This window comes from Anopheles stephensi, chromosome 3, assembly GCF_013141755.1.
Source record: "Anopheles stephensi strain Indian chromosome 3, UCI_ANSTEP_V1.0, whole genome shotgun sequence".
NCBI lineage: Eukaryota > Metazoa > Arthropoda > Insecta > Diptera > Culicidae > Anopheles > Anopheles stephensi.
Genome location: NC_050203.1, coordinates 36,787,361 through 36,931,539, shown reverse-complemented (window position 1 = coordinate 36,931,539; position 144,179 = coordinate 36,787,361). Strand labels below are relative to the sequence as shown.

General features: G+C 44.9%; 1 protein-coding gene across 1 annotated transcript; it reads left to right on the top strand.

The window, feature by feature from the left end:
* The first annotated feature begins 34,730 nt into the window (after positions 1–34,730).
* LOC118509682 (homeobox protein araucan) lies at positions 34,731–96,150 on the top strand. Its single transcript, XM_036050725.1, has 5 exons — positions 34,731–35,759; positions 71,884–72,288; positions 80,066–80,172; positions 92,380–92,687; positions 92,821–96,150. Exons 1-5 carry the CDS (start codon positions 35,655–35,657, stop codon positions 93,624–93,626), a joined length of 1,731 nt encoding a protein of 576 aa, XP_035906618.1. The 5' UTR covers positions 34,731–35,654; the 3' UTR covers positions 93,627–96,150.
* The last annotated feature ends 48,029 nt before the right edge of the window (positions 96,151–144,179 follow it).

The following is a 144,179-nucleotide window of genomic DNA, read 5'->3' as shown; positions in this document are numbered from 1 at the left end:
TTAAACGTCTCTTGGATTGACAACAAGTTCACCATCAAAACGATATCGAAATATTTCAAAGTGCAGTCAGATACAATATCTGCATGATTTTTATATAGAAAGTTTTGTCTTAAAAAATGTACAACTCGTTTAAATGAACCAAGTCCCAATGTCTAGAATATTTTGAAATATTTGGACTTCGATGTTCCGACTCCTAATGCCCAAAAGTTTCTAAGCCTACCAGTAATCAAAGCTTCGAGTCACTTCATCAATTTGTGGCTATAATCAGTCTTGTTTGATGGCTTAAATAAATTCCCTGTAAGACATTGTTGCCTTTCTTCAGGTGTCAAAAAGAGGTTATTATAGTCAATGTGGTTATATCTACATCCGCCGACATTTGCCTCAATATATCCAACTTCTTCTTCGAATCTCGAACGACGAACAATAGAATGTAGAACGTCAATTAATGTTCCGCAAATGTTTTGGCAATAGCTGCTTCATCTCTTTCAAGTAGGATTACTGAAATATTTAGTCCAACATCTGATTACGGTATCTGTATCTGAAAATGTATTTCAGATGTATTTTCTGTATGAAAAAAAGGCCAAGACTGATATAGGCTAGTCAAGGACCATAGAACCCACTCAACCCAGAAACCACTCCAAACTGAATTGACTTAAAGTAACACTTCCGTTCGGTTCAAAGCCGTTCCAAACATCAAAAGAAACAAAACGACCGCCAACATTAATGTCAAACTTACAGTAACTTCTCACAATAGGAAAGGTTTAACGCACAATAAAAACATCCTGTTGACAAGAGATGCTCCACCAAGCGGTCGCCTTCGTTCTCGTGATCGTTTTAATTATTTATTTATCAAACCAACCACCACCAATCGCCATCCCCTCAACAAACCGAATCTTTTGATAATTGGCTCTCTAATTAGTTCTGCCGCTTCGGTTATGTGTGTTAAGCATGTTAGAATAGCGATTAGGTATGCACGCCGAACCGCGCGGTGCAAGATCAGTCCGGCCCGGTCCAGCCGTCCGGAGTCTTCGCCAGCCGTCTTAGGCCGGCGATCGCTTTATTCGGTGGTATTAAAAGTTTCCAGTAGCTCGGTCCGATTCGTTCCCATTATTAACAGAACTATTTTCTACCTGACCCGGTCAAACAGGTGATTATCCTTATCCCTCCCAGTGCCCGGGCCCAGCGCTTCTGTTCGTCCTTCGACCGCGGTGTGATGAACGGTATGACGGGCGGCTTATGATCGACCGGTCGACCGGTTCGATAGAGACGAATAATGAACAGAACGAATTAAGAAGACGAAAAAAAACCGATCGAACGAACGAACACGTAACCTAACAACGACATGGACCTTAAGATTACTTAAAGATCGAACAAGGAAATAAAGTGAAAAAAAAACCTCACAACAAGCCTCCAAAACGGACCTATTTACACAGGTTGACAGACGCGAACGGACTGTGATCGAAGAAGAAAAAAAAAGGCAAGAAAGCTTTAGGAACAAGATTCGTTCGGATCAACTCACCAAACCACGAAAAACGAGAAGAACAGAATGCCGAGAGAAGGGAAAGAAAAATACAAACTACGCGCTTCGATGGATTCGTTCCAGCAATTCGTCACTCTTGTTATGTGGGATTTATAGTTGTCAAAGTTCGTATTAAAAAACCGAAACACAATTTATCTCTTGAGTCGCCACTAATCTCCCTCGGAGCTTACTCCTTTACTTCCACTTCCCACGCCGCATCCGCCGGCCACGTCCACACTCCCTACTCACTCGGACCGGCGTGATCCTGCGATCCGTGGAAGCTTCTTCCTGAGAGCCTCCCCGAGGGCGTCCTACAACCTTGCCCAAAACTGTACAGCTCATCGACACGGTCGTTCGGCTTTCTTTGTAATAAGATAAATGGAATCAATTAATGATTTATATTCGCAGCCCCGATTCTCGATGTGCTCGTTCCGGACTCCACCGGGCACAGGGAAATGGACTTGGCTGGGCTACCTTGCTTCTCGTTCGTCCTTCGGTCCCGGTGCACGGTAGGCAACGGCGACAGGGCTGGAGGATAACTGCTAATGGAAAAACATTTCGGTAGTTTTATATTTATCTCTCAACCGCATCATCACATCATCGCATCATCGCATCAACGATTTCGAATCTTGATCAGGGATCGGGGAGCGCGCGGAAGTGGTAGAATCAAAGACAACGGCCAGTCCAACCAGATCAAGACACCGACCGGTACGAAAGATACGGACCTGGAAGCCTTTCATTCCCGTCTTTAGTTTTGATCCTTCCCTCGCTTCCCACCCCACACACACACCATCCGGGTCGATCGGTGCAAAGGTCTGACACTAAAATGTCAACACGGATTGTTCGCAGGAGCTACATGCTGACGAGACGTTACAAATGATCCACTAGACCGGGAGGTATTACGATAACGGCCTTACCCAGTGTGGTGCGCTGTATGCTGTTTGTGTATCTCTCTCTCTGTCTCTATAATGTACTCGTCTTCCGGTGGCGAGAAACGACATGGTACCGACACACCATAGATATGATCTTATTGCCCACTGACTTCCGCCTAGATCCAAAGCGCGACCAAAGCGAGCTCGATCGATTAACCTGCGAATAATTGATGGGAAAGTTAATGTACGTTTAGATAAATAGCCACTAGGTCTTTGTGTAATGTACGATGGACTTTGCCGTCCCTTGCAAAGTATTCATTTCTTTGAACTTATGACTATACAGTTATACACAGAACATTTTGTTACGAATTTATTGTCTCTCATAGCATCCAAGACTATTAAATTAGATCTACCAAAAGGTCACATGATCATTATTTGTTCTTACAAATTTTATGTTTAAGACACGATTAACTAAAATTAACTTTATCAGTTATATCGCCAACCAAACTGCTTCAACTTTTTCAACTAGTGGCCTAAGCAATTCCTAATACACGATGCCGGACTTATCCCACAAAAATTAATAAAACCAACCAAAAATCCTGAAGACTTTATTCTTTTGGTATAATTGACATTAATACACTTTCTAGCGCTGGTCACAAATCTTGAACGACATCATACAATTATCACATCATTTCTTAAAGCATCAAAGTGTCTTACCTAACAATTGCTTTCTTGTGTTGTAACGCACAATTCTTTTCGGCACAATTATGACACATTTTTTCAAAGATCATCATTTATTAAAATAACTAATGTCCAAGTGTTTGAGTGCTTAAATTTTCTTCATTTTGCCTTATTAAATAAAAAGAGGAAAATAATAACGATAGTCGTGAAGAACTTTAAGTTGTAATAACAATTTAGGAGTGAAGTTTTTACATTAAAATGTACATTAGAGAAAAGATTTTGAATAACAATGAAATCATTAGATAGCTAAAATAGGATATCGACAAACGCATTACCAGTTGATCTCAAGCATTTTTAAGAGCAATTATATGAGATTAAAGGCATTAATGTCTTAAAAATAAATATTAAAATTTTAATTCGCCTTCTATGGGCCTAAGCTATTAGATGATGCTCTATTTTGCATTTAAAATTATGCAATAAGAGCTTTCCTACTGAGGTCGGTCAGTATTGTTTAAGATCGTCAAAAATATGTCTTTTACAAGCGCTGTTAGTTGTTCATTTCGAGCGATTGTTAAGTGGAAAGATTTGTCACTGACAAGGATGATTTACACCTTGTCCATAACACCACCTTGTCACTGTCTAGACGCCTGACAGAAAAAAGCCTGCCAACGGGAAGATCACACAATTACTTTTAAGTTTCCCAACTTCGCAGAGTCACACAACAAAGAATTACTACCAAAATCTGTTCCTTATTAGATCTTTTTGCCTTTTTTCAGATATTTTAATGCATTATGAAATCGCTTCATTACTTTCACCTTCTTTGCTGACGGATAAAAATCATAAGACATCCATATCTTCAATATGCACCAAGTCCTAAACATTTTTTTCATAACAATAACGAATAAAGTAATTGATACTATGAGTTAGTTGTTTTAAATAATACATTGTAGATGCCTTCCAAGCCATCCAATTCATCCACAGCGATCACATTTGCAACATTGTATGCCTGCACTCATTCCTCTTCGTTTCCATGGTCCATAAATTTGATCCTGATCAATGCCGCTCACATCTTCCACCGAACCGGCTCGAAATGTGTATCAATCTTGTGAGAGCAAATGCAATTCCCTCAGCATGAAACACATTCATTCTGCAAAACGCGACAAGGTGCAACGTTATAAAGCGCACCGAACAACAAACCCATAGCACGTGTACTGACCCTGACATAAATCATACGAAACAGTGGATCGAACATCTAGCTTTACCGTTGTCAGGGTGTATGTGTGCATTATCCACTATGAATAATTCAATTGCAAAAAGAGGTTTAAGAATATTATAATTTTTATGAAAAAAAATTATTTACGTAACTTTTCTAAATTAGTTTTAAACACATTCTTCCGGGCCGGTAGTGGCCTCGCATGACTGTTCTGAATAACCGGCACGAATCGAACATGCCGTGATGATCTGCATGGTGCAGCCAAGAAGTGTATGGCCACAGTCACCAACCATACTTAAGGAAAAGTGCATCATGTGCATCTCTGCGTCCCATTCACCGAGCACCCATTCGGCACAGGTGTTTCCATGGAAACTGAGCCCATCTTCACGTGTTGCCGCGAGTACACTCGTGCAGTGGAAGCAGCCAAAGAGAGAGCGAGAGATAAGCGCCGGCGTGCAAAGCAGAAAAAAACTACACCGAAGCAAGCACTACAACATTAAAATTAAACAAATGCACTCGGCGCTCGGCACGCATGACCCGGAACCTGGCAGTGCAACAAGCTGCAGCAAATGTAAATAGGAATTACTTTATAACATTACAAACAAACAGAACCACACAAGCGAACCCCATACAGAACCCGATGGCGTACGATTGTGATCAGTGTTTGCGTGATATGCAGTTCTGCGAACTAAATTCATAACTTTGACTAATGGACGCACTTTAAATTTATTGCACAAGGTTGCGCTGGCTAATGTTGCCCGGACGCTCCACTATCTCCTGGCGCAGCGTACGATGCATCTCTCTCTCCTTTGCTTGGTCGAAGCGGTTTCTTTCTTGCCGACTGGTCGGTGGATTCCCTTGGCAGAAACACGCAGGAACGCATGTACGTTATCCCGGTTTAATAGGATGACCGTACGCAACCGAACGCATCTCACCTTTTTCGCATCGTGCCTTTCACCAACGACGCCTTGCTGGTGGTGCATCGAAACTCGATCATGTTACCATCTGTTGCCCTTTTGAACCGAAAGCCAGAGTCAACCAGCCAGCCAGCACGTTTTGAGGGCGACCTGCCCTGCTCGGCAGTTGCATTCCGTAGCGTGGAAAGTATGAGCCGTTTATTTTGCTTCCTCTGTTTTTTTTGGGGGAAGGTTGCCCCCACAGCTAATCCTGCCAGCCAGCGCCACGTGTACCCCGATAGCTAACGGGATAGTCGTTGCCCGATAGCATGCCATCCGATTGCCACTTTTTCGCCACAATCGAGCGGAACGCAAGTTGGAAAATGCCACAGTAGCGACAGGCAAGGCGTAGGCAGCAGCAACACACTTGGACACGGTTTGTAGCCGGTTAACATGATCTATGTGCAACTGCATTGGGTGATATTTTATTTGGATATTTATTGCCCCGGGGGTGTGCAACGGTTCGATTGGGGAGCTTGCCGAAGCTAGTGGGCATCGTTTGAAGGCTTGGATAGGAGTGAATATTGCTTCAAAAATATTGTTTAACTTATAAGTAAAGATTAGGAAACTACCACAGATTATGGGATCGTACCTCTATTGAGATCTGAAGATAATAACTTAACTGAAAATACTTAAAATTATTTTTGATACATTTTTTATACACGCCATGCCATCCGAATCACGACAGCTGTCAAATCCGAGTTCCTCGTTTTCAATCTTCAGGACCTGCCCGCCAAACAGTCCTTGTTGATGGACTGACAACTTAGATCTGAACATACGTACGTCCACAGCAATATCCTGTCCACTAAACCAGTGAAAGCTCGCTGGAAAGCTCACACTCTCTCGCTCTCTCACTCTCTGTTCGTGAGGCTTCATCGGAGCTTTCGAATCCTTCCTGTGGCCCACGCTGTTCAGAACTTCGTGCCCGTTTTCCATCACCCAACCGGACGACTCGTATAGCTGCTCCAACAACCTGTGGGCTTTTCGGAGCTTCGGCTTTTCTTGGTCGGGGAAGCAACCGCTTGTCACTGGAAGGATTTCCCCTTCGTGGTGTTGAACCCGTTTTTATTTTTTCGCTCCTTCCAGCGGTATTTCTGTTTGACTCTATTTCGCGTATCCTTATAGGAATACCTTGCAGCTGTATTGGAGTAGGAATTTTTATTTCACACCACACAAAGCGGTCCATGCGCAGCATTTAAAAATTCGCTCTGTATGGGTGGCGTCCTGCTTCACGCCGATTAATTTATTTTCGGTCTCCATTTTCGCGCTCGTCATCTCTCTCTCTCTCTTGTCTGCGGTGCGGTTTTGCAGCTCCAGCTGCAGATGGTATGTACGAAATGAGATGCACTTTGGTTTGGATCGTTTTTCTCCTGCATTTCTCCTTAGCTGCACGAGCGCCATTGGAGACCCCGTGGCAGCGTCTGCAACTAGTCATTTTTCTTCAGCCTCCAATGGAGTACGATGGGAGTGCTTGTGTAGGGGTGCACGTTTTGCGTAGAAATTAGATCGTTTTTATGGAGTTCATACGGGAAAGTGCTTTATTTCTAATAAAATATCAATTATTAATTTATTATACCTCTATCATTACCACTTCGCCATGTTTCTTGTGTGCCGTCGGACTTGCTAATTCATTAACCCAATTCCACGATTACTCCATCTTAACCTTTAAAACAAATCTAAAACACGAATAGGATAAAACCAAAAACGCACAGCACTTGAAAGCTTGTAAGCTTACCTGACATAAGTACGCGCCTTACGTGCCGCGAGCAACGTGCCCTTACTTACAACGGTTTTCGTACATTGCTACAAGCAGTTAAGCACTTGGCACGCGAAAGAATTAACGAACTTGTCTAATTATAGGCACTAATCATCGTGAGATTGTGCGCCGGGGTTTGTCAGTGTTGTTTGGGCAGTCACACAACGATTATGGCTCGTGTGCCAGAGCTTAGTGTAGCTCTCCCAACCTCCGAAGAAACGATCTTTTACACGATAAGAAAGCGTTTATATTAAGAAGAAAAAATGACTTACATAATTATTGTCTTGTTTTTATTACGTTTGAAGTGTAAAAATATTATTTTGTACGCTAAATTCCATTTTGTATTTTTTTTTAAATCCCTGAAGCATCCGTACCGAACCGCCGATTCATTGCAATGCTTCTCACTAAACTGAATTAATTAGGCAAATTGCGTACAACAACGATGCACATGCCACATCAAACCCTACTCGCTTTTCTCCCTTTATGTACCATCCTCAGCTTGATGCATGGTTGGTGCACATTTTTACACAAAGTATACAAACTTATACAAACTTGTGCTCATGCATCCATCCGCCGCGCTCGTTCGATTCTAAGTAACAAAAAACGCTTTAGGCAAATGAAAGCAAAATTTCCAAAATAAAAATAAAAACCCTCCCCCTCCCGGCACACGTTCAAGTGGAACAACGCTGTGCAAACACAGCGAAGCATAACGAGGGAAAGGATGCCTTCCTAGTGTGTGTGTGTTTGTGAGGGCGAAAGCGAGATGCATCGAAAACCCCAGCGAGGGAGCCCGACGATTGCGCTTCCGCGTTCAATCACGTCATCAAACGTGATGTAGTTTAGTTTGATACCATGTTCGAGTATGTCGCATTCATGTTCGATACCGTGCAAAACGATGTCCCTCTTTCCACCTTTCACCACCCCAGGACATTTTCCACTCTAAAACGCGTGCTCTTTCGTTCTCTTTCCTTTGGCTTGTTGCGAATTCGGTACAATGTTTGTTCCCTGTTTTTTTTTTATCGGATGGGGTTTTTTTTATTTTAACCGTGGATGCTCGCACTCACAAGGGTGCTCACACAATGCTTACATTGCACTAGAAAACTCGGAAATGGATACAACAAAACGCTCCACCCGGTTGCATGGAACGACGATGGCGGCGGCGCTTAGAATGGCAGGCAGGAATTGGGGTCGGATTTTTGGGTGATGAATAAAAAAGGAACAAAAATCGCCCGAACCCGAACATAACGAAGCTACAGTAACAAATCACCCCGACGCCATTCGGCCCACCGGAAAGGAAAATCCCCCAACCCCGCCTACGCATGGAAAAGTCGATGAACCGAACGGCTGGAAGCGAACTTACCCAACTCCCATTCACGCGCCTGCTTTCCGTGCACATACACAATCACACATCCTTTATCCAACGTTGGACGTGGAAAAATAAAAATAAAATTCAAACCACACACACGCAACTTTTTTTCCATCGCCGAGATGGTACGAGAACTCTACACGAACCGAAGGTTGAGGTTGAGAAAGATGTTGCAAAAATATTGAACTGCTTGTGCGTAAAAACAACAACACACAGCCACGCACATTTCCCATTGGGTGACGAGTGAGCGCGCAAATTTTAACACAACGGCAACAAAACAGCATGCGACAAGCGGCAGAAAACAGAAAAAAGCGGGAAAATAACACCCCTGTTCACTGTTGTAGTAGGCTCCCATCGTGTTGGGGCAGGAAAAACTAGACCTGGCACAAAAAAAAGTGGCTTCCCAGTGGCTGGCCCACACGCTCGGTCGAATATTGATTTTTCCTTTCACTTTCCCGCCAACTGAACAATGATGGAGCGTTGATCAACCGATGTGGGGGGGCGAGTTTTCCCCAGGAGTGTATTTAGCGGTAGTTCTATAGCCCACTTTTCTTTATGATTGGAACACTTTCCTTCGGCGGTAGCTAAGCGAGCCTACATGAAGAAGATTTGGGGTTTGATGAGATTTTTCTGCATGTAAAACCCGTGGCGTGGGACACAGTTATTGTTGCTCTGTCTTTATTGGTTTTACTTTAAAAATTGATCATCTGCGAGAAATTCATCACAAAACTAATTATTTTATCTCTGAAGAAGGAAAGTCCGGTTTTGAGGTATATTTAAATTAGAATAACAATTTATTTATAGAACGTTTCGCAACGCATTATTAGTAATACTCTTAGAGTGACTTGTCTCATTCGAACCAGTTGGAATAGTTGAACTATTAGATGACCGTCGAGGTGACGTATATAAATACCTAAACATCCAGAGCAAATGTTGAAGATGTCAGAGCAGCAGTACACTCTTACCAACTCTACATTGATTTTAAATCCACATCCGTATGATACCTCATTCAAGGTTGATGGAAGAATATCAAGACCAACGTCAAAGGACTTTGTACCAGTAGGATAGACTTGCCTGTCTTCTCTTCAACTGGAGCTAGAAAATGCGATCCGAGACTCTGACATAGTAGCTGCATAGACTGATATTTAGATGTGGCTTCTTCAAAACAACCACTCCTAGAGGCAGTGCAGGGTTTAACGGTACGCCGACTAATCGGCGGCTTAGAGCACGCTAAGGACTCCGAATGCACTATCACTATTAGGATGTAAAATGGGCAGAAAGCTAAACAAAGTTTCAATTAAGCGGTAACACTCTCAGGGTTACAGATTAACTTGGACGAATTCATAGCCAAAATACTTTGCAAGGCCGACATTCCCAACGACCCACTCAAACAAACACTGATTTACGCAGGGATCTAGTCACTTTTACTCACATACGCCTCAGAGACATGGACTGTGTCAGACACTGATGAAAGTCTCTTATCAGTGTTCGAGATTCGTTGGTCGAGGCGCTAGCGGCGCTGGTCTTCACACGGCAGGACAGAGCGTCAAGTCCCATCCAGGCCACCACCATCCGTACTTAGGGCTGACTTCTTTAATACGGGTACAATTAAGTCTCAGAGAGCCAGAAATGACAGGCCGAGACTTTTGGAGGTTGTAGTGCCTAGGAAGAAAAAGGATTTTCGTCTCCTTATAATAGGAAGTACAATGAAATACTTGCTAGGCTCTACTGCTCTAGGTTGATCATGTCATGAGAATGACACCAGACAATGTATTTTAAGTCCTTTGTCTGTATCACAAAAACACCGTTTTAATCTCAAACTGAGGTTGAGACGGATTTTCTGATAATTTTGTTACACCTTGTGCGTTGTTGAAACAGATAAAAACCACGCAGCGATTGTAGCTGTAAATTAGGTAAGTAAGCAGTAACATCTTCTCCAATTTATACAATTGAATATTTGCATTCATTTTCCTTTTCGAGAAAAATATATTTTCACCATCGAGAACACTCTGCCTGCATTTACAAATTCTAACACAGTAACGGTGTTGCCCATCGCAAATATTTCTACCATTGCAACTTCCAACCGTAGTCACGTCGCTAGAGAATAGCCATTACATTCCAACCTTTTGGCTTACAAAAAAAAAAAAACATCCTCCCACCAAACCCCGATTTTGGGCAGAACACAAGATGATAATTATTATATTTAAGGCTACCTTTTTCTGCACGGTTAGCGCTCGTGCCACAGCCACGAGACAACTTCATCACAATAAAATTAATTAAAACTCTTCTCCCTCAGCAAATACGAGGGTGGGGTGAGCGAAGAGAAGCAAATTTGAAACCAAAACAAAAAAACACAGACCAAACAAGCCGATGGTTTAGGGAGCCGCTCTTAGAAATGTGAAAATTATGATAACCAAATAAATGGAATAAAAAGAAGCGAACGAAACACACCAAATCTAGCAGTGGGTACATAAGGTGCAAACGAAAAGATGATGCCACGGAGACGATACTAAAAGACACAACGATAAAGTAGCAAAATGTGAGCAACAAATAATACAGTAGCGACCGCATTTGGAAAACCGTTTGCCCAACCACAATCGGTGTGTGTGTACTTGAAGCTCTTGGCGGCTGCAGCACAAGGGAATGAACTTTTGGACGTCAAAACCCGGACACACACACACACACACGACCAATCATATAGCGCAACTTCCGTGAGTGAGAAAAACTTTACCACCCCAGCTCACATCCCGGAGCCACACAGCTGTCATCCAGTTTTCCCTCAACGCCCCAACTCTGATGACAGGGAGCACACACACCGTGCAAGGTGATGGCATCGGGATATTTATGTACGGATGTAGAGGTTTTTAATTTGAATAAAAATTGCCTGCAAAAACAATTGGACTTTGCATTAACATACAGTTATGTTGGCGGTACATGTCTTGGGGGGGGAGGGGGGACGTTTAAATGGAGTTCCTCCCTCTCCCACACATCATGTCGACCTCATCGATAAGAACCACATGAAGCCAGGCGGCCCGGCGGCTCACGTGAAGGGCGAAACGTCTCTGATAGCTTCTAAGCGATAGACAGTTGAATGCATAGTGCCGACCCGACCTGAAGTGCCCTGCTTCTTCCCCGGCATCGCCCGGTTCGCCTATGAGTTATGGCCTGTCCTATAAGATTCGTGCAACCAGAGATTTGACTGTTTGCGAGAAACGAAAAACACTTTATGAACGGTGCAATGGAAAAGAAAACGGCACAGGGCAGACTTCCGCTGCAACTTCAGAACCTTCACCTTCCCGCCGGGGAAGGGCAATAAAAGGAAGCCAGCGAACGAGGTGCGCGACGTGGCATCAATTTTAATTAATTAATAAATGAAAATCATTTCCAACAACATGACATGATGGAGGGCGAAAGAAAAAAAAGAAGGGCCAGAAAAGCCCGGCAGTCGTCTTTACCGTTTCGGTGAGCACTGCAACAATTTTGTACGCTAAACCTGGCCTCCCCGGGGGGGAAGAGAACTCTTGTGCGAAAAGTTGGAAAGATGGCAACAAGCGATGAAAACGGCATCAAGTTGTTGATGTGTGAATGCGTGTACGGACTGACTGACTGCTACAACTGTTGGAGCTTCTGGCGCAAGCCAGTGGGAACCACAAGGAACGACCACGACCGTATCGCTACTGCCAATTTGTGCTGCAACCGTTTTCCACGCCTTCGGTTCCGTTTCGGTGGTGGAAATGCTGATTGAAAGTGAAACACACTTTTCACCTTAGCGAAACAATGGCTCCGTGTGTGCGTGTGTCCATTTGTTGCGTGGTAAATCATCTTCAACGAGACGAGCCAACGTTACGCCATATCTCTGATGAAGTTTGCAAGGAACTCCTCCACTACTTGAAACCTCCGCGCTTGATAGCTCGGATTGCGCCAAACACACGTTCCGCTGGCAAATGATTGTGTGAAACAAGGCATAATCTTAAAGACTTCATTATAAAGCAATTGACGGCGGCTTCGCTCACTAACAACCCGCCACAGTGTCTTCGGCAGAATCTTCCGCAAGGATAATCGGACCCTTTCAAGCCAGACGAAGGCGAACACTGTCTAATGGCTAAGCTGCCGACGCTCACGTACAGCAATGCTTCCTGCTCCATAGTACGAAGCGGGCTGGAATTGGGTGGCAAAAAGGGTACACCATCTAAGGAATTGCCTTACCACGATTCCTTGCTCTAGATTCCGAACCGATGTCACTACACACATACACACACACACATACACACCCTAGTTCGCTCGGATATAATACACGTACATTAGTTCCTTTGTTTCAATTTGTATTGGAGCATTAGGGGGCTCAGCTCGTATCGAGCAGCGGCAAAAACCCACCCACCCGCCATAAACTATTTCACATGTTTTCAGCAGCATCTACTACTTGGCCGGGTTGGGCGCACCCGAAGGAAACGTGTCCTTGGGAGTGAATGTTTTAACATGTCTCGCCCACCAGCACAGCTCCATCTCGGCCGCCGGGCCTTTTGCACCCAGCGGTTCAGTTTGCCTAAAATAACACGTTCCATGAACTGGTAAAGCGTTTATCGCACACACCTAGCTCCTTGCTCCGCCTCGGAGTGCACGTGTGCGGTGAGGTGTTGGATAAATTGGTGATTTACACCATAAAACAAGGAAACAACACGAAAACTTGCCAGTGTCAACACAGGTGGATATTGTTTTACATTTTTTTTGTCAGATCGGGTCAGTGTTTTTATTGTTGAGAATTTTGTAAATTGCAAAGGAGCTTCTTCTCTTCTTCTTTCTTGACCTAGCGAGCTCTGAGGTGATGCCTGCCATTTTTGGTTTACTAGACTTATTGTTACCGCCTAGTTGAATAGGCAGTCCTCACCACCCCTTTCGTGTGAAGGCAAGCCCACGGAACTTCTTAAGGATCTTTTTAAGTTGATGGATAACTAATATCAATTTAAAAAAGTGTTCAAAATTACTCAAATTATTGAACTATAATCATTAAAAAAATCATAAAATTTATCTTAAAAAATACATTTATAATCTCGCTATCGCTTCAGTATCCAGTTTTTTTATTTCATTTTCGATTCATTATTTCATTAACGTTATTTGTCATTTTTTCTTTATTTCATATAAGATCCACAAAATTCAGATAGAAAAATAACGATGCAAACACAGGGTGTTGGACTGGCCCATAATTTGAAGCACATAACACATCCGTTGGTATATGGTACAGGATTAGGAAAATTGGTACGCATTTTATGCAATGTGTTGAAGGGCGATCCGGTGGCCGAGGCGACGGCGGCGTTGGTCTTCACATGGCATGACAGGAGTTCAATTCCTGTCCGGACCGCCTCCCCGTACGCAGGGCTGACTGCCTAGCTATGGGTAAAAACAAGTCACAGAAAGCCAGAAATGGCCGGCCGAGATCTTTCGAGGTTGTAATGCTCCCACAGAAGAAATAAGAAGTTCAAAATGCAAAATGTAAAAATTTTAAAAATGAAACTGTATCTTATATTTTTGTTCTAGCACTGATTAGTGAATTTTAGAGCAGCTTTTTCGTAACCAATTGCGTAAAAAACGATATTCACTCACATCCGCTTAGAAAACAATGCGCTCTCTGTTGTTCAAAACTGTTGAAAAATTGCTACATGGTGTTTAAATTTCACTTTAAAGAAATCAAATTTTTAGCCACATCAAGGAATGCTGATGAAAATTTAATATGTGCTATAGAATCAAAAAAGCTGCTATAGAATGCTAAAAATGCAAAAAAGTGGGTTAAAATGCAAAAAGAGGGTAGTTTGAAAAACTTAGTACATAATCAAAAACAAGGCCCTTATAGGATTCAATACAGTGAAAGGTAAATTTTGTTAATATAATCAGCACGTTTTTTATATACAAATAAAAATTCAATTGTTTATTTATATATAAATTTGTAGGCAAACCTGACAACCAAATTCATTGTTTCTTTGCACTGTACCCAAACAACAAAACGTATAGCGCTACAAAACGGATTGAAGGGGTACAATATTCAACAATCCCATTACCAAAATCTTGTAAACTGATGTATCGCCAAACCTCTTCGCAAACAACAAACCTGAACACACACACACACAAGCACACAATGAAATACTCGCTCTACACCCATGTGTGCAATTTGTACCAAGATGTTCCAATTTTACGGCTGCTCGGCAAACAGCTACTCGGCTTGCCCGTACTAATTCACAATCCCCATCGTTTCACACCTCCCCGAAACAACTGAGCAAACCACAGCAAAATAGATCGCTGTAAGCAACAGCCCCAACGAGAGCCCTGGCTCATCCTAGGCCCGGCCTCACCGCATGGCCAACTCTCGACAACATTTTAGCTACCCATGAGATTCATCCGTCCGAAAGCGTCTGGAAGATATTTTCATCACCCAGCCGCTCGGTACGGAAATTTGGCAACCAGTCACAGTCCAACTCCCCGACCGACATGGTCCCGTGCCACTCGTCCGACCCTTGTGCCACGGTTGTCAGATTTCTAAGTTTTCGTGTAACATGTTCCCCCCTAAATACCTTCTCGAAAAAATTAGTTTTTACCACTACGTCGACTTACAACCTCACGCCAAAGCTCCGTAGCTTCCGGAAACGAGATAATAGCAGATGTGTGGCAGTACCTAGCGGCAACTCCACTAGGACGCTATGCATCACTGGGATTTATGGGATTTTGTCGTGGTTTTTGTCTTCATGTGGGGGTCTCCGGGTCGAAAATCTCGGACCCATCCGTACAGTACATTTTCGTGTTTTGGACCAATTTAAATGGGTGTCCACCAAATGGGTGTCCAAAAAAACCCGCATACCGTGGCCGTAAGCTTTCTGCTGCTTGCCACATTCTCCGTACCCACCCGCCAGTTGCGGTAAGGGCGCACGGGTGACAGATATTTACTGATAGTTGTCCTTAGCCCTAGCTCCATGTTACGCCCGTCAGGCGACGGCTGCATTTGGGTGAGCTGAGTGGTAGTGTCATCTCTCACATCTTGTGGACAAGGAAAGTTTCTCCAGGGCGTGTGTGTGTGTGTGTAGTTTTCTCCTCACCAGTGCTCTTCCTGTTAGCCACCAAGAAACATACGGCGCACCAACGACGACAACGACGACGAGGACATAACGCAACATGACAAATTTCGGTGTTATAAATTTATTCCATCTGGTGTTCATTTGGGGCAAAAGGGTTCACGAACGAGAGCATCGGAATGGACTCGGTGGACTACTAGTCCGTAGCGTGTAGTACAATTTGATGGATTACATCACGCCGGTGATTTTTGAACCGTTCCTAGACACGTTCTTCGAGGAGATTTTCGAACGCATGTACCCAGCATCTAGCGTTTGGGTTTGATCGTCGAATTGTGTTCCTCCCGTTGCAGCGTGCTACAGATGTTCGAATGCAATGTTAATGGAAGTTCTCGGTATGTGGGATGGATGGTAATTTTGGAGCTGCAGCATTTAAGCAACATGAAAACGCGTAGGATATTTCTGTTACTTTTTATCTATAAATAAAATTAAGAAAGGTTATAACTACTAGGAAAGCTCATTACTTTCGTACTCAGTACGGGATACTTTCAATTGAATTTATTATTTAAAAATATATATGATCTTACAAGATGCTCACAGTGATATTCAATTAAGAATTGTTCCCGAATGTTTCGTTTCACATAAAATTTAAATATTATATTTATTCTCTTGAATCCAATCGCTGTTATTGAAACCGTTCTGCTTTCGACGTGTTACCTTGCGCGATATACGGACTAAGTATTTTTCACATATGACTCTTGTACTTGATCTGCCCTGCTTAACCTGCATTGGACTGATCTTTTACTTTGATCGCACTTTGTATCTCTCTCTCTCTCTCTCTCTCTCTCTCTCTCTTTCACTTTCGGCCTGTAATCAAAGTTTACAGATGCTCTTTTAATATAAAATATTTTCTACTGGTTAAATGTTCTCTCGAATCCTTGTTTTCCTATTCCTTCACCTGTTTTATCGCATAAGAATTGCGCTCGTGAGGTTGAAATGTCATGTTTAATTAGTTTTTTAAAATTTAACAAACCAAATATCAAACAAAGTAGTAGAGCATAATAAGAAGAACAAGTAAGATTCAAATAAAACGTTAACAAATCGTAAACATTCGGAAAGTGAACTGAATATATGAAAAAAGCAAAGCCATATTACGAACAGAATGAGCGGAAATAATTAAATAATATCAGTTTTTATTAGGTTTTTTCCGAAAAAAAATGTTATTAAATTTATAGATCAGTACCGCAGTTAATTAAGTATAGATATTCTACACCTATGTAACTTTTTTCAACGCGTTGTAATATTTTTCTAATTGACTTATTGCCAGGTCATGTCGGTTTCCTAGTTTTATTCAATTAGCCAATCCTTACTACGGGGAAATGGTCCGGATTGGATAAGAAGTTCGGTCTTGCCGTCTGGAGAACCGAGCTGCTTCTGAATCCACCATCGGGCCGTTATTTACTTCTTGTTATGTGTGGGTTCATGTTTTCGCTAAATATAATTGTATGAGGCTACTGATCTTTGGTTTCTAATCAAACACCAGACAAGTAATTGACACGTAAGGACACACTATTTAACTCCATCTGAACCGATGTAGTCAACGAAGTCAATAGAGGGTAGGCAAAACACTATAACTCGTAAAAGACGGTTGAAATATAACTTGGCAATAATGAAATTCATACTTAAGGCAAAGATAATTCCTCGAATGTTGAAGCAATCCTTTACAGATATAAAAATTTCTAATGATATTTTAAAATGAGCATAAAATTTTCAAAAAAAAAACACAATTTTATCAATTTTATCAGTAATTTTTATTCTTTTAAACTTTACATAAACTTTAAACAAATTCAAAATTATACACAAAGATTTATGATTATAGCAAATATGTGCCTAATGCAGAGGCGGATCAACATAGGAGCGGAAGGAGTGGCCGTTTGGATGTGCCTCACAATTGATTTTCATCTCAAATATGTCCAACATTTATGAAGTAACTACTACTACAATAGTTTTCTACTCCCATTACACCAACTCTAGCTAAATTAACTATGAATTACATTACATTTGCCGACAGCTAGCAGTAAAACCACTGTAAGGGCAAACATTGACCTCCGTATTACGCCTGACATGTGACACCGTTCCCCAGCGGATTGACAAAAGAAACAAATCACCAGCACCAGCATAAGGCAATGGACACAAACACAAAAAAAACCACAGCGAAAATAAAACCACCTCAACTACAATTCGCCCACGTCACGTCAATGCTGAGGGTGAAGCAGATCGTCTTCTGCCCGCCTTCGGTAGCCCTGTGGCCCTAACCTGATGGCGAAGAAGATTGCTTAAACTCTACAGCACTGACTGTAGACAACTTTGTCTCTGTTTTATTTGTCTGAATGATGTTTGTGTTTGTGTGTGTAAGCGCGTATATATGTCCTTTTTGTCCTGACTTTTATTCGCAAGAAACCACAGCCAGCATATGAACTTCGGTGATAGTACATTGTCTAGCAGGGCAAGGAAAGTAATACAATGTGGTACAAAAGGCTAAATAACTCGTGTCCTTTCCGTCTTCTTTTTTATGTTTTTGGTCCAACTAGATCGAGCCACCGAGCAATGGTTGTATAAGTGTGTGTGTGTGTATAAAGAAGCTCGGGCTATTGCTATCCGCCTATTGAAAGTTCTCTTTGTAATATGCCTTTTTAGGTTAGTTTTATCACTGTTAATGTTATTGTATTTTGTATCTCGCGTGTTTTGCTTTTCCATTTCCCTCCTTTATTCAAACAATCCTCTCGGTCTGATAGCAAGTGTACTTTAACCTTTTTCTCGATACCACTCCACCGTTCCCTCTTCACCGATACTCACCCTAGACGGCTCGTGTGCGGCTTATCCTGGCGCACCCTTGCCGCGGACACAACTTACTTGTGTGTTGGCATTATATGCTGCCAAGGATTCTATCTCGTTCTCGACAATTTCCCCACCCGTCCCAAGGCCCCTTTCCCGTCCATACCCTCTCAAGAATCGCTCGACTTCCGATACGCCAGTTAAAGCAAACTTTACATATGTACAACCGCGAAACTCTCCGCGAACGATTCACGTCCTCGGCGTTCCTTCTTCGCGCCGGCCCTCCGGGGAAGTTCCCCTTCCCAGAGCGGCTTAGTGGCTTTCCCGATCGCAAACAATCGCTTTTGCGGTACGATGCGGTCGTCGTCCGCGTCATCCTCGTCCGCACCGTTCGAGACTTCAGGGAACAAGGTTGATGTGTGTAGCTCTCCTAGCTTCCTGGGCTTGGGCGGTGGACGCGGAACTGTGGTGGATGCGCAACGGTACCGTTGTACGAACTAAAAAGATATTATGTTCCTGTTTTGTTCGGTTTTTATCGCTTCCACGGGGGGTGTTCTTCTTCGGATACATAAAGCCTGGCTCACGCAACGACGAAGATGTGTAGTATCAGCAGTGTTGCTGCGAGGACAACGAGGCCACAGCGAAAAACACACACACCCAAACCCGGGGATGGGCAGAAAAAAGGACTGCGACCCAGGGAAAATGTGTCCAAGTGGATGGGAAAAAGAAGAAGAAGAAAAGGAAATCAACAAAGAAGCTCGCAGGACTTTTGGGGCGCAGGGAAGCCATTTTCGCTGATTACAAATTTTGATTAAGAAAACTCATCCTTTCGTGCCAAAGTGTTTTCGTTCCACTTTATCTTTGTCTCATTCACTCTCTCTCTCTTAATCTCTCGCTCTCTTTTGCCTTCTTTGTGTTATCTCTTTCATAATGTCAGTGTTGTTCCGAAAATCCTGTATCGTATCAGAGCGCTACAACAAATGGCTTTAGCAGTTGTTTCACCTCGACCGCAACATCGTAAACGATCCAACAGCTCAGGATCAACCGAGGCGCAAGATGGAGCCCCGAATGGCGAAAGAAGCAGAACGATTCTTTTTTATTATTTGTTTCTGGCTCAAACCCATGTCCGAACAAGCAGAAGCAGTTAAGAATATCAGACCAGCAGTGGTGGTTTTTTCTTCCACAGAGCAAGAAGACTCTAATATCTTCAAAATGTCCCTCGATAGAGCGCGGAAGACCGTGGTGTGTGGTTCGGGCCTGTTTCTTCTACCATTATTTTACTGATAAAGCGCAAAAGCTTTGACGATACCACCACCAACACCCCGAAGACCCCTGAAGCACCAACCAGCACTGTTATTATAAATCGTTGTAAAACAAGCGTAGGACAGCGATGAAAACCGTCAAGCAAAGTGTACGACGAGCCAATACGAAAAAGGGCTTCGCTACTGCCTTCTGCCGTCCGGTGTTTTTAGCCCGTGGGAATCGTGCATGAGAAATGAGCGGACAACCACTACTACCACTAGTACTTTTACAATCACAAGCCGTGTGCTAATATACACGGTGAGCCTCGGAGCTGAAAAGGTAAATAAAAAAGCCGTCTTTATTCACCACAAAAAGCACAAAAAGAATTGCGTTTCGAGGGTGTAATTCTCCAGCGAACAAGTAAGCTTCCCTCAATGTTTTATTTTCCCTTCTTCCATCGTACATTGCGAGTGAGAGAGAGAGAGAGAGCGAGAAAAATTAGGCTTCTTTTCCTTCGCCGCTTTCTTTGTGTGCGTTCAATAGCGCCGCGTAGGTTCACCAGTCTGGCGAAACAGCATCATTCATCATCTTCGGAAAGCTCGCGATTTCGCGTGTGTGTGTGTGTGTGCGTGTTTCAAAGTAGAAGAAGAGTGAAAAGAAAAGAAAAACAAACATGACAACGAATAAAACAAAACAAAACACCTCCCCGCGTATCCCGAAAGGCGTGTCTCGTTCGATCTCGCTCTTACCGCGTCTTCTCAGTCACGCGCCACGGGAGTTCACGCACACACTCGCACGCTCGCTCGCGTTTGAACGAATAAGATGGCACACACCGTTTTTCACCACGGAACGCGTTCCGCGCTTGTTGGCTTTTTTTTCTCCTGTTTGCCCTCTATTCACCACGAGAAAAGCGTTGGGTGGAGAAAAGAAAAGCGACGACGACTTTTTTTTTGGACGACTTACGACGATGCTGTGGTAGTAGTGAAACACGGTCCGTTGAGTCTAGTTCCCTCTTCTATCGTTCTCTCTCTCTCTCTCGCTCTTGCGTTTGAGATGTAAAAAAGGGGAAAAGACATTTTTCCATAGCCAACTAAGCGGTGAGGGAGTACGAAATCGGGTTGTGTCCTTTTGCCTGTCTTGACACCCAAAACACCCAGAGATCGAGAGTACAGTCGTCGTACACGACCGCAGGAAGCGCGAACGCAAACGATGAACTTTGTGTCCCACCAACTCACCTCCCATTTCTCCTAACCCCGCATCAACCCCCTCCGAAACGGTCACATTTGTAAATAACGAGCTTTGGCCAGTTGTTTCCGCTTTGTACCCTCTGCTAGGGTCAGATCGGGAACGGAACCGGCAGGGTGAAACTGACCGTCATGCTGGTAGCTGTGGTGGACTGCTACGGACAACAGGCTTCGGAACAGAAGTTAAGTACATCTGTATTTGTTCACTACAAATGTTCATATTAATAGAGTTCAGGGCAAAGACTTGTGGGGTTTTGGTGTGTTTGAGTCGTTGCCTTTTTTGTTTGGTTAGAATAATCTGACGGACACGGACTGCGCCATGGGAGGTTTTTTCCCCTGCTTCATCCTGCGTTTCCTGTTCTATTAGTTCTTCCTTTTTCACGATCTATTATTACTTCCAGTTTTACTCCTCTTCCAGGAAGCTTTCATCTCTTTTAGTCCTTTTCTTTATGTAAAGAGATTCTTGGAAAGTAAGCTTTTACAGGGGGTTTCGGTTCTACACCATTCCCACAAAACGATGATGTTCAGTGACATCGAACTGGGGAGATAGGAGATTAGAAGACAAGAATATGGGAGGGCATCCCGGGAGCTCTGAAGTTAGAAGTAGATTTGTTTGTTTGTGTAGTCCCAAGGACATTGAGGAGTATAAAAAGCACATCTCTTCCTTGCTAGTCGGGATGTCCATGGAGGATGACTTGAGGTTTCAAGATGGCACCGAGCAAACGAGATGATGTGATTGCGAATGTTGTTGTAACTCATGTTGGAGAAAGAAATAATAATCAGAAAAGTGAGTCTCATTACTATCTGAAATGTCGTTGAGGAAATTTGTCCAACTAGCGTATAATGCGATGTCGCATTGCTTCTTGAAGCCACCAGGACAATAAGAAAAATAACCTTAAACAACATTCCAACAATGTAATATGTTTCTTCACCACCTTTGTGCAAATTTGCATTCAACAAATCTTTCAATTAACCTTATTCATTATTCCACCCTTTTCTCCTTGCAGAGGCCGCGTAATTGAGCTCGTTTAATCGCTTTACGATTTTCTTCCGCAAATTATGCGGTTTGCTCGTAAAAAAAAGCTACTAGCAACACCAACACCACCAGACTCTCTCTCTCGGCCATTCGGCTCCATTACACACCTAGAGGGTTCTGTTCCCCGTCCGTCCTGGTGCTCTTTTTACATCTTCATCTACCTACCCGGCAGGCCTCAACTCAACGCTCTACCTCTACCTCTCGGTCGATTATTCGTTCGATTAGCGCACACGCAAATAGAATCGCGACCGAACGAGTGCCGGTACTGGTACGTACGGACCCTTCGCGAGCGAGCCTTCGAAATTGACCTGATTTAACGGCCGCAGGGATTAGCGCGACACTGTGTACATTTGTACCACGGGCATTAGATAGAAGCGAAGCGAAAAAGAAACGAAACTGAATACATTAATTCCACGTCCCTTTTTTTTGTTGGGGCCGTGTCCTTTCGCTTTCGAGCCATTACTGCGAGGTACGTTTGCGTTAAGAAAGTAAGGCTTAGCATTAATTAAAACCTCACCAGCCCAACCAAGTAAAGGGCAAGGACCCATTACTGGTTCTGTACCGCGAGCACGGGGCGTTAGGACATCTTCGGTTTTGTAACGTTCATCTTACCACTTCTTTTTATGACTCCCCGTTCCACCCGTTCCCCCCGAACCACTTTCCTCTCCCCCATCAATCCGCGCTAATTATGAAGGGCGGAAAATGCGTCAACTAGCGAGAATCGATATTTATGGGGGCGTTTTTCTCCATTTCCCTCGGCTGACAAATACATTAAAGCCGCAGGAGAAAGCCATCACAGCAAAACAGGCTGTGAAGGTGGCGCACTTTTTCAAGCCCTTTTCATGAAGAAAAATTAAGGCTCATCAACTGCTGAGCTCTGATCCGATACGATTAGTTCAGAAGCGAGACGGCCGGTGGTTGGCCGTCAACACGTTAACGAGTCAAATTAAGGTAAAATTTATCAATTGTGCCGCCGCGACTAATGGAAACGCGAGCTTTGTCCGGAGTAGCAAAAAAAAAGAAGAAGTTTCGTTCAAATTAATCAAATCTCGTTAGTTGATTTTTGTTTTGCATTCAATCTGCTTATCCCTATCTGCGCGCCTAAATGCGTACCAGATCCATTTTATCTTGTTCCGAGTGCTGTTTGCGTTTTGCTCCACTTTTCTTCACGGTTTCCGAAGCATCTCATGCGGTTTTGCATAGTTTTGTTTCGATTAGGCAATAAAAGGCAAAAAAAAAAGAACCCCCTTTGGGTGGACACTACACCACTTAGTCGTTGGCAGCTGGGCTTTGCTCATGAAAGCAGAAAATCATTCGACAATATCTTCGGTTGACGGCTTCTGACCTACTGAAGCTACTGAGCTTCTACTACGCAATCAACACATTACCGCTATCGAAACAAAATGGAGTATCGAAGGGTGCGCGAACCCCGCCGTAAAACAAATTAGAAATACATCATAATCTTCCTGGAAGCTTTCATTAGCGCATGACTGACTGTCTCGTGCCGTTTAACTGCCGATACGACTGGCCAGTCAACGTGACCGGTCGGTTGTGGAGTCAAATTTTGGGCTACACTTCATCGTAAGCGACTCAATCGTCTCGTAATAGTTTCACACTTGAGTCAGCTAGAGCAGACCAAGCTGTTTGGCCGGTAATTCTCTCATTTGGTGCTCATTTTCATGGCGATACGCAGTTCAAACCACCCTTCAAAAAAACACTCCTAATGAGTCATAGACCACCCTTTCTTTACCCGCGTAAATGCCTGCTGATAAGAGATGCATAGATTTAATTTGCATTGATAGAGACCTCACGGCGAGCGTACCTTATCGTGGACGGCTTCGTACCAGTTTGTGGGAATGATTAAGGAGATCACTTTGCTCTGGAGATAGACGAAATATCGGATGCATCTGAATGGAAAGATTCAATTAACGAGTTTTAATTGTGGAGCTTCTACCCTATGCATAATTTGTAGCATTATACGATACTTTCTATAAATGCTAAGTTTATTTAAACATCTACATCATACACAGGGGAAAAGTATAGATCCAACCAAATCTGCATAGCTAAAATAGCCACATCAGTAGAATTGGATCGAAAAAAAAACATTTTCTAGTATAACATCTAAAAAACTACAATAGTCTTGGACAACAATCCTACCAACAAATCATCGCACATCTAAAATCAAGTATATCCAGGATTAGTTAAAGAATAAAGCTTAATTTCCTTATTAGTGCTGCCAACATCACTTGCGATATTGATTATGCAGCGTCCAGATGTTATAATTATAAGGCATTATAAGGTTATGCTTAAAGTCAAATTGTGGAAGCTTCGGTAGTTTTCTGCGCAGGATAAAAAATATTTGTCAAATGTTTTGTAGTTATCCAGGAGTACACAAGCGAAGGAAAATTAATTGAAAAAATATGATATATTCAAAAAAATTCTCAGTGTAACTCACGACCTGCTGACCGACCTGAGTATTGCTTAGAATAAAGTTACCGATATAAAATAAATCACATTGGTTTTGCCAATTTTCCTTCCCCAAACCGTTAAAAGTCATCTTATCTCGGGTTAGCTCGGGCTATCTGTTGATTATTATACCATCATCCAAATTCGTAGTCTTGTAGCTAGCGAGCGTCTTTATCCTGATTTTATTAAAATAAAATCTGCAAATAAAATCATTGATGGAATAAGCCTATTTGTTGGCTGGACGGCGAGGTTGACGAAGGTGTTATCTGTTTTTCATTCAAACACTTAAAAAAATCTACGCCTTTCCGTTACTATAAATAATGAAAAATTGGATACCTTTAGCAAATTTATATTAATTTGTAGGATAAAAACTTTTTTTTTAACTTCTCTCCCGATAAGGACTGGCCACCAACTTTTACACAATTGATTGGAAGGATTAACAATATGAATTAATGATATCATCCATTGGCAGGGGCTAAGGGCACTTTTTGGAAAAAAAATTCTGTTCTGTGAAAAATGACAAGCATCATGAAAGTGCAAGAGGAACTACGATCCACAAAAAAATAGCATGATCAATATTTTTCATACCCCACGAAGGGATAACCAATGCACCTCTTTGTCTGTCTGTATCAAGTTTATCCATGAACAATATTTAAGAAATTAAATAAATCTCGCCATATTCCTAGCCGACGAGAGTCCATCAAATTAGTATCAACACACTAATCTGCCTGCGAAGAGATGTGTCGCTTCGGACGGATACACTTGCCAAACCAAATGACATCCAGCGAGTGACCCAAGCTTATCCGCTGTTTTAAACATGTTAGCTTGGCGCAGAAAAAGATCCCTCTTCTGTGACCAAACGACCAACAACAGAAAAAACCAAACCTCCCGATAATGGCCGCGGCTGGTTGAAAAACGGAAATTATAAAACAAATTAATCGTCTCGTGACAATAAACGAAGCGAGCGAGCGGAATTAAACTCGAAACCCGATGTCTCCATATTCCGGCGACTCGCAAGGCCTGCTAATCCCATTAGATATACCTAGATCAATTTGTCACTCTTCGTCATCGTCTCTCGGTTGGGCGGGAGCGAGTGAGAGATGCCCCAGACTCTCAACAGCGCCGCCTTTGAACGCTAATGAACTGAAAACTGTTCACTTTTGTGCGTCAAGAGTTCTTCGGCGAGACCTTCGAGCAGACTGAACGCACACACACACATCCAATCTTCCGCGAGATACGCGATTATTACTGATCAGATAATACGGGCTTGGGCGATAGAATTGGAGCTCCAGCGGCAACAGGCAACAGCATCAAGCGATGCGGGCCGAAATTGATAAAAGAAAGACAAGCAGTAATATGGCGGCTACTTGGCAAAAGTGCGGCTTTATGATGTTGCCTCCGTCTAGTCGATCAATTAATTAAAGCAATACGTCGCTGTCGTTTCGTGTCAAAATGGGAGGGTATGACCCGCTCATACTGCTCATAAAGCAAAGCGACAAACGCTGCACGCAACGTAAAAGTTTAACCACCCAAAAACCACCACCAATACCGTCATCAAACAAAAGGCCTACCCCCCTCGAAAGCCGTCTCTCTTAAATTGCATCCTTAAAACAATGGGCTGGAACAGAATAAAAATGGATGATGACGGTTTGCGGTAGGGTCGCATCAAAAATTAAAACCGACGAACGCCATAACTGTTTTGGCACCGGCAAATTCTTACCTTCGCCCCAATCAAATCATCTTCCTCCTGGCATCGAACGTAACGCTGGGCGCGCTCGCTTTAAATTAGCAACTGAATTGATGGTATTATTTCAGAATTAAACCCTTTTGTAATAAAATAAAAATCTCATCAACCACCACCCGCGCGTGTGCTGCGGTGCCCCGGAGTCGTTTGGAGTTGCCTCTCGACGACAGCCACAACAGCAACCCTACCGAGAAAGCCTTTGGTCGAACATTAAGAGGAGTTTCAAATAACATGACCCATTCCTGTAACGACTACTTGGGAAGCATACCATGACGAGCGATTAGGAACGGGCTCCAGCCTACGGTATGCTGCGGATCGGGTGGTCAGAAGTAAAAAGGATGCCGCCTTGAGGGGGGGAAAAAAAAAGGAAAACTCGCCGCCGTATGTACACATTAAATAGAAGCGGGTGAAGCAAGGGAAGAGAAGAATACTGCCCTAATCAAATGCGATGAAGTGAGTGTGTGTGTGCGGCTTCGACTAGCCGAGCGAAGAAAGACAAAAGTAGCCGACGAAAGTCGCGGGCGCGAGGTTTCGAGATTAATGAAATGGTTTTTGGGGTTGGATGTTTTTTTTTCTTTGAATGTTCTAGCTCCAGGGCTCGAAAGGGTTTTTTTTTCTCTCTTACATACCGAGAGCTAACACTTTGTTTTCCGGGTAATGTTCTTAAGGCCCTTTACCCATCCACATCGAGCCAACATTAAAGGGTAATTTAATGAAAAGAAATCGCGTTACGTGCCTCTTTAAATTAAATAATGAAACATTGAAGACAAGCCATCGCATCGCTGTTTTATGCTTTAGAATCTTTGCCTTTTTGCGGAATAAATTAGAGGGACAACATTTGATTTGGAATCCAAATTCTTTTATCGCTTGTACACAATCGTCCTTATTATTATTGCTCGAGTGTTTGACAAAATTTCTCTAAATTGAGAAATCCGTTTGAAGGTGCGGAGAGCTTGAAACTTACTTAAGTGAGCTTTTAATCTAACGTTCGCATCTAACGCTTGCCAAACGGAGACTCCATTTTGACTAAATTTCTTCCATCAGCTCAAAGCTAAGGAAAAGATGTCTTATAGTTTTCTCAAGAATTTTAGAGCATATTAGCAGAAATCCTATGATGTATTGAAGAGATCATCTACGAACTTTTTAACAATTTTATTAATTTTTTAATTGATTTGTTTATTTTTGAATGGAAATGTATGCAATATGTACAACTTTTCCTCCACACCATTGAACCTTCTTCATCCTCGCCGTTAGTTTATTTGAGTAGGTATTTGAAAAGGCATCTTCGAACAGGCATCTGAATAGATATTCAGGCTTGTGAATTTGGATTTTTTTATTTGAATTTGTGAATCACAGTTGTGTCGACATCCTATCAAACTAACAGGATGAAGAGTAAAAAGAAACTGTTGAATAATTCTCCACGAGTTACACCTGCAGAAACTGCCATTGCTCTTGTTTTCCACTTACGAACCGAAATCATCGCTTTGACAGCTAGCGTGTGACTTCTCTCGAACTCGAAGCCATAATACCGATCCACTCGATTAGTGATTCGACCAGGTTTGTTTGAGAGTGGCTCGGTACGAGAACCGTAATCAGAACTAATATTTTTGCTCATCCTGTAAAACGGGCCGGCAGAACTCAGTTCACTAATTTCCCATTCCCAGCTCCATGTCTGACAGTTCGCTACACATGTGCAGCAAGTGTTTTTTTGGCGTGGCTCAGTGTGTGAGGCGTAATAAAGACGAATAAAATCATCGTTAAAAAGTAAATTGATAATAGACTTTGGGGCTTGTTTTTAATTCGACCGAGCTAAACGAATTTCATGCTCGCATGTTCCATCGAGCTCAGCATCCTTCAGCAGCCACCCCGGTTTAATGAGTAAAACACGTCCGAGGACGCCACCGCTACTCCGCTCGTGTCGTGTTCTGGATGGCGTACGGACCTTTGTCTCACCGATCCGAGACAACCGAATTAAACTCCAAAATCCTCCCCCCGCCTCGTTACAGCCTGTCCCCGACCCCGACCGACAGGCAAACAAAGACGACAGAGCCTGGCAGGACGTGCCGGAGCGCCCTTCGGCATTGGTCGGCGGGACACAAGGTCCAAACATTTTCACCACACCACACCGACGCGCTCTTTAATGCTGATGATGATGATACAACTTAAAGCTTTTAGCATTTTATGCCAATTTGACTGCTCTCTGTCGCTTGGTGGCTGCTTCGCACCGAGAAAAAGGTTAAAAACGAAAAGGGCTTCCACGAAAGCACCTAAAGATCCATCCAGCGAGTGTCACTCTGACTCGTCGGTGCGCCATGTTACGACGGGGTATTTCTTTGGTCACAAAGGCATGAAATTAAGGATTTCCGTGCCCTAGTTCTGGTTTGGCGTGCAAAATCACTCACACACACTCACACGCACTAGAGGATTCGTTTGCCAAGGCGCGACCGACCACGCGTTTGCTTTAAGTGATAGTTTGTGTGTTCGAGCAGCAACTATTCACTTCGGCTGGAACGTGCTGAACTTTGAGCCAGCCGACAACCGGCCGACGACCAAAAAGTTAACCTTATGGTTGAACTTTTGGTCGCGTCCAGTCAAATCGACCGTGTGTGTGTGGTGAAAAACAGAGGGGGGATATCGTTTTGTCCGTTGTAAAATGGCTCGAAATGACAACCAACTAACAACTAACTTGCCAACTCCCCTTTCCCAGCGTTTCACCCGACTGTGTTGCCGGATGGGAATCTAATAGCTAGACAGTGTTAGATTAAAACAACCGAGCCGAATGGGAAAAACGGACAACCTTCAGCTGACTCGGGCCGGCCAAAACAAGCAGTTAAGAATCAGTTCAGCAGACACGTAGCTGGAACACGGCTGGGACTATTTACGAAAAAGATGGCGATAGACATAACAGTTGAATTTCTCGTCGTTCAAAATGTAATCCGTTTTAGTATACTTGTGAGACGAGTTGGGTCTTTGAGTTGATTCTACTCGTGACGACTCACTTTGAGGAGGTCTCTTGTTCGATTATAAAATGTTGTTTAGTTGAATCATATATAGTTAAAGGGTTTTGAAGCTGCTGATACTAGAATTCACAATCGAAACAATAAAATGGATGAGATCCCTTACTGCTCTCAACCAGGAACGCACACGTAATGTAAGGGTTTGCGTCAGTGCAATCGGGCCGTGGTAGCTGGGCTTTTTGAGTCAAGTAGCATAACAAATTGATTCCACAGCCTTCCACAACCCACCCTTCAAGAGACATCCCTTGCTTTAGCCTCTCATATTCATTCGACTACTTTACGGTAGACTCCTGCCTTAGACGCGCAAATGTTGTTTGCATCAGCCACACGACCGACCAACGCCAGCCGACCGTCCGACCGACCAAGGAAAGCCATTTTATCGTATCTTTTCACCACCGCGTCTACTCCACCAGCCGGTAGGATAAGTAGTTTAGCCTACCGACTGACGCCTCACGTTCCAGAGGCACGGGAAGGCTCGGAGGGTTTGGCGGATCATGTTTGTAGTGCTGGTCTGCTACGACAGTCCCGCTACCGAGTATAGGCGAGGTGTTACACACGTATTAGAATAAAATGTTTATGTTGTACCACGTAACAAATGGTGCCGCCGTACGTTGCGCCCCTGGGGTGGACAGGTGGAAGCCGTCTATAACCCCCTTGTCTGTGCCTGTGACTTGGCGTACACAAGAGAGACAGGGAGAGGTGCGGTAGGCGAGGTGCAGTATGTGAGCGGGACACAAGTTTACAAATGAATAGGAATTAGAATTTAAAATTTGTTTCTTGCCGTTGTTTTGCCTAGACGCGCCTGCACTTGGCGCACGTAGCACAAAAGCGGGAATCCAACGTGAACCATGGCGTTCGGCATCCGTGATACTGCTCGCTCGTACTTGTTCACTTAATGTGTCGCGGAATCGTGTCCATGTTCACACCGCGGTCCTGACTCGCAATTATTGTGGCGTTTGGCATGGGTATGCCAAAGGGGTTCGATTATTTAAAAAGTGCAACCCGTCGCCCGTGGTGAAGGTCGATCTTATGCAAATCGCTCATACACCGATCGGACGGTTCTCCAATCAATTCATTGCCCTCCACCGGTGACCGGTCAGATGTAGCGTCGTCGGACGGACGGACGAGTGTCTGTCGTGTACGGTGTTGGGTTTTTTTTCACGTTTGGTTATACAACGCCAAGTGAAGGAAACACAAAAAACAGCGGTCGTTGTATCGGGCGCAACTACGTGATCATACGATTTTCGATCGATCGATCGCCGATGTACACATTTACGCCGAGCCAGTCGTATGGTGCAAATGCGTGATCCGTGAACAAAAGGATGGCGAAAGCTCTTTCTTGGAACAGGTTAGCGTATGGAAAATTGATTTCGCTCTATGTTAGAGGGCTAATTGGTTGAACAATGATTCTAGCAAATATGCTATGGAGTATGTGCTTGCTTAAAACAGACATGTCAAACATGTGGTTGAGAACTCTTCAATAAAATTCCAAGCAAGGTGTACGAGTTTTTTTTATTGTTCAGTAGTAGGAAAAGGAATGTTGAGATGATCAACTATTTTGTGTTCGACGGACTTTCAGGGTATTTATCTGAAGAATGGGTTGGTTTGTTTTATTACATAGACTTTAAGTTACTACGTCCTACAATATTTTGCAATATTTATCAAATCGTTTAATATTTCTCTGATTTCCTGGTCGTAAGACTTGATTGCCGGGAGTTTGAGTGTGAGGAGTGAATATGGAACAATATGGCGAAATAAATTCGAAGAAATCAGTGTGGTCAAGATCTACAAGAATACTGTGGAGAAGAATTATCATCCTGGCGATTTTGCGCCAGGCATAAGGGATTGGTCTCTTGTGAGCTTCAGTCTAGTTGATTCTGAGTGGAGGCTATGGTTCATTCAGTTAGCTGAATGAGCGTTGGAGAATTGATAACTAAATTCTCGGATATTTCACGCTGAGAACATGTCAAGTCAAGGTCGATTAATTTAGTGAAGCGAAGCTGAAGATCGGATCATCTCCTCGTGCATAGAACTAAGTATTTAGATACATGCAATTTAAGCCAAGTCAAAAATGTTAGGTCTCGACGATTTAAAACTAGCACCAGAGATTTTTTGTTGCAGAGTCATGATTAATCAAAGGTTGAATAATCGCAGGACTTTCGGATATTTTTTGTGCGGGAAAATAAAGCGATTCCAGTAGCAAATCTTTGTCTAAGAATACAAGACTGAAGAGGTTTATTCTAATTTGATTCTCATTTTAATATATCTTTGAACCATTCTCGGATAACTCTGTAATTAATCATAACTCACTCAGTGAATCTGAAAGAACATTTTCGTTAAAATCCGTGCGTCAACCTTTTCGAATTAGCAGCAAATCTTCGATGTCCTCAATGCTTATTTCAATCTTCGAAAGTTTATGAATACTTCATAGTAGATCGGCACAACTCAGAGCCAAGATTAAAAATTTGTTTCACAACAATTTTCTTTGTTGTATAGTGCATTAAGATGGGATTTCAAACAATTCCCAAACAATTTAATAATGCAATACTTTACTAAATAAATAAAGAATATAAATAAATTAAATAAAATAAATATCTATTGTCTCATTTTTTTCCGTTTCGCAATTCAAAGAGAGTTTGACATCACTGGCTCATAACATCAATTGGAACAAGAACATTTATTTACACTTTACATACATTTTTAATTTATAATTAATAGTGACATGGGAAAGACTGTTACAGAGTGTATAAAACGCTTTGATACATTAGATTGTAGAGTTTGACAAGTATTTTAGATCATATTACTTGATATATTTGCATTTATTTAAAGAGTACACTGTAAATTCCTTTCTTTTACAGTAACTCCTGCTCTTCAAATAGCTAGAAAAGGTCTCCTATTTTTCCTACTCTCATCCCTCTACACCCCGGCTGACGGGTGTCAGAAAGTTTTAATAATAATAAATCAGCAATTAATGCTGTCCCTCAGCTTCGCGTTTCACCGTCGGTATTTGTTTGTTGCAAACCGGGAGCCACCAGTTGTTTGCGTGCGCGTTCGAGGACGTTTTCCTCCAACACACCGTAATACCCGCCAAACGTATAGTGAGAGAAGTAGAAAAAATATAAGTATTATATTTAACCAATGCATACACAACAACAACACCCAGTTGTGGCACTGTATTAGTTGGTATTATTTTGATAGGAGCGATTTAGCTTGCAAAGGGGAATCGGTGGGTGATTGTTTCGCGGAACCAGAGAACACGATCAAAAGTTGTTCTGTACATAATCTCCCATCGTTAAAACCATCGTTTCGTCAGGGATTGGTCTCCATTAAAGCAACCAAAAAACAAAAGTAGAAAAACCTCTCCACAAACCGAACGTAAACATTGCCGGGCATTAATAACGAAGACACAAAAACCAACGAAGCGAATTTTTCTCGCTTCCGCCCTGTACGTGCTGCGGCTGCTTCGCCGTTGATGAGCTGTATTAGTTTCGGCGTGGTTGGTTCGTCCTTGCTTGCCATCTCTAGTTAGCCAACCCTGGGTGGGAGGGAAAATAACCGATGAAGATCGTACGTAGTCAGCGCTGCATTCAACAAAACTGCAACCGAGAATTATTATTTGAAGACCGACCGAGAATCGATTCGGGCGAGTTGGCAACGAGTGTCGAGTGGTAGATTTTAACGCATAATGAGAAAGGAATAACAGGAGACCGAAAATCCCGAAAGAAAAAAAAAACGAAAAATTAAGGAACATTGGTGTGAGTGAGGGAAGCACTCCAGAATGAAAAAAAAAAAATCCCCAGGACTCGTTTGCGCGAATCGAAAAACAAAGCAAAAACTTCACCCAAAACCAACCCATCACAAAATAAAACAAATTAACGAGCTTGAGTAGCAGACATCACGCTCAGCTTGTGTGTGTGTGTGTGTGAGTTGAGGAGACTATTTTTTTTAGGCAGCTCCATAACATAAAGCGAGAGAAAAGGAGCGCAAGAGCATTCGAGCAGACGACAACGACTACGGCGACTCGTGAGATCATGGTAAGTCGGGTGTAATTTTTATATTACATATATTTTCATTAATCTCTTCTTCCTTTTTCTCTGCTGGCCATGGTGTGGTTCTATGTTTTCCCCTCCAACAAGGAAATGATTAGCCGCTTCGTGTTTTTGGGAGTTGCCGTTCAGGCAGGTCCCTTCGGTCAGTCCGCGGGTCCACGGCATTACATGGGTTCCATTTTACACGCTACAAGCTGATGTTGGGTTTTTTTATTCGGTTTTTACTGTTGCCCAACCCAGCGAATGGCAGAAAAATGGCAGTTAATATAAATAATAACACTAGCCCACACACTGTCCCCACCGAGTCCCGAGTCGAGAATTTGTATTTTACCGAGGAGCGGCACCAGTACAAGCGCCAACGTAAGATTAGTTTTATGAAGCTATCGTACAAGGCCGAACATGATAAGGTCGCGTACCGGGCAAAACGTGGTAGGAAAGCCAACGACTTTTTTCGTGGTTGATGTTGCTAGAACACATGCTCCAACTCCACACACGCTCGAAGTAAGGGGTCCTTCAGAGTGTTCTGGTGTGGTGAGAGGACGGTTACACAACGTCTTACACAAATCGGAAGGAAGTGCTCGAATGCAGACAACTGCTGAGAACTCTGACGAAACCGACGGTACATGGGAACTCTCGGGCAGGAAGGTTCAAGAAATAAATGTCCCGATGTATAAGCAGGCCATGAAGATAGTGAGCACAAGGTTACTGCTGTGCTTCGAGGAGTTTCTTCGCTCGTCACGGTTGGAGCTGCTGACCGTGGTGAAAAGGATAAAGCAAGTGAACAAAAAAAAAACACACTCATACACACACACACCACATCATCGTACTATCACTTGCTGTTCATCTCGTTTTACACATTAGCACGCGGACTATACAGCGGGTTTATCGTGCGATTCGGTACCGAATCGGCAAGCGACCCGTGTTTTGGTGTGCGAAATCGAACGAACACCACCTTCTGCATCTCGCAACTCACCGTCGACGGTGACTACGCGGCTCTGAACACCGCCAGCGTTGCGTGGTGCGCGTGCGAGAGTTTTCGTCGTTTTCTTTTTGATTTTCCCGGTTCGCTGGTGGGTTTTTTTTCTATTTCCCAATATGTGTGTGCCGGTTTTGCTGTAGGGGAAAACGAGTTTTTTTTTCTTGGTGGATGCATTGCAAAACACACACACACACTTACAAATACGCTTACAAGGGGAAATGGAAAACTCACGCGCCGCGCACTTCGCGGATTGATACAAAAGGGGTTGATACGATTTTTTGTTCCTTTTTCTATTCGATTGTTTACTTTTTATATTCAACCCCTGCAAGAGCGAGAGCGCTGTCATCTCGCTCTCAACCTCCGCAACCACGCGCGAGTAGAAGCGAGACCGCTCTAGCTACACCCTTCGCACGAAAGAAACGCGCTAGTGTGTGTGTGCGTTTGTGAGCAGTTTTTCCGCGACGCGACTTTCTACCTTTGTGTGAGCGCGCGCGCGTGTGTGTGTGTGAGTTGTGTGGTGTAATCGAAAAAAAGCGCCCGCTGCTCTCACTCTCGCACGTTCGGTGCAGAGGAAAAAATAAGGAGGAGGTGTCGACATGCGCCGGCTCGCTCACACACCCACCGCACCCGGACCGGAGCGAGAGAGCCGATACCGCTCCGGTACCTATGGGAGGCAAACGGCCCAGCTAGGTGCGTTAGTTGTATTTCTCGTATCTCGGATCGAAGTCGTCGTGTGCGAATGGTGCGCTGTCGCTGTCGGCTGAAGAAACTTGCGTCTTGCGTGAATTTCTCGCACGGCGGAATCGAAGTTTGAGCGGAGCGCAGAGATTGCGAACGTCGTTCCGTGATTGATTGTAAACCTTCCCGGACCGAGTGCGCGTCGTGGAGCGCTTATTAGCGCAAAGGTACAAAACACTTGTTCCGCGAGATTGTACAATGTGCCGTGTGTGTAAATGCGCCGAGGAAGCGAGTGAAGTTTGACCAAGGTTTGACCCAGTGTCCGTAAGTTATCGCAAAACAATCCGATCGCTTCATCACTGTGCGGTTTGTGCCCGATCGAAATAGCGGCGGCCCGATCGACCGACGATTGATGTTTATCGGTGACAACCGGGAGAAATGATGCTTAAATCTGTGCGGCATCGATCAAGAAAGCTCCAAACATCTAATCAGTAGTGCCCTTAGCAGGGGTTTGATAAAAATGTCCGAAAGCAAGTGTGAGTCGCCGATCTTCCACTCGGCAGTGTAAAGCGCGCACTAGTGGTGAGAAACAAAAGTTGATCGAGGTGATCTCTTCTCTTATCGGTGGATTGTCCAATAGCCGGTTGCGTGAAGAAACGATACTGCTGCCGTTTGCGTAAAGACCAGCCGTGAAGAGGTGCGAAATGTGCGTGGCAATTCAACTGGTGAGATGTGTGCAGTGTGTTTAAAGTGTGTGCTAAAAATCTAATTCCAAGCAGTTAAACCCGATTGTGCTACAGTTGGCTTTTTGTGCTGAAGAAAAGGAAGCTAGAAGAGAAAAGAAGAAAAGAAAAACAAAACACCGACGAGAAAGGAAAGCCAACACCAGCATTAAATAGTAATACTACATTTACTACATTGGGAACGCGAGTCAACAAAAGTGCGGTGAATGATTGAGACAGTGATTGGAGAACGGCGTTCCAGCGGCTTTGCAGTAGCAGGAGAAGAGAAAACCATGTCACATTTTCCCTTCCGAGGCTCACCATCCGCCCAGGTAAGTTAGCTGGGTTATTGTTGATAAGTTTTAGTGAGTTACAACAGTTCGCCCAAAGTCCCCCGTCAAACACACGTTAAATCTTGTTCAAAATCCGACTCACTTAAAACTGCAGCCTAATCCCGATAGCCCTCTGTTTAAATCTGTTCAAAATCTGCCAAAACGACTCACTAGCGCCCTCTGGGGAGCAGTTAGGAAGGATATCCAGGACAGCAAACTCCTCTCCAGTTGCGTGGGGAGCACAATAAAAAATCCAAGCAAAAACTCCGCTAAAAAACGCTTTTTTAAACCTCTGTCGAGAAGCTCCAGTTTAAACCGAGCCAGCGTTGGCGTTGTATTGGTTGCTTTTCAGCGTATTTGTGTATGTACGAGGGAATCGAGCAAGATCATCCTGCGGGGGAGGCATCGGTATGCTGAGGTGTGCAAAAATACAAGCGTATTCACAAGCGGTTCCCCGTCCATGTTCACACTCCGGTTTTCTGGGGTGCGTCTGAAGAAAAGCTTTCAGCCGCGGCGCAGCATCGATTCCGGGAGGGTGCTCTCTCTCTGTGTGTGTGTGTCTGTGTTTCCATTTTATCAAAATGGCAGAAAATTGACGCGACGACAAAAAGCCACCCCGGGAGTTGAAAAGTATTGATTTTTCCCGGTCCGATCCACCGCGCGAGGGCTTTCCGTTTGTTTTTTTTTCTCTTGCTGAGATTTTTCTTCACGGTTCTATGCTCATCCTATGTGGCTCGTGCGTGGAGCTATGTGCATATATACATACAAGCAAGCATGGTGAAGGGGAGAGGTGGTATCTGCACGGGGGGGCACAATTTTACCCATGAGAATTGAGTTTTTGAGCCACTGGATCTGAACGAGTACGAGTTTTTTTGCTGCTCAGTGAGCCGAAAACCTGCTGCGAAGGCTTAAAGCTACCATTTGAGTTCGCGAACCTAGAAAAAGGTAGACTTTATTTAAAAAAGAATCTCGCTCTGATGGTGCGACACAAAAGTCGAATTCTTGCTCTTTGTACAGCGCCACCATCGCACCCGATTAAAGTGACTTCAGCCTTCGGTCTATTCATACGCGATTCAGGAGAGATCGATATCGAGAATCTAGGGGTTTTCGTGTGCCACACGGCGGGACGTCGGAAAGCAAGGTTCTATGTCACCATTTTAACTTCCGATACGTGACCGGAATAAAGTTGAAATGATTTCAACGCGCTGGTGTGAATTTTCAGGAAAATTCCTTCCGAGTGATGAAGATGGGGTGTGAATTATTTCATGAATTAAATTGTCAGTGAATGGAAGAATGTTGACAATATCGGCAGCAATAATAAATCAGCAAATTCAATAAATCCCCGAAATATTTCTTGAGTCGTGATAAGTTAAATCGCTTCCCAAGCTGAAGCTGGTTCAATCTGTGCAGCATTATGACAACTGTAGCGAGCTTTGCAACAAATTTAGCAATTAATTTAAAGCTACAGAAATGAAAGTGTGTCTGTTGCGTGGCTGGTGTCTGCAGCTGTTACAGTGACAGCTACACCGACACCGAATAAGGCTCTGTTAGCTCATCTGAAACAACCAATTTTGTCAGATTTTGCAGGTCGCTAATTATTATGTACACCGTTTCTATCGCATTCGCAGATCGCTCTCTAATGCGAAGTTGTTCATTAAATCGGTGATCTTGCCTTAATCGACACTCTTTTGCAACACGATTGTTTTCTTCTTCGAATTTTGATTGAGTAACTGAAAATTTAGCAAACCTTCTTAATCTTGAAGCTAACGTGAAGAGGATAGACTGGGTAAAAATAGTTACATTTTAAAGCAGTAGCTCGTCCTTTTGCTTTTCTCACCCAGCACCAGTACACTTTAACAGTAATAATTCTTCACCGTACCCAGAGAGGGATTCCAGCAAGCTTACCAACAACATAACTCTTACTCAGAAAGAATGTCAAATAACTTCAACATGACACCGTGGGCACCGAGTTTTTAATTTGTAATGCCCACCTCAGCGGCAAAGTAAAGTCTTTGCCCAAGTTATCCTTCCCATCCAGGGCAGCGTATTAATCAACTGCCGGCTCACAAATAAGTCGTTTTGCTAGCGCGAGTATCGTGGGGCAAAGTTCAACGGCAAATGTTAAAACCCCCCCGGGAAAACCTTATTCTGGCCAGCGTAGGCCACGAAGTCTTAGGGTCTGGGCTAAACTTTTCCCATTTTACAAGTGATACACTTGTTTTGTGTAGAAGCTGTAGTTGTGCGCTAAGATTCATTCCACCCGGGTCGAAGCATTTTGCAGCTCAGGGAACATCAGTGGAATTAGAGTTGGCAAGGCCTGGCTCCGATTCCGCATGTCAAACATGCTGTGGGCGTATCGTTTTTTGTTGGAGTGTGGAGTCATTCGTTTCTTGGGCCTGGGGATCTTTTCTGCACGCTTGTCTTCGTGCTCTTTCCACTCGAGGTTTAATGAGAGTAATGTTAAACATTTTGCATAATTATCAGCGTTTGTTAGTGAGCGAGTGAAAAATGGTTGCTACATGGGGCTACGGTGCTCGAGGGAAAAATCGGCGAAGTCTCTGGCGGAGCTGTTACGGGAGACACACTCACACTTCCAACCGAAGGCAGAAGCTGACTCTTTACTTATACTTTTCGAGATATTTTTTTACAGATAAAACAGGGCTTCATTTATGAAGACATTAGACACAAGGAAAATAATTTGGAAGTGACTCTTTCTTCAAGCGTTGCTATCCCGTCGGCATTTACTTCAGAATAGCGTCGTGAGTCATAACTCTGTTTGCGAGTGAAAGAATTGTACAATAACAAGTGTAACGGTGATAAACCATCTCCCAACGGACGGTGACATCGGGAGTGTCGTGCAAATTAATTACAGTTTAATCATTCACTCGCCCGTTCGGCTACAATGACAGTGACCCCGGTGGGCGAGTCTGTGGGCGTTGAGCAGGCGTGTCATTGTTTTATAGCGACGATTGATGCTTTGATGGGGGCTTAGTTTTCCCCAGTTGATCTCACATTTGGGACTCTCCAACAGAGACGAAAACCCCTCATTAAATGGTACCAATCGCCGAACTTCCACAGTTCCGTCTCCAAGTACGAATCCATCTCTGTTTGGACGCAATAAAACGCAGTCAATAAGCTACGGTTGAGCCATCACTGGATGATGTGTTTCTCACCCGACCGAAAGGATTCGTTTGTATGCTTTGCTCCATCCGCACAACAAGCTAGTCCAAACACAACTCCCCAAAAAAAACCCAAAACTACCTCAACCACTTCACGCGGTCGCAATGATCATAGCCTTCTTCAGATCACTTCAAATGGGCTTTCGTTTAAACTTAACTTGACGTATATTATGATAACTAAATTTACGAGCTATGGATCTCCCTTCTGCTCGAATTGCCCGTGTATTCGTTTCCAGCCGGAGTTGGTCCACAGCAAACGAGAAAATGATACGTCTTCTTCGTCAATGCGCCGGGAGTGAGTGAGTGAGACGCTTTTCGTCACCCACGGTACGGTCCCTTGCTGTTGAGTGTGGATGGCTGAAGGGTGGATGGCGCTACGTTGCCCGTTACTGTTCCAGCCGAAGATGTGCCATGCCCATCACGGTGCGTAATACATTATCGTTGATGAGTTTGTAAATGGTCCAGAAAATAGAGCTGTACAGTTTCCAGCTGGGGCGACTTGCGTTCGAAGCTATTCCCAGCTCGCAGATGAATTACAGTTTTTTTTTTTCGGGGGAGAGTTGACTTAATGCGGTGCTAAGGGGCCGACGCAAATACATTGGAACTCCAAAGAAGCGCTTCTTCAATAGAACATTAATAATAGGGCCAGGACGCAACAAAGCCACACCAAACCTGCGAGCAATTCAATGACAGTTTGGCGTTTAGCTGGAATCAGCTTTCGAAAGCGGCACCCCGGTAAATCCACCCATCACCGAACGGAGCCGATGGGAAAACATTGCTCTTTTTTTTGAGTTACTTTCTCAAGAGTCGTACCTCCGTGCGTCCTGCCCTGGAATGTAATGCCCCGATGGTCCTGGTCACTTGGAGAGTCCAACTCATCGAAAACTCATCTCTATTTAATGGACAAAGGTAGCAAAACCCATTTGAAGATGGTAACTTTAGAGTGTGAAGATTCCAGGACTTCTTCTCGTCAATCTCTCACCAGAGTTACATTACATTTGAATAGACACAGTGCTTCTCAGCATCGTAACAAAACAAAGCGAGCTCGGTGGAGTCCCCAGTAAAGCTTGAGCAAACTACAAGAGCTTGTCCGGTTCACCCTCGTATCTTCCCAGCTTCAAATCCAAGAAGCGCAAGAGCTACATCTTTATTACCGGCAGCATTTACCCCACTCGAAGCTGTATTTAATTACCCTTACGGGGTGTAGTGCGGCCAGATTTGTTATTGGCACCATACTTGCTGCGTGCCGGGTGTGTGTGTGTGTGTGTCTGTGGAAATGGAGTGTTGAAAGATTCGGACAGTAATAGTAGTAGTGGTAGCCAGGAGGAGGGAACCCGGGCCGGGGAGGAAGATTGTAATTCATATTGAAATTTTATGTTAATGGTTACACTTCACCACCAACACACTTCAGGCAGGCACCGGGGTTTGGAGCACCATCCACCATGACCACTGTGAAACGCCGTGCCAGCCTTAGGAGCGATCTCTTCATCGATCGAACACGAGATCGATCGTGGACACGATCGAGTAACGGGGCGCACCACACACTTGTTACCGAATGGTAGCTAATGGACGAGCACATTCTCGACGAGCGAGCGTGTTGAGGCATCGAAGTGGCTACGCATCCACTTCGGCCAGCAGCTTGAGTTGCAAAACTCAACTGAGTAAATCTCGTGAAAAACAACCTTTTACTGAGCTTTGCCGGGGAGACGAGATTTTTTTTTGTTTGCTCTTGCTTCATACGTGTAAATCACCTACTGGATGTGTTTACTAGGTGCAATTGAAATGTTTTATAAATATCGATCGTCCTAAAAAAACAACCAAAAACTAGGTTTTGTACTCTGAAGAATTTACGAAGCTGGTTTACTTTGCAAAACTTAAATATTTAAATAAAAACAAAACTCGCAAAAATACTACGACTTGTCTATCGTTAATTTATGCTCTGAATTGGAACAATATCTGCTTCACTTTCGGGCAAGCAAAACCATGTTCAACCTCAACTTCAAACAGCCCCGTGCGCCCTTTACCCATCACGGTCAATGAGACGCTTAGGTGGGCATATGATTATGGGCAATGTATGTCGTACCTCCCAGCTAAACCTACTTTAAAATAAAAACACACAAAAGCAGCACCCAGTTGATCGAACCTGCTGGAAAGGAGTGTTGGTAGGTTTTAGTTGCCTTATTTTATTTTTGCGCACACTCTACAAGCGCGATCGAATTCAATCGATCGGTTTTGATTTCCATTCGGTGTTGAGTATCCTGCGTTTCCTTTGCCTGTACACCAAGCAGACATGTTGTTGAGAACAAACGTAAGAAAAAAAAAACAACCGAAGTTGCTTATTTACAACCATTCCAACCGGATATGGACAATTACAACCTCGCTAATAAAGCATATAAAAAAGGCAGGCAGGTGGACTCTACGTGAGGCTACCGGCTGGAATGGTTAAAATCAGAACGTCAGCACAGTTTGTTGAATGTTGGGCATTGAGAAATCGGAAAAGCTCGCCCGTACAAACCCAATAATAGTAAAACAAAACCAAAAAAAAAAAAACCCCCAGGCACACACACACGATCGCGGAAATCTACCGAAAAATGTTCGCTGTAAGCGATAAAAATCGACCAGCAAAAACTCTTCGATTCGATTGCTGGAAACTCAATACGGCTCCCGAGTGTGGCGGGGCGCAACAAAAATAAAAAAAAGCCTCATCAATTTTGGGCAGGATGTACAATAAAATGAAATACTACTAATAAAACCAAAGCAATCACAACTAAAAAGAAAAGCCAAAAACAAACTAAAAATGAAAACCGTTTAGCAGACATAAAAAGAAACCGACACACAAACGCACACAGCACTCCCACAGCAAAAAACAAAAAACAAAAAAAAAAAACAAAATCCGCGTGTGTGTATTCTTTTTATTTGGATCGTCACCTCTTTCCTTAAAGAGAGAGAGAGAGGGAAAAAAGCATAAAAGATAGCAAAAACATGTCAAGACAAAAAGAGGAAATAAAATAAAAAATTGAAAAAGGAAACAAACAAGCTAAAGAAAACAAACGCAAAAGAAGCGTGATGATGCATAGCGAACACAGAAACAAGTAAAGATAATAAAAAACGAATACAGTGAAACCCCGAATAATCCACCGACCGGGAGAGAGAGAGAGAACGGTGCAGGAGAGAAATAAAATTGATTACTCATAAATTACGATAAATTGCCAAATAATTTCCGGTGTGTGTACTTCAATTGTTCGAGCTGTTGTATTGTGAATGGAAATGAATCGCACCCCGGTCGACTTGGCTGGGCTGGAGCCAGGGGAAAATCCCCAGCACACCGACCGGCTGGCTTCGTGCACCGGGTCGATATCGTGGGTGAAACAGAAGCCGGCCGGCATCGGCTGTCGGTCCCGGTAAAGGAGAGCGCAGTGCAGGAGAGAAAGTGCACGCGGCAGCCAATGAATGAATAGAAGTAATAAAATGCATCACCCACAATGCATCACTTTGGAATGGTGGAGTAACAAAGCAAAAACGAAAAACAAAAATTGATTAATTTATAAAAACACATTCCCGCGTGCTGGACGGGAAAAGTCGATTCTGCATCGAGGAAAATGCTCCCAGCAGTGTTTGAACTGAAAAACTCGAGCGCATTTGAAGCTCGCAATTGATAAATGAATCCACGGAACGGAAATTGGAAAATAGAATGATCAATGTTACAGTAAAATATTTGTGACATTCTCTACCAAATCACATTGAATTGCAGGGTTTCTCGACATGTTCCCAGATGCTTTTGATAATGTTCCACAGTTGTTCCACAGTCCACTCGATAGGATAAGCTATGGCGGTAGGGATTTATTACATGATTTTAACCTTAAGTTAAATCTAGCTGAATTCTATTTTTTTTATTCTTCCTGTCTGGCTGTACAGCCTCGAGAGGTTTTGGCATGCCTGTATCAAAAACATATGGGAACGCATCAAAAAACGTTAGCATACCCTGTATTAACAGAAAATCCCACCAAGATTATTCTCAAAAAAACTCACCAAAATCAATTAAATTTGCTTATTAATTTATTTTTCTAGAAAATTCTCCGAAACCCTTCAACTTTATGACAAAAAGTGTACTGATTTCATGCAAAAGGAACAAACAAAAGCGCCATTCGTTCCACTGGCAGCTTACACGTATGTGTCACACACATTCAACTCATTCATTCACAACATCGTTGATTAAATAAACGCTTCCCTAGACCAAACAAACCGACGACACCCCGGTACCGATCGGAATCGGATAGTGCTAGGAAGTGGCTGTAGGCTAATGCAATCTCGCTGACAGCTCACTTACATTAAAAAAGGTGGTGCAAAAAATCGAACCAATATCCGCAACGGAAACGTAGCGGAACTGGTGCGTAAGCAGCAAAGGAAAAAAAACCCCTACAGCGAAGGAGTGAAAAAGTCTCCAACTAAAGGTTGAAACGTGTTCAAAATAAAACTACACCCGATCGTGTGGTAGGACATCGATCGATCGATTTAGTCAAAACACGACCTGATATTGATTCGTTCCGTTTTTGTTGCGCTTGGTTTTGAGGGTTACCCTTTTTTTTGGAGTTGCAATTGAAGTGTGTCTCGATGACGATTTTGTGCTTTCGGGACCTGCAAGCGCAGGCAGCGCAATTATTGCTTTACTTAGTAAAAATATTCTGAACTTGCAGTTCCTGTGGTTTGGAATGAAGTTCTCAAAAAAGAAAAAAATATTCTGAAGTTAAAGAGAGATTAATGGAGCACGATGAAGGCATCATCCCAAATTATAAACAATATGCATGATTTACTGTCAATTTATAGGACTTTGATGGGACTATCTTCCGCTCGAAAGAGGAGCTCACGTTCCATCAACCATCATGATACGTATGAATCATTTATTTGGCCCCAAAAATTGTATTGAACTCTTCGCGTGAATGGTGAAACAATGGACACTTTTAAGACGCCACACGCTGCTTGTACATTCCCGGTGCGTACCACAATCGTGATGAGCTTTCGAGCGGGTGACACACATCGTACACATTATCAGCATAATTCGTGCTCGTTGTTCGGCGCGTTACTGGTGAGCGTTGTCCGGACAAGATTTATGAAGCTTACAGCGTTGGTATTAATTCGCAGTCAAAGTCCATGCTCAGTGTAGTCCAGTTGGGGAGTTTTTTTTTCGATTTTGTTGGTTGTGCCTGAATTATACATAAGCAGATACGTCACATCAGCTTCAGCGGCAGCATTCCCACGCCAAGATTTATCGAATCCGGTGCAGTATCGCACATTAGCGTCCATTAGAATTGACTTAACAAATGTTTCGCTTTTGTCAGATGGTTGTTTTCTTCTGCCCAGCCAAAAGCTTCGCAATGTGCGTTGGGATGTCCCACCGGCCAGGTGATCTTTTGCGTCGCATAATCATCATTCCGCATTCACCGGGTCGATCTATAATCATGGTGTGTTTCGGGGCTGGTCGTGCCTACAGGCGGACCGCCGTTGAATGTTAACTAAACAACACGCGAGAGCAACATCTGACCCGGACGAAACACTACGTTTACCGAACCAAAAAAAAAAAAAAAATCCGAAACATAGAGACCCCGTTTAGAAATGTATCAAATATCGCTGATTACCTTGCGCGGGTTGTTTTTGTTTCGATTTTCTTCCCCGTTTTTCTCCTCGGCTTTACATTTTCCTTCGTGGAAGATCGCGGTTGTCCGTGCCGCGTGTTGAAAGCCGATCCAGATTCTTCAAATTGATTGCTTATGGGGTTCATAATTCTTCACGCGTCGTACGATCGTCGTTTTAAAGGAGGGGGGAGACAACGAGCCGAGAAGGGCGGCCTATTCGCGCCTTTTAAAACAAAAGGAATTCTTCTGGTGCTTCGGCGGCGGCCGAAAGGAAAAACTAACGAAAATGGTGAAACGTGGAACCAAGAAAACCAGAACCAGGAGTATGTTTGAATGAAACGAATGAAAAGGGAAGGCAAAAACAACGCTAAGACAAGCTTGGGTGGGGAGAGACAGATGGTTGATTTCAATTTACACCTTTGTCATCGGGGGACTCCGAAAATGCAAAAGGCGCAACACGGCCACGAAACGGCCCGAACCGAAAGCGTGGTAATTTGGTCACCTATTTGGCAGCTGAACGAGGCCTCCCCATGCGTGCGTGTGTGTGTGTTTGGCGGCTCAAGACCGGCCGCCGGAGTAGAGTGTCTTTTTTGTCTCCTTCGCCTTTTTTCTTACCACCACCTCTTCTAGCCGGTCACCTTCCGCCGCGTTTCATGTCTAGTTGTCGTGTCCTTCGATCGTTGTGGCCTGTGTGTTCCAGTGCGAGAGATAACTTGGAGATTGATGAGTTTTTCCGTTTGACGTTTTGTGTTGTTTGTTTGAACATCCCAGCTTAAGCAGGGCGGACCGGCATGTCTGTGGTGTGTATGGGCGGCGTGCGTGCGGGATCCATCTGCGGCTGCCATGATCGCATCACCTCGCATCGGTTACTTTTTTGTCAAGGGCAATTAGCACCGAAATTTATAGCTTTTCCATCCCACTATGAGCACACACACACACACACACACATGAACGATCGCAGACCTGGCGGTTGGTTCTTGAGGCACGAATTTTGCAAACTGGAAGGGATATTCCTTGATAGGATGGTTGGTTTGTTTGACTATAGAGACTTGAGAAGTCATTTGACTGCATAAGTCTCTTGGATATTAACAAATATGAGGAAATGTAGCTTGTACTTCTAGAATCTCGAATAGAAATACGAAGGAGAGTTCTGGGATGAATGGGAGATAGTAGCAGATCAGTGGGTCTTGGAGGCTCTTGAGTGAAATGGAATATTGAGGCTAAAATATCTTATGAAGATTTATTTTTCGTATGCAATAGTGCTCTAGAAATAGTTGCATTAGGCCTCCTCATTGAGTTTGGGCTTCTAAGATTATAAATCCTCGAGGCTTCCTGGCGCACTCTCGCAAGAAAACTCTGCGTCTGCTTAGTTTGTCTATACTATGATCCACCTTTCATGCCTTTGTTACAGATGTAACAAGCTCCCCTTTTTTAACACTCCGGACATTCCACAACACTACCACCACTGGAGATATGTCTCTGAATAAGCCATCAACTATCCTTAAGCCTCAATTGTTCCGAAACGCAACCCCAGTGCAAGGACCACAAAAAAGACAACCAACAATCGTGCTAGCAAAACGGTTCGCTGGCGATAGTACAAGTGCATGACTATAAAATGTTGAAATTTATATCTCATTAGCATTATTTTAAGTTGTGTAGCTGCTTGTGTGATGATGTCGTTTCCGCCCTACTGTCGGTATCGAAAGGCAACCGGGCGCTTTGTACAATTGAGTGAATAATTTTTCGCATTCGCACATGGGCAAAAGCTCTATCGAAACAACTCGCGATACAAAACTCCGCTGAATTCTCTAGGTTTGTTTGTTTCGCTTCTCCTTAGGGTTGCATCTTCTTCACATCCGTTTTAGCCCTCCCGTGCGATGCATAATGCGTACCCTGAGGCAGTTGCAATGGGGTGTTGGTTTCTGCTGCCAGCATTAACGCTCGATCACTCTCCCTGCATGCATGCATTTGCAGATTGTAACAGTTTTTTTTCCTTTAATTTCATGTGTCTTTGTGTAAGTTACTTCTAGCACACAAACACGGTGTTTGTGTGTGAGTGAACCACCATGAACCATCACCTAAGCCCTAAGTCTTTAAGCTGCGCCGCTTATGCGCTGGTACACACAGTTTCTAGACCGATCGTGATCGTGCGATGGGTTTAATTAACACTTTTATTGTATATAATTAATATTAGAACGCAGCGAACGCACCGAACAATGTAAAGTAATAAATTTCAACAAGTAATGGCATGGCGTGATTGTTTGCGATGCTTGAAATGCTCATTCACCTCACCGATGCCCGAGTCCCTCGTGTGGTAGGCGTTCTCGGAAAAAGGGTAGACATACCTCATGTACCAGCCTTTTTACGAGCGCATTGTAAGCGCAAGGTGGTGGTGTTATTTTCGGGGGTGACTTGTTTGCATGCTTGTCCAGCGAGCGAGGCCTCTCCCGGAATGGATCACTTACCTTGGCCCAAAGATGGTTGGGAAGTCACTGGCATTTGCGAGTGCGGCCATCGATTACGATCGACGGTGTGTTTACGATTGAGTTTGCCTGTCCGACGTGCCTGTAATCGTTTCCGGGCAGCTACCGGACCGGGTCGCGATCGACACACACACAACGGCAGTCCTTAAAAGGTTTGACCACCGAATACCACCGCTGGACACACAACACTTCCGTCAAACGGTTTTTACCGTCCGACAAATCGATGCAGGCGAGGATAGGAGCGGGCAATTGAAGGTATTAAGCAAACCGGTGACAACGAGCCGACACAAAGTCACTTGCCCTGTTGCGGAATTGAATTGTAATTAGTGTCAATAAAAATGTTTCCTCCGTTTGTGTTGCGCTGTAAGGGCTGGTTGGCTGTTTTCCTTACCCGCGTCCGCAAGCGGTCGATCGGGAGTAAAACGGTGTGGATTGTTTTATGGACGTAAGTACGTCATTCCGGGACAGTGGCGAACCGGGGAATCTGAAGGGAAGATATGATGGCTTTATTACTTGCAAACCAGTGTTGTTTCAAGTAGCTGTTTTCAATGAGAAGAGGGTGACTGAGAGTGCAGAGATCGAAGATTGCTCAAAGTAACTTTGTGAAGACCGGAGATGTTATTATTACGTGGCGAGTGGAGCTAGAGTGGGGACAGAGTTCCATTATGCATGCGGAGCCTTATAATAAACGAGCAACTATCTTTGCAATGTAAAAGAGCATGATCAGAGTCCTTAGCTCATTGAGCCTCAGCATAGCTCTCGAGCCTTGGAGTCCTCAGCATAGCTCTCGAGCTCATTATTCATCACTACTTTCAATATTCTACCTCAAGCAATTAATTGTAACAGAAGAAACCACCGATGGACATACCATTCGTGTTTAAAAATTCGGAAGCTCCGAACGCTTCAAAGCTCCAAAGCGCCAATGTCATCCGCTCATGTACCGCCGAGCACCACTTTTGACGCCTTCCGTTGCGCGTGTCTTGCACAAATCACAGCCAACCGCAACCAGCCAACTTGAAGTTCCCGGCTTGTAATGGGTTGCTTTCACGCACACGCACCTTTAAGCCGTAGGCTACCGACTGGTTCCCTTCCACGGTGGAGACCCGACCTAATGCAGTCACCGTGCGTCACTTCCGCCCGGGTCGAGGGAAGAAAAATCAGCTACACGATATGGGAAAACATTTTTTCGCTCCCAATCGTTATTCGTACGATAAGCAAAAAGGCACCCGACAAATCAAGAGGTACCGGCAAAAAACATGGGACAAGCCAAAAACATAGTAAGCGAGCGAGACGACGACGATCGGTTGGCGGGTTCAGGCTCATTCGCTTGTTCCGTGCGTTGAATGATGGTGTTTTATGTGCTACATTGTGGTGATCAATCATTTCACGGTTGCACACGCCAGCAGCAGCAGCCGAAGAGGTGGCAACCCGGAGTTGCAAGGAATCTTGGGCCACAACTGCAACCTCGGTTGACTCGCTGTCTTTGGCGAAAGGAAAAATAAAGAACTACTTTCCCTCCGTACGTACGGGATGAAATTGACACAACCTTTTTTTTTGCCGTCGAAAGGCCGCCTGACACATTGTTATCGTGTGGGCCGCCCATTTTATACCACTTCTATTGCGGTTACTCAACCGTGGCTCGGTCGGCTTCCTTCTTTCTAGCTCTTCTGCTGCCTGTTGGCTGTAGCTCGCACTCGTGTCTCGCGCGCACTCTTCCTAAGGTTCACGTGAATGTGTCAAAAGCATATCTTAATGCAATACGTTATGCTGATGATGCCCACGGAACCAGCAACGGAGCTACCGCTCCCGGATTCTACCCTCGGTGAGGTGTTTTCCTCCGGGGCTGTTTCTTTTTTCTTCAAACCCACCGGTCCGGAAGATTCCATCTCGAGCGCTGGAGATACATTTCTTTGCTGCAAAAAAGCCATTTTCCCACACACGTACAACGAACCAACGGGCTGCACAAATCGATTCACTACGCCACTTCGGGAGCGTTTTCGTTCCCTTTGGCATGCTGTGGGCTGTGGCCGGGCCACACACAACAGATTCGCGACGCGGACCTCTATCTGCCGCACATACTTTGCACCGTTTTACTCGCGAGCAGGTTACAGAAACTCGAGGGCCGAGCCCGGTAAGCGAAGGTAGTTGTAGTATATTATACGCCGCGCTTTACACTCGTCGTTATTGGACCCCGCAACTAATCTATTAGCTGTTATTTGAGTCGTTTTTTGTGTGCTTCGTTTTTCTCGTTCCAACTTCTTCCCCGAGGCTCTCCGGTTTTTTTAATGGAGCACGGGGGAATGGCGATTCTTAATGCCGTTGGCGAGCGTGCGTGCGCTTGCACTAATTTTATAATTACATTGGGGATGGATGGTTGGATGAATGAATGGGTTGGGGGAGTGAGATGCCAAGAAATTTGCTTCCACTTTACTTCGGAACGAGTTAATTGACTTTCAAGTGAACTATTTGAAATTCATGCTGCTCCAAAGCTGCATAACAACATACTTCTTGGCTCGCTCTCTTACTCTCTTCCTCTCTCTCTTTCTTCCAAACGGTTATTTATAAACTCCCATCCCTTTTTCCCATGTTGACTGACAACGGCTGTGACGCTCACCGCTGCAGCTTAAAAGGTTTCCCGAATTAGCTTATCTTATCGCAAACTGTGAACGCAAATGCAACTCTAATGCTGGGGCGAGCTTAGAAAACTGTGAGGTGGTGGCTGTGACACCCTTCTGCTCCATTAAAATAGTTTTCCACTTGTGTGTGTGTGTGGCACTGTGTTTGTCCAGCGAGTAGTTCCTGCCCTATCGTTCATTACGACTACGGGCGAATGGGTAGGAGCGTGAAATGCAAACGGTTGTAATTGCATTACCTCATCATCGTTGCGATTAGCAGCACCAGCAGCACAACATTATTATTAGTATTATTATCCGCTCGCGCACCCATCCGAGCGATCAAAGTCGGCCAGCAGCAAGTGATCGTGCTAATCTGTGAATGTACAGTACGAGACGAAACAATAAGATCATCTTAATATATTTTTTTAAACTTGCTTACGATAATTCAAAAACATTTGCAAAATAGGGAACATTTTTTCCCCAAGATCTGGACTTTCTACTGCAATTTTGTGTTATGGCGAATTGATATAATATTTTTATATCATCCGATGGACCAAACGGCCTCCTTAAACCAGTGCTAAATTAGGTATTAATTATTAATTATAAGTTGTGCTTAGATCATAAGCGGACTCATGGCCGTTGGCAGGTTAGCCACTGGAGTTATAGCGCAAAATGCAGAGACGGTTGGTGTGTTGTTTGATGCAATAATGCTCCAATTTTCATTAAAACGTAATGTATTGTTTTTAGTGAGAACAGAGCTAGATTTTATGAAAATCTACCCAATAACCTCAATTGTATGAAAAATAATAAGGTGGTCTTATTGTAACGCCCATCACTGTATATGCCGCTCATCCTTGCCTTCCATCCATTTGCTTTGCCTTTACTCCTATCAGCTTGTAACGAGCTTACCGGAGCCTTAGGAGCTTTTATTTGGATCTTTCGTAACAATTCCACCACATTTAAATAAGTTCAGCTCGTTTGTGTTCCTTTTCATTACGAAAAATAGATTCACTGCACCTACATACTTAACCCACTTTCGAGCACTTACAAAATGACTAATTTGTTTACAACGACGCTTGAAAAAGTGTGGTAAAATAATATTTTTAAGCTTTTCGCTTACATTGACGCCCACGGCGTAAGTGGCCCAAGACTTAATGGCATGAGAAACCACAAAACCTGCAGCCTGCGAGTATGGTAAGTTTGGTGTCGACTTGTGCAATCGTTAAACCATTTCGCAGTCGGCCGGCCAACCGGCATGCTTTCAGTGACTCCCCGGGCTTATTTATGCTCGCAATCAGTGATTTTATTGCGATCACCGATGAAACCGGTTGCATATTCCGGGCGGCCCAGCCGGCCTAATTGTTCCCGTTCCACCACCCGTCGCCGTTCAGGTTAATTTGTAAAACATTCTTGTCACCGATTCCGATCTTTTTTTCCTGCCCGTGCAACTTCCGATCGGTTGCAATCTTTCACGCAGTTGTTCTGCGTTTTTTTTTCTCTCGCCACTCAAATTGGTAACCGTTTCCTTGGAGGAAGAAAAGCACCATGAGTGATGTTTATTTAGACTACCCCTCGGTCGTTGAATTGGCTTAAAAAAACGGCTGCACAAGAAAGTCCAAGCTTCTCGAGGTGCAGCATTGGACCGGGAATTTAGATCGATTGAAATGAAACCACAATATTGCATCGCGTAAGCCAACAAAAAAGACGGTTGTGGTCTGTCCCCATCCTGAGCTTAAGCGCCAATGTTCAGCCATCAAGTTTTGTAATTTCCCTCGTTTTTATTACACTACTTTTCACCGTGGACTAATTTATTGGGCCGTCGTCGTTTTTTTCTTTATTTTATTCGGACAGTTTACTTGTTTTCATACTTAAGCGTCTTCGGCTGTTCTGTTAGCTTTTTTTTTAATGTCCCAATATCTCTTACCGAACGCCGAAAAGTTGACGATGGGGCGCAGTGCAGTTGCTGCTATGAAAAACTGCAGCCGGACCCATTTTGATGTGACATTTATTTGAAAGTTTAAGTGGACTGACCACCACCCCAGTCATCGGCACCACCAGTCCAGCGCTGACATTGTGACCTTTTTGCGTTCGCGCATTCGAATTTGGCGGGTGCAGTTTGTGTCGACACGGTCGCGGTCGGAGTCATTCGTTTGGTTGTTTTATTTGACTGGTTTGTATATTTCATTTGTCCAGCGGAGGCGCGCGGTAACTTAAGAAGGGCCACCGTTTGATTTACGAACAAACGATCGCACGAGGGACGACCCAAACCGAAGGCGAACCCGGACACATTAACGCCGGCCGACTGCTGGCGTTTGCGTGCAGTGCCGCCTTGTTTTGTTGCTCGCTTCGGTACAATTTTTATGTTTTCTTGTTGCTAGTTGTCATTTTTATTATGTCTGCAGCGGACGCGTCGGCTGTCATTTCCACCGCTGTTGCTCTTTTTTTTTGTTGTTGCTTCCACTTCCTTCGGTTAGCTCCTTTACCCCGGATATGCATTCGTTGCACCTTTTTTGCAATTCCGATAACTAACCACACAAGCCGTGTTTGCTCGCATGTGCTTTTGCTGCGTCGTCGTCGTACGGTGACACGTAGTTCCGATTTCGATTCCACCAGCACGCGCAAACACGGGCGCCCGGCGTGGTGGTAATCGATTTACCATCGGACCCCTTGCGACCCGTTCTGATCGATCGCCTGAATCGATGGATCGTGTAGTTCCGCACACCGGAAGTATTAATATTTATAGCAACAGCAAAGCGAGCCTGACAAAGAGCCGCGCAACAAGAATTGTGTTTGGTAGGCACTGGCAAAGCTAACCCGAAGCCGAAAGCTAACTAGCTACGGGTAATGTGGTGATGTCGAACATGGACCCTACAATGCTCGGTTTGCCCGTGGTGCTTCCGTGGAGGGTTGAGGGTGTTAGGTTGAGGGAAGAAAGCCTGAACTATACCACCATAAATAAAAAAATGTTGTGACAGTTTGCTATGGGAATGAATTATAATCACATTAAAGTCCATCAGAACGTGCACCAACTTTTATTCGTATTGTGTAGCCATTCCTGATGTCCTGATGTACCCGACGAACGGGATCACGGATCACGGGATTGGCCGTTTGGCAGGCCGAGGTCAGAGGACAAACCTAGAAAAAAGGTAAAATCAACAGAAAGCGTAAAAACCACAAAACTATCTATCTTTTGTCAGGCCTGCCGAACCTGGAAGTGCCATAGCCTCGGGGACGTATCCCTTTTTGCGGTTTTTTTCTTCTCTCCAGCCTGCACCAAAGTGTTATAAATACAAGTGAGAAGAAAAACACAGTAGAAGGCACAGGCAAACGAGTGCATGTTAGCGCAGGATAATAGCCCGAAGGAAATAACACACATCATTGCCTAAGTAAACAACAGTCACTGCCGTGTGTCTGTGTGCCTGTGTGCGTGTTCAAATCCTTTTTGAGGAGTCCTTCGACGAGGAGTCGGCCGGCCGCCTGCGGTTGACTGCGGGACCGGAACTGGGCGAGGGTCCGGAGGCCGCATGGGAGTTGGTAGGAGAGGATGTTTATCCTATTTGCGGTAAACAGGGCCGGGAAAATCAGTTTCTTAATAAATATTGATGAACGGCACCCGAGAGCGCTTGTGTCAGAGCCGCCTCACAGCACCTTTAATGCACATACATCCTTTCGCACGGATCTCTCGCTCTGGTCGGGGTCACGCCATCCGTAGTAGTGGGCTTTAAGAGAGAATTTTAATAAATGATCCGTACACCGGATCGGGTTTCGGTTGATCCTTTTTGTCGAAGCCGTCGATAAATACAGCTTGCTGCTTTGATGTTCCCTCGCGGCTGTCAGAAAGAGAGCGAGCTCGTGTATTCAAGGGAAATCCCACAGCTAACGCACTCACAAATAGCTGGAAAGGAATGTCAATTTTCCTACGAGAATACTACAGGCTGAAGTCCTCTTCCAAAACTACTCGGGATGCTCGGGAATATGCTACGATACCTTGCAGACGAGTAAAAAGTATCGAAACTAATGTCACACTTGATCGAAACTGAAGTTCTGGAGCACCTTCCTTACCAGGAGTTCGCAAGGAGACGTCCTGTGGGGATAGTGGCGCCCTCTCGGAGGTGTGGTGCGAATTCCCTTTTAAGACACCATCATTTATTATCCTGCCGACGAAGTATCATTTATATGTTCCCGTATCCTGACACGCAGGAGTAACCCCGAATGAGCCCGTTCCAATATTGTATCCTTCAGCGAACTCTTTGTTTTATTTGCTTTGCCATCCACGGACAACCAAGAGGATATTCGCACCGAACTCAACCCAGCTTATCGGGTGCCAAACATCGACGACATCAATCGTCGATGGGCGAAAGGTGTGGATAAAAGCGGGCCTCATCATTTCGCCCCCAGATGGGCACCGTTCGCCAGTGGCGGCCAGTCCCGCATTTCCAATGTAAATATTAATATTAATAAAATATTACATTTTATGGTTCGACGAAATTTATGTCCATTTTTTGCGCCCGTTTGCCGGAGGTTTCGGTTCGTTTGCTTTCCGCCTTGGTGAGCGAGCGAGCGAGGTGTTGCTGTTGTCGCTTGTTCACTTTCCGGTTTTATAGATGATTGTGCGAACCATTGTGCGCAAGGGCAACAACGAAAAAACAAACAACCGCGAAATGAAACGGAGTCAGTAAAGCAGGCTGAAGATTAAGCCTGCTCCAACCCGTCTCGCCAAGGAAACCATTCGTAGGTGTGTAAGTCCGTTTTGATATAACTTTTATACGACTGTGGAATAAAAATGAAACGGTTTTTATTGCCTGGCACGGGAAAATCCACCCAGCGTGGTTCGTGTTTCTACGATTGGTCATCTGTCGGTTGGATGAGCACATTTTTCACCCGGCTAGTCCCTAACGGAGCGACTTCATCTATCATCCGGAGCTGTAGCGGTTGGGCGGTATCAAAATCATATTTGACCTTTCGCCTTCTGATCCGAGACGTTGCAGTCGGGAGTTGTCATCACCCGGGAAGAACTTTATCATCATTCTATCCCTGTGATCCTGCTCATCTTCATCATCATCATCATCGCTTTTATGATTACCTTCCATATCTTTCACCCCATTGGACAGTGAACCTTGTGTGTCGTAAGACTGTCGAGGAAAACTCGGCTTCGACTCTTCTCACGCCAAATCACATCCCATCTCCTCGGGATCGGATCTTGGGGAACTGGGCGATGGCCTGCCCAGCTGTTGCCGAGTGGCGTCATCACCAATCATCGGCATGTGTTTAGCCGTTTTTCGCTACGTTTTTATTGTTTATTTATGGAAAATCTGTTTTCCTTGCGTTACGGTTTAATGTGTTTATTAGCACCCATCACTCGAGGCGTTTAATGTGATTAAGGGCAGCAAAGCTATACACACCGTCGGTAAAAGGGTCTCCAACAGTCTGAGGAACGGCATCGGAAATCAGCGTTGCGATCTTTTCTTTATTTGCCAAACCGAATGACCGAGTGGCACCCCTAGTGTTTTCGAGAACGACCGAGCTAGTGAAGGTGACAGTCGGTAGAAATGACTCTCGAGGGACGTTGCAAGCTTTCCAGTCGTACGTGAGAACGGTCGGCGATGGGTTGGGTGCCGTTTCGGGGTGGTCCTCGGTTTGGGGTTTCGCCCCTAATGTTAGGATTGTCGCCTCGTTTGTGAACGAGAATGAAGAAGATCCTCACACTTCCCCAGGCCAGGCTGACTGTCGTATGTGTATAGTTAAGAGCTATTCTTGAAGAGATTTTTCACTCTTCTCTCTTTGGTATACAGAATTGAAAGCGGATGGCATAGAATTTAAGACAAGCTGTCTTGATTTTTATTTCTTCAACACCATTATCACCACAACTAACAGGAAACAACTCTGCAGTAAGAAATCCCCCCATAATCTCTCTATTTCTTTCCATGAATTTCGTAACATTGTGTGCTCAAACAACCAATCGGTCAGATTAATAATCGGTCCGATTTAAACTGCGACCTGCGGATGGTTCGGCTGGACAACACGAAAAACCAAGTCAGATTAAGTAGTTAAATACGGCTTATGGCCAAATATCGAGACCGTATCACGTTCGTGCCCACCGAATGGTACGCATTGTGCGCGGCCTGTCGTTATCTGTTGTTTTACGATGCTTGTGTTTAGAAAATGAGCAGCAATTTCGATATGATCACTTCCAAATCGGGTGACTCTTTCACCAGGGTTTTACTACACATGCAAATTGGGAAAATCGACCGATCGCCCGCAAAGCCTACCACCGATCAGCGGATTATTATCGTTTGCCAACAGTCCGGGTAGGAAAGACCGGTTTCATTTGGTTTCTTGAAGTCTTGGACGAGGCGTCCCAATGCGTCTACAACAGCTTTGAAGTCTGAGACATAAATTTTCCAATCTCCAATCCATTGGCCCGTTTGTTGTTATTCAAATAAGCATCTCGACAGCATCTTCCAATTTTCCATGTTGTACTACACATGGATCACATCTCCGACCCATCTCCGCTCCAGGTAGGTGAGCTGAGGTATTAGATTTTCATCAAAAACCCTCGTGCCCGCTCGGTGAGGTCCAGGCGGAAGATTAATACCGCTAATGGTCATATTTTATGGCTCGACGGGTCCACAGGACAAGATCCAACCAAACAAATGCGACAGACATCCACATTTGTTGTGATGCCGCCGTGCCGTTGTTTTCCTTTCAGTTTTATCACCCGATCGATCCGATCCGATCGCATCCGACAAGCAACGAAAAAGATCGCCCGCTTTCCGTGGGCCGACCATCGATCGGACCAGCGTCACGGTCGTCACGCAAGGGCTTTGCGGGTGCGGGCGTGTAATGGCTTACTTCACCTGAACCGCTTGAACCACACCCGGCAACGGAAGGCCAAGGCATCGATTTGATTATGGTGATGATGATGATGATCAGCATGGCGATGAAGATCGGCCTAGGGGTGATGATGAGCAACTTCTCCCCGGGTTAACTAGCCACGAGACCATAACGTTTACCGTTTATCGACCGGTGGCGAATGTTAAACCCGATGTTGGTATTAATTTTATCGATCGTTTCGTTGCCTCATTCGGGATGCGTGTGTTCGCTGCCTGCTTTATACAGGATTTGTTAAATCGCACACGGGCGTGTTGCTTTGTTGTTGCTTCTCAATGAACAGCGCCTTTTGCTTGCGCCACGCTCGTTACGGCGAGCGCTAGAGTGTCTATAAAACGGCGGTAGCCTTATTTGCTGTTAATTTATGATCGTGTAATACATAAATCAAGTTTTTTTTTTGCTGCCCTCAACTAACTGCGCTCACCGAGAATGCTGGCCGTTTGGGTTGGGGACTGGATAATGGGAATCTATTTCTACCACGCCCGGTTACCTCGGAAGGCTTGCTGTTGCTTGTTGGGCTGAAGATGAGTTGCATAGAAATTGAGTGATTTCTTAGTATCGGTAGGGGGGGGGGGGGGGGGGGGGGCGCAGTCTAAATTATTAGAAATCCGATACAAGGTGTTGCCCGATGTACGGAAACCAGCACTGAGACTACTTGCATCCCTTCCACAAGCATCAAACACGAGAGGATCATTTGTTCGGTACAGCCGTGCTTTGTTACGTGCGTCTTGTTTTTGCGTTTTTGTGTCCACCGGGCTTACATTACTTGTTTTGCGTCATACTCGTCAACTGGTAAACGAGCAGTTAATGCGCACGAGACATGACACTGAATGTTAAAACTTTAATTAATTAATAGGCTTTTATTTCGCCTACCAGCTTGCACCGCAGCTCGTGATGATGATGGGCCCGGGCTACGCAATCCCACACACCGACATCATGTTTCAGATATCATGAAGCTGTCTGTTACCCTTTTTTCGTGTGTGTGTGTGTGTGTTGCTCGCTCGCTCGCCATTTTTCTGCTGCTGCTTTCGTTCCTTCACCACGAATTGAAGTCATGTCATGTTGTAAGCCGCTGGCTGGCGTTCAGTTTCTCCCCGGGCCCGTCCCGGCACAAACATCACCACTGGCGTATTGTTTTACAATTGCAAACTAATCCGCAAGCCACCACACACACACACACCTAGGGCCACTGTTTTGGTGCATGATCATGACGATGTGTAATAAATACACCATGGTGCACCGGAGCCGACCAGCCGAGATCTGAGCGCACGTGAGCGCATTGGAACTGCTACCAAGTTGATGCCTAGCTTGTACTAGGTTGTTTGTTTCCTCACTTAGTCAGAGCAAATCGATGTAATTGAAGTCTGCACGAATGCTCCCCACGAGCAGTCGTTTTTTTTTCCTGCACCGAGAACCGTTAGCGGTTGCCATTGATGGACGTGGAGCGGGATGGAAGCGAGGGGATCTGAAGACCAACCGGGTGAGGTTGGGGTGGCTTACGTACAACCCCGGAGCTGGGGATGGACGAATGTCTACGACCTCGAAAGTAAGTCTTCTGTGAAATTCAATACCCACTAACCAAACGCTGACTACAAAACGCTTCTAAGCCCTTTCGGAGCTGCAGCAAAGGATTGAAGGCACCGACACGACAAGCACAAAACTCTGTCATTGTTTATTAGCAGTACAGAAAAACATGGTTTCATTTTTAATATGATCCATCCAGGCTGGTTTTCGTCTGCATTGCAAAAAATGCTTTATTTCCTTTGTTCAATAGTTTAATTGCTTCAGCCAGGGGGTTCTCCGAGTGACAGTGAATAGAAAAATCGACAGCTGCCGGATTACGCACCGTAGTCACACATCGCTTACGGCACCACGGACCCGGTTGTAACGCCATGAGGTTGGATCCCGCCCGCGTGAACTATTGATTAGACCAGAGCGCAATAAATGCACAGTTTTCGGTGTGTAGCAGAATTAGTGTGGAATCTATTGTCCGGTTAGTGCGCTTGACAACAGTACCTCGGTTAGCACAAATAAAACGAAAAAACTGCGTGAAAATCCCGGAACTCACTGTGTGCGCAAGATGGCCGAACCGATATTCGTTTTGTTGCGCTGTTGCCAGTCGGTAGATAGGAAGAGGTCGTAAACTGGCACAATATAATGCGGCTGTGGAAAGCTGTTGTTTGCCACCCCAGGTCCACGGATTTTGGAATGTGCGCTCCCTTGGATAAACGGCTGTAAAGAGTGTATTTAACGATTTATTAACGAACGAACGAGTGGAAGCAGAAAAAAAAAGCAAAACCCTGCCCGATGGGGTACTACCGTGAACAACATGGCCAACAAGCGTGTTCAGTCCGCAGAACACACCTTTTTCAACCGGTGCTAGGGTGCCTCGATTTCCTGAGGTCCCTAAGAATCCTCTCCAAACATTCGTAGGGTTCGGTAGGGAAATCGTGGATAGCCCGGTAAAGGGAGGGGATTGAAAATGGCCATCTTTCTATTTTCCCAACCTAGAATCGAGGGGAACTAACCGGAACATGTCGGTTGTGTGCGATAGAACAAATATGGCCTTGTTTTAAAAAGTTTGGGAAACAAAAACGGATATTGCTGAGGTACCACCGGATCGCACACAGAGTCCAAGTCCAAGTCTCTGGACACGGCCGGAACTCCGAATGGCATTGTCGGCATTGTTCGGTCGGCTGGTGAAAATAAAAACGTCAAACACTACCGTCAAGATAATTAATTTTATTCAAAGCAAGAACTCCTCGCGCGTCCCTTAAGGTGTGGCAACCGGGCGAACTCCATGACTCGCGCAGTGTCTTGGGGAAAAATGTGTTCCCTTGCCAAACTCGCACGCTAATAATCCATCGAAAAACATAACAGAACCAGGGAGGACGGGAAAAAACACAACCCGAAGCACCTTTACGCGAGTAGGTAATTATGGCGTTGATGTGATGTTCCACGGATAGCGGAGTGTGGACCCTTTACGCGGCTGGGGAACGTGTGAAGGGAACCGGACCGGAGCACGCAAAACACGCAAACAACTCCCTGGAAGCCGGTGGAAAAGCGAACTGGGATGAAAACCAGCAGCGAAACAAAGCAACACCCAGAAAGATATGACAAAAGACCATTACAGACCTTTCTAACAGCACACGCGCGTACGGGCGAAAAAGAGCAAGCACCGACACATGACGCGGTCGCGGCCGCGTCAGTCAGCCCATCAGTTCCGCCATTTTTAAACACAGATCTGATAAGCATTAAAACATGAAAATAACATTAAATCTATACAGTTTTTGCTGTCGTTGTTTTGCCTCCCTCGGGTCCAAGATTCTATGGTGCTGGTGCCCGGGTTTGGGATCGGTTGTTCCACTCATGTTTAGCTTCTCTGGGGTCCGGGTGTGTAGTTATGGTAACAGAACCGAAAAACTTTTGGTCTGTTTCTTGACACCGGATGACGACGAGCTTTTGACTAGTGTTTGAAGGTGTTTGGCAGCGAAAATCTACTCCACTGTTTGGTAGTTTTCACGCCGATAGGTTCACTGGTTGGCTGGTGAAATGATAGTGACGCTTGATGGAGATGTATTATGCAAAAGTGAACTCACTTCAATGCTTTTGATGATTGAATAAGAGCACCGGCGGACGGACGAGGAGGAAAACACCAAATCCGTTTGTCGTACAAATGAGTCCAGCCGTACACCGTGGACACAGGCTATGTCGAATTATGTGGGACCCGTTGCTGTACTGTTGCCACCGACACTGATGATGAGCATCCGCGTGCCGTACATTACCTGCGCCCAACACGTGCTCGAACGTGTAAAATCAACCATAGCAAAGGCGAGTGCAAAACAAGCAAAAACCCGAACTGAAATCTCATTACGCGAAATAACATTATAATTCAATAAAAACTCATACATAACACATGTACCAACCGTGTCATTTCCCCCCTAGCGGTGGCATGGTGAAGTACCGCCCGGAACTAGCCCATTGGAGTAGAAGCGAACGAGGAGGGTTTGCAGGTGGGACAGGTGACGGGGCGAAGGTGTATGGAAGCCTGGAAAAAGCCTGTCAGTCGGTTTGTAATAACATTGTCCTCCAAGCGACGAGGCTTCGGGAATCAGCATGAGGTTACGAACTCTTTTTTGCTGTTGTTACTGTTGTTGTTGTTGCTCCCATTTACTGGACGTGCATCCTTCATCAGACACACATGCATGGATATGCATGCAAACGCAGTCAGTCAGCTGTCATGTAGCGAAAAGAGCCCGCCGTTCCCGTTGTGCGGGGAAACAGGGCCGAACTATTCTTTTGCACTGATTTTGTTGTTCCCTGCATTCCCTGGACGGTTGGACGGTCGGGTCGGGCGGGGAAGTGTGTGCCGTCTGCCTTAATAAGCTGTCAGTCAGCATTAACATCAGAATTGCAGTGCACAAAATGCACTGTACCTCGTAATGCCGATCGTTCGATTAATGGAAACATCGAATTTTTACTTCCCTTGGCTGCAGGTCGGCCGGAGTAATGCATTGCGCGTTTCTTCCTAAACTACAACAACAACTTATCTAAGGAATGGAATAACTTTGAGTTTATTGATTTATAATCGAAGCCTTCGTACAAGCATTAGTCCTCAAAATTATGACAATATCTTTCTTGGTGACCCTTCGGAAATAAGTCAGCTTTTTTAGCTTGGGTATGAGTTGTTATTCTGATTGGATTACAAACTACTTGGTTAAGCACCTCTAACAGAAGCATATTCTATTGGTTGCTGTTGAGGACTTTGAGGAGTTTATTCCACCAATGCTCAGCTTTATGAAAGCATTATTTTAGTATTTATGAAAAGTTGGTTGGCTGTCTACTAATTAATATCTTCAGGTCTTTCAACAGAAATGAGTCTATAAAATTCTATTATTCACTGTTGACGTCTAGCAGGGTTCTATTCGCTAGATGATGCGCCACCATTGTGAAGACATTTTTTACCGGTGTGGTCAGTGGGGAATTCTAAGAGAATGTCTCAGATATATACCGTGACTTTTGTACAATAACGTTCAACTTGACCCGGGTATTCTTCATCGTTTAGACGAAAGCTCTAACTCCTGGATCAAAGATTCACAGCGACAAAGGCAACAGGCTCTAAATCCTCGGGTTTGCTCTACATTTTCCACAGCTTTCAAATGGTCTTACACCGTTGACCAATGTACAATGTTGGACGACGGAAATCTTTCTCCTAGTAGATATTTTTATGTTTGTCGAGATTGAAGAAGATTTTGTTAAACTTGAGGCGTATACATCCACTGAACTGAATGAGTCCAACATAGTTCAATTACTTCCCTCGGATGTAAAACTCTTGGAACCAATTCCAATTCCAATCAAGTGATATCAATGTAGTATTTTGTCAATACCGAAAAACATGATACAAAAGACAGTAGACAGCTAGACGAATCGCTAGGACACAGAGTAACCGAATAAAAAATCCATCCAATTTTATTTCATGATATGACGGTATATTGATGTGCCAGCCAAAACAGTGTGTTCACATGCAAACCGCTCGATTGAATCGTTCGTTTGTCAAATTTCGACTGCTCCCTCCTGTGGCAAATACTTCTTTTCCCCACCACTTTTTTCACTTTACCGATCATTTATTTGAGCCGCAATAGGATTCATGTTTCCTCCTCGAACACTGTTTTGTTTTTGGCTGCTAACCTGATTTTGAAACGCTGCCGGTTGGCCGGTTGGGCATGTGCGAAGGGAAAATCATTTTCAAATTTGCCCCAAACGCCTTGACAGGGGACCGCAACGAGCACGGCGAAACCCGACACAGCACAACGGTAAAAGCTCGCGTTTCGCGCGAAAAGAAAGCAACTCTAACAATCAAACAAAGCAAAGCAAACAAACAAACGAAACAAACGTACACCGTTGTCGAACAACGTTTCGGCTGTTTGTTCGAATCTTGTTCGAATCGTTGTTCGGTTCTCACTTTCACGTTCAGGCTGGCAGTTTGCTGGGTTTGTGTTTGGCACCGGGTGGATGAACGCTTTTTTTCTTCCCAACGTGTTTTTCTTTCAGTAGTTTTTTTTTTTATTCGACCGGATCAACTTTTCTACATATCCACTTTTCCACACGCGCGCACGCCCAATTGTAAGGGGCCCGATTGGTCGCACATTTTCCAACTACCAGCCATGCCGACCAACGGTTCGTTTTTCACCTCCAAATACATGACCAAATCGACTTCCCGTTCGATGTTCGTGCCTGTTGTTGGTGGTGTTGTTGGGTGTAGTTTTCACCACCCGTCTCTTCGTTTCCCTCGTACCTCCCCGCTAGCCAACCAACATATCGGGGCCGGTATCCGGCGGAACAACAACAACAACAACACGGGTCGGTTGATTTTGAAAGGTATATCTAAAAATTAATTTAGCGCGCAATAAGCTGTCGGTTCAGCGTGTTCGGTGTGATAATTGGTTTGTTTGGCGTGCCTGAAATTGGTCGCCAGCTCGGTGGTTCTGGTGGAGGAAGTTTCGTTTGCCTTTTGTGATATGCTTTCACACACCCGAAAGCCCTGTTCCGAGCCCGATCACCCGCTTCAAAAGGGTCCTTCAGTGAGGTCCTTGAAGGTTCGCACATTTGTAGTGTGTGTCCCAGTTACGGTCAATTTGTTTGCTGCACGTTACGGGTTGACTTTTCCCTGCGTGAACGATGAATACGTTTGTCACCTTGCCAGTGGGCCAAAGAATGGCATCGACAGCTACTACAACAACAGGCAGCAGCAGCTTTTCTGCGAGGATTAGCAAACGGATCAGACCCGACGTTGACTTGGAGTAAATCCGTAGGATTTGATTTTTGTTCCAACCGAAATCTGCACAAAGCAGAGACCGGAAAAACGCCACGTGAAGAGAGACATAGAATTGTGACCGCTTGCACAAACATTTCAATTAGTCCGGAGATCGACAAAGGTGCTTCAGTTTGCAACAAATTTTTGCCGACGGCATTAGAAACACATCGTACCATATGGCCACTCCGCACATTCTCCGGACAGCGGGGATGAGAAGCGTTTGACAGTTTTGAGCAGTGTTTTTATTGCCCTCACTCAAGAACGGTCTCTTCGGGCCAGCTGTCAGCCTGATTCTGATGTTCTGACCGTTCCGATCCTGCGATATTGAGGATCTTGTACAAATTTCGGCCTGGAAGTGACAGTTACACAAGAACACTTATTTACATGAAATCGCTTACAAAGTAATAGAAACCTCACCAACAAGCACGCATTAGCTGCATGATTGAATCAGGCCCTGCAATTGAGTCATTACAATCGTCGTTGCAGCAGAACGGCAGGATCGCGCGATCCGCTCGTCTTCCCGCAATGCCGCACTCGATTGGCATCTTGATCGAGAACTCGATCACTTAATCGCTGAGCTTGTAGCGGACGCACTCGCAACTGATATTTAATACCATCATCACCATCGTCATCGCCCGAACTGCGGCCATCTTGCGATCTTGCTTCCACCCGCCCAACAGCGGCCGATCGAGCCATAGCCGAGGGCTGGGCGCGCGTTCGCCCTGCTACGATGTCAAATTACTTCAGCTTCACTGCACAGACGAGCTCCAGACATCAGTTATGCATGACTGGGTTCCGGATTCTGTTTTTAACTGGAGGGAGGGCAAATTAATAAATGGCCGACCCGTTTGGTGAGAACCGTTGGCGAGCGTTTTGCTCGGCCCTTGCGTTCATCTCCCAGTGGTCGAAGCCAGCTAACGCAGCGAACCGAGGAGAGAGGGAAATAAATCGATCATTACAATTAATGACTGCCCTTTTGGGCTAGTTTTCGTACCGTTTGCTCTCTCGCTCTCTGTCTTGTTCCTTCTCAAATAGCGCTCACCCTGGTTGCGATCGCAAACGCAAGAAGCCTGACGCCTGACTATACATGGCTGGTACCCCTATATACGTTACACACGTTCGCTGTGAGGGCTAACACACGAAACGAGAAGGCTGCCCATTATGCTGCCGAATGGGAAGAAAGAGATAAATCCATACATAAAGCGAAACGATTATTTGCTAAGCACGGTGTTGTGCCGAGCCATCGCGTTTCGTCGTTGGCCGCTTCTTCGACGGTGACGCGACCAAGCGTGAACGTCTAGTTTCGTGTAGTTACACATGTATCAAAAATTGTGCTTAAGCTCATCTATGCTCACCCCTATGGCTATGTATCTCGTTCGCTCCCCTCCCCGAAAAACCTGGCAAACCTGGCTGTGATCATGGTCGTTACGCGAAGATCACTACCGTTCGGAGTGCGTTAAATGTGTGGCAGCTAGATACAGTTTTCAATGGTGCAAGCACACAAGACCTCCGACTCCCATCTTTATGAACGTGTTTGCTCCTAAATGAATACATTCGTTCTTCGCGCATTAGGTGCCTTTGTTTATTCACAGTGGACTTTAGACATAATTGTTCCACGACCCCATGGCTGGGCGTGGTCTTAAACGGTCGTTTTTGTTTGGTGCTTTTGGTGCTAGCTGGTATTGGAAACCGAGTTTTCTCACCTTTTTTTTTTTGTTCCATTCGCCCTAACCATTATGCTGCACACCGTTTCCAGGCCGATTCACATCCTGCCCGGCTTGCTCGAAAGTCGGGCGCGAGCAGGCTAAGCGCTGAAATATGTGCAATTAGGCACGATTTCTCACTCGCAGCTCAACATGGAGGCTGGTGGATGGTTGGCTCTCTCTCTCTCTCTCTATATCCCGCCCGACTTCTTTTTTTTCCCTAAATGATGCGTTCTACCGATTACAAAAGTCACACACACGCTGAGACAAACGCAAATCGCCAAACAAAAGGCCCGGGAAAGGTTTTTCGAGTGAAGCAGCCAGGGCAGTGAACGGGTTTCGGTGTGTTGTTTGCTCCGGTTTTTCTTCCGGACCTGGAAAGCCGGGTTGACCAGAGAGAGAGAGAGAGCGAGGGTAGGGAGCGCCCACGAGGGGGAAAGCAAAAACTAGTAGTAAACATAAAATGTAAAGCGTAATCCGATTAAAATATTATTTCACGGTTCCGACAAAATTTTCAACAACACACACACACACACATGAGCAAATGCGCAGAACGGGAACACATGGGCACGGGTGAACATTAAAACCTTCCCCCCCGATGACACGAAAGTGCGAACGTCATGAAAACGTTGGGAAAAATCGTGCGTCGGTTTTTAAAACCTTGGACCGGCACAGCCGTACAGACCAGCGGAGACGGTGCACGCCCAAGCGCACAACGGTTCCGAAAGGCTTAAAAAGCCGATTGCCTTTTTAAGGCCCATTCTTCGCTCTAAGCTTCGATGTAGCTGTAGCCGGGGCTAGGGAGGCCTAGAGAGACCCCGACTGCCAGCACTGCCGCTGGCGGAAAGAAGCCACCTAAATGGCAGCGCCATTAAAGCTGACACACAATATACACAAGGACACGGATCACAAATCCGAGGGTGCATCCGTGTTTGTGTTCAGTGTCGTTCTGGTGTTTTTGTTTTTCTTTTTCTTCTAATTATCTGCGGATTTTCGTCGATCAATCGGCTACCAGAAGCGAGCCACATTGCAGAATGATTCATTGCCGATGAACTTCCTTACGCCCGAAACACCTTCCATATTAAGCGAAAACAAATAAAACTATACGGCTGGGTGTTTGTTAGCAACGCGTAAACTTGAACACCACACCTCGTTTGCGATCACAACAACAACCTCCTAGACTCCAAACCGAGGCACAATAAAACTCTATTTCATGCTCCGATCCTCGACAACTTCTTGTAGTACACGGCGGCATTAGGCGCGTTGGCGTGCAACGGTGGCATTAGGCTGAGGCGTGAAAATGCGTTTTCCTCCCGTTGGGGGAAAACGTTACATCGTATCACCTTGTCCTTTTACGACACCTTGGGCACGGTTACTCGTGCTCCAGAATATTTTGACAGACCTCATAGACGAGCTGCGCCAAGGTAAAGCTTCTAAACGATCGTTTGCTTGTCGCATTGGTTTACAAGTGTGGAGTTTACATGAACATACATTCACTTGTGCACACACACACACACACGACCGCGCATTATGGTGTTTCAATTCCGCACGAACCTCGACACGAGGGTCGACAAACAGTGCACAGCGGGGACGAATCGGTGGACGCTTCACCGCGAAAGCCGATACGGTTGAAAATCTGGCCTGAAAATGTTGTGCAAATAAAAATATTTACCCAGATGGTTGTGGGGTCCCATGGTTCCAAATCATCGTCATCATCATCGAGTTTACGCGCAAACGGCACGTTGTGGCAGCAGTGACGGGACGTTCCTGCATTCGGAATCGGTCGTAAAAATCACACATATTCGATTATGGCAATGGTCGGCGTCCTCGCCGTACTCAACGCACGCCCTCGGTTTCTGCTTCTTCCTTGTCACCGGTCCCTGGGCCACAGCAAACCCAACAATTCTAAATGCTGCGCGATGAATAATGCCGCACGGCACCACACGGAATGGCAGTAAAATGGAAATAAGTGGCGCCATCTGGCGAATAGCATAAGCGCTGAGCTGATCCTGCCTGTCCTGGATGCCTGAGGCGATTGGTTCGGGATGGGGATGGCGCCTTGTTTAATCAATAGAACTATTTAAAAGCACTTTAGCGTGTCCTCAGGCGAAGCACGAAGGTGAACCGACACCGAAAAACAAACAAATTTTATGCTACGGTTGTTGTCTTGTGACCAGGGACATTATGGCGCACTGACAGGAACTTTGGACTTTATGTGAAGATCAGAATGATTTGTTTCAAGATTTTCAAGAGTTGTTGTCGAAAAGCGAAGAGAGTTAAGCCATGATACATTAGTTTAAATTTTCGATCAAATATTAACTATTTTACCGAGTAGAGAGACGTCAAAGTCATCCTATTCTTCAAGAAATATTCTTCTATTTATTCCAAATGTTTGTTGAAGACTGCAGTTACTGTCCGCTTCATTTTCACCTTAAACGATCCTATTGTGTTATGCTCTGCTGTGTGATTCCCTTGAGAACATGTCGACACCGTCCATTGCCACCGCTGGAACTCGTTCGCCGACGCGCTCAGATCGCTTTTGATACGTTCTACACGATCGTCGGGTTTCTGTCCGCGTGTTTTTCCCTGTTTCCACTCCCAGTCTTCACTTCCACCATTCCAGGACGTATCAAGATTTCAAGATTGCTTAGGATGCTGTCCAGCCACCGAGCTCCTGCTCCGGCCAAGGGGATGCCGTCCCAGCAGCACCATCATCATCACGCCCCGAGCAGCCTGTCGTCATCGTTGTCGTTATTTTAGTGTCAATTTTCATCCCAACAACTCCACCGGCCACCGAGTGCCGAGCGCCGGCAAAAAGGTTTTTGATCTCCACGGCTTGTTGTCTGCCTGCTTCTGCTCTTGCTCCTTCTCCTCTTCCTGCTTCGAACAAGCCGTGATGTTACCGATCACTTGTCCATGCCATCACCTTAGTGTCACGGGACGAGAGAAGGCGGGCGAGGACCGAAGAGCATTTCGTTTTGAATAAATAAGCGCTGAGAAACAAGAATTTTATTGAAAATGGCCATTTGTCGATTCCGTTCCGTTCGTGCGTCCTTGCCCGCCAGTTGACCTTGCCGCGTTGAGTAACCGAAAACCGAAAACCCTTGCGCTGTACAGTGCACGGCCACGTGAAGGAGATGCGGACAAATGACAAAATAAAATATTAATAAAACACAACCACGAGTAGGCCGCGGAGGTTCACTAGAAGCGCTGGAACCTTTCGATCCGGCCACTATAAACGTTGCCCGGTCTATTTTCCCGGGACGCGGGACGAAAATCACTGTTCAACTGTGGCGGCGATTCCTTTTGTGAAACACTAGACGCCACAATTCCTGCTCCCACGTTCTTGCCTCGTCCGGGACGAATTCCAGCGCTTTAAGCTGTCATCGTTTCCAAAAGTGGACGACAAAAGTTGAGGTTAGTTTCTTGGCGAAGGTGTAGCTGAGCTTTCGCTCGACCGGCTGGCGAGTGGTGAGTGCCACCGCTCCGTGCCGTTTACAGTTTTGAAAGGAATTGGATTAATTTCGATGCTCGTTTGTAATTGGATTTTATGTTCAATTTATTAGTTCTAGTTCTCCAATGCGGGCGCTGTAAATTTCAATTAAACTTTCTCGTGGAATGTGCGTGGCTGTGAGTTTAAAATGTGTAGTCAATGTACCGGGGGTAGGGCGATATCAACAGATGTGTACAACGATGTGTGAATGTTTTTAAAACTTGCGACGAAGAAGACACCATGTTTGATCAGTGTCCTATCGCACACCGTCGCCGAATGCCCTCTCCGGACACGCTCTCGGACACGGAGGAAATTCAATCAATTTTCTGCTTATCAATCAGTCAACTCATTGCCCGGACAAGGCCTGACATCGGACAACGACACGACAAAACACGACGTACTTTGTCCGAAACACAAGTCGCACACGCTCTCGCACGGAAAACACCGTACACGAACAAGCTACTTCCTTTGGGCCAGTTCCCTTCTCCCGCCAGTACTCAGCACCCGGGTTTTGAAGCGTGAGGACCGCCGCCGACGGTCCAAGTGACCAAATATGTGTGTAACGATATTTGATTGCGGAGTATCGGCTGGAAACGGTTAGTAGCTTTCCTGAAGGTGCCTAGATAAGTGTCAAATAGGTGAAAACGAGCTTGTTCATTGGAATGGGCCCCGAATGATAGATCGCCGGTTCGATAAGGAACGCTTGAGGACGAACCAGGCGACGCGTCCATTGCGGTAGTTTAGTTTTTGATGTTTAGACGCTTGTACACTTGAAGAGCTTCCGGAACGGGGCCCGGGTCGGAGTCGGTTTGAATTGCTCGACAATGAGACAACACCTCGGCACAAGTCGTGAGCGGGCTCCATTTTCAAGGCTTGTCAACTTTGGGTTTAACGGCTTGCTTTGTACCACACTTCACTGTTTTCTGTTTTTGAGCTGTCGCTGAGATCAAATAGATAGGAGCTATCGTCCAACAAATGATACTTCACATAGAATTCCAATGCTACGAATCGAAAGCTTTCAAAGCTAGTGTATCTTCATACCGAGTTAAATAAGTTCCATCCAAAATGCATCGATTCCCGTCCAAAGACTCTAGTTCTGGACGTCCTGTATTTATATTTTAAACCACGAACTGTACTCCAAACAGCGACGCTCGGTGGTGCATTTTTGTTGCAACACGACGATGGTTAGGCAAATATTTATCTCCCTTGCCCGATGCCGGAAAGCAGCAAAACGCCATTCTGGACGCGCATAGCCGCACACATCGCGAACACAGTGCAAATATCGCTCGGCGGCATGTACCATCCTCAACAACACCCGCGTGCGACCATTTGCACACGTACCTGAGCGCATATCAGATTTGTAAGTGCTTTTACCCCAGCTTTACCCAGCAACACTGCATCTCTGATATGCTTCTCACCACTCCACTCCAGCATTCTCAGACAGCCAGCCAGTAATCACGAGCCTAATTTGAGGACATCGGTCCACTCGCCACGGTGGAACTGTTGCGCTTGTTGGGCTTGTGACACGTTGTTTGGGAGAGCGTTTGCGAGGTTATTACATGCATCGATGTGTGTGTTTTTTTTTTTCACCAAACAAAACCACAACCAGACCAGGCAACATAATCAACCGGGGCCATCATCCAAGGGACACACATGCACGCACATTACGCGTGATGACAAACCCCATTTTGCCACAAGCATGGAAGCCTCGGACTTTGTTGTAATAACAAAAGTCGGTACTCGGGGGGGAAAAAGCAGGAGCCAGGAAGGCGATGATAGTAAAATTTTAATTATGTTTTGAATGCTAACAATAGCAATCATATTTCGCCCTCAACAACAAAGCTCTCGTATGAAGGCGCCAATTGAATGGTCAAACAATCAAAACAGTTATGGTCATTTAGCGCTCATGCAGAAAGGTCTCACGCTCATGTGTAGTTTGGTTGGTGCTTTGGATAAATTGGTTGGATAAATTATAGTTTAAAAACGAATATATCCACAAACTCTCCCCCGGGAAGTCCAGGTCTCATGGTGAAGTAAATGGGGTCGAATTTCGCAAAACTGCGCTCCGATCCCCTAGCTTGCAGGTCAATGCAAGCACGACCGCGCTAGACACACATGCGCTTGGGTTGAGTTTGTAGTGACCGTCGCATGTTGTCGTACATCCAGCGCGACGAGCTCGCCGGGTTTGTCATGGACCCCTTGCTCGAGTGCTGTTATCAATGACTGCGCAACAGACAGAACGTTGTTCAATTTAACCGGTGGAAAGAAAGGTTCGCTCCTGCCCTCGGGCTCATCAGCGTCAGTGGTAGCGTGCGCGTTCCGGTGTTCAAGTCTCCCTGATAAGAAGTCCAGCCCGGGTCGCTTGTTCGAGGCGATCACATCAGCAGGCAAGTTATTGAGCCTGTGTTTGCACATACTCAAACCAATCGTTCCACACACCAACACACACACGCTCCCTCCATCTGCTTGGGTGGACCTGGTGGACCTGGTTATCGATCGTGAGGACGCGGTATTTGTAATTACATTAAATTGGTTCACTTTATATGCGTACGTGATTTATAGAGTCAATATTGATAGGGAGCTTTATGGGGAGCTGTATTTGTCCAGCGCTCGTTGCACCGCTCGTTCCGCAATCATTGCTACCCCGGGCAGCGCGTTAGAAACGGTTGCCAAGAGTGTGAGCCCCGAGTCTTTTGTGGACTACTCCGCCAGGGGAACCGGTAGTTCGTTTTTTATCCTTCCCCGGGCTCGACACACCGAGCGGTACTGATAATACGCACAATCCCCGCGCTATCCCCCACCGCCAACTCCTGCACCTACTCCAAGAGTGCGAGTGATTATGTCCGTCACGATTGATTTTGACATTTGACATGCGGTTGACAGTTGCCAATATCAGCCCGGCCGGCACCGATCGCTTGCGGCTTAATCATGTTATTATTGCGTTCCTTCAGGTGCGTGTTCTTGTCGCTGCATGTAAGTGGGCATTCGGTGTGCACGTCGGTGCTCTCGGACTCCCCTTTTTACTGCTTGACTAGCATCTCACACATAAAAACACCGTAACAAGTGACTCACCTGCAATCATCACGTTCCTTACGGAAGCGCTACAATTCCCTTGTTTGTACCCGGCCTGTGTCCGAAAACGGGGAAAGGCGCAACAATTTCAAGCGTGCAATAATTTGTTTCGCAGCTCTGTTGTCTGCGCTTCTTGACGATCGTTAGTCGAATTTTTTAGTTAAAATTGTATGTTTCGAACGATGCCAAGGGCAGTAATGTCGTCAAATCTCACTCATCCATGTCTTCTCTTTCGCCCGCACAGAGCACTACACCGACAGTTCCGTCTGCGCCATCATCACCACCGACAGCGCCAGTCGCGATGGCCGTCACAACAGTACCCCCCAGTGCCCGGAGTGCGTCACCCTGCTCGGCCACCTCCGGTCCACCGACGTCCGGGCCGGGCGGTGCGACGGGCGGAGGTGGCGGTGGCTCCGGTGGACGCTGCTGCGATACGGGGCGACCCATCTTCACCGATCCCATCTCCGGACAGACGGTGTGCTCGTGTCAGTATGATCTCATCAGCTACCAGCGGTTAGCGAGCGCCGGCATCGCCGGTCCCGGCGGTGTTCCGCTCTCGATGTACAGTGCACCGTACTCGCCGGAAACGATGGCCGCCTACTTTCCCGCCATCGGTGCCGATCAGGCTCCGTTCTATGCAAATCCAGCGGTAAGTGTTCAATTTTTCGAAAAGACAGCTTCATTACTACAAAGAGTGTTGTTGATAACTGTTTTCGGAATCAACTCAAGCTAAAACTTATCGACGATTCAGGATTTTACTGATGGCATCAGATATCGGGAGGACCCAAAACTATTGAAGACGCTCAATGTCGATTACTTTGATCGACCAGGATTCATAAGATGAGTGATCGCATCTCAATGAGAGAAGTCACTCACGAAGCCTTAACTGACTAAAACTAAACTGAGTCAGACGCATAATTACGTCCAGCCAAGCGTTGCCAACTGCTGGACCAATTCATGTTAGGATATAAAATTACAAAAATGGTCACCGACTCAACCAAAAACCTCGTCTCACTAGCCTCCATGCCACTGGTCTTGTCATATTATTTTGCAATCACTAGCTGGCTGGAATATTTTTTCTGCTTGGAAAAGTTTCTCCCATTCCAAATTTCGCGCCACATTCGTCGAGACCAGCTCCATAACACAGTAGGTACAATGGAAGCATAGGACCAAACTCCTCCAACTGCAGCTGGACATTATGTACAATCTGTGATTCTTGGCTAGCGTTTTTTTATTATTTTCATCCTTCACTACCTCTCCATTTATCCGACTTTTTGGTGATAGTCAGCCCCAGGGCTTTATAGGAACAATGTGGAACAGAGTCAGAAACCACGACCAGCCTTTTGTCTCGTTACAAAAAAGCTTATCACTCTGTGTCGAAGGTGGTAAAGACAAGTTATAAAACCTAGGTGCTTGGTATCGGGGAAAAAACCTACAACTACACACATCGTAGACGAGGAATGAACCAGGGACAGCTAAAATGTTCGTATGGCTGTCGGACATAACGCCGGACAGTGCGAGAAAAACCCCAACACCTCATCAAAAACGGCTTCTGGTTGGGTCTGGGTCTCTATTCCTGTGGTTGTACACCGTTTTGCAAGCATCTGTGTCATCGTGTGCATGAACCTTTTTTTTCGCGCTTTACTGCGTGCCATTCTGCATGTACCTGCATGCCAGCAAAGATAACCGACCACGAACATGACCATAATAACGTTGTATGAGTGTATGAGGTCACTTTAATATGGGCCGTTAGTGGGTGCCGTTTTGTGGTTGCCTTAAGTAATTGTTGGACGCCCCGATTCCGGTTGATTTTTGGAACTATTATGTAGGTTTTCCAAAAACAAAAGCCATAAAATCTTTAGTCTCACAAAGCAACAGCTACAAACAAGTTTGGACTCCACAGCCTCCGCTCACTCGACTGCTCCACTAAGACGACAAGCGTGACAACGAAGACAAAACAGATTAAAATACAGCAAAAAACGTGTGCAGCTCTTCATGTTTATCTCATAATCTCCGACAACACGGGAAGCTTCGAGCGAAATCATCATCATATCTTCTACCTCCAGGGGCACCGATGATGATTGAATCAATAAAAAAATTACCATCGATTAGCATAAATAATGTCTTAATTTAATCAAATGTTATGTTTATGCCTTCCAAATTTCCGCCTTTCATAACCCATCCCAACCCCCGTACCCAGACTCGCGTGGTGCTCGAGATGCTCAGCAAAAAAAGGGTCGCAGGTTGCCACGCACACGGTACTGACGAAAAATTTATGAATAATGCCCAATCAATTTATGTCGCCGGGCAATCTCTACCGATGCCCTGTGAAGCCCCGTTCCCGGCCTGTGCAAGCGTAAGCTGACCAAACGTTCCACATTGATGTGAATGGAACACACAGCCACACAATAACCGCAGAGAGAAAAATCCTTCTTTTCTCTACTGCCCAATACGTGCAACAACAAAAAAACCTGCCTTATTGTTGTTAAGCTCCACTTCCATTCACCTCTAACGAGCATTGGGCTAGTCGGGTTGTTGTTTCTTCGTCGTTTTTTTTTTTCTGTAACCCACCTCTGAATGGACTCGCTCGAACAGCTTAACGCATCACGCCGAATGCGAAGAGCGCGCCAAAGCCTGTATCCATCTACACATCCATAATACAGCGAACAGAACAGAAAAAAAGCCAAACCAAACCAACATGACAGAACATAACGCGCAGCAGGGTGGAACGGAATGATTCGAATTCGATTGTTCGGTCCAGATCGGTCGAGTTTTGGGCTTCATAGCACGGGGACTCGCAGACTCGCAGCAGTAGTAGTAGTAGTAGTACGAACGTTGGCACTGGAATGTCCACACGTTTTCCTTCTCAACGCTTCGCGACGACCGATGTTTGTTTTGTTTGATCCGGCCAGCTTACATCCGAACATGAATGAATATGCCCATCGGTGAGCTCCGTCGGGTGAGCTTGGCGTTTTTGTGACGCTTGAGCATGGACCGGCGGCGAGGGAAAGTAAACTAAACAGTATCATAAATTTAAGGCTTGTTAATAAAATGCATGATAACTATAAATTTTTTGACGTTCTGTTTACATTTCATTCCCCGCGCTCTTGCGCCCTCCATCACGCACCACCCTCGCCGTATCAGGTGAATGGGGCCTCGCCTCGCCAACGAAACGAAGCTTCCAGCGCTGGAGAGCATAAAGGAATGAAAAGTGGTGTGTAGTTAAGCAGTAGACTTTTAAATGGGGGATTTCTTCCCATCATCATCATCATCATCACCCTGTTCTTCGGGATTCGTTCTTCTACGGGCCAGGCGGAAACCGAGTTATTGGTGAACAATTGGTTTTGGGCGTCCTTCACCCTCGGATCTGTTTTGATTTCTCTTCGGTTCGGTCCTGGCAGCATGAGATTTTCTTAAACGATCATTGAGAGGTGTTAATCTATTTCCAACATGATCGTTTGGAGCTTGTGGAATGTTGAGTTGCTGGAGGGACTTGCTTCACAACCAATGGCTTCTTGCGGTTGCTCGGTTTTCGGATGAACTAGAGATGTTGGAAGAATATCTGGACTCCTCCTTTGGGTTCAAGACTAACTTTTTTGGTGCAATCCAGGTCCACACATTTGTCCTGAAAATCTTCAGTCTAGCTAAGCCTGCAAAGGTTCAATTTTATCGCCGAGAGAGCCCTCCAAACTCCTGTATTTTTATTGCAACTTTGCAAACCATCTCTCAAAAGCACATCCATTTTTAATGCCTCCTGCTCTCTCAGTCATCCTGTCAAATCGCTGTCAGCTGAAAGTTAAACATATGCCATACCTTCCCTGAAGTCGCAATACCGTCCGCAATAAGTGCATAATAATTATTGTGCTTCATAACTTCATAACTTCATTTCCCGTGTTCAATATGTACGTTGTAAGTATGGAGTGGAGTTCCAACAGCCACGGAGGTACAAGCAAGTGACGAGGCATATATTTTTATGAATCAATTATGCAAAGACACACACACGCACACATGTTTAATGTCTTTTTTGATGGCCCTTTCTTACGATCGAGTGATCATAATCGTGTAAAGGCTCGATGAAGACATCGAATGCGTTGTGAAAGCAGCACAGCCAACCCCATCTTCGGACCACAGGATGTAAATAGACGTTTAATGTTTCGATCGCACTCACTCACCTGTCAGTAGCGATAGCGGGAGTCTCAGCTACTTCCCTGCCAGGTGATTAGGATTAGGACCTAAAAAGCAGAAGAAGAAGCTCGAAACACACAAAAAATGGACCACTTCCTGACCACCCTTGAGTGACGAAGTGATGGTCCTGTTTATCTTTATCTCTATCGCAAGCTTCCAGCGAGGCGTTACCGTCCCAGGTGAATAGATCAATGAGATGAGAGGACATGATGGAGGTTTGAAGCCTCGTTGCGTCATCGCAGGAATATATTAGCTGGCTGGTAAGTGATGAGTGCTCACTACGCCCAGCACACCTTTGCCGGGGATCGTGGCGGAACAACGGGGAAAGGAAAATGAAAATATGACAGCAATAAAAATAAAAATTACGTTTATGTAGGTATAATTTATCTTAACCATCTCCATGACAGCTAGGGAAATATGGCCCTAAGGAGTAGGCCCTTAAAATTTGGAACGAACGCAGAAAAGAATGTTCGAGAGCGGGGCAGGAATTTCTAGATCAAATTTTTGTGTAACTCCAATCGTTTCGTCAAATCGTACGGAGTATGTACACTTTCCCCTAGAGACACAGACTGAGGGTGAGAGAGAGTGAAAGAGTCGATTCGCTGACTGGTAGATGTCTAGGCTGCTGTAGTAATCCCGCCATGCTCTGCATGTGTCTGCGTTTAAGCACTTAAACACTGCGTGCATGCATAATTTATGAAGAATGCTTACTGAGGCTCTTTCCAGTGCAGACGCAACGCAGGACAGAGGCCAGGATGCAGGAAACCTCAAGACATTGAGCACAGCATTGACGTTCCTCACCGGCTCGAGCGTTCGGTGGGAATAAGAAAGCTCAAATTATCTGTTTCCGCATTCATGCTGCATTCGAAGGGTTTGTGCTGTTTCGGGCCAACTTTTTTGGGGTTTCCACCAATTTTACCACCAACTCGATGCGGCCACAGAAGATTGTTCCGTTTATGGTTCTTGAAGCGTGGTGCCTTTCCCAATGCACGGTAATATGCTTAGCGTTTACAACCTGTTTACGATGATGACCGTGGTCCGTGGCAGAGTTTTATGACTTCATTTGCGTGGTCTGGCCCCTCATTGCCATCTGCTAACCAGGCGCCTACGTCTGGGTCCAAGATGCAGTGACGCATCTGCACACACACACACAGACCGAGAGAGCAGAACGAGCGATAAAATCCCACCGCCCAAGGACAATTGGACAAATGACAATTGTTTTATGCATCCGCTGGCGTCCTTTGGAGCGTCCCCAACATTCTCCCGGATGTGTGTAAGCAGAGAAGAAGAAGAAGAAGAAGTGACTGCAAGAAGCAAAACATCCCCGTTGATGTACAACAATCAAAAACAAACATCGGCGAACGTTCGACTTGTGCGGTCCGCCCGATCGAACTGCTAGCGAGCGACGCGGTAGATCGACCCGCCGTGCGCAATGCGACGATCGGCTTAATCGTTGACCACCGGTGGTGGTTGTTTGTATTGTAAACTACGCTAACATAATATGGCCTGTTCGAACACGGTTCGCCTCATACAATAACATAAACTGTTTTGCAACGTGCAGCGTAAGCGGTACTATTGCTGCAGCCTCCGGAGCGTGATCTGTTTCTATGCGATGGCAGCCGTCCCGTGCCCCTGCCCATGGAACCTGGTGCTGGCTCGATCGATCAAACTTATGTTGCTGGTGCTGCCGCTGCTGCCTACCACCACGAAAGGAGAAAATATTAGCAAAAATCTTACCAAGCACTTATGGTAGCAAAACAGACCCCTCACGGGTTTGTTTAGCTTCCAAAGTCACGTACACTCAAAATGGGTCGTTCAGACTCCGGATTACTTCCAAGCCGGTTGCGCTAGTGTTGGTGTTTATGCTGCAAGTTCGCATCATCAACACACCCAGCGGGCTGAAGAAAATGAGCGAGAAGCGGGTTTTTTCGCTCGAGCAATATATTTTTTTCCTCCACCAACATTGAGCTCTGTTTACTATCTTGGCTTGTAAAATTATGAATGATTTCTCTGTAATCGTCATTTGGCTCTGGTCGTTTATTTACATGGCGATGCGTTTTTACGGATGCATGCGAGTACATAAACACACACACACACGCTGGTCGTGATTGTTGGATAATATGGCAGTCGTAACCCGATGCGCCCTCACGGTGGCCTCGCGATAGCGAACTGCACACACTGCGCGCTTTAAGTTACGGCGTGTAGAGTTGCAACCAAAAATAACACAAAACGCAAAGGGAACTGCATAGATTGTGAGTAGCCGCGTGTCTAAGTGCATACAAAAAAATTCACCATTCATGTTGTCCCAAAGCAATGTCAAGGATTTGCAGTTTTTGGTCTTGCGGCCAGCTATGGAAAGCAGACTGTCTATCAGCCCAAGCTGTTAGCTTGTCTGTCTGGGTGGTTGTTTGTTGATTTGTTCAGTTGTTTGTTTGCTACCGCGATTCGGTTAGTTTCGCGCGTCACGCCACGATAACGCTAAATGTTTCCAAATAATGTCACACGGCTATTTATCTAACCCAAACGTCTTATGATATACGACTCACCCGTCAGTCGCAAAGCTTTTAGCACTGTGTGTTTGCTTCGATGCACGAGTGCAAGTATTATATTATTGTGATATGCTGTTGGTTTGGTCGTGCTGTCAAGTAGGAACCTTCGAATGAAAAATATGTCTTTATTCGCGACTCTTCGCAAGAAGCACGTTCCTGCAGAAAGCATGTAGAGAGTATGATAACATTTGCTTTAAAACGATGCTTATTTATACCCTTCAAAAACTACCCCTTTGAGGAGGTATTTGTAAATGGAGTACCTCGAGCGAAGAATAATATTTTTTGTAAAGCGTGATAGCCTCTGTAAAGCTAGAACCTTAAGACGCATCTATGCACCTGAATATGTCACTGTAAAAGAGCATGCCTCTAAGCAATGCTGATAATCCTTGAAGACCGCATCAAGTAGCGTCAACTGCAGCAACAACCAGAACACCAGGAAAAATGTGTTATTTAGTAGAAATAACAATAAACAACCAAGTACACGCGTTCACAACGAAAGACCACCGAGGTTCTAAAACGCGCCTGGCTAATCAAAACTACCAGCAGTAATATTCCAACCACCAGCCATCTGTCTTATCGGGCCTCTCGGCACGCAACAGACTCCAAACAATATGCCGGGAGAAACCCTCGCTGGCCAGGAGCACAACGCTAGCTGTGAAACAAATATTGCTACTTACTTGATATATTACTACTGGTACTCGGTTGTTTGGTTGCTGCTACTTCTCCGAGTAACAGCCGTTTGTAGGTTAAGACAGACCGACACCACTACCACTCCACAATCACTCGCTCTATGCCGCTTGCGCGATGATCGCCATTGCGATGTACATGGTCCGTGTTCGTAATTTGTTTTCAATAAAATTAATTACGTGTCAGATTCAGTGTAAACGTTACGGCAGCCACTGTGCGCCATCATCATCATCATCCGCGCATCACATTCGCGTGTGCTGTGAGCCACCAGATACCGTCGTCTGACGTCGCTAGCGGCTAGCATGATAAGCGCCGACGATCCCGACGATCAAGGATCCGGGGCACAGTGGTGATGTTCGTTTCTTTTTTTCCGCCGAAGTGTCAAGCTATCATGTACGACCTTTCGACCTCCCGAATGTCGGCATTTTGTTGCCCGACACTATCACTGCCTGACCTATGTCCCTCAACACGGCTTCGGTGTGCAGACCTCTCACTTCGCTCCGTGCCGTGAAATTGTATGTTTCGGAATGTTTTACTTTTCGGGGTTTCGAATCCCGCAAACAGACACAGGCAAAAAAAAGGCCACGGTCACTGAGCTTCACGCGCAAGTGTGATTTTAATTGGGTGGCGTCATCGGTCCGTGCCGTGGCGCTTCGCACCGACTTTTTGATAATGCTGCCGCGGAACAGCCAACCAGCAGACGACGGAAAGAAACGGTGGCAAACATAAATAACAACAATTAGAGTGTCCTACTGAATCTCCGCATGCTCCACAATTAGTGATCCGCCGGCTGGAGGTTAGTTACTGCTCCAGTTATCGCAAGGAACGGTGGCGCCCGCACGGTACTGTCAGTCTTGAACTTCTGATTACTGCTGATGCGTGCTGGAAGACACAGTATTGCTCGCAAGCCAACTCATTAATCGTATGCAGAACTTCGGCAATCGAAGCCGTTTCTAGCTGCTTTGACTTTAACTTTAACACCCACCCTCTGCTACTTCTTTACAGGCTGCAGGGATCGATCTGAAGGAAAACCTCGCTGCTGGTGGCGCACCGTGGCCTTATCCCTCCGTGTACCATCCGTACGATGCGGCATTCGGCTATCCGTTCAACTCGTAAGTATCCTCTGCCAAGCATGGTCATTCTATTATTATCATCCCCGAAGAAACAATTTCCCCCTTGTCCGACAAAGTCCTTGAGCGTGGACGAACGCTCAAATTCCTGCGCCAAGTGTCACGCTTCACGAACAAAGGTGCAAAAACTTGACAGCTTGTTTGGGCGGGTGGAACAGCAACGCCCAGTATTAGTCTCTCGTTAATCTTTCACGCCAACGAAACACGGCCACGAAACATGTGTTTCCGCTCAGCCACAAGCCAAACCTAATTTCCCGATTCCCGAGCAGCAAGTGCTCGGTACTCGCTGCACCTTCGCCTTCCTTCAAACGCTGCTCAAAAAGTTGATTAATTAGGTTAGGATTACATATTCTACGTTGTTCAGTGAAGTAGACGAACTACTGCTCATCCCACCGCGTAGCTTTCATCGCATCCCCTGCGTCCCAAACCCCCGGGCCAAACGGGTTGCTCACCGAACGACGGCGGTGTTTGCTTTCATGTGACAAACTTCTAAGCAATTGCTGCCGCCAAAACAGTTGATGACAAATTTACGATGCCCGTGGTGTGAAGGAAGTCCGCGGCTGGTAGTGTGAGCCGGTACGATATGTTTCAGCTCACTACTGCCCGAGTCATCCAGATCCATAGTTCCCTTTGATCAGTTCACACACATACGCGCGCGCGCACCCTTTGCCACAAACGTTTTATGAAGCGGACGTGCTAGGTTTGTCTTGGGCCCAGCGCTTTTTTGCTTTGTTTTGCCCATAATTCTTGACCGTATCTCAAGAGCCCAGGCTAAAGGCAGAGCGGGCAAAGAAAACAACCGCAATCATAGCAAACAGCAGCTTGTTCGGGACAAACTTCGATAAATTAGTGATTGATTTTCTCTCGCTCTCTCTCTCTGTGTGTGTTGTGGTGCGCAACCGCCCTTTGACGCCCTTTGACTTAAGACGGGCGTCTTCAAACAGACACTTGTTCCGCAAACAAACTGTTTATCAGTCGCGTCCGACGTTCCCGTAGCTGATGAGTGATTTACCGATTTTCTTGGGCCTCAGTTTTGATGTTGTTGTTGCTGGTTCCATCAAAAATCAAAAAGGCCGCCCCGTCGGCATCGTTGACTTTGCGATTTGTCTTAACACACGCGTTGCGTTCTGAAGTGCGATTGCGCTACTGTGAATACTGTCGGCATGGGACGAACTTGTGCAAAGGAAGTGTTTCCACTAGTTTCGAAACATCTGCTTCACCTTCACGTACAGGCACGTTACATACTCGACGGCAACATTAACAACTGTGCCCGGTGATTAATTATCGCCGCAAACTGGTCGGTCCCCAAAACGCACTAACCAATCATGAATGTTCGCCAACATGTAAAGCGTCTTAATTATGCAGCAAATGTTTTCGTTTAATTAAACCATTGCACATCAACCTGGGTCGGACTTCCAGCAGCGTGGCGTCAAGTGCCACGTTACAATGCGCCGAGCTCGCTCAGTATGGTCGTGCTCAGTTTTGGGGCTCCGGAAGATTTTTTTGGGCTAAATTCATTTCTGTTCACCCTTTTGCCGCTGTGGACTGTCAATGACTGGCAATGGGTCGGCCAACATACCGAGACGTCCTATCCTTCCTGCCTTATGCTGGCAACGCGTCATCAAACCGATGACTTTCTTTTCGAAAGAATAGAGACACCGGCAAAGACCCAGTCAAACATACCCCGTCGTCATATTTGCCGACGGTGGCGGTGCATATGAATTATGGATGCGTTTATTACGCCAATTTATTATTCCGTTCGATGTTAATTCCCGGTAATGTTTGTGTCGCTTTCGCCTATTGTTTTGGTGCCATCGCATTACACGAACCTCGAAAAGCTCGGTATGTTTTACAAGGTGCATGGGGTGTAGATTAAAAGGAAGCGGTACTGCACGCTCGCCACCGCACTGCACAACCTGAGGCTATCGTGCATCGTGTTTGATCCATAATAAGATTGGTCAATGGAATGGATGACGTGTGGGTTGAAATTGAAATGAGCCAAACTTTGGGCCATGAAGCTTAGCTGGCTAGCTCTCTGAGCCCCCTCGATGTCATTGTCATCTGTTTCGATGGGCCGTCTCATAATTGCATGGTAATTTACCGGCTGTTGCATGATTTCCGGCTTGCAATACACAACCGTTTACACACCAATGCGGTAAAGAACGCCCGGAAAGGTAAATTTGTGTCAGCTTCCTAATACACACAGTGCCACAGTGTCACAGTGCGGCTTGCAAAGATTAGCCCAAGATGGCGATTTGCACGACATTGAGGTCGGCTTGACAGAGATGATCGAATGACAGCACTTCGACAGCTGGACGTACTCTTCGAACGGGCACGCTATCCATCCAGCTCTATCATCTAAATCCCCGATAAGATCGAGTGCTTCCTTCCATTCTCCAAACGCTTCACACGCTGATCGGGCGCATCACGAGCGCTCTTCAATTTTTCACCGGCAAAGAACTCGCCTGTCAACCGGGCCACTTCCGATAAGGGCGTGAAATGAAGAAAGTGTGACTGTTCGGTTCGCTTCAAGCGGATCAGATCCATCGGCAACGGTGGCCATCCATCTCGGGGACCGAACACCAAAAGGAAGGAAAAACATCTAACCGGAAATGAACCGCACAACAGCGATCACATCACCAGCGCAGTAAGCACGGAGCCATCAGGTAAAAACTCTCGCCTCGCGGAGCAGGTTGCATGGCTGCGTTTTCGTGTCACGATGCTCGCGTCAACCACGTCTGCTGCTGCTGCTAATGAATTGAAACCCAAACTGCTGATGGTCGTGGGTTAGCTCCGACCCAATGTGTTTCGGTGAGCGAGAAGAATAAATCAATCTAGCTAGCTCGTGGGTTGGTTCGGTTCGCGGGCCAGGGTGTTTACCACCGCAAAGAGGCGGACCAACGCTTGGGAACAAAAGCGGGGAACTTTATCTAGCGCGAAAGATCTTTCCGCGATCCTATCGGCTTATAATAGAGTGGATAAAGTTTGGAAAGGTGTAGAAAAAGGGATGTTTCGGTTGCCTGTTTTTCTCTATCTCGATTTCTAGCGACACAGTTGTGCACCTGCAGTCGATAGGCAATTCTTCACGCCTGTCAGTAGAAAGTGGGAAGTACAAGGCAACGTGGACAATGATTTCCTTAAATGTCTAAATTTATGTATGCAAGCTCTCAACCTAATTTTACCTTACTTTGATGGGCTATTAATAAACAAAAAATCAATTTAGTACAGTCAATGTAAAACATTCCCATATGCATCCAGCTCTTTAGGGGTTCGGTTCGGCACGAACATGTCACTCTACCATTTTCGGTGCATTCATTAAGAATTTATTCCACTCCTTTCTGCAAATCCGAAAACCGGTCGGATTGGATTACATCGTTCATTGATTACACCCGAACTTGCTTTTTAATTTACATCTCATGTTTTCTCCAGCAAACCGTGGAGCTGCAAAGCAGGGATTGAGTTGCAAATGCAAAATGAGACAGGGGAAAAATCGATTGCGAGTAAAGAAAAAACAACAACCGGAGCTCCGGAATGCTCCAATCGCTGCTGTTGAAAGGGGTTTTTGGATTCGTCATGCAATTTCGTTTCCTTTTTAATCAGGATTACATGAGTGGTCGAAGGTCTGACGCTTGGTGCAGGATTTCGTTTCCCATTCCGTACATCATCATTTGGAAATGCAATTCCTGCCAGTGTGGAAAGTGAGGATTCGATTGAGGGTTTTTTTATTTCCATCAACTTCAAAAGCAAATACCTGTTCGTGGCAGCCATGATGCGTACGCAAACGCATGGAGGAACATCACATTTACACGGGACATTACATGCTGTGTCCTGGTGGAGAAGGTCTCGCCGATGATGATCCTGAGCGGGAGTAAATAAAAAAGCGACCACTCCCAATTTTTCATCAGGACACTCGACACTCGACAGAATCAATCATTGCAAAATTCGAAAAGAATGTCATTTCCTTGTGTAATGAATTTTTTAACTTTAGCTCGTACAAGCTCCAACATCGGGTGAATAGATGTACGCAAGATACCGTTCAGCTTGGTAATCGATCTGATTCGAACACTTTGACAGGGAATAATTTCCCACTTTACAGTCTTTACAACTCAACGTCCAGCCAGTCTACGGTAGCAGTATTTTTGTTTTTAGAGAATATTCTGAACCACGTGTGGCCCACCAAATTGCTCACGTCAACCAGACCAAGAGTCGTCAATATCCCGCCAGCATCGACTTCAATCGGTAGCTCAAAATGGGAATAATTGCCAACTGCGCGCTCCATTATTTGCCATCAAAAGTCAATCAAGCATTTGACGCTGTACGAGATTTACTGTTGACGCAATCGGCGAATCTACCGTGAACCTGGACCATCCGTCATGGTCCCCGTTTGTGGCCGTTTATTTATTTATTTCGCTTTATTGCTTTTTTGGGTTTTGGTTTAGAAACAAATCCTCTCGCGCGTTTGCAGTCAAACGGTTTTGTGGAGACAGATGATCCTGAAAATCGAGGAAGAATTATCGTCGGTCCATTAGCTGTACGGAAGGCGGTTTCGATAAAGAGAGAGAGAGAGTTCAACGGTTTTAGGAATAATGGTGGAAAATGATAAATTCATACACAGCCAGCCAGCTAGCCAGCCATGATTGCCACCGTCTGGCGAATTTTCCAACGTCAGCGAAAAGTCAAATCGAACGCGCAAAAGAATGATTGACTTTCGTGGATGGTTTCGTGATACGTGAGCGTCCATTAAGCATCACTGCCCGAAAGTGGTGCCAAAAGGCCGGAAAGTCGGACCATTGTGGCCACGGAGTTCTTTTTTTCTTCTCTGTCCTCCCCCGACGGTCCTCATTTTGTTCCGGGCTAGCGGGGCCAAGATAGCGCTTCTTCACATCGATCAGTACGGGAAGCTCGCGGACAGCAGACTGCCGGCGATGACCGATAAATCATGCAATCACTACCAACCGGACACTCCAAACGGCTGGATTGGCGTAATTTATCTCTTTTATCAGTGTGGTAGCGTTTGCGAATATTTATTCCGTTTGCTGCAGTTCCTGCTCCATTGCCGTCCGCTTCTCTGCGCGCTAACGAGAGTGCATCGTGCTGAAAGTGCAATCCGTGTCCGTTAGCGCGACGGAATTGGCAGGCCCGGAGGTCGCACGGACGCGGGCAACAAAATTTACAACGATATAAATTGTCAACACCTTGCGTCGGTTCAGTGATCGTTCATCGCGATCGGCCGTTCGATGGATTTCCTTCAGAAACCGCTCCACCATGGCAGATCCGAATGCACCGGCCCTGATGAGGTTGGCATTCGATGGCGAGACCATAAAATCGCCATGTTCATTATCCAGTACCGAACGTCGAAATGCAAATGCGAACCCAGACAGGCGGACGGCTGCGACGATGTCACCACCGTCGAGTCACTATTAATTTGTACACTTTATTAAGTAATATGTATTAATTTAAAAGGAAAGGCCTACATATTTGTTGTGCACCGCCACAGCCTCCGGCCTCCGCTGGCTTTCCGTTCGATGGACAAAGTGTCTGGGACCGGTGGCTTAGGTCACCTCCAGCCCCCCCTTCTTCCGACCCACGTTGCCGTTGCCGCCCAAACGGTCAAACGGTTTAATTGGCAAAAATGTGACTAGATGCAAATTGCTCCACACTGCACTGCAACATCCATTGGCCAGTTTTGCGGCAAGGACACGGTGGACTTCGCTTACCGTGGTCGTCAGCTAAATTATGAGGAACGATCTGTTTTGATGCGGGAGGGTTGGCGTCGGGTGTGTGCGAGAGTGTTGTTTGAGAGCAACAAGCGCGAAACCGACACGGCTGAATACTAATTTGCGGATATCGTTTCACATTAATCAATTACTTTATTGGATCTGAAACCATGCCGACACTGAAGATTGATTCGGATTTCTCTTCTTGATTGTAGTCCCTCCTAATGTGTCGGTGAGGCGGTTTTGTTTTTGTGCCTTTAGCTTCACTCCAGAGACCTCTCTAACGCTCCAGTGGCTTCAATTTACACAACACACACCAGCTAGCCGTTATGATTTTCGATAATTAATCCTAACCCACTTCACCAGGAAACTCCTCTGCCGAAGGTTAGCCCGCAACAAACGGCCTACGTTTTAGTGCGCTTGTTTTGTTTAACTTTGTAGCATTTAACCCCAACGGTTGATTGAGCTTCCGCTGATCATCAACCCTATCGCAGGGTTCCAATTCGTTGAAACGAGGCATAGCCGTTTTATGGCACAGCCACAAGAACTTCCCGCGCGTTCTGGCGGCTCCCGGTCGCCCATTAAAGCATTATCGTAGCAATCGCCATCGTCATCAGGACGTCATGATATGGTCATTTACTTGTAGAGTCAAACGGTGTTTCATTTACACCGCGATCGTAAAATTGGAGGCAGCGCGGAACGAGCGTCTAAAACAAACACAGCAATTAGAGGATCTTCAAATGAGGCTGCGTTTAGGGCTTCCCTACGGACGGACCGTTCGTGATGGAGCGTCTGAAAGGGTGAGCACTGTTATTCACATGGGATTGCCTCTTTTTTTCTCCTTGTTTGGTTTTACTTCGGACAATTCATAGTGTTAAGAGAGTTTTCTGTTTTGTTCTATGCATCTTGATGCTCTGCATTTTGTTCTAGAGTTCCAACAGCATTTTGAAAGTCTGAAAAGGACTATTTAGAAAAAATAGAAATCTCTCAGTTGATTGTCGTAAATTCTAGATTTTGAAATTTATATCTCTTCTAGAATCTTACTGCTAATACTTCAACTTCCACTCTTCAAATTCATTTTTGAGATTCGATGTAATCGATTTCATAAATATATTGCAAAACAAAACAGACGCGAATCACCCATCTGAAGTTGAAATAGTCCTTTACAGAAACGAAAACTACTGTTGGCATTTTGAAAATCAGCTGTAAAACCCTGTAAAAACAAGAGCCAGTTTTGGATGGCTTCGATACGCAAAACCATTTGCTTCACTCAACCATCAAACCTGCCAATTCCATGCTTGAACAAAGTGAGGTTATGTATTGATAATGAGTACCTCGCCCAGCTCGTTCACCGGCAGGAAACACACACACACATTTTTCGACGCATACAATTACCGCCCCTCGATCGGCATGTAACAATACTAATTATTCAAGTGTGTCGCTACAAGCTGATCGAAGTTCCAGTCAAGAAAAAAAGAAACGAATCAGCCAAGACGAATCCCTCCATCCAAGGCCGCTAGCATTCCGATGCGTCCAGCCGCTACCAACCTTCGGATGGTTTTATCGACTTTGGCCAAATACGACACCGGTTCGCGGTAATGTATAACTAATAATTCAATTGATTAACAATTAACTTACCGGCTCATTGTGCATCGGTCCCACAAAAAAAGCCCTTCACCAACACCAAAAACACAGCACAAAGCCACCACTCGTCGAGCGCCTCGTTCGACACGTACCTCCATACCGTGCCGGAGCGTGACAGCTTTATGACGACGATTGTCATCTGTTTGAGTGGTGATTTTCGAACGAGTTGCGATGGATTTTTCAATTCGATTATAGGTTTGGTTTTTGCCTGTAAAAATTCTTTTTCCCTCCCGCGCTCACGATCACTTCCCGCGGGTGCGCAAAGAAGAAAAAAAGAAACAAGCTACATGGAATGGTCACGCCAAGAGTTTTAGCAGAATCGGCTGGATCGGCTGGTGAATGTTAATGAGTGTGCTGATTCAACATTGATGCACAAGCGCTCAAGCAGACGGGGTTGGGTTGAAGGTGTCGGAAGGTGTAAACGAAGAAGCACTCAATCATTAGATGGTCACGAGCGGAACAATCCGTCGTTCCCTTTACGCGACGCGTCCGTTGTTGGAGTGACATTTGTTTGTCGTTTAAACGATTCCTTATCGCGCTTCTTGTGCGCTGGAACTGAGGACGCAACGACGAAATCGAGGTAGAATTATTCAAATGCCCATATCATACGGCTACGGCTATGGGACACTACCTGTGCTACCTGTTCATCATAAACAAGCGCTCATCAAAGCTCATAACAGCACCTATTATGAGTGTCATAAAATGCCTCCAGGGAGCCCATACTAAGTAAGCTCCAGCGCAGATAGCACGCACGTATGGAGAAAGTTCAAATCAAAATTCAACCTGAAAGTGGAGATGTTTTCGATGTGTTCTGCCTTTTTTAATTTTTGCTTTTAATTTATTGATGAATGAAACACATCATATCGGACGCTTCTTCGGCTGGTATTTCGACCCTAAACTCTTTTTGTGGGTCAACACGCTTAGCCCGGCACCATTAGAAACGAAACGCAGGCCTACTTATTATTGATTTGTTCGATTTCGTGCACAGAATTGGATTGACTCCGGGCTCGAAGGAACCGAAGAACTAACAGCTCTCGTTGATGTACAACACCAATAATGGAATGGACACAGACAAAACATTCCACTGCTCGCGTCCAATGCCCATCATTCGAGTCGAACACACTCAAACAAAAAACCACCAAACGACGTACATGGAAATGAATGAAAATGAGTGTCGCGGCGACTGGGCCGAGGTTGCAGAAGGGGAAGCGCAAAGGGATGGAGCCGTGATTGAGACCGAACCGTGGACATAAAATAATACAAATTATCGAGCGTGACAGGAAGATGACCATTTATAATGTTTTAATAAATATGTTCCACGGCGCAGAACAATGTCGTACGGTTCGGTCCAAAAATCTGCGATGCCTCACGCAATCGAACCCGATCGTTCGTTCGTTCGCTCGAGCGAACCGATCCAGCCCGGCTAAAAGCGCATTCGCCACGTTTGCATTCGAGCGCGGTCGGTTCGCCTGATATATATAAATGGGCACCACGTTCAGTGTTGGCCCCCATCCTCCCGAATGGGAAGGAAGCGATGCATCAAACAGGCCTCACGGTGACACAACCGGCAGGATGTCTTACAATTGTGTTTTGAGTGTTTTATTTTGGCAGCTCGGCACACGCACCGCCAACGGGGAGCATATTGTTCACCGTAATTTATCCATCCGGAAGAAGGAGGAAGAATCCTTGGCAGCGAAACAACCAATCTCTCCAGAACCACTCGCAGGCGCGCGTTAATCGCCACGTAATCCCCACGAAGCAGTGTCAAAAGATTTCATTATAATGTCACCAGCATGCGGAATGCGTTAGGAGAATTTATGCCTAACGCTCGGGGATGACTCCCACTCCGACTACCGACTCGTGACTTCTACTGAGGTTCCGGCTCCGACGAGTGCAATTTAAATTCATCGCTCGCTAGACAATAATCACACACTCTCACTCTCGTTCTGCTGCGTGCTCGTGAGTCTCTGGAGCGCGCGAGTCTCTAGTGCAGCAAATAGACTTCGCCATCCCCCGCCATTTAAATCGTTGCCCTTAAACGACATGTCGGTTTGCTAAACATCTTCACTACACATTCCACGGTGTCTCGGGTACGGCACAAGTGAGCAGTGGGATGAGCTTTTCACGACGCTGTACCATGATTTGTCGTGTGACTGTTGGGCCATTACCAACCCATTGCTTCGCTCCATTTGGCTGCAAATAAATGTGACCCGGAGGTTGGAATGTGGAGCCTGTGCTCCGGCCTCCAGAATCCTCCTTCTAAACGCACACGTCCCTCATGCAAATGTTTATGAAGCTCTACCATCCCCGAAGACGAGCGTAAGAGAGCAACAATAATTACCATTAATTATATTTTTATTAAATGAGAAGCTCGGCTCATCCTACCAACAATGATAAGCTGTACATGAGCCTGTTAGCTCCACACGCGTTCAGGCAAATTTTCACCAATCTCGGGCAGAAAGCATCAAGACATTTTTAATACTTCACAACGCAAAAGGAGCGCATTCAGAGCCGGGTGACAATGGTGAAGCCGTAATCTGGAGTTATCTGTAGGAGCCTGACATGATCTTCTGCAGCGAGCACAACATGCACGAATGGCGCATAAAGTAACGCAAACTTTTACTGCCTTTAGGTACAATGTTCTCATTCAGTCAGCTCGGCAGTTTCTGACTGCCAACAAACAGAGCTTTTGTTTTGAGCAGTTTCTTCGTGAACTTTACCTCCGTTAGTCCAACGGAGACGAAAGAGTCATCGGCGTCTTCAGGATTCTAATAATTGCTTAAATGTTTCCTCACATTGTAGCGAATCAAATCAACTCTGTGGTTTCGCTTGTGGCCCACATTCGCCCAAAGCAAATTCGGCCTGCCCAATATGGTGGAAGCCATAAGTAATGGCGAGTCGCTGCAGCTTGTAAAACATGGCGTCAACGTTGAGCTCAAAACGGCTGCTCGAGCGTAGATGTAACTGATACTGCCTCACAACCCCCGGGGAACCCAGGTCGATGGCTTGCTTCGCTTGCTGGTTATTTTTTGCTGCCAATTTCCTGCCTTGTTAATCGATACCCTGCCTCCCTGATATGCGGTGTTAAGCGTCTTAATGAACAATCGAACGATTGTACTGGTGCGTCTGGTAACGGACGGCGTATATTGTACGTGCCCGAACGGGCTGTGTCAAGCGCCTGGCTGGCTGTACTGTTGGACGTTGCACGTCTCCCTTTTTAGCAAGACATCGATTTACAAAACATGCTGTTTCTGGCTTTCCCCGCCCTGGATAGCCGGAGCGGTTGGAAGGAACGATGTGCAGTAGGATGATTCGACGGCACCGACAACATCACCAGCACGGCAAGCGAGACGACATCACTCAACCAAAGGTCCAATCCATCCACGATCCCTTTCCATCAACGTTTTTGGGGTGGCCTGGAGACCACGGTCTGGCGCGAGTGGCAATTTAAAATGAGAAAATGGAAAATCGATAAAAGTTGTCTGATAACAGACGCGCCCAGGGTACTCGCTGTTGCGAGAGGAAGCCTCTGCTCCAGTACCTTCCCTGGAGCAACAGCAGCAAAATGGAAGAAAGAAACCGGGAATCAAAATAACATCACCACGAACTTAAAGAAACAAACGCTTGTTAAGCCAAAAGATAACACGATGTTTTGCTTCGCGGTACCGCAATATATCCCTCCATTCTCCCTATCGAATCGACGCCCAATCTTCGCGGACAGTAAAGCGGGATATGCAATCCTACACAGACCAACGAAGATGTACTCAACAACAGCGACAAAAAAGCCACATGTCGAAAGGATGCAACGTTCGATCGTTCGCGCGACGCAGAATGAGCAGATCGGCGAAAATCATCATGTTTAAACGCTCGTTCGCACAATATGCGAACAACCCACGCCGTGCGCTGTCGTGTGTCGACCCGGTACGCAAATGTTTGCCCGGCGCAAAAGTGCACGAGGTTCGCGCGGGATCCGCAGACATCGGGGGAAGGTATAACCGCACCGCGAATGGCGATTCTGATGACTATTCATGGCCGCTTTTAATTGCAGCCTTGCTCATTCTGCAGTTTATGGATGGATTTTCGGGACGGTTTCGGTCCCGAACTGTCAAATGGCAAACGCCACGAACGCCTATCGTTTAGCGTACGTTTGCGAATGTCTTTTTTGTTCCACTGTTCGACCGAACCTGTTGTCCGAGTGGGGTCAGACTCTAGCCAAGAGTGATGGAAGGAGGAAAGTTTTTTGTTTTCTGGTCAGTACCGGGAGAACACCTAACGATCGTTCTACGAAAAAATTTCCCAACACCAGCCCGGCAGCATCCAAGCGCCGTAGCAGTGTAGCTTCTCATCATACAAACAAAACCGCAGCTTTATGGTTTTTCCTTTCCGGGGGCAGCATGGTGCAATTATGGACACCGGCTGCTCCAAACTATGTGGTCTTAAATGACCGAAATGGCAGTTTTTGCATACTTCCAAATAACCATAGAAGCATGTGTCAGTGAACTTCGGCTATCGGGAGAAGAGGATGAGCAGCTATTAAAATTATTACTCACCACATTATTCGATGTGAATACTTTCTTTAAGTACAATAGCAAGCATTTGGGTTACGAGGGATTAGATAGAAGTATGAATGAGCATTTAATTGTGCTGAATGGAAGCTCTTTCTGATCAATCCTGGGGAACAGATAACATACCATCAGCATCATGTACTCTGAATAATCCGCCTTTGAGTATATTAAAATTTACCAGCATTCTACGTATAATGTAGAATTCGAAGTGAACAACTGGTTACTTATCAGTTCTCGTTTTGTTTCTCATCTCCTCATCAAAGGTACGGCATGGACCTGAATGGAGCACGACGAAAAAACGCCACACGGGAAACGACGAGCACGCTGAAGGCCTGGCTAAACGAGCACAAAAAGAACCCGTACCCGACCAAAGGCGAGAAGATTATGTTGGCGATCATCACGAAGATGACGCTGACGCAGGTGTCCACGTGGTTCGCGAACGCCCGGAGGCGATTGAAAAAGGAGAACAAGATGACCTGGGAACCGCGTAACCGCGTGGAGGACGATGATGTCAATCTCGACGATGATGACGACGATAACAAGAGCTTAAAGGACGATAAGGAAATACTAGGTGAGTTGATTGGAAGATGGCTTAGATATATTGCAGAATTTGTGGGCTGAAGAAGAGATCATCCGGACATTGATTATCTGCGCTTTTCTAACCTCAAACACCTTTCGTTCCTATTATCTTCACTCTCGGACAGATTCCAAAGATTCTGGCACCGGTTCGAGTGAGGATGGCGATCGACCCTCACGATTAGACATGCTGGACCGCCCGGGCGGTAGTGAGTGGAACGGATCGCGCAACGACAGCGGTCCCAACTCTCCGGACATCTACGACCGAGGCGTCCCCGCCCATCACCACCATCCCCTGCTGCATCCCTCCAACTTCCCACCCCACCTGCGGCCAGCCATCTCGACCCCACCCGACGTGAACCACACCCCGAGCGGCAGCACGAACCCCAGCACAAAGCCACGCATCTGGTCACTGGCCGACATGGCCAGCAAGGAAAGCAAGGACTCCGACTCCTCCTCCCCAACGGCCGGCGGCTATCCTTCGCCGGGCAAAATGCCCGTCACCCCGCTCGCCGGCCGAGGGCTCAATCCGCTGCACCACCACCCGTACATGCGACCCGAGTTCTATCGGAATCTGTACGGACACCATCTGGCACCAGGGTCGCCCGAAGTTTCCCTGCTCGAATCGTACCAGCGCACGTTCGGTGCCACGATCGGTGCTCACAACGGGCTGCCCGTCAACATTAGCCCGCTAATATCGAAAGCCTCCGGCAGTGGGCCACCGTTCGCACCGCTCAGCCTCACCACCGCCAACCACCACCTCCACCAGCAGCAACACCCGCACACAGCACCACCGCCCGGGGCCTCACCCGCCTCCAGCACCTCCAGCAATGGGCCGGAAAATCTGACCCCCGCGTCCGTCTCGCTTCCGTCCGGCACGGGGCCCAGCGAGGTGAAGCTGATCAACGTGTTGGCCAACAGCGCCAAACCTTGACCGATGGCGATCAAGTAAGTGTTTCCGAGTGCAGACTACATCCCCTCCCCCCTTTTTCTTACCAAACCCAACCAAGGAACCAACCAAGCAGTCAAAACGGTAGAACCCTTCTGGAAGGCTACTTCCCATTTTGTGATTGATGCCTTTGGAAACGATAAGCGGTTCGCTTAGTGGGTTACTTAACGAGTAAAGTGAACAAAAGAAACAAAAAACAAACCCCGAAACAAAACACACAATGTAATGAAATTGGACAATAAATGAGTGCGATTGAGCTTTCGATCCATTCTCGTAAACGGAAGCAAACCATAGTCAGAAAAGTAAACGAAAAACGCTCGGCATGATAAATGAACTGTGAACTGTGCGAGGTAGGCAACAGAAAACCCCCCGAAAGAAGGGAGGCAAAGAAGAAAAGAAAAATTGTCGAGGACTCTACTTTTTTCCTGGTGAATGTAGCAACAGTAAAAAAAGAATCTTTCTAACACGCCTCATTGGAGCCCTTTTTTCCGACCTTTCAAAAGAGCAGATTAGTTCGTACCGTTCGAGTGCAGATGAAACTGATCAATCAAGTCAGCCGCTTTCCAACTGGAACCTCCCCTATTTTCATGCTCAATTTAATTAGATTTTTCTTTGGACGTTTGTCCGATTTACTAGAACAAAAAAAGTCTCCCCAACAAAATCTCAAAAAGTTCCTCGGTTCATGCTGTCTCTGCCAATCGACTACTTCTGTTGACTGTCGGACGCTTCCGGGCTTTGCGTTTGAAGAGTGTGTGTAGTGAAGAACAGGAAGAAGATTTTACCACCAAACAATCATAAACCAAGGATCCAAATGATACAAATAGCGGCGAACGTAACTAACGACAAAACGCATCCGTGCTGCACTTGTTGTACATAGCGGTTTAGATTTATACGGTAACTAGTAAAATGCAGCGAGCGAGCGATCGAGCGAGCTAGGAAGACATACAAAGCTCATCGAATGCACACACACACATGCAGAAAAAAAAACACACACATCCTCACACAACTCACTCAATAAGAAAGGGGATCGAGCGCAGATCGAGCAACTAGTGTATGTGATATTAAATTGTATTAAAATATTATTTGATAAGAGGGCGATATTGGAACAGTTTTGTTGAGTGAGGAGTTTTTTTTTTTTTTGTAAGACATCCTTAGTAGAAGCGAGTTGGAGAGGTGTAATATTCCGGTGTTTCCACCATGGCAGGATGCTAAGGACAAGAGCCTTGGGTAATTCATTCGATGGCATTGGCTTTATTAGTTGTCCGAGAGCTTTCTTCGTAGCCGCCGATAAGTGTTAGCTCCCTATCCTTTACCTGGCCATCTGATCGCCCGGGCATCTCGATCCACTCGGCCCAATACCTAAGCTAGAGCTGTTGTTTGTACAGTTTGTTTGTTCGTTCGGTTGTTTAGTCCTTCGGTTCATTACCAAAAACATAACCACGGGCAGCAGCAGAGAAAGGGCAACATCGGGACACTAGAAAAGATTGACTGAAACATATCATTGTTCATTATTATCGTGATGCGTTTTCTTTTCGTGCTTCCCTTTCCACACACACACAAATTCATCATCATGTCCTCGGCCGTGGTTCAGTATTTTTTTCCGCTCTCGAGTTATCGCAGTTAGGGAAATTCGTATGCTAGAAAGCAAAAACAAAAAAACAAACCCCTCTGTTGCATGCATTGTAAGTGTAAAAAATGTATAAAAACAAAGATATCATAGATGAGTGTCTGTCCCAGAAAGAAAGAAAAATAGTTCCCCCACCCCCCCCTTAATCTCCCCCCAGAACATCCTTCTCCCGTTAGTTAAATATTTAAATTTTTGCTATTTATTTTTGCTACATTTCTTCCTGACAACAGCGTCGCGTTGCAGGTCGAGGTTTGTAGAGAAGATGTTTTGTAGTTCGATGTGGGGAGCGTGTACCGACATATTGAAGATTTGTAGCTAAGGTGCACTGTAGCTGCATGGAAAACTTGTCGCTAAGTCACTGTTTAGTAACAAAGAAAAACCCCCCGGAAGATGATTACGATTTTCGTTTTTGGAGTTACGGTACTCCAACAAGGTGGTTCGAAAGTCGTACCGACGTCGAGTGAAGAAGGTGAAATTGTGGGGACGAAACGAAAGTTTATAAATACTATAAATATATCATTGTAATAATGGCAATAGTCGTAATTGTACTGTAAATTATTATCGTAATGAGGTGAGGAAGGGGTTGAGAACAAAAGAAAAACAACACAAAATGGCAAAAAATGGAAGGTAATAAGTAGTAGTGCTAATAATAATGCAAAGAAGAAGAAAAAAAAGCAAACCCAGACCCTGCCCCCCGTCACGAATTGGAGGATATAAAAAAAAGGAAGAAAGAAGAAATACCAACCAAGAAAGACGATAGAAGAGGAAAAGGAAGAGGTCTGGTGTGAGAGGAAAAAAAACGGTAAAACTGAAACCAACGTAATGTTACTAGTTGCAATAAACAAAAACCGAAAATAAAACTGAATGATATGAAAACTAAAATGAGTTCAACTTTTATTTAGGGGGGTTGTGTCCGCTTCCGACTGACCAAATCACATGCTCCACGGAACAGTAAAAAAAGCGAGAAAGAAAACATTTAACACAACTTGATGCGATTGTTAATTCCATATCGGTTCGTGTGTGTGTGTGTGTGTGTGAGTGCACCCGAATTGAAATGCAGGTATTTATGGCTACAAATGAGCTAAAAATAAAGACCAAGTCCAACAGTGGTCCAAGGCTCCCAAGACCCCGTGTACGCGTAGCCCTGAGCTGCTGCTGATGCTTTACAAAACGTGGAGACGAAAATTATGACTTCAAGCGATGATTTATGATGACAACCCCGTGTACTCGTGTGTGCATTCGATCATCATGCTAGTCGGCCAGGGCTTGCAAAGAATCAGAACCCGTGGACCGCAACCCTTCAACCGCAAACACACCGGCACGCCGACTGCGAGAGCATCGAAGTAATCAAGGAGTATGTCAACCGATTGACGTCCGCATACCGCGGTTGAAGTTTAGTTGTTTTCATGTTGTGCCCAGCGTGTGTGTGTGCGTGTTTTTCTTCTTACTTCAAGTTCTAAAAAAGAAATGTCAATCTGAAGCCACCTCCATCAGAGCTCCACCTTACTTCTTCCTTCTTCAGGCATCCACTCACGGTAAGTTCCAGCCAGTCACGGAGAAGTTGAGTTGGTAGAAATTCAATCTCTATCCAAAACCAATCCCCTGGTGTCCCATTCTACCTGCCGCCCTCCCCCGATCAGTTTTTTGCTGGCTCGTTTGTCGATTGGAGCCCTGTACTATTGACTGGTAACACTTGTTTATCCAGTCAATCTTTTTGTTTGCGGTTTCCTGCGGTTCCTTCGCCGTGCCGTGCGCGATTCTTTGCAGTGTTGGTGTCCCGGGAGAGGCGTGGAATGGTGGAGTTTTGTTGCGAAGCAAGTTGTCGCAAAAGTTGCAAAGCACCTCCGTCCCAAATGGCCGACCGATCGATCTAGTCTAGACGAATTAGTGTGAGTGTGTGTGCAGCCGAGGCAGCACTTGTAATTGGATTTGTAAAATGGATGCTTTCTTTAGCTAAGAATTATTTTTTAACAGCAACTTCTACATTTTTTGTCTAAAACTTTCTTTCAGGCTGCAGGTGAGAATCTAGCTTTTCTAAAAATGCTCATTTAAATCCTAAATATTCCTTTTAAGAGCTCATAAACCACCAACCAACCGTTCTGGATGCTGAAGATTGATCAACTCCAGCATGTCCAGTTGTACGCCCCACAACAAAGTCCATTCTAACTTTTTGTCCTACCCCTCCGACGGCGAAATATGACCAGAAGAAAATAAAGCACATAAATTGTCGTGTCATTTACCCGGTGGATTTCGCCGTAGATCGTTGGCTCCTGGTTGCCGCGCGGGCTGGTCGAAAACACAACTCAAACGGATGTCAAGAATCAATAATAAAAATTGATTGCTTCGCTACTGCCAAAGACAAACCGCTCGCGAATCCGACCACGCCGGCAGCCAGAAGTTCCTCGCCGATGAGAACTTATGAGCCAAAGGGAAGCTGGCAGAGGGCACACGCAAAAAAAAAAAAACTGGCTTCAACCAGAATGTGGATGAGAGCTTAGTGCAGGATGCCGAATGAAAAACATGACATATGTTATGTAGGATGTATGTTTGCATTGATTACTACTACCGCTCGGGACGAATGCAGTTCGGGTGCCGTTTGTCGGTCTGCAGGAGGTTTGTTTTTTTGTTGTTGCTGTGAGCTGAAACATTTAAAAACTACGGTGAAAACTGCAAAGCAAACAGAGAGAACAAAAAACTGTAACATCGAAAGATGACTTCCAAGCCCACCACCGGTTATCGATCAGCGACAGCGCGTTTGATTATGAATTTGAAAGATTGAGCCCGCGCGGTCCGGCTCGCGGTCCACTGGTGCAGCCGGAACATCCGGAAGAGGTTTTGCCGGTAGATTGATATGTCTGCGAGTCGGTCGATGCACGAGGATGCACGATTCGGAATACATTACCGTGATGATTGGTTTCAGTCCTTAATTTCTTCTCAATGCCATGCCTCGTAAATGGATGACGGACGTGGAATCATCAATCGCCCATGGACGTAAGCGCACACACACAGGGTAGAGTAGATTTATTTGCTTCCCCGGACGTTTTTTTTTGTTTTGCAACGACGACACAGTAGAGAAAGTGAGTCCTGGCACGACAACAACATTTGTAACTTGACGATGACGAATAAAATGAGATGTTTCGCTTATTAATAATGATCGCTTTTGCGCACTGGGCGGCATTTTCGCTTTGTACGAACCGTTGCGCTTGGAAGCTGCACGTCGGGGATTTGCCGATGTTTTTTTGCTGCTGTACATCTGCTAGTTAATAAATAAAACATCTTAATTGCATGGTATCGGTAGCAAAGTGAATCGAATCGTACCGAACCGTTGTATGCGTTTTGGACGTTTTCATCGCTTGTTGCAGGATCGATGTTATGACAGGTTCATCGATCGATGATGTTGCGAGTGGGACTCTTTGATATGCTATAATAATTAGCTATTTTTAGGGGTTTTTGTAGTAAAGGAGGCAAAAAACCTCAAATACACCTCCAAAAGAAACTGACAATAACTAAAGTAAATATTGAACTTCATTGCAACATTGTCGGACAAACAAAAATAGTTATGGAGACGAATGGCACAATATTAAAATCTTAGGTAGAGAGTGAAGAGTAAGGTTATAGGTTTACCCGTAGGAGCTTTCCATAACGAACGAATATAATTTCTGGCTATGTGAATAAAAATATCTCTCCTTCTTTTCTTAGCCTTATTACCTCTTAGGTCATGCCTGCTATTTCTGGCTTACTAGGCTTATTGATACCATGTAGTTGGATAGTCAGTCCTCAATTACGGAAGGACGGTCCGGATGGGATTTGAATAGATTTGAATAGAATAGAATAGAGATAACGAGAAGAACTTAGTTATGTTGGGATCTTAACTTAAAGAAGCTTTTTTCAAATATGCAGCAGCTCTTTCTTGAGCAACCCTGCACCTTTTGGGCACAGTATTTTCACTTTAGCAGTGGTGGAACCTGCTCTTTGGAAGCTTTAAACAGAATGAAAACAGGGGGCTTCTTAGAGGTCGTATGCACAAAGTGAACTACAGTCAGAGATAAAGCGGAAACATTATACACCTGTTTGCAGTTACAGTCAAATCGCTCACCATTTGCTTCGACTTACGAGCTGCCTGCTTTGATTTGCATACCATTACCATCGAATGAGTGACCCTATGGTCGAATCGCATGCCGTTACTATGGAATCACGTGCCGGTATCTATGGATTTGTGAATGTTAGCACATTTCAAATTCGCTTCTTCTTTCGAAGAACTTACGGAAAATTTTAATAGGATAATTTTAACGACTTAACGCAATGGAAAGCAATATTTTAAACTATTTTACACGTGTTTTACATATTGTGTCAAAGTAAAAATGAAAGATACATACCAACTATTTCCAAGAATTCAACGAAAAATTCACATATTGTAAAAGAAAAACGTGGACAAATTGCTTCAAGATTATTCAAAGTTTTCTTTGTCATTCGAACACATTAATTTTCGCCTGTATCATGTATAGATCACTAAGCTCTAGCTAGAAAAGCTAGTCTCGCTACATTTATAGCTACTGTTTGATGTTGGTATTGTACGACACATTTTCTTGCCATTTATGGTTTATTAGACGTTTGTTCGTACAAAAATGTCGACGAAATGTTTTCTAATAGTAACAGCCTAACCGGGCTATTCATTACATCAAATGCTTCATACAGGAGCAAGCAAAAATCCATGTATATCGGCACGTGATTCCATGGTAACGGCATGTGATTCGGTCGTTATGTCGCGCATTCGATGGTAAGGGCATGCAAATCGAATCAAGCAGCTCATGAGTCGAAGCAAACGGTGAGCGATTCGACTGTAACTGTAAACAGGTGTAAGAGTCACCTAAAGGAGTTTGAGGCTATCTAAATGATCAAGTCTACCAGGACACCGTAAACGATATGAACGAGGGCCCATGAAGGCTTGGACCTCCAGCACCTTACTTAGTATGCTGATAAAATGATCTACCCCAGCACGTTAGCCATGGCTACCGTTAAAATGAAAAGTCACAAGCTTTGAGCACGTTCATGCCTGATTGTCTATCCTTTTTTTCTTTCTAAGTCTCTTAATGGATGTATCATTTCCTCTTATTGACGTATGACTTAGCGCTTGCTATGCACGCTACTTAAAAGGGTGTGAGAAGAAGTCATTCGAATAATCACTCAACTTTGGAAGGATATTCCTTACGAGCATGAATTATGCCGTACGAGAATGATTATCTACTGCTTAAACGTGGACGGTTTCAATTAGGGATTTTGTAGGCCATCGCTGGTCCAATCCAGGATCTTCTTTAAAGGTTGGACAGATGCTCAACCACCAGGTCCGAAGCACACCCAAGTCGACACCAGAACCACTTCACGGTCTTAACCTGCTGCAGAAATCCTTGAAGTGATGCAAAATTTCCCGAATTCTAATAATAATGTCCTGAACATTTTTCGATGTTTCTAAACACTAGGTTAACCAAAATCTGATCTCAATTGCAATTCTTACTATTGTACATAAAAGAGTATAATATCTATATCAACTATGGCCAGTAATTATAGAATTATTTCTATTTCTATTAAACGGGAAATTATTTAAATTAAAACCCCAATTCTTCAGGGATAGCGCCAATTGTACAAACAAAGCATTAAACATAGTTTGTCGACTATTTTAACCATAACTACTCCAATAAAACGAATGACAATGTTAAGTGATGCCTGTACTTCAAATATATGATATTAAAATTTGAATTTTGGAAGATCTGTAGTACATAGGATAATCACAAGAAAAATCGTTACGTTCTGCTTATGTTTCAAAAAATACGCATTATATAGAACATTACCGAGTCCTCAAATATTATTCTATTTCACTTAAACGCACTCCCATCCCCATTCTCATGAATGAAGCGACAGTTAGCAGCTTGCAACCATCCCAACTCGTCCAGTTTCCCCCCTATCTCCAGCAAACAAAACACCGTTACCATTTGCTCAGATCCATCGTTTCTCTCAATAAAAACAGAAAATGTTGCTAGCAAATGTTTTCTATTCTCACCCTGGAAAGCTCCGAAAGGTGCTTTAAAATTTACACCATGTTTTATGCCACACTACTGTGACCACTAAGTGCAGGCAGTGGTCACCGCTACCGCCATCATCCGCGGATAGGGTTCCGAGCCCATCAAACTTACGACCTGACAAGACGAAATGCACCCATCGTACAACCTCTTAAATGAAAACTCCGAAAGCCTCCCCCCTTCAAACTCTTCGCTAGCGTCTATTCGTTTGTTCATTTTTGGCTGATTATACTGCGGACTATTCCCCTGCCTTCCTGTGCTACACTTTTTTCAATGGAATCCATTACATAGATTGACCGTTAGCGTGTAGCATCGGGCAGTAGCCATTCGTTGGTCGGCCAGAGGCGCACGCCTACGAGGTGCCCAATCTCACGCAACAAGGCAACCCGGTAGCCGAAAGGGTTTCGCTGATCACTTTGAACCAGTTCTGCTTGGCGTTTTCCACTATCGGGCGCATGTTTTTTGGGTTGCTTCCCGTGTTCTTCTGCCCAAAACCTTCTCTAGCGGTAATTAAAGCAAACAATGGGATTGTTTATCTCTTAAGGTAGTCATAAAGCATAAATAGTTTAAATAGCAACTTTTAACTTTATGATCCCCCGGACGAAACAACCGAGATGACCGCCGAGTGAAAAGCGGGGAAGCTGACACTGAAAGCAGGGAAGGGGCTTTTACGGGGGCTGTTGTGGAAGGTGGTGGTTGAAGGCCCTTTTAGCCTAGCCATAGGAAACAACTCCCAGGAAAGTAGGAAAACTCGTGCAGCCTAAATGCCAGTCAAAAATGGATCTAATTTTACGACCCGACGACCGATGGCCACGGCAGCAACTAGCGAGAGCCAGCTAATTCACACTTGCGAACGAAAAATGCAATGGCTCGATGACGATGTTCCGAAACAAACATTTACTCGGGCACGGGCGTCGGCGTCTCGACGAGACCATCGTAAAAGCCAGGCACCAAACAGTCAACCCGAAAAAATGGCTCAAAATTGATAATGAAAAGGTGCAATAGAGCTATAAACAACGGTAACAACTAACAGAACAGAAGCTGCATTCCTGAAACGCACACGGGCAATGGGACGTGCACTCCGTCCCGCTCTTGACATCCTTCTGTTTCCTTCCCTCAGCAGGATGCCATACCACGTTTCGAGGACATTTGTTTGACAGGATCTGGGAAAGAGAGCAGCCTGCTTAGCTCGTCTCAGATAAGCGAACATCGGAACGGATGGCGCCAAATGGGATTGTACGCCTGTCGTTGAGGCAGCGTATGTTTTATTGATTTATGTCCAATTTCCTTTCCACGGTTCACGGTGCGAGAAATTGGACTAGAAGCGAGCTCTTTCTTTTCCGTTCAAAACGAGTCCTCCTGATGAACCAATCCATTTGTTAGCGTTCGCTTGCACTTGCCCGGTTATCGACTGAGTTTCGATTGGTTTCACACGAAAATTAAGTCGCTGGTGCCAGTCACAACGTCCAGCCCGGATCATCCACAAAGTTGTTCAGAATGTGTAGATCTTACTTTTTGAAAAGGTTCCCGAAATGCTCTCCCGACAGCGGAAACGCATTTTACAGCCAGCAGCAGCTTCTTTCACCGGCCAGTTTAGTAGCAGGCCTGGTGAAGCTCGCTCGAACGCTCGCTATCGATCAATATCGAGATAGAGATTGGTCAAACGTTTATAGCACACCTATTAAACTCGGCTCGATCATCATCCCAGTGGCCCAGTCCTGCTGCTCCTTTGCACTGAAGGAAGCTATTGCACCGGGTAATATGCCCGCGCTCGACTGCCATAAAGACGCGGACGCTAAATATATCGACGAAATTTTCAACTCCTGATTAAAGATAGAAAGGGTCGGTAAACCGGTGATACTGAAGGTGTCAGATTTAAAGAAGCATTTCCGAGTCGGTTAGGACAGGCATCAAAATAAATACAAACTCGAAGGGGAATCGTAGGGTAATAAATCATCGCGGCGATTATGAATGTTTACTTTAAAGAAAATACTGCCTTCTGGCTTCCTTCTCGAGCCCCGACACCGTCTCGGCGAAGGTGTATGATTGGACCGATTCGTACCCATGAGCTGGGTCCGGCTGGATCGGGAGTGTAAATTAGGACGCTACGCTTATTTACAACCATTCATCCTAATGATATGGAACCGAGAGCGTGTTAAACGGGCTCTAAGCAAGATATTACGACATTCAAATGGGAACGCATCATCAACGAGTTCTTCGGGCCCTGCACACGGAACGCACTAATCTTGCACTATCACCGTGAGGCGAACGTCTAGGCTCTTTAAGAGTGTGGTGGGATTCTTTATTCCCGCCCTGGTAAGACCTCACGTCGTTCCACTTCAATAGCCGCAGTAAGAGCAAGCAGTGTAAACAATCTGCTGTAAAGGGATGCCCTAGAGTATCTTTGAACACTGTCCAAACAGAGCCATCAATGGGCAGTGGAAAATGGTTCGGAACCTCCCGGGACCCAATCAAAACGGACATCCGCACGGACACGAACCTGAGATGGGTGCAACACAAATGCAAACAATTCTAGTGTGTGTATGAATGCATCTCAAACCACCACAAGGACTCGGAGAACAGCCAAAGGAAACAAAACTACATCAAGCAAACATTCTAACGATCACAGGATCTCACGTCGATCGTACAGGAGGCTACGTGAAGGTCCCAGCAATTGTGGAATCTGTGGAAAGGTTGAAGTAAACATATTTGACCCAAACACTGTTCGGACGAGGACAAAAGCGTTGGGCTGTACTCTTTGGTAGGTCCGTTGTTGGAAGGATTTTACCCCGGGCCCGGGTCTGTGAGAACATCACCTAGATTTATGGATCGTGGAAACATGCTCTTCTAATTGTCCGTGTTAATCATGATAAATACATCCGCTGTGTAATTCGTCCTACTTTGGGTTGCTCTGCATGCATATGTGGTCTAGGGAGGTCCAGAGAAAGGCTGAAGGGAATTCGATGAGGAATTATTATTGGTACTTTGAAGTTAAATCGCATGTGAGATCCACTCGATCGAGATCTATGTACAACCTTTTTTTACACCCCCAAAACAACTCAACATGCCCGTAGCCGTAAAGTATGACAATGCTTTCATCACTGATGAATATTGAAACACACTGATACCGGCCCAAAATTTATGGCCCATAAATTGTTTGATTTTGTCATCGATCGCAGAGCTCCAGCAGACAGGCGGACTAGGCCGCAAGCTTTTGTTTCGGAAAAAAACCATCACGTCATTTGCACGTCCCCAAGCACATGTGCACGATTTCGTCGTCAGCTCGGTGAAACGTGATCGAACACTGTTCGGCAAGGTTTTGCCGAATCGTTTGTGAACCATCAGTCCCGATCAGCACACGTCCAATTCAGAGTTCCAGCGATCATGCCGCCGAGGTTATGATCGCCCGAAAAAGGGCTTTCCTGTGCGCACGAATTTGTCCACACAGGGTCCAACATTTTTGGAACCGCCACAGTCGTCAGTGGGTCCGTGTACAGCTGGTACCGTGCTAACACCACAACGTGCTTTCCGACTGGCGATTTGTACCATTTTGTATGCAAATTCGCTTTCAACTGGTTTTGTACGTTTTGTAGCTAACGGTCGACTCTAAAAGTTGTTGGTCGAATCGGCTGAGTAGTGGGCATGTAAGGTGAACCTTATTATATGCAACATTTCAGTGGCTAATAGTAGAAGTTGTAGTAAAAATGTTGTGACAATTTTATGCTCGTCCAATGTTGAAACATTTCTACATGAAACATTCAAAGACACAGTCCAATCGATAACTTTAGCCCTCCAGAATATCTCCATTCGCAGCCCGGTTCGTGATTGTTTCGCGTCGCAAATAAATTTACGCATAGCATACGCTACACGACGCGTCTCGGCGTCAACCGGCCAATCGCTCAAGCATAATGAAGCCATAAAATACAATCACTCATTAAGTTGGTCCCGGAGAAAATGCGAGCCACACCCCACGGCCAAAACCCTGGCAACAAAACAATAGAACATTACAAATTTTCTCTATAATTCAACACCGAAAAGTTGCCGCAATAAATTTGTTTACTTTATTGCTTTACCGTCCCAACTCCCAACTGCCCCAAAAACAACTCCCCCCGGACTCCCCCTCACATCAGGAACGCCAGGAAACGGTCCCAAAGATTTTATGTCGATTTCCCTTCGGAACGCGCACGGAAACGATCTTGATTCGTGGGGCGCCGCGTGAAGGTGATGACGTTCGGGATTTTGTCGCATTGAGTTAGTAGCCCCCCATTTGCAACCAGCTCTCCAGCCAGAGTTTCCTCAACTAAATACCCTCACGCTGGTAACGGAAAAAAAACTGTGTGGAACACCACTTTGCCACCCAGTTTTAGAGGGTCGGCCAGGGGCATGCGCTAATCATGCGCTCAGTTTTGTTACCGACTCCCCGGGATTGCCCACTGGCCAAGCGATTTCCATTGTTGGGCGGTAATTTTATTGGCACACAAGTGACAGACCGAACAAATCAAAACAACCTCCTGCCAAGGTTGACCAACACCAAAGGGGACCGACAGTTGGGGAGTTTGAGGCACCCGAGGTCCCTGGATGGCGATAAAACATTTTTCTGCCGTTGACTTTTAGCTTTGCTGAAGCTGAAGGCATCATAAAAAAACCCCGAGCGTATACAACAAACAACAAGTCGAAAACGACACGAAGAACTGGGCACGACTAGGTCCACGATCTGTTTGGGGTTGGGCGTAGTAGCAGGAGTAGGGCGGAAGGTGTAGAACGTAATTGATTTGGTGGACTCACGAAAATGTTAATGATTGACAGGGTTTTTTTTTTTCGGGCGGAGTGGCAATAAAGTTCCACCGTATATTTTCCGGCGTTTCGTTTCGATGGGAGTTTGGGGCATGCTAAATTCAGGTAACTCTAACGCCACATGAAGACTCCCAAAAATTCTGAGACTTTGAGTAAGTATCATAAATACGCGTTAATTAATGCTCGCTGTACAGAGTGTTATTTCCCAAAAGATGTGCTATAATGCTATAAACTGAAGAACACGTTGCGATAAGGATTACTAATCCAAGAAGAATGCTGCAGCCACAGAGCAATTCGGTTTATTGCAAAGCTTTGCAACCGACATCATTATTCCTAAAAATAATTTTAAATTAACAACTAATTTTCTACCATTTCTCTTAGTTCTTGGACACGGCTATAAATTCCTTTTGCATGCTGATGTTGCTGTTGCTGTGCTTTTAAGAGGGAATTCTGTGCACTGTCTGCGATTTTGTCTTCTTTCCATTTTAGCAGCACCCTGGCAAGATCGTTCACACGAAAAGGACCCGGAACCATCGGAAAGGACGGCGCTGGGAACCATCGCACTCAGGATAACGTCCCCGATTACTGCGCACACTCATGGCCTTTGCAAAACCATGGCCAGGGTTTCACCAGTTCCTTCGCACAGTGCAGTGGGACATAAAAACCGGCCTAGGCGGAACTGCCTGATGTTTTGAGTTTTACAACCCATTTTATTAAACTTTATTAATTCATTCCGTTGTAATAAAATTACTTCGCTTGTTTTATGCTGCTTGATGCGCCGATGCCCCACGGATCGCTCGCAAGGGAAGGGATCCAGTTTGTTTAGCGTCCTCTTCTACCGCTCCCTCGCTGGAGGAGTCGTTTTTTTTGCCGGTCGTTTGCTTCCAGAGACGAGCCACTCAACCCGTTTGAGTGTGGCAAATCTTCCGCTCGGGTTTCAAAATGCACAACTTCTTGCTTTTTTTTTCGTGCGGTGAAGAATTTGCATCGGGCTCGTACAGACGGATTGCATACTCATTTAACGTTGCACCAAAAACCGTCTTCTAGACGCTTCGTGCCAACGGGAAACGTTCTTGAGTCCTGAGGTCTTCTAATTGCATACGACACTGCCGGTGAGTTTGGGACCGACTTTGGACGCCATTAGCACCGGCGAATGTTTTATGGACTTTATTTTAGGTGGAACGTTGTCTGGGCTTTGCGTTGGCTTGGCGTCATCATCTGGCGATTTGAGCTTATGTTTTATTGATATTCGGGCGGCATATCACTCATCTTCGAACGTCTTAAAACCAATTAAAAGGCAATAAGATATTTGTTATGCAGTCCTTAACACAACTAACATATGAACATACGAACGTCTGATTTTTTTAAACAAAAAACACGAAGTACAAAAGGTAGCTAAAATGGATGTTCTAATAAGATGTAGAGAATAATTAAACATTTTTAACACATTGTCAGCAAGGTACACTTCTTGACGAACAGCATTGCATTTCTTTCAGGAAGATAGCAAATTACCAGTCTATAGTTTTGGGGCGGTCCGGTGACCGATGCGACAGCGGTGCCGATCTTCACGCGACAGGACCGGAGTTCAAATCCCACCCAGACCTCCTCCCCTTACCTGGGGGTGACTACTTGTACAATCAAGTCTCTGAATCCAAGAAATGGGAGACCGAGACCTTTCAAGGTTAAAGAGCCAAGAAGGCAAGAAGTATTATTTAAAAAGCAAGTTTATTTATTTTCCCGTACATTTGTAATAACAAAGTCTTATGTAGAGCATGATGATTTTAAACCACTGTTCTTTAATGACGAATGCCTAGATAACGTTGACAGTCGGGATCATTTTTATATATTCTTTCAATATTCCGTAATATTTTACCTTACTGAATTAACGATTGCCTTATTTTTATGCTAGGTGGATTATCTGTTCCCATTTTATTAAATGGGTTTATACCCCATTTTTTGTACCAAGTCAATTCAAATACATCATTTGAATGGTTATTAAAATGCCTATGGCCTTAAAAATGGAGAGAATACATCTTCTTCCTTTTCCTTGGCCTAACGACCTCTTAGGTCATGCCTGCCATTTTTAGACACTCGCCACTTTCTAGACTTATTGAATCCGCATGGAGAGATAATCAGTTCTCACTATGGGGGAATGGACCGGACGGGATTTGAACCCCAGTCCTGCTTCGTGAAGACCGGTGTCGCATCTACCACCCCTCTAATGAAGGCAAATGAAATGCAAAAGTCTTAAAATCAAAACATGAAAAAAGTTGTATCTTCTCGGTAAAAATCTGCGTTACAGGAAGCCTTAAACTTATACTAAAATTATTCAAAAATAAATTTAAATTATAAAGGTTTTCTTGAGCTCCTTATATTCTTAAACTATTTTTAAACCCAATACATTATTGGAGATAAATATATTTTTATGATCATTGGTTATAACTACAACTTTCAAAAAGTTATGTTATATTTAGTAATTTTACATGTGTCAAAAATGGTTAAAGAGAGTGTAAACTTTGACAGCTTTCTTCAGAGTATGTGTATTGTTTTCCTTTACAACCCATTCCAATATTAATTTTAGCTGACTCTTCTAATTTATTTTTCGTTCTTCAAAATAATGTGCTCATAAGGATGTGTCAAGGACTGTTTTATGGTTTCTGTTTCAAAAACTGTTTCTTATTATATAATATATTTAAAAAAAATACTTCAAGCTTACAAATAAAAATTGTTTAAAAAAATGATGCGCATTCATAACATTCTTCACCGATGCACTCAGTTCCACTGGTTTCCAAATATCGTGTGCGGGAGGTTGAAATTTATTTGCTCTAAAAATAAGACTAAAAAATATTTCATGCTATTTCGCCTCACCGTTAAAACGCCTCCAACATAAAGCTGGCTAAAGATAGCGAGCATTCCTTTCTCCTTTACACGATTTTTAGCCACCAACACGTCAAAAAGGGAGAGTGTCAGGACGGAAGCGCCGGCACGCAACAGCTAAACAATCCGGTCACAATTGTGGTTAACAATTAAAGACAAATAAACTTACAACGAGTTTGTGTGTGAAATTGATACGCACTCGACTGATGTTTCTCATCCTCGTCAACACCATCGGGGTGCCGGGTGTGGATCGTCGTCGTCGCCGGTCCCGAAATTCCCCGGATAGCCATCGTCAATAAAACGTCTCACAGAACGACACTTGTAGCACGGACAGACAGCACTCGTCGGTGCCCACGCGTGACGACATACCCGGGATGTATCCTTATGCATGAGCATTTCATAAATTTCACTTTCTGCCTTTCGGTAGAAAGCTAATCGGTAAAAAATTGGAAGATGCCAGACCGGCCACCGGGAAGAATAAGTTAGAAACGCCCGAAACGCCACACCGAGAGTGGGTATGAGAAAGAACAAAAAAAAAGTCGAAGTGTAAACATTTGCTCTGGCAGATTTTCACCATTTTCCGCCGCCGTCAACCACCACCATGTCACCGCCATTGGGGGTATACAATATTTGGATTGAGTTGTGTCAAGCAGGGAAAACATTACGATCGACATGTGAAAATCGGCTCCGATTACCACGGTGGCCCGATAGTGCCACCACCGCTGGTCCAAATGGGAAAATGGGGAAACGAAAAAAAAAGGACGTTGATTGAACACCGAAAACAAACTGAGCCAACAATTTCTCCGCCGGTTCCGACTCGTTGAGAACCGCGTCGAGCATGCATAAGTGCCCTTCGACACGATTAGCAGCGTAAACGGCGTTGACGGAGACGAAACTTGAGTCTTATGGTACACGCCGGTCCCATTACTTACCGGCTGGTGACAGAGCGCTGTGGAAGTGGTAGAATGTTAGAACTGTAACTGACCGAATGCGGGGCCGGATCTGGATCGAAAATTTTGTGGTAAGATTGCGCTGGAAGATACAGTGAATACTCATTTCCAAAGTATATTGTAAAAAAATTACTTGATTAGAGAAAACTTACTCAAAAAATCGGAGTCAAATTGATTTAAAAGGGTTGCTCGAGATTTCTAGAAGTAAAGCATACAGGGGTACGATCAATATGAAAGAAAGTTTGATAATCTCATGGCACTGTTTCAAATGAATAATGGTTTATTGCATTGCAGAATTGTCTTACCATATAATGGAATCTTGCATGCAGTCAAGAGAGATATGCAACACGACTATCAAATCTTGAAATCGGTCGTGGATTTTCTGTCAAGTATTTAGTTTAACCCAGTCATACTGTAATATTGCAAAAAGTAGTTCGAAGGATTATTTACATGATATAGTGCTATTATACACATTCCGACTAGTGATGGGTTCTCTGGTTTGTCTCTGGTTCCCATTCCAAGAAATGGGGATCGATAGTTATATCCAATTGAGGCGGTCCGGTGGCCGAGGCGACGGCGGTGCCGGTCTTCACACGACCGGAATTCGAATCCCATCCAGACCGCCTCCCCGTACACAAGGCTTGACTACTTTACTACGTGTAAAATTAAGTCATAGAAAGCCAGAAATGGCAGGCCGAGACCTCTCCAGGTTGTAGTGCCAAGGAAGAAGAAGAAGAAGAAGTTATATCCGATACCGCCCGGAGCGTACGAAATCGTCAGGAACCATCGAAACCTGAAACCGACCAGAATTGGCGGAGCCATCCGGAACTGTTGTAACCGGTGGAACCGCCTCGAATCGTAGTCAGCCAGTATCAGTGAGAATGAACCCACTTTTGATAGACAAACTGACGATTATGAAAGCTTCTTTGGGTCAATGATTTTACTGACACTTGACGTCACCTATCTTCTGGAACTGGTTCCGATATTTTTGGAATCGTTCGGAATCAGTTTCGTTTTTTTTGTCAATTTTGCCCCACACTAATTACGACTAGTTTAACGCGAAAATGAATCCACGGCGATATTACACTCTCTTTTTTTAAGCAATATTATACTATCTTTTTAATGATTGAAAAATTATATTATAAACATTTAAACACTGGCAGTAATAAATTTCCTCTTTGTCAGACGTCACATAATCTTGATGAACATTTACAATCTAATTTCAAAATGTCTCAAAACAAAACCAAACACTGAACCAACCCGTGCGAAAGTAGACCGAGCTGAGTTGCAGAGAAGACATCCTCAAAAACTAATCATACCAAATGTTTTTACCATCTAGTTGTAGCAGTTGGGATTTCGAGCTCGCAGCGCCACGCAGCGTTTCCTCAACGGCCAAAACCCGCCTGATGGTTTCCATCGCTCCCGAGCTCCGCAATTTGACATTCGTCCGCCATATTTCCACCACAGTACATCCATGTTAAACCCAATATAAAATCTAATAAATTTCAAGATAAAATGCGGAATATGCAAATTCACTGCCTCGAGGTTTGTGCAGCACTGCCGCACACCGGGCGCACCGTCACTGCGCTGGATAACATCCAATCCAATCCGTTCCGAAAGCACCCGAAGAATGCCCTGCCCTGTACTACCGGTGCTCGGTTGGTTGGTACGCGAATTGGGTGAAGTAAAAGTAGTAGCTACCACCGGTACTAGCGCATTAACGACGAAAATGCTATAACAGCGTCCCCCCTCCCCCCGGTTGACGGTTTTTGCGGTCGATGGCAACGGACGTAATAAAATACATTCCAAAAGAAGCAGCTACACACAGAAGAAGAAAAAAAAGGCTCAAACCCGGCACTCGACACCGACGCGAGCCGTGAGTAGGTTGCACGCGGAAAGGTTGCAGGTTTTTGAATGTTCATTTATTCAAATTTAAATTTCAAAATAGACTTGAGGTGAATTTTGTTAAAATTCGCAAATAAATGATGTTCCGAAGCGTGACTGTGAAATCGGGGTGCTGCTGAGACTGATGATGATGATGATGAGGACGGTGGCTGTGAAGATGAGACGGTTGATAATGTGCTGAACGCAGTCAGGATATAACTGGCTCGTTTGATAATCGTTTGTCGAGCAATCGTACCAACGGTGTCAACGGTGTCGGCAATCGAAGACAAGAACAAGGCTCCCTTTTTCTCGGGCTCGTGAAAGCACTTCCGGTTGGAATTTCATTCGCCACCACAACGACGACGACGACGACGGCGAGTAGTATAATAACGAGATTGTTATATGAATGAAATAGATTAAAATTGCTTTTTAAGTAATTCACTGCTCCAACCGTCAGCAACACCAGCCAGCCAGCACAGCGTTTACTGCCAGCGCTAATATTGTATGCAAATGGGGAGCTTCTTTGCGCTAATGGTGGTAAGTACTGCCGTTCGGAATGTTCCCGGCGCTGGGAAGGATTCCTACTAGGCGCACATACACCGCAAAAGGGAAGCGTGAAACGTGGCCACGAGAACACGAGATCGTAAGGATTTTCTGTTTACAATTTAAATATTTACCAGACATCCCGCAGCCGTTCTGCTTGGCAGTGGTTTTATTAGAAAATTTGCCTCCCTCCCCGATCGACCATATTGTCGTGCGAGGGGCAACTCATCTGCACCGACAGATTCGCGATTGGATTGGATGGGCGGCTTTGCAAATACTTTTGCTCCTGTGATTCCTCATCGAGTGGAAGGATACTTGAAAGAGAGTTTACCGGTTGGTTGATTGATTTAGAAGGATTTGGAACGTTTATTGGATGGGTTTTGAATATTTCCAGCATTGACAGTGCACGCAGAGCGATCTAATGTATCTGATTAACGTCCGATGTAAACGTCACCGACTGAGGTAATAATGATCGGTTCGGAATACCGGCCTGAAAACACTTAAAACATCATTTCTTTAAATGGTGCATGCACGGCACAAGATAATGAATTTCATCACACATTAGGTGCTCGTTTTAAAGTACACCTCCGGACACCTTGCTCACGCTCACGACTCCACTCCGAAAACCATAATCAATGTCTGAAACGCAATGATCTGTCAGTCACGGGCGATCTCACTGTATCGGTGCATCATCAGCGTGCCATTAAAACACCTCAAGTGGAAATATGCAATCTACAAATCGACGGCGACTCCTATCGAGTGCAGTCGTAATGGGTTTGAAGGCTGCACATCGGTCCTACAGAGAGAGAGAGCGAGCGAGCGAGTGAGAATAGCCCCAGGAACGGACGGTAAATGTGCAAGAAGCAACACGTTAACATGAGCAGGAGACGCACCTTAACACCGAATCTTATCAAGATCGCCGCCTGACGACGAACATCGTTTGTTCGTTTGTAATTATGGGTGCCCTGCACGTCGGCGATGAAATCCAAAGCTCCCAAGCTCGCCGAACAAAAAACCGAAACGCTGACACCAACTACCGCCAAATGATGTACACGGCTCGATGAAAATTAAGTGAAAAAATAAACAACATAACTCCCGCGTGGAGTGCCACCGTTAGCATCCACTCGCGGCGTCACGTTACCGAAACCGCCCCGTCCGGGCCGATTTTTAGCGCTTTTCGCCACCGCCGGCACACACGCAAATAAAAGCTGAATCGCACATATAAAAGCTTAGCGAGACCGCCGGTTGGACGGGACAGAGCGAGCGAGAGGGCAGCACCTAAAATTTAATGAGATTTTAATGTTCCCATAGGTCAGCGGGTTCGCGATAACAGACGTCAATGTTGCGCTTTTCTCTGCCTCTTCCTTTCGCGTTGACCGGTGTCCATTTCGGTCCGGCCAGCTCCGGAACGACAAAAAACCCAGCCTTTGCCGAAATGCGTGCAGAGCGTGTAAGTATGTGTGGTTTTATTCCTTTTTGTAAGTTTACACTCGTGTTGTGCGGTGTAAAATTGCATGTTGCAACATGGCCCCTACCGGTGGCCGCACCCATGCCACTCCGAACCTCCGGCCAGTCCACGTCAGCCCCGTTGTGACGAAATGTGTGGACACCTCGGGCCGGGCATAGCTCCAAACCCCGACCAACCCGCTGAATCGCCGGGCGTCTTTCGCTAAAGGTGCGCGGCGAGATCGCCTTGCATGTCGTCACCGTCAAACAGGGGTTAAAAACTGCAACGCGAGCTCAGTTTCATTGCAAAACCCCCGAAAGTCGCTGGCACGCATGAGTACCCGGCTCGGCCCCGGGCCGGTCGTGGTATTCATTAATTTTGCATTAAAACAAACACTATCTTTATGATACGCGGGCGAGCAAAACCGGGGGGGGCTTTCTAGAGTTTGATTTAGCTATTATGCCGCGCCCGGCGATATCGGCTTTGGACATAACGCTTAAGCACATCGATTAGTGTCGAGATTTACGTTGCTGAATTTAAAGTGAGTTTTTTGTAGAATGTGGAAGAACATAAGTTATTTAAATAAATTAAATACAAGCAAAGAGCAATAATTGGAGGATAGCTCGATCTGGGTTATTATGACTGGTTTGAGTTGGCAACATGTGTTGTCTGAGAACAGAACATGATAACATTTCAATTTTTTTATTTCAAATGTCTGAAAATGTATGATGCACACTATTCCTTTAGTGGTTACGAATAAGCTGATCGCCCAGAACACCTCCAAGCTCTAGATTGTCTTCTGACTGCCGTTTATCATGTTAACAGTTCTCTATAGGTAGGACTCAACTAATGTCAGCTAGGGTAAGGGACCAAAATCTGAAGAACGTCCAATTTGTCAAAAGAATTTACCGAAGCAAAGACAGCTCAAGATCTGCTAAGCTCTGTCAGATACTTACCCATGAAGCCAACCGGTCTGAAAAGGCTATAGCTCTTTCATAATTAGATACAAAAGATTCACTAAATAAAATAGCGAACTTTAGAGAAGAAGAAGCAAGTGATAAACCTGATGAACAGCGAAATCACAAATCTCACAAATGAAATTGTTTTAAATTATGTATCGGCAGTTTGAAGCACCTTCCTGGCTTACTACGCTTAATGATACCAAGTAGTTGGATAGTCAGTCAGTCAGTCTTCCTCACTCAGTCAGTCAGTCGTCCTCACTCAGTCAGTCAGTCGGCAGGACGATTCGGGTGGGATTTGAACCCCAGTATCACCGAGTGAAAACTGGCGCCACTGTTGTATCTTCTACCGGGACAACCCCTAGAAGTCCAAAAACTCTGAAAATCAAAACGTTGTCCTACGACGACACGTAATTCAGTGTAGAGACCCTCAAGCCTAGTCTAGTTCACAGATGGCAGTTGATATGTCAGATCTACGTTAGAAAGGTACATTCGAGCTTGAGGTGTCGTCATAAGTATATTATTATTAAAAATAGTTTAAACGTTTTATGCTTTTAATACACTCTTAATTGTGCTTCAGTAATTGGACAAACAACCCAATAGGAGTAAAAAATTTTAACCAACAACATAACAACTGGAGCGGCCTGTCGATGTCGATCGATCATCCAACAACGATATACAATTACATTACACATTCCCTTAACGGAAGGGAAAAGAAAACAAAAATCAAAGAAGATACTCCCTGTCCTTCCTGTTGGCACACATTTATCCATCATTTACAACACAAAGTCTTTATGTCATAAGTTACTGTCATAAGCTTACCTAACAACACCACGTTAGAGCGAAGCGGCGCGTGTGAAGTGTTTCGATTCGTTACGTCGCCAGGTATTACAATGACTGACTGTGGCGGTGCTTACAAACGCGTGTAACTTAAGCCCTAATCCGTTTTTTCAGAAATGCCCAAAACCGACCTCGTATCGGAGGCAACCTTCGAAACGGTTTAGCAATTTTATCTTCAAATTAATGCTCGATTTAAATTATTTTATTTATGCTGTAAAAAATATTACAGACCATGCTTTAGATTGAATCTCTTCCACATTTACTCTTGTGAGAGTATGCGATCCTGAGAAATATATTCCAAACCAACAAACTCTCGCATTGAACCATTCCGCATTCGTGTACGTGAGGTACACGCTCTTGTTGTGATTAATTTTCCACGCTGACTTGCTACAATTCCCCAACCGACAGAAAGGCCGTACTGCTCGCAACTGCCCGAAATGCATCAGAAAGGACAACCAAGCGATGAGGAAGGAGTGCATGAAATTCTACACCCAACTTACTGCTTATCCGCCCCGGCCCCTTGGCAGTCAGTGATTCAATACAAAAGCCACGTTTTCAGCTAGAGAGCAACGAGCAATCCATCGGAGGTGATGCTGCACTGCGTTGGAAACATTAAGAATAACACAATTTAATGCCATCGCGTTACGTGATAATGGGGGAGGATTTATATGATGAAAACATTCGAGTCATGATGGTAGCGTGTGTGCATGAATGGTTACGACTGAATCCTACAGAAATCATCCGCTAGCAATACAACTTCTGTGTAAATAATGCTATGTTCGATAATGGGCGTTAAATCTTTTCTACAAAGAGCCTTCACGGACTAGAGAAAATATAATATGACTTTCTGAGATTTACTTATGAAGTAAGAAATATAGGTTTATTCGACTCATACTAAGCAACCGTTAATTAAACTTTTTGTATCAAATATTCCACAGTAACATACAGCTCGTGTTTTTTGACAGATCCAACAAGATCACTTTGACTTCCACCATGCAGTATACACTATATCGCCCTCCTCACAGGATACTAATAATAAATATTTTTACACTTGCTCTCTACTCTTGCACGGCGCAAAAGCGTGTGCGCGCCAATTAATGCACCAACACCGTACGGAGCGAAACGAAATAATGAATTGAGTTGCACGAAACGCTCCACCGAACAGGGCCCACAGGGTCTCTACACTTTCCACCCGGTCTATCGGTGGTATCGGAATCACCGGATAAAAACGTGGCACATATGGCAATTAAGGATTAAATGCATTGCATCGATTTGCATACCAGGGTCCCCCCATTTGGGCAATGTTCGTGTCTTGATCGTGCCACGATCTGCGGACTACGACGATTGTTCACGACCTGAGCAATGTTTATTTTTCTGCACTCTCTGCGCCCCTTTTTTCCTCCCCTTGTTTGCTACAGTACAGCTGCTACACTGTTAACATTGGTCCGGAAAGTATGGCAAACAGTACAGCAGGCCTGGATAGGCAGGAAGAAAACTGTGCCCAATGTCCGCCAGGCATGCTTCGGTTGGACACATTTGATCGAGATTTGGAACCGTCGTCGTCGTCGTCGCCGATCGCCGATCTGTCAAGGCGCCCATGGTTAGCATGGCGCCAGACCACCCCATTATTATATTCACATAAATCTTGGAAAATTGTAATAATTGCTGTCGTAATTCACGTTTCGGAAACCCAACGCGGCGATACGGTGCCAAATCGGCGTTAATCTGACGATCGTTAGCGTGATCCGGTCTTTCCTCTAGCGAATGTTTCTCTTCTTGAGGGCTTCTAGAAACCTTAAAAAAACACCCGCCGCTTCCCCAAACACTGTCGACCAATGACAGGGCTCGCTAAGGCATGGGTGCAAAAAGGATCTTAGCTCCAGCACTGCATGATTATCGGTGAAGCATTGGAAGACGCGACGCCGATATGTGCCGAAAAGTGTGAAAACGAAACGACACCAAGTACGGTGTGTACGGCCACATTTAAAGCCAGAAAAACCGTTCACCTCGAGTCCACTGCCCAGCCCAGCCAAAGGATGCACCAACGGAGCTGTTTAATGCGGAGAGTAGGAGCAACAAAATCCGACATCACTGTACTCTACACAGGGCGATATATGTTGGCGCTCGACAATCCCCAGCGTCGAGTTTCCGTTTTCTGTTGTGTTCTTTTCCTGGTTCTTGTGGTTTTTGTTCGTTTTCGTTTCAACCCAGTTGATACATTCACAGGATGTTTCGTTTTCCACAAGTTTTTCATTCGCGTTACTTGTCCGCTTCCTTCCGGGCGCAGCTTCTGGTGGTGGTCACGGTCGCTTCAAAGTTTCGGTTTCGCGGTTTCGAATGCATAAATGCGCTTTCGCGCCATCACATTAAAACGTACGCTGAAATCATGAATACAATGTCAATTGTTTTTGTACGAACATATTTCAATGCCGCCCGGAATCAATTTCCAGTGCTATACATTTTAATTCCCTTCACCACCTTCGCGGGAGCAGTCAGGGGAATCGTGGCTTGTACGAGCAGCGATCTACACTGATGTCCATAGTTTTAGTATCAGCGGTAGTTTTAGTGGTTTCATTATAACGCACATCAGCTCTGTCCAACATAAATACATAAATATCAGAGTTCAATACGCGAAATTTTACTTACTTTCTTTGAACGATCGCCCAAATAACTTTCCAGAAATCGCATGACATTTACTAATTTTTCAAGAACATCAAATTTTTGCTTTGAGCTTTGAGCTTTTTATTTGAGCGATAGCCAGCATGGTCCAACTTCAAGGATCTATTAATATATTTCTCTATATAGTCATTTGCACGAATGAACAAATTACTTCTCAAAAATATGATGACATTTAGTTACGCTTCCAGAGCCCACAAAATCTTCCAAACTATTTGCCAATAGTTTCAGAAATGTAAATAGTATTTATTTCCTAGAAATATGAGGACCAATAGAAACTCCCGCAGAGCTCAAAAAAATTCCGTACTATTTGTTCCTAGTAAATGCGATGAAGGTAATAGAACTTGATCAGAACGAAAATTACCTCTGTCCATCACCAAGAGTTTTCAATTAATATCTGAGCTTATTCTGTCAAACTTTACTTATTTCTTGTAAACAATCTCTCAATTTATTTCCAGAAACGTGAGAACCTATAGAAACTTTATAAGAGATTGAATATCGTAATAACTATTTGTCTATAGATTAAATATTATAGGTAGTTATAGTATCTTGATGATAACGAACATCAGCTCTGTCCAACATCAAGAATCATCTGTAAGTATTTGAGCTCAATCCGCCAATTTTTACTTGCTTCCTTTGAACGATCGCCCAAATTACTTTCCAGAAATTGACCTTTAGTAACTCTTCAACAGCTCAAAAAATCTTCCAAACTTTTTGTCCCTTATTTTAGTATTAAAGGTGAAAAATAACTTGATCATAACTCAAATCAACTCTGTCCAACAACTTCTAAAACGATATTTTATTAGCATCTGAGCTTTAGCTCTCAAATAACTTCCCATAAATCTGAGAAACATTCAGGAACAGTGGCGAATCAACCTAGGAGCGGAAGCAGTTGCCGCTCAAGAAACATCAGATTCTACATTCAGATTTACAGATGATTCCTCGTCGGTTAGAGAAGCCCCGACGACGAGGGAAATCCTGTTGTTTTCTCTAATACAAAATTAACCTAAACGACGAGGCCACTCCTTACTGCCATTTCGTTTGGAGCCTCCAACCATCTTAACCCACCACTGTTCAGATCCTCTTCCAGAGCTCCTAATTCTCCCAAAGTGTTTATTTCCATAGAATTAGTATAATAATGCCCCGGGCGCCGGTCTTCACTTGGCAGGACCGGGGCTCAAATCTCATCTGGGCCCAAAATGAGGGCTGGCTATCCAAGTTATGTGGTATCAATAAGTCTAGTAAGCCAAAAATGCCAGGGATGACCTTAGAGGTCGTAAGGCCAAGATTCCGCAACACTGTTCCTACTTTTTTTCGACAAAAACGTAAAATTACTCTTCAGAATTTTAAAGGACTTTTGAAACTCTTCAAGAGCTTATTAAATTTTCCAAACCTTTTTTTATTTCCTTAACGCGTTTACAGGATGCAAGAGCACTTTTTCGTCCATAAGTGTATCCATGCGCCGACCTTCCGGCCCAACGTTGCGACACGGGCGGATAAGCGCCAAAGGAGATCGCGACACCGATCGGTACGCTGGAGTGTAATCGTCGTATCTCATCTAAATTACTAGCCTCTCTGATCGGGATCGAAGCATGGGAACGCGAAGTGGATTTCAAATCACGAACTTTTCCTTATCGTTCCCCGCTTACCGATCGGTCTGTAGCGCAACGGAGACAAAAAAGGGGAAAAACACATACGCCAGCATAGCTGTAAGCATGTAAGCGCCCGTAAAAGGCACTCGACTGAAATGGGGCAAGCAAGCAGGCAAGCAAAAAACAGCCAGCGCACACGAAACGTACCAAACCGACCGATCGCGAATAATCAATTGGATATTGCATTGTTTTGCGATCACACGCGCGCTATTCTGCCGTCTGGAGTTATTATATGCGATTTAGCTAATTGTGACCAATGCTCCTTCTGGGTGGCACCGTCCACTATCCCGGGCGGTACAACATAGCGACCCGTTAAGCCGGAGCACGAGGACCTCCCAGCATCAGCCAGCACCATGTTTAATGTCATCAACATTACGACTTCGTTCCCGGGGTTTTCTTCTTTTTTTTTCGTAACAACCTAAAAATGCCGCCCGGCAGCCTAGTGTGGCTGGCAGTTGCCTTAGGGCTGCCAGTTGTTTGTCAAAGAGGAAGTATATTTAACTTTGACAATCAAGCTCACATCAAACACATTGCTGGAGCCGTACAATCGGGGCGCAATTGCCGCACCGGTATCTGCCCCGAAAAACCCTAAAATCTGTTTACAATTCACATTTCGGCACCAGGAGAACCAACAGCAAACACCTTCAGTAATGGAAGTTGCAATAATCTCACCGCTGATCGTTACGTTACGCTACGCTGGCGGTGAGCAGTATTGATCATCTTGCAACCGTTAGCAACTGGGTGGGTCAATATATGCGGGATGGGTAAATATTTTCTGCTCCCATCTAAACCGCCCCAAACCAAAACGGCTGACAGGTTCATTCTTTCGAATCGGTATAGTTCGGGTGGTTTTTTTGTTTTGTTTTACAAAAACCGCTTCCGCAAGGAGCGAAACGGAAACATTTTAGTCGTAGGAAAACAAAGGCCTGAAAGGTGCCAGATTTAAGCAAATTTGCTGTCGGCCAAAAGCTTTCCGTCATTGATGGGTGCCGTTTGAAATTAGTTGATTCATCTAATGTGTTGCAACTGGTGGTGCGCTGGAAGATTTTGGTAAGGAAGAGCATTAGGATCGAATCACAGTTCCTGAGAATTGTATAGTATATTGAAGTAGCTAGGCAAGAAAGTCACGTGTAGTTTTCTAGTATTTAGGATCTAATGGGCTTATTGGTAGGTGTAGAGTCTTGAAAGAGAACTCTCGAGTGAGGATGCTTGGAATTGACACCTTTCAGGAGCGTAAGGCTAGCTGGATGTGTTCACTTGGACAAAGATCCTTGGTTGAGGTCTCTTGGACGAAGCTTTTTGGACGTCTTTCCTTAGGCAATATCCCTTGATGGATGATATCCTAAGGTTTTGCTTCGCGATGTAGATTCTTTGACGCAGCGTCTAAAACTAGGATCCTTATGTTTATTCCGCATGTTCTTTAAACACAGTTTACCAACAGATGAGTTTTCTTGGACAAGGCTTAAACACTGAGGACTTTGGCGGTCGATCTGTCCATCGTTAATATCACCACTGATAGACCTTAGTTAAGATAATTTACAAACTTGATGATCAATCTTTCTAGCAGAAGCTTGCTGGTTGTACAGCCACAAAAACTAAGCTTATTTGGAGCATTAAATGGAAAATCTTAGCTTGTAAATTTAGGCTATAATTTCTAATTGTATTATTGTAAGAAAAATGGGTTTTTGACACTGTGTCACGTGTGAATCACAGAATTAATGATTTATTAGACCTATTGTTAAGTGAAGATTCTTGGAAGAGAGCTCTCGAGTGAGGTTGCTTAGCACAGAAACCTTTGACGCGTTAGAAAAATTCATTTCGACGAGGGCCTTGTTGGAGATTTCTTGGACGAAGCTTTTTGGCCGTGGTTCCTTGGTCCATGTCCCTTGATGGAGACTCCTAAGGTGATGCTGTGTTGCTGTAAGTCTTTTGGGGAAACGCCTAAAACTAGGCCTCTCAAACGAAAGTCGTTGGACTTGATTCCTTAAACTTGACACTTGAGGTTCCATCGACAAGCCTCAAACACTGATGTCTTTGTCGGAAGCCTAATCTGCTCATCGTAATCTCGCCACTGAGAGGCTCTTGTCTAGATAATGTATAATCTTGATGATCAATCTCAACTCATATTTAATCATTCTATGTAACGTTATGAAAAATCGCTGTGTCTCACCTTCCAATTTGCTTGAAATTATTCGAATCATTACGAAACCGTTGCTCTTGGCACCCGAGCGTCGTACCGCCGTCCATCCAATATCTACTTCCTGCAGTCCTGCACTTCTGGGTGGTAAAGAATTTCTAAACATCCTTAATAACGCCATTCGTATGCAGGGAGGCAATCTGATACGATCGCTCATTACGACGGCCGCATCTGCTTTGTTGTCCATTTCCGCAATGGAAACTAAAGCTATCCGCGGATACGATACCGTACATGTTCAAGCATTTTTCTGTTGTCTTCCATTAATTGTTTTAAATTTCACCTCTTGCCTACTCGCCATCGCCGCGAACGGGTAGAGGACTTTAAGCCTTTTACAAAACAATAAACAACAGATACAAGCGGCCGCCGCGACCGAACCGCTCGGAACCGACGTGTGACAGACATGGTGTGCAATAGATTTAATTTGAATACCACCCAAGTAACCCAAGTAGCAGCTGCATATCATTTAACCCTTGTCGAACCGGCCAGACAACCGGTCAAGATTCTTCATTCTGCCGACCGGGCGTACACACGATAATAAAACAAAAAATCATACACACTCACAGCAGCAACAAAAAAAGCCCACGGTAAAGTGCTGATGACATTTCCGATTACTGGCCTGGCCGGTGCCGATCGTACTGCTGGTAGCGGCAAATTCCTGCTCGCGTAGGAAATAAATTCTTCGATGAAAAGGAAAACAATCCCCAACCCGCGGGGACCCGGGATAGTCGGATAGTCTTAGGACCCTGCAAACGTACTCCGAATCATTTGTTTCTCCCGCAGTGCTTACCAAGCTCTCATATACCCGACTTCCAACGGCTGTAAATTGACTCGACGGCCGGTGTGTATATTATGCTGAGAGATTCCTGACCCGATACTTTGATCCGGTAGGTACCGGTCGGCCCCATCTGATGCCGGCTCCCAACACGGCAAAGTGTGAAATATTTAAAGTTTTAGGATTTCCTCCTATTTTGTATGCGGTTTGAATGCTAACAACGTCAGTGTAGGGTTTATTTGTTTTTTCGTTTTTGGCGTATCCAAAACTCGACCCAGCTACGGTGTGGCCAACTCCAAAAGTCAAAGGCAACACAAAGGAACATGTAGCGCATACCACAATGATTCTCGATTGGTGGGCGAACCGCCGTGCGCATCCGTTTCGGCTGAGATTCTACACACGCCTGCAGCGTGTCATGTAGGCTGCCTTTTTTTCCTTTCGGTAGGTGTCGGTGGACATAAAACGGACCTCGTGGAGCACTAATGTTAAAAAAGGCAGAAACATAAAAAAGCTGCCTTGCATTCGACCACTTGGCTGGGAACCAAACATTTGTTTTTGGGGTCTTAGTGTGACTTTCAAGAAGCAGCTGGATGGGTTTTCTTTCTCTCTCTTCTGGTCTACACTCCTATCATGTAGGAAAGCTAACATGAGAAATTGCCGTACCGGGAAAGGATCACGGATCACGGATTCGTATTTGGTGTCACACGATCACACACGCACGCCTTTTCGCGATACATTCAGCGATTGTTTCCGTTTCCCCTCGGTAGCTTACGACTTCCAGCCGGCAACCGGTAACGACGACGGGTCGAAAGGAGTTTCGGACATCTCACAAAACTCCCGGATATCCCACCTCACCAGCAGGACACTGAAGAAACAGAAATACCTCAAAAGCCACGTCCAATCCCCTGGCCGTCGCGTCCCGACCGCAGCGCTTCGTTTTCTTCACAATTATATTCCACTTTGATTTTGACCACCGAACCACCCCGACGGCATAACGACACATTTAAAGGTGGCAAAATCTCTCAAGATGTGGCACATTGAAAACAAATCGATGCGGCCGATCATAAATTAGTCTGCGACTCCGGTGACAACAAACATTGGCCAAACGATTGTCCTGATTATCCGATGAGCCTGATGAGTGCCTGTTGAGCTCGAAAAATGTTGGTTGCTTTTGGGTGGTGTCCTTTTGGCTGCTTCTTTGCTTTCCGTCTCACGCGAAGGTGCGAAATAAAACAATTGATTTTCAGGTCCTGATACGCTCCATCCGCGTAACACCTTTTGTTGCGTTGACTCTGAGCTTAGAATGTTTTGCACCTCTGTTTTTTGGTTTCCTTTTCCGAAATGGTTTTGGACGCATTTCGGCCTAATGCTGGTGCTCCAATGTTGGTTCCCACGATTGTATCGGGAGTGTTTTTTTTTTTAAATTTGTTAGATTCTCAGGAAAGTCTTCCAGTTGCCATTAAATACTAATAAATCTACTGCTTTTGGAGTTGATTATAAGAATGCGTGTGGCTACTTCATTTGAAACAGTAATTTCTCATAAAGACCCTCTTGAAGTAAGTCACTAAAGATCAGGATTGGAGTCCATCCGACAGAAGGAATTGTGAAGACTTCAATATCTCCTCAGGGTCTAAAAACAAGCTATTCATAATGATTATAATCCTCGGTAATAAGAATATAGTCCTTATTACCAAGCTCGATCGTTTGACAAAAACTCTCTAAATCGAGCAATCGACATCATGATTGTGAAATTGGCTATCCATTAGACAGCGCAAGGAACATGAAACTTTACGTAAACGTTTAATCTAACCTGGAACCTGTCAATCCTGTCAGCCTGGAACTACGAAAAATATTTAAGGAAATAACAGTTTTTGAAATATTATAATTTTGATCCCTCGATACACGATAAGACAAGGTTTGTTTGAGAGTTGCTCTGCAAGAGAACCGTAATCAGCACTAATATGCTAGTACCAGATCACTTCTTCCCTGTGTAATCCTCAGGATCACACCATAGCCCGCTATTGTCTCCATCCTGCAGCCATCACCCAGCAACCAACCACAAAACACACAGTTCAACTTCCGGACTTTAGCTCCCCGAATCACTAAATGGGGACAAAACCTCATCCTTGTTAAAACATTCCGCACCGAAATTGTTGCGAAAAATATTCGGCTGACTGTTGACAGACATTCCTTCGGCTAAGCGGCAACCAACAACAAAAAATAACCAAATAAACAAACCACACACAAGAATGAAGGAACAAATAAATAAAAAAAAAAAACAGCGTACAAGCTGGCCAAGATCGAACGAACAGCGGATACGTGTGGGAAACAAGCAAGCCGACCTAGTGCAAAACTCTCATCCGCTCAGCCACGACAGTGATTGATCGCACCTCCTCGGTGATGGCGAAGAATAAGGAATCGTGTCGGTAGTGGCGCATCGTGCGCCGAAAGTTTTTCCTTTCTTTTTTTTGGGGTGGCACTGAACGGAAAAATGTATTTCGGATGTAAGTCACTGGTTTGATGGAAAGCATGTGCACAGCCTACAGAGCTGGATGGATGCAATGAAGGTGCAGCTATAAAATTCGTTTCGGTGAATGATCATTACCGAACGGCGTGCTGACGCCTTGCTAACAAATTTGCCATTTGGTGAAGTCAAGGCATGGTGTAAAGAAAGCAATACGCAATCGACAGTGGGCAATATATTCCTTTTTGGGGTTGGGAAAACCCCACAACAATCGGAGGAAGCATATCTGCAATCTTAAACACATAATAAATAATCGGTTTATGACCACAGTCCGCTACTTGCCGGGCTGCTCTCACCCATTCACGCGGACAATTCGCAATGCAATGCTCGTTTCGAGAGATTTCTGCGAAACAAACCCCCTTTTTCCAACCCAACCCCGGTGCACCAATCCTCCATCGCCCAGCGCGGTCGTAAAGCTTAAAAATCCCAAACGCACGTTGTTTAATCGAACATGGGAAAAAATAAGGACAAATCGAACTGATCAGCAAACTCGGGTGCTCGTGTACTTCGGAGCTTTTGGTTCCTCTTTTCCGATTCTCACCACCTTACACCTCCTTCCAATGGGGCAGCGCTCAAAGACCCACTCGGGCCGTGAAATCGGCGCGCAAAGACTGCGGTCACCCGGCAAGAGCCTCGCGCTATACCGCGAAACCCACTGCTAACGTAAGCAACCTTGGAAACAAACAATCACGCGAGACAATACAACCGAGGCAAAAACCGTTTCGATCGCCCATAGAAGAACGGCAAGGCAACGTGCGACGCTTGGCTAAAGTGTAAATTAAATTCACGTTACCGGATGTTTTAATGAATGATCGAGGATCGGCGGGCGTTTAGCGATCGTGCAGCGTGCTTTTTGTTTTTGCTTGCTCGCTTGCATGCTTCTTGTTAGATTGTTGAACGTCGACGACAAACGAAGCAGCAACCAGAAAAGTGTTGTTGCGGCAGTTTTAAGGATGTGAGTGAGTACCAGTGCCTGGCCATCAATGAATGGTGGCGAATTATGAATGAAATTGCAGGAAAACGATCTTGAAATACTACGCGGTGGGAAACAAGTTCGAGCCCGATTGTAGTTAACGTTAATAACCGGAACGATCAGCTCTTTTGTATAAACATGTACTAACGTGACATATTAAAAGAGGACAAGAGGGTACTTATGAGAAATCTGAACCATTGAGGAAAAAAACAGAGCTGATTTCTACTAAGTTATAAATTTCGCAATCAATCTGCTCTGACTTAATGAATTTAAAATATTCCTTTTATATTTTGAATTCACCTTCTTCAATGTTTCCTTTTAAAACAATATAACTGCAACAGGAAAAGTCTTCAAACAGTAGACCAATCAACTGTTGTTTGCTATCGCATAATTACCATAAACATCACTTTTGTCACCGGCAATGACTTCTGTACGATAAATTTAAGCAAAACCGACACGCTTCCATGACTGTACCCAGTTAGCTCAGTTTCTACCACCCAGCGAGCGAGCGGAAGAGAGAGAGAACGCATCACCAACCACCGAGGAAAAATCATCCCCGCCTTGTAATGGCCATTGCCAGAGGTGCCAATTATTTTACGCCCACTCGCGCGGTGTTCGCGCGGTGCATAATTTTCCTTCGCCAGTTGTTGCCTTCTCCCGTGCATAGGCGTCTGCCTGGATCCATGGCCAATGAGTTTCCCAACTCACGTTGGCTTCAAGAAAAGCAGCAAACAGTATCGGTATTGTGCCTCAGGAACAGGAAAGGCAATGAATCCTGGCTGTGGGCCGCCAGCTGAGTCCACCACTTGATAGCATCAAGTTAGAAGCTTGTGTTCTTGTGTGCTTTATCGGATTTCGCACCATTTCTTCGGTGCACTCAGACAGTACAGGAGAGTTTTGTTCTTTTTTGTGCGCTGCCGTTTGTAGCTCGATCAAGCTCAGGCGAGGCAAAGATATGAACACGGTAGAGTCCCCATGGCCGATCTTGGAGACAGCGAGAACTATATTACACGATAGTGAGTCATGAAGTATTATAAAATAATTAAGACTTCTTAAACTGGATGCTATGACTGCCTGTTTAATCCTCAATTCCTTTTATTAATCTCAAGCTGTTGCAGTACTTCGAAAAGTTGCCACACAACTTGCGTTGAACTCTTTAAGCCAAAACCCTACTCTGCAGTCTGGAACATTTTCAAGGAATATAAATAACTACAAACAGCTTCACAGATTAAATAGGCTAAAATCCAACGCCCTTCCCCCTGGACACGGTGGTGTTGTTCGTTATTTGACACGCGATCACGATTGCGATCCGGGCACCAGGCGGTCAACCGGCCTACCGGACCACTTGTATACAGTCTGTTTTTCTGCGTGGAGCAGCATTTATTGCTCTTGCATGAGCGAAAACATAACAAGATCCGAGAAATAATGGTAGCATTCAAAACAAACTATCATCTCAAGACGCAAGCGCAACAGACGCGGCGTGAACACATCGGGCCACAGCGATGTGACCACACAAGAACACCCATAAGTTGTCCGTTTCCGTTACCATCCACCCTTCCGACACTCCGGTGCTTTCTCCTGACCGTCCGAGAGCCTGTGCTTTGAATTTATTATCGTCTCATCGGCGCTTGTGGTGGTGGTGGTGGTTGGCTAAAAAATGTTCCAAAATTAGTCACTTACAGCCGAGCACGTCCAACCACACCAAAAAGGGACCTTTCCTCCGTCGTCCTCCTGCTTATGCAATCCCGTTGCGATTTGCGCCAGTCCCGGTGTCCGATAAAAAGTGCTCTGAGAGTGGGAGTGGAGAAGGCAAATGTCATTCTAATGAAAATTGACATTCATCAGTTTTCAGGGCTCGTCAACTGGAGCTTAAGGGGCCCACGATGATGACGACAACGGCGACAACAACGCATAGCTTCCAGCAAGGAACGGTTGCTGGTTTGTGTAATTCATCTCCAACACTCCTAATGCCCGGTGTTGCCGAAAGTTGCCGATAAAACGTGGTGCGCCTTCCGGACGAGAAGGTACCTCCGGGACCGGGACCCACCTTCCCACCAGACCTGCCCATTCCTTGACCGGGAGGAACGTTCCGTTTCGTGACAATATGACTGGCTGTCGGATAATCTTCATTTTCTGTATGACTGATTATGACGGCCCCGAACAGCGGATGGGTGATCCGATCGGCTTGGATAGGTCTTTCTCCAGTGTGCTCTATGTCTTCCTTTCCTACGGGGCCCTCGGGTATGTCCGGTACGGTAAATCCATACCATTCTGACGACGCCGACGACAACGACAGCAGCAGCAGCAGCGTGAGTGAGTGTGAGGATAGCAAAAGGCGTATAAATATGTTAATGTGATGTTTATATTCACTTCGCCCTCGGTCGGTGCACACAACATGCTGGTGCTGGTGAGTGTTTTTGTTAGGGCGAAAATTTTCACCTCAGTTTATTCGTGTTCTACAGAAACTTTTGAACGATATGACACCACGGGACGGATTAGGCTCGTTCTATTCCACATAATGCGGGGGAAAAAAGGGCCAGCAAAACATTCAAATGTAATATTATTGACACACTAAATACATCTGGCGAGAGCTTAAATCGATTCCAACATTCTAGAAGCATTTCGAACATGCTCCATGCCGATCGATCCCTAACCGGGGGATGCCCTCTACCCCACGTGTGCAGAATGCAAATAAAATATTGAACCATTATCTTGAGCCAAGCAGTATTCGCAGCAAATGGAGCACATAGCATAGCAGCTTCCCGGTCCTGCTGCGGTCACAAACTTCCCGGCCCGGACATGCTCGTCCGTCCCCGTAAATAGGGCCATCACTCGCAAAGGCCCGGGGTTTGGTAAATGTGTTTGCATGTCTCTTACCGGACGACAAGGACGGATTCCTATCACCGTTCCCTAGCTCCACAATACGGATGATCACCGAATGCAGCCACTTGTTCCGTCATCATCACCGTCATCATCATCTGCAACATCATCTACAACGTCGTCGTCGTCATCTAGGGGAAACACTGTATCACGTTTCCGCTCTGGGAGGTACGCTTGTGCAATCCTTGGTGGAGGCAGGCACAACTCGAATGAAATTAGAGAAACCTGCCCATCCACTGACCACACCGTGATGGTGATGGACCACGAGATCGCTCACTCCTGCTCTCCTCCCGAAAGCTCGTGCCGTGCTGGTGTTTTTTCGCTTCCCAACTCAATTCCGCCACCGATCCCCTTCCCAACAAGCCGGTCTTGTGGCTAGCCGTGGAGACCATTAAAACAGCAGATTGATACTTCATAATGGATGGATTCCTGCCAGAAAAGCAGCCGGATAAAACGAATTTCTATGTTCTTGGCGATGTATGCGAAACGGATTAATATTTCACAAATTTTAATTAGAATTTCCTATGTTTTCGTGTTGACACTAATCCCCTTTTTGAAAGGGCTCGTCTGCTACAGTGCCCCTTGTACCGCTGGGCTCGTGCATCTCCTCGCTCGGACTCGTTGATCAATGGCAATGCTTCGTGTATACCGGGCGCAACGATGGTGGACAGTCTTTTGTTGAACACATTTCGGATACATTTACTTTAGCCCGTGCTCAGGATCAGGTTGAGTTTGATGTATGTCTTACAGATTCTTTTAGGTTGGTTAACTCTACTTTGTCGAAATACATCGATATTTTAGTATATTTTTATCGACCATTCCGACAACTCAAATTCAAATACATCTATTCTCACTCACGAACAACTGTGCAGAACCTTGTTTTACAATCGATTTCATGCCTCAATCGTTAATTTAAAGTAAACACAATTAGCACCACTTTTTACCGGACAATGCAATTCTTCACCAAACTTCCTGCAGCTATGGCCTGTGTAATCGAAAAACAACAAATTATTACCATAATGAGGAACAGAAAGAAACTTATCATCGCATCAATAGGCGCAGAAAACTTTTCCACTAATCCAATCCAGATGTGGCCCAAATCCTCGACGCACCTCAACGCCGAGCTTATGACTTTGGCTATTTACCCAACAATATCGGCCTACACCGTCACCAAAGAAAAGACAGCCCCGTAAAGCGGCGAGCAGGGCAAAAATGATGCGTGGAAAACAAATACAGCCATTAGCCGGGTCAATTCACCAACCAAAACAACTCACACCGGGCCAACAACAAAAAAAAGGTGGCGAAGCGGAAAACCTAAAAATGCGAAAAGACCGACCGAAAAGGCAAACATTCATTAGATGGCGTGAAATGGCACGTTGGGATTAGGAAGAACTTGTGGCATTAGGACCGTCGAGGCTTTCCATCCCATCCATCGGTCATCCGTGCCCGGCTGCAAGAATCTTTTTGATCCTTGGGCATCCTTTTCCTCCACGCTTTCTAGAGTGTCAAGAAGACAGGGCAAAAGAAAATACAGGTGAGCGGAATTTCCGGTAATAGAGGGAAAGCATCAGTTCCGGAGAAAATATGCCGTGGATTATCCGTTGCCTTTTTTGCTGTGGTTTTCCTGGCACTCCTTTTCGCAGTTTTTCACATTTTCTTTCACGCATTCTCGCACTGTTTGCAGGTAAGAAGGGTCTCGGCACTCATTACTATTTATTTGCATACATAATAATTAATTCCATTTAAGACACAGCGACCATTCCAGGCATGGGGTTAGGCAGCATTAGAGCAAATTTCCCACGATTTACTCTTTGCATCCTTTCTTTCTTTCTGCCTTTGCTTCCGTGGTGGGCTGGTGGCCATTTCTTTCCCATTTTGTGGCACATTTGTTTTTATCGGCTGTGTGTAGAGGGGTTTTGTTTATTTAGCTATTTCGGGGTATTATCGCATTAAACACGTTCGAATTTATTCAATGAAGCTGGGGTTTGTTTCGCTGCTTTCTGGCTGGGTTCTTCCCTAAATTAGCCGGCTACTGGCCAAACTCACCCTCGCTTTTCTCTCCTTCTGTAATGAACTTAGTTACGGTTAGAACGAAAACAAAATCATCGCAGCTTAAGCCGAATATGATAATTTGATTATGAAAGGATTAAAAGTATGCAAAGCAAGAACATTCCTAGGACAATCTATAATTTTTGGAAACCTATCTATATAAAAATATCGAGGAAAATTCTAGCGATCACAGAAGAGTTTTCCATCAGAAGTTGCTATTTAAGGTCTTCTTTAATTAAGTGATGTACAAAGCAACAAATACGAAAGGGTGCATTTGCAAGGAGTCTTAAGAACTGATTGTTTGTTGAAATGGTAAATGTTCGTCATAAGTACGTTGGAATTTAGAGATCAGTAGCGGTCTCACACGGGGTTTCCATCTTCAGTATGCTGGAGTTAGCTAATAGAGCCTATGCAATCTCTCCTTTCGTAACTTGCTTTTATAAATAAGGCTTGTTGCTAAAATCTTATGAAAATTAATCAACAGAATGAAAGCTACGATAATATTTTGCAGTTCATTATAAAAAGCATTATAAAAAATAATCACAATTCCTCGTCATTTCTTTAAATACAGCTAACTAACCAAGAAAAACAAATATGAATCTATCAAGAATCCTATTGAGTTAGCCCACAACGTCAAATTCGATTCAGCAAATCCATACAAAATAAATTGTACCGTAAATAACTTCTTTCAAAGGAATCACTCCAACAATGTCGACGCAAACAGACTGGGTACTTCTTCTTCTTCCTTGACACTACAACATCGAGAGGTCTCAGCCTGCCACCATTTCTGGCTTTCTGCGACTTAATTTTACCCGTAGTGAAGTAGTCAGCCTTACGTATGGGGAGGCGGTCTGAATGGGATAGTAAAGTAATATAAACTAAATAAAACAAATTCTTACGAGACAGTTACAGACCTATAAGTTTGATCATCTGTATTGGAAAAAAATGTAAACGATGTAGCTGTACCCTGTTCCAACAACTTTGAATACCTTGGCGTATTCCTGAACAAACGCTTGTCGCATTGACATCATTTTTCTTTTTTTTATTATTCGTAAGGGATGGCCTGGCATCATATTTCTATAGCGATATAAAAATCAGAACGGTACAGCTCACCTGCTATAAGGTGCCCTGGTTTCGAGAAGAAAATTTCTCCAAGCCATCGTGAATTGTATTCATTTTGAAACCTAGTTTTAAGTAATACGGCCAGACTGTCCCTTATAAATAAACAAAGGAATAAACTTATCAGAATACTACAATCATTTGAACTTAAAATTTAAATTAAAAATGAAAAAAAAAATTATTGCTATCATACATGAGGCAAACAATCGTAACAGCTCACAAAATTTGGAATGGAAATGTGAGTAAAATAGTGAAGCTCGATTGAAAATGCAAGAAGGGCTTTTCCTGCAAAATAAAGTTATTTTTTAAATGATTCCCAAAACTACGTTGATAACCCTAAATATCAAGAAACTGGACCAGATTGCTAGCTTGGAAGAACATTAAATTTCCTGAAACTACGTGGATAACCACATAACCATAAAGAGTCTTTGTCGTAATGATGACTTCAATAAGTTGTACGAGTACTTAGACTTCGACAATCAAATGCTACGCCTCCCTTTTGCAGTCTACGATAAGAAAACATCCTTTCTTTATTTTATTCATTGCAATTCCGCGTAACCATGCACAAAAATAAATGTATAAACGCAAGCATGTGAAAAATGGCTTTCTCTTATTGCACAAATCACACGAGTACAATTTACCACGCTACCTCATAACCATACAAAACTCCCAAGATGCCTCAGCCGAAATAAATTGGGCGTCCTGCGGAGAAGGAAACGGCTTCCGCAATAGCGTCTGTCAATATAGTTTACAATTTTCAACCATTTTAACCGGATGAGGTCAAATTTTTCATCGCAATATTTATGACATCCGCAATCACCAGCCACACTGTGTCCACAGTGTGTCTTGGAACCATCCATCGCTTCAGTCAATATTGATGTAGATGATGATTAAACCCACTTACTGCGCTATCCGTTTCGGTGGAAAACTAGTCTTGCCAAACCACCCTACTGCTTCCGGTGTGCAAAGAGTCGGCGACCCAGCGGGAACCCGCCGTGGAAAAGCAACGTTTGCGAACTGCGACACTGAAAATTGTGCTTCCTCACACGTCCGACATATGGCGTGCGATGAGAATTGGGTGGTGGCTAGGGCTCCTCCCTTAGGTTTCGCCGACCACCTTCCAGCGAACCGATACCGATTGAACCATACACACACTGCTGACAGTATGTGAACGGTGAGGGTGTGTGTACATCAATCGATGTTGTGACGCGTGTTCATTAGCCACCAAGCCAGCCAACCGACCAGTGATCCGCTTATTGTACTTAATTATTTTCGATAATTAACCTTATCGCTCCCAAACCGCGATAATCTAGCAAACCGGGCCATCCCACTAGATGGCGATCACTGCCATGTGTGGACTCTAAACCAAATGCTGCCCTGATGCCCATTTGCTAGCCAAACAGAAAACCCCCACTAACCCTATCGATAGCATGCTGCTGCGTGGTGCATGTGTTGGGGTACAGGCAAAACCTCATAAATTTCAATCATTCTTCTATCGGTGTCGTAAATCTATGAGCTTAGACAGACTCAACTACAATGTGATGGAACTGTGCTGGCTGTACCGGACTCGGAATTTCCCGATCACTCGATTCCACCAGACCAGAATTTGGTGCGAAGGTTAGCAAAAACGATCGAAAAAGAGAAAAAAAAACTATATATATTTACAACTCGAATGAAACTCACATACGAAGCAAATTAAATAGATATTTCTGGACATTTTCCCCCCTGAGATCTCCGAGGGATATTATTAAATGTTTGCGCAAATACTTCACATTGACATCAAAACGGTTTATGATTTTGCCATTTTTTCCTTCCTTCCTTCCTTTACCGAACCACTTCAAAACCGAGCCACTAGAGAGCCAGCCGGCGTCATATCCCTTAGCCCCTTTATCGATGACCAGGACACACGGACGTACCGGACGGGTGCGGACACCCGTCGCATGGAAAACCTTAAGAATTTGATCAAATAAACCACATGACCCGGCGGGACCTGGTTGGGAGATTTTTGCCTACGAAACGTACCGATCACCGAATGCAGGACGCGTCCGAGCTGGATGTTGGACGCTGGGTTGGTTTGATGGTTTCGCATACTTTTTTTGTTGCTGCTCTGGGTGTGTGTTGTGCCTGCATTTCCAACTCCTGGAGCGCATTTTTCTTTACCCATCCACTCAACATCGTCAAGCCGTCTGTTACCGCAGAGAGAAACCGAGGGAACCCAAGTGTTTGCACAAAACGTCAGCAAATAAATCGACCGCTCCGACTGCGATGATGTTGCTGGGCGAGGTTTAATTTCACTAATTACATCAGCGATACATTTTCAAGTTCATGATCAACTTGTCCAACGGACCGTTTAAGATAACAAGTATTAATTAACAATCGCATTACAAAGACACTGTTAAAGAGAGAGTCTGTGAATGTCTGGTGAAAGACATGACTCTATGGGACATGGTTGCATCATCATCCTGAATGTGCTGTTTCATAATGAACCAGGACAGCAGCAAAAAACGCAATCTCCTATAAAAAGAGCTCTTCTCACGCCAGACGTATGGAATATCCTTACGGAACTCATATAAATCAATTACGCAATCGACAGTGGCCATCAGCTGGAACGGCTTCAAAATACTTTAGCAAAACAATGCAAACAACGATTGCGCCGGGTAAAACTTTATGGCACGCATTTATCTACGCATTATCTTCAGATCACCTATCAATTCTGTTATGGTTCTCCAATCGCTCCAGCTCAAAGCTCCCAAACCGGCGACCGGAAGGTGTAACGAGACACACACACGCCGAGAGAAACACCATACGGCGTCCTCGGTCGTAAAAATGACCATCGAAGCGTGCGTATCGTTAAGACATCGTTACAGGCAGGGGATGGCACCAGCACGACCGTAAAACTCCGAGGGTCAGCAGATTGTCCCCGTTGGTCACTTTTTGCCGTACTGATTTGAACGACCGTTTCAACGACGACAACAAAAAAACGGCACCCATCATACTACCACAACCATCGAAAAGACCATTCTCCCACAAAGCGATTTACGGTCCCGATCACTAGGATCTCACCACTTCTGGCAGGGAGACATACTCAGGATCCCCTAGCGATTGTAATATTATTAGTGCGTATTTTTTCGGTCTGAGTCCTTCTCCACGCATATGTCTTTGTACACACAGCTCCGGGGAGTAAAAAAAAGGAAACCTAATCGGATTTGATTTTGTTCCCTCGCATGTCACAGGTATTGCAGAGGAACAGGAAATGGTCATTGTTACGCAGCCCAAACACGTTAAGAAGCAATCAGAGACATATTGATTTCCGATTCGATTTTCAATCTCTGCCTGTCCGCAGGGAACGTTCGTGCCTCTTTTTTACGGACTTACGGACGAATGGACGAAATGGATCTTATCTGTGATTTCTGGTGAGTCCTCCCTGTGCCGAATCTCAGAGTCTAGAGCCTGAGCTAGAAGATGCTTTTTTCTATTGAAGCTGTTTCTATGTCTGTTTGCAGAAAATATCCTTTTACATTTTATTGCCATTCGGGTCCTGCTGATTATTGTCTGTCCTTTGCTACTCTGTTGACGGATAGTTAATATTCAAATGCCAGCATTAACCCACAAATTTACATTTTCGATGGGCATCACACTGAATGAAACCTCAGCAAACAGTTCATTCGTTTGTAAGTTGGAAACTGCTGAAAAAACATATCCCTTTCACCAAAAATAAACATCGGTTCTCGCACAACAACAACAACGACCACAGCGCTGTGTGCTAGGTTCGGTTCATTATTTATGACAGCGTAACTACATCCAACGCGATCATCACCCGATCGATTGTTATTCTAGCCCGGGCCCAGCACGGAAGGATGTGTCACGGAGCGCGAATGTTAAACGGCGAAACATCTGTTTGCATCACACCAGGAGCACTGGCTCTGCATCTACCTCCAAAATGGCGTCTGTCTATGAGCACTTTTTTTGTTCTACTCTCTCCATCTATTTTGACACCCTGCTCGATTTGGTAATAGATACAAAACATTCCGTTTCCGTAATTACTGTTGCATGTCACCACAGACTCGCCCGGGCCGCATTAGCCCCGAGCTAACGATCGACCGAACATAAAAACCAGGCTGAGTAAATAAGGCTATCACAACAATAAATTAGGGTATTTATTAACGTTAACACTCCAGGATCCGCATGCACCGTACGCTTGCGGCAGCAGCAACCGATAATATTTGTATCAACAAAAATAACCGAATAACCGTCAACGCATCCGTTGCATTCGTTGTCCGGAAGGAAGGAAGGATGAGCTGTGTGGACACGCTGCAGGAGACGGAACGGTGGCTTGGCAGACAGACATACAGTGACAGGACCACCAGTGGTAGTGAACAGACCGGGCAAGCAGACAAAGGTGACAAGATGACAATAACTCAAAGCACATGCTTAGATCCGTTGATGACCATAATAATGAAACATCCTGTGGTACACACGAGGACCCGTTAGGACCCGTTGTGATGCATCCCGAACAACAATGTCCCGGATCGAGAAGGCGAACGTTAGGCTAGTTAGGTAGGATCGATTCACTTTCCTCGCAGCCATTCGACAGTTTCCATTCAATGTCGTTTGTTTACCCTAAATCGAATTGAAATACTCCCATTGACAATGTCGCAGCCAGCGAATCCTTCAACAAACGCTCACACACACAGCAGGGGAAACGGAGAAACCGATCCGATTGAGGTCGTACAGCAGTACGCTATTAAGCCTAATTCATTACGGAAAAGGTAAACATTTCTATTTTCCATTTGCCATCGCACAAACAATGCGAGCCGACCACCACAGTACGCTGTGAAACCTCGCATTGATCCTCGCAAAAAGGATCACTGCTAGGGATGGGATGCAACACTCATGTGTGTGTGTGTGTGTTTGTACCACAAGAATCACGATGGCGAAAGACAGGATGCGCCGGGAAAAAAAAGGTGGAGGATGACACAAAATAAATTAAAATGCATTTGTCATACGACGACCACCCGTGGGCATTCCAGCGTTCCGTGAGCAAGAGGCAAATGGAAAACCAAAAGTGACAGCCAAATGTGCATCAGCGCTAAAGCGGCAATGCGAGCGAGCGAGAGAGACAGCCAGAACGGCCCAAGGAAAAGGTGCAAAGCGATTGAATGTACTTAAAAGTAGTGCAACGATGACTACGGTTATCCTGGTTGTCGTGTTGTCATCTTCGTATCGGTTGTCCCGTAACGAGAACCGCCCAGACCAACGAGGGCTTCCAAACTTACGAAGCCCGGAGTTTCGTGCTGCCTGTACGCAACCCTCAACAACCCAGGACGAAATCCAGGAGAGCAGAACGGGCCAATAAAATTTCAACCCACAGCGAAAAGTTAATGTTTGGCGAGCTGCACATTGGGTGACACTGGCAGCCAACGGAAGAAGAAAAAAAAAGCACAAGGCCCTTGCAAATTAAGACCCCGGGAACGATTTTTCACGATTCGGACGGTAAAAGTAATTTGCCAACGAAACTCGTGTCCTGGTGCGATAGTACCGCCCCAGAACTCGACCCCGTGTTCGCGACGCTGGTGCACCCAACAAACACAACCCGTGGGCAAAACTTTTGCACAATTCTCAATTTCGTTTGGGTTTATTTTTCGGGTGGAGTTTTTTTTTTAACTCCTTTAGCTGCTGCTCGTAACCTTTTTCCTTTGAGGGGGGTTCCAATATAATTTAACATAAATCACTGCACCAGACACCGGGACACAAATACACATACGTGCACGTAATGTGCGTCGCCGGCGCTAATTTATAGTACTTTCGATAAAACTTTTGCACCCCGAGCAGCTTTAGATCGAACCAGATCGCGCGCTTTAAAAAGGCTTCTTCCCTGTTGGAAGAGCTAAATAAAATGGCGATAGGCTAATTTGCGCTCCCGTCATATTTGTACTAAGCTTGTTGGTTAGGGTTTTTGGCAAGCTCTAGGTGTTAGAGTGTACAATAAATCGCATTAATTAGCATTTTCAGTACGCCGTGGTTGGATGCGGTGTCTACTACAAAGATTTAACCTTTGCGCTTACAAGCAATATAATTGTAGGTCTTGTTGTTTGATAAAGGCGCTAAGAATCGTTTGTGTGCTTAATGATGCACTTCAGAATATACAAGATTGGGATCCTAAAAGGTTAAGTTGTATTAACAGAGAGAAACGAGTACATTGAGTCATGATAGTTATTTATTTTATATTTTTAGGATTACGGCTTGACGCCGTATTGTTTATGATAGTTATGTTACACGAGATTTGAGAGGCCGAGGCCGAGGCAATAGCCGAATCATCACACGGCAGGACCGGGGTTCAAATCCAATCTGGGCCATTTCCCCACAGTGAGGACTGACTATCAAAACTATACGGTATAAATAAATCTAGTAAGCCAATAATGGTAGGCATAATCTTAAGAGGTCGTTAAGCCAATAAAGTGGAAGAAGATACCCTACACAAATAGCAATCAAAACATTAAATTGTTCCAGTTCCGAAAAAAGAATCTGGTTTGACTGTTCAGCAATGAGAAAATCGATACTTAGCTGGTTTGCGTTTTATAATATTTCTAGACATCCGGTTATCAATGTCACTCACTGTCACCTAAAAGATGCATTATGGCCATAAATCGGGATAGAGCACTTATTGCACTTATTGAATATATCCAAAAATATGGCAAATGTTCTACTTCTACACAGTAAACAACTCATCAGTTGTTTGTTATTTATAAGAAGTTTACAATTTGCTATTTGATAATTAATAATGAAATATTGGGCTTACAGCAGGTTTTACTATATTAATGTGAAGTAAAATAGAGCTGTTTTCTTAGCAATTCAGTCTAATAATGGGAATGAAATTAAACTGTTAGGTTCATAAGACTTCTTTATTTCTGAATCTAAATCTAGGGGCAGGTAATTTCAAGTGTTACATTCAAATTATAGATCCAAAAATGGGGAATGGCATGGGCGGATGGAGCTCATAAAATATGCACATGGCTTAAAGACCTCTGGCTTAATAGACTCATTGATACTCTATAACTAGAGAGTCAATTTAGCCCGATAAATATCTGAATAGGATTTGATACCCGGTATCCGCAGCTACTTGACAGTCCTTCTTGTCGTAATTCATTCAAAATATTGTATTAAATTGTGGTATATTGAACTCTATTGTAAATTTGAAGTCCATCTCAAGACTCCGTAAAGTATATCCAGAGCAAGAATTAAATATTGTTTCCATAGAAATAACATCCTTCATGATATCGCGGGAAACATGAGATAACTTGAGAAATGTAGAGTCTCTTGTGAGCAGAGGCGAATCAAGGTCTTTGGAGGCCCCAAGCGAAATGGCAGTAAAAGCCCCTCTCTTTATGACTTGTTTGTGAAAAAGACCAACAGGATTTCCCTCGTGGACGAGGCTCAGAGCCGTCGTTCCTTCCGCTCCAAGATTGATTCGCCACTGCTTGTGAGCCCTATGGCCTAAGCTTATCTAATAGGTCAATTTCACAGTTCTTATTTCTCGTATTAGGCGTCATACGTTGTACTGTTTGTTCCTAGTGTTGTCAATTGTTGGTAGGTCATAAATAGTTTCTAAGTTAAATCAAATTCCAAACGCAAACTCATGCTGCTTTAAACTGCTCTAAATTTTTGCAAAACTGATTAGTTCCTGCATTATTCAAAAAGGGCCTTTGAATCAATTTTGAGAAAGATTATAACAAGCAGCAAATAGCAAACGATCGCCAGACACCAGTTCTTCAAACGTAGTCATTTCTTAGCTCATAATCACGTTCCTCTATATAAGAAGTTTGCCGTAAAGCTCGACCACAACCATGTTCTTTTAAATTTGTTCCAATCCACAAGTTAATTAATCAATTATTCACACCAATTTTCAAACCACACACCCTCAAACGCTCAAACCACACCAAATATTCCACACATCTTATCATAAGGCCAGCGCTCCAGAGGAAATGTCGTTCGAGCAGTTTAAAAGGTGACATTAATCTTCCCGTGATTTTGATGAAAAGTGACGAACGAAAGGAAGGCCAAATCCCATTCTCAACAACACGTAAAACTCGCCACACATCAGCCTCGTATCTTGTTACGGGCGTACCAAACGCCACCACGCAGCCTCGTGCCACAGTCTCTCCGCTCGCCTGAACTTGGTAATTGGCAAGGAAAATTTCTTCACCCAGCTGCCCGTTCGCCATAACGCCAGACGGTTTGGTTAAACTCTTCATTAAACCTAGCTGACGGTTGGTGCCAATTTTTGGGTGATGAAAATTCAAATGCCGTGAAATTGAATCCTCGCGCAAAACCCCTCGGAGCAAGCTGTCGTCGGTCGGTCGGCCGGTCGGTCATGTTGAACATTCCCACCGCAGGGAACCGATGACGCTGCGGGCCATCGAACTCCCGGGACACGTTGAATATTTCTTCATAAAAATCGACCTCCAGAACGCATCATCATAACGAGACGAGAGGTAGATTAGTAAGTTTTGTCATGTTTTCGTTACGCTCGTTGAAAAGTTTTCCTTACATCCAAACATCATCATCATCATCGTCGTCGTCGTCGTCATCCTTCTTCCTGCGGGCTACCGTGCGGCTTTATGGCTTACCTTAGCGTGTGCCAATTGGGAAACTTCTTTTCAAAAATCGGTTTGAGACACACACACACACAGCGAGCTAAAACACATCTTGATAATCTGCTGCAGGCACAGAACACTCAAACGGATGGGCGACGCAACGCACAATGGTCTCCCGCACGGCACGGCTACAGGGAACCCGGGGCAGTATAAACTGCCCAAAAGCCAAATCCTCCCGGCTTCGGGGGATGAATAGGCAGCAAAAATAACTCAATCATGGTTCTGCATGAATGAAGCGGACAGTGGAACGCGTTCATATTCATTTTTTGACAAATGTCCAATCTCCAGCTGGACCGCATTAAAATGTCTTGTTCGGTGATATTTTTCCGCTTCATCCCAACCGTCCGGTGGTCCATCCAGGAACCCTCGAGGGACCAAATGGGAGAAACGGGGCAGCGGGTGTACCTGTGTGTGCTGGCTGGGCTGGTCATGTTTTTGCAGAGATCTTTATGTGTTTTTGACTCAATTCTTTTCTACCTCAACGGATCTCACACGAACTTGAAAATGGCAGGTCGAAAAGTATATCACGAAACTGTGGATAATGTTCCTTTGGTTTGCATATTTTTTAGGTTATATGAAGAGTTTTTAGTGCCTTGTATAACTCTAACAGGTACTTATCATCAGTACAGCCAGCTTAAATATTAATCCCAGTTAACTTTCCGTTCAACCCACCAGCAGCTACTAAACCACCCTGTAACCAGCTCATTTAAATGATAAAAAAGCTATAGCTTTTATGAATTGAGCTGGCCAGTTCAGCCGATCCTCAACAGGCAAAACTATAAGAAAGCGTACGCTAAGATAAAATAACTACACAGCGATCAAGCGACAAGCAAATCATTGTACACGCGGCAAACGAAGCAGCAAAACTAGCACGAAGAATCGACGAACGTCTGAACATGGCTATGACAAAAGATGTTTCCAGCGTTGCAGGAGGTCGCTCTTGTAAATATGGCCAGAGAACATAAAATAAATATGTTGATTTCGCAGTCACATAATGCAGTTATGAAAGGGAGAGAACATGGATAAGTTTCTTGTTCGGAGTCATCAGACAGTCGGCCGGTTGCGCTTCAGGGCACCCAAGCCTCCCGAGTCGAGTCTTTAGAAGGCACAACACAAAAACCACTCCTAACGAACAATAAAATCTTTGGCGAAAGTAAAATGTTAAGCAAAACAAACGAACATGCAATAAGAACAGCAACATCCGCACAAACCATACACAATAATAAAAAAGCAAAACCGGAACACAACCGTGGTGGTGGTGGATGATCGCCGACCGATCGAATTTATGCGAATTGACGTGACTTTTCGAGAGGACACATTATTTATGGCCTCGTGCGATCGTGCCGCTTCACCACAGCAGGTCCAACCGATCAGCTTGGGGTTGGACACACACACACACACACACACACACACACACACACACACACACACACACACACACATTTCAACCAGCCTAGGAGCTCAGCTGCCAAAAGGCAACGGACGGATCGTGGATCCTTTGCCCCGGTGCGGGATAATCGACGTAGCTTTTAGACGTAGCGCGGCTGTCCACAACGGTTGGCTGTGCCATTTGTTCGTAATAAGATAATATATTTGTAATTTATGTTGCCGATGAAATTCCACGAATCATTTGTAATAAATTCGATGATCGAGCCCGGTACGGGAATGTTCGCTCGTGTCGTTTCGTGTCGTCGCACAATTCCTGCCGCATATGTCGCGTGTGCCGACTCGCAGCAGTTTTCCTTCTACGAATAAAAAAGGGCAGCCAGAGGGAGAGGTGGGGGGAAATATTTTTCACGTGAAAAATGAAAGATTGTATCCGCTAGGAAATAGGAAACCCATCCTAGACTCGGCACGCAATTCGTGTCTGCCAGTAAGAGCAGCGCACTCTTGAAGCGATCGTCAGCTGCAGCTGCAGTCTATCTCCCTGTATAATGTACAAAAACTCCAAACGAAAAGTTCCAACTGTGACAATTGTTCTAGGGAATGCAAAACGTTACCAAACAAAAAAAAAACTCTTGCCAAATGTGCAGTGATGCAAAAGCGAAGAACACACCCCAATGTTGCAAAGTATGAAATAAACTTAACCGCAAGGCACTTTTACCATCCTACCCCAAACGAAAAAGTGGCCGGAAAGAGAGCGGAATGGGAGTGGGACTAAAACAAAAACTATTTAACGAACTAGGATCCATTTATATTTAAAATAAATTGCCGCAAGTGTCTTAAAATATTGCTCTGCGCATTGTGTCCTGTGTGTTTCACATTCTTCATGCGGTGGTGACGCTCCCAGTTTTCTTACTCCATTTTCCTATTTTGGACATTATTTTTCGGTTCGGTAAGAACAACAGTATGCTCCATTCGTTATGGAAATCACGATAATTGTGGTATTGCATCTTTAAAGTGGCTTTAAAAACCAACAAAAAAGCTTCGTTGCAAATTTTAGTGTAAATAAAGGCTAGCTTAACTTATTTGCATTGTAAGTAGAACAGCATGTGTCCTGATAGCAACCCGTGTTGGAGTCCATAAATCTTTTCCTGTCCTATTTGTTTAAGACCTCCACTTTCTTTCGGATGCCAGTGTAACATTTCCAAACATCAACATAACAACATTTAAATCATGCCTTGTTTGGCCAAGGCCCGAAGACCGAAGACGGATAAACAAACAAACCGAAGAAGACATAATCCTAGAGAATTTTATGAGCTCAAACTAAGATTTCTCACTTGTTTTCGTCGTAAAAATCATTGAAGCACATGCCACGAGTACAGATGGTAACTACATTAGTTGGGAACACGTGACAGAGTAAGTACTTTAAGATTGTTACTTTAAAGAAACCTTCTTCATCTTCTTAGCACTGAAACCTTGACAAGGTTTCGGTCTGCCTTTTCTGGATGGGATTTGATCCCCGGTCCTGCCGAGTAAGGATTTTAGCCGTCACTGCTTCGGCCACCAGATTGCCCAAGAAGGACCTGACTGTTAAGAAACCAAATAGCTCAACACCTATCAAGCTCAAGTATTTCACAATCACACAGTGGAAAGTTGACAGCTCT

Bases quoted from the DNA above. Each gene is read 5' to 3' on its own strand.
- LOC118509682 (XM_036050725.1), top strand. From the start codon at position 35,655: ATGATTGAGACAGTGATTGGAGAACGGCGTTCCAGCGGCTTTGCAGTA. The intron at 72,289-80,065 runs GTAAGTGTTCAA...ACTTCTTTACAG, and splicing joins CGTTCTATGCAAATCCAGCG to GCTGCAGGGATCGATCTGAA. The intron at 80,173-92,379 runs GTAAGTATCCTC...TCCTCATCAAAG, and splicing joins TTCGGCTATCCGTTCAACTC to GTACGGCATGGACCTGAATG.